The sequence below is a fragment of the Erinaceus europaeus genome, chromosome 4 (genome assembly GCF_950295315.1).
Source record: "Erinaceus europaeus chromosome 4, mEriEur2.1, whole genome shotgun sequence".
Classification (NCBI taxonomy): Eukaryota; Metazoa; Chordata; class Mammalia; order Eulipotyphla; family Erinaceidae; genus Erinaceus; species Erinaceus europaeus.
This window is the reverse complement of record NC_080165.1, coordinates 118,995,608-119,139,786: the sequence shown is the minus strand read 5'-3', so window position 1 is coordinate 119,139,786 and position 144,179 is coordinate 118,995,608. Positions and strand designations below refer to the sequence as shown.

General features: G+C 38.5%; 3 protein-coding genes across 4 annotated transcripts; 2 read left to right on the top strand and 1 right to left on the bottom strand.

Moving 5' to 3' along the window:
- Positions 1-25,595: 25,595 nt before the first annotated feature.
- On the bottom strand, positions 25,596-85,191 carry STX7 (syntaxin 7). Of its 2 annotated transcripts, none has more exons than XM_007535363.3 (10): positions 85,091-85,191; positions 73,773-73,923; positions 46,631-46,700; positions 44,730-44,823; positions 43,948-44,085; positions 40,546-40,598; positions 39,555-39,651; positions 37,893-37,965; positions 35,845-35,927; positions 25,596-26,864 (listed from the first exon to the last, which is right to left on the bottom strand). In XM_007535363.3, exons 2-10 carry the CDS (start codon positions 73,855-73,857, stop codon positions 26,769-26,771), a joined length of 789 nt encoding a protein of 262 aa, XP_007535425.1. In that variant the 5' UTR covers positions 73,858-73,923; positions 85,091-85,191; the 3' UTR covers positions 25,596-26,768. The 2 variants fall into 2 exon arrangements, with proteins under 2 accessions (XP_007535425.1, XP_060046420.1); XM_060190437.1 differs by lacking the exon at positions 25,596-26,864 and adding an exon at positions 34,530-34,770.
- Positions 85,192-115,114: 29,923 nt separating this feature from the next.
- LOC103124646 (trace amine-associated receptor 9) lies at positions 115,115-116,170 on the top strand. The gene has a single exon (XM_007535376.2). It carries the CDS (start codon positions 115,124-115,126, stop codon positions 116,168-116,170), a length of 1,047 nt encoding a protein of 348 aa, XP_007535438.1. The 5' UTR covers positions 115,115-115,123.
- Positions 116,171-139,308: 23,138 nt separating this feature from the next.
- On the top strand, positions 139,309-140,357 carry LOC103124634 (trace amine-associated receptor 4-like). The gene is given in 2 exon segments (XM_007535364.2): positions 139,309-139,884; positions 139,887-140,357. Coding segments are annotated over 2 exon segments (1,047 nt in total).
- The last annotated feature ends 3,822 nt before the right edge of the window (positions 140,358-144,179 follow it).

Sequence of the window (144,179 nt, the reverse complement as noted above, 5' to 3'; positions counted from 1 at the left end):
AACGCGATCTGAAGAACCTGATAAACAGACTCCAAGGACAGAACTTTCTTCATGCCTGGTTACCGTTCCTGCTTCTGACCTGCTTGTCACGTGTTGGCAGTTCCAGCTGGCTATCTACAGAAAAGCAACATTCCAGCGGCTGACCTCCCTCATGCAGCATTGCATCCCCTGCCAATTTCTTCCCCTAGCCATCTACTTCGGACTGAGACTTGTATCGGACTTTCTGACATACCCTATATACATTTTACACAATTTTGAAGCAGCTTATTTCCCTTCACGCTGCTGGTTTTTCATAGACTGATCCTGAGTAATTCATAGACTTTACAGACTGTTGCCTTGAGGACTATACAATGCCAAATAGCCCCTCTGTTTGGTGGGTCATGCCTCCCACCTCCCCCTCATTATGTACCCTTGCCCCTTTCCCCACCCAAGCAGGGAATGTTCCTTTACACACCAATCCCTCCCTTCACACCACACTGGCTTTTACTACTCCCCTACTTGTCCCTTCCTGCTTTGTTATATCATTTAGGCTTATGCCCAAAAGGTTTCTGCCCCATGATAGTCTTTTACAGACTTTGCACATCTTATGCAATTACTAGATAGAAAGATAGAAAAGATGTAGAGATACTGTGAAGAGATGGTTGAGCAGGCTGCGCTTAAACCTATGAGATGAGTCTCTCCAGGTAAGTCTCTCTCTCTAAAGAGGGGTTGAGCACAGGAGGACGCATAAATCTCACAAGGTTCGCAGCCATTTAAGCCTTCCATCCTCCACAGAAAGTCCTACATCTTCCCACCTGAGCATGGCATTCCTCTAAAACATTTAAGCCTGCTCCATTCCATTTTTCTTTACTGTGTCCATTTAGATATAAAGGGATAGGAGGAGATGTTGCTGAGGAGTTTTTCTGATGCAGTCTCCGCCCCCAGGTTTTACTACGCCGCGCGAAACCCTAGCATTGCCCCCTTCAACCAATCCTGGCCCTACACGTCACCTCTGGTTGTCGCCCAATAAAAAGCCCCCTCACCCCCCCCCTCTGGGCTCTCAGCTCTCCCTCTCTGAGGTCTCGCTCCCTGCTCTCCCCCCGTGGCTGGCCATTGCTGGCTGGCTCCACGTGGTCCGAACCAAACCCCCCCCATCCTATAATAAAGATTTGTGTACCCCTTTGCTCTGGACGTCTGCTCTCTTCTCTGCGGTGCAGCCCGACACCAGACCACCTCAACAACAAACGATGACACCAATAACAACAACAATAACTACAACAATAAAAGGAAAGGGCAACAAAAGGGAAAATAAATAATTTTTTTTAAATGATGTCAATTTTTGTATAAAGAAAAATGTTTTAGACCTCATTTGGAGTTTCTTCAGCTGAGTGACCATGCATGTTTTTGTTGTTGTTGTCATCACTACTAGGGATTAAATGCTCTGGGTCTGTTTTTTTTTAGAGACTGGAAGAGAGAGAGAAAAATACATCATAGTACCCAAGTTTCTCCTGGTGCAGTGGTGACTGAGCTCAAACCTGGGTGACATGTATAACAAAGCAGGTATCTATCCAGGTGAGCTACTTGAAAGCCCCAGAATAGTTTTAAATACCTTTGTGTGTAAATTATGATTAATAGATTTTTCTAAGAAATATTTTGTTAATAAGACATCATAAAATATTTTGCTAACATTTTCTTCTATCTTTTGTGTATACTCAGGAAAAACGTGCATTCTCTAATAATTTTGTGATAATGATCCCTTCTGAATTCATTGTTTTTGCTTATATGCAGTGCTAGTTATTTTTTACAACTTGAGTTAAAAATCGCACAATATAGATGAAACATAATAGAATTCTCTTTTTCTTCTCCAAAGTTCTATTAATTCTAGATTTTTGCCTTTTGTTTCAGACTTTTCAGAATAACTGTTCCTGCCACATGGGTTAAAATGGCCTTTTTTTTTTTTTCAGAACCTGGACTGGAGTTGGTGTATTGCACCAATGCAAAAGACTCTGGGATAGGTGGGGGGAAGAATACAGGTCCTGGAAAAGGATGACAGAGGACCTAGTGGGGGTTGTATTGTTATGTGGAAAACTTTGAAATTTTATGCATGTACAAACTTGTGGGTCACTCTGGGTCCCCCGCCTTCCTGGCCAGCAGTGGCAAAGGGTCAGAGCGGCCCCCTGGGAGATCTAGGGTAGCTCCACATGGCGAGGACAAAGTGCATGGAGAGACAAATAAAACAGTCAGCTCTGGGAGGACCCCAGAGGGTCATTTCATTTATTGGGTGAGAAAGCAAGCAGATATAACCATAGTCCAGGAAAAGGGTTGAGGTGACCATTAACCCCAACACAATGCACTGCTACATCTTAACCTACAAACTACTTGATCACAAGTAAAAAGTTACCATACAAGGTTTGATCACAAGCTTCACCAATGCATATTTCTCTGGAGGTAAATTGCAGGCACTTCAAGGCAGGGCAGAAGGGAGGCAGGTGAGCAACAGGATGTTTGCGGCGATTTTCAAGTTAGCCATACACAGTAATTCATGGCTTTTGTTTAAAGAGGGGAGGAATGGCATGTCTGGGGGGTCCAACCATCATAAATCCAGAAGTCAGGGGGGACCTGACATTTTCTCGACCTGGAGTGGGGAAGGATGGGGTCTACTTGCTCAGATTCTCATGGAAACATTGGCCTGGACTTCCTGGACAGTGGGCCCAGTTCCCAACACAAACTATTGTATTTACTGTCAAATGTAAAACATTAATCCCTCAATAAAAGGGGGGAAAAAGAAATGGGATTTTTTTTATATTGTGCACTTGACTAATTGATGTAAGAAAATTAATTAGAGAGGTTTTCCTTTAGAGAGAATTTTCATTCTTTTTAGAGTAAACATAAGATTCCACTGACCCGAGGCTGATTTTATACTTAAAGGACATTCATGGTTTTATATCAGAGTGCTAAACTGCTTTCAATATTCAAAATAGCACAGTCCTTAGATCACAGACTTTCTCGGTTTTAAATTTTCAAGGGTTTAATTCACTTTTGTTTGTAGTAAACCATAGTGATTTTCTTGCTTTCTAATGAGGCATAAGCTGTACTAAATATAGTATGTGTTAAATATTACCCCAAACCCAATTGTATTTTAGCCACAGGATCATGGAGCATGACTAGTTAATCACATTGCCAGAAGCAGAAATCATCTACTTCTTTCTCGTCGATTTTGGTAATTTTCATTTAAATTATGGATTTTATCCATTTTCTAATATATTGATGTAATTGCTTATAGTGTCATTTTATTACTGTTAAACCACTCTGTATTTCTTAAAACACTCTGTGTATTTTCTTATAAATACACTCTGTGTATTGTCTCTATCTTCATTCATAGTATTTTTTTCCTTATCAGTTAGACAAAGTTAGATTCTCTTTTAAAGACACTAGTGCTGGAAGTCAGAAAGGCAGGTCAATCTGTTAGATTGTAGGACATTCCTACCTGGGATTTCAGAAGCTGAAGGCTCAATCTCATGCCCCATTTTATGCCAGAGCTAAGCAGTGTTCATGTCTTATTCTCTCATTATCCTCTCTTATAATAAATAAATCTCAAAACAAAAACTAATTTTCAAATAAATTAAATTTGCTTTTCTCTATCATACCATAGTTTTATACTAAATAGGTCAGCAATTTTTTTTAATGTAAAAGATCAGAAATTTTGAACTGAAAAGTTAAATAACAACTAGTAGACTAAATAATTAAATAGGCAGACTCAAACTTGAAAGAATAACAGAAATCACCCAGTCTAAAATATTGAATTAATATAAATAGAAAAAAGATTGAACAGGGTGTATTGCACCAAAGTAAAATTCTCTGAGGTGGGTGAGGGTAGGGGGGGAGAGTACAGGTCCTGGAAAAGGATGACAGAGGACCTAGTGGGGGTTGTATTATTATGTGGAAAACTGAGAAATGTTATGCACATATGAACTATTGTATTTACTGTTGACTGTAAAATATTAATCCCCCAATAAAGGAAAAAAAAGTTTTAAAAAATGAACAAAAGCTAAAGCTGTGTTCAGACACATAATTACTTCTACCAGTTTCTTCTCACTCCCTCTTAAGAAGCCAGGCAGGTCTTCTGGGTAAGTAAGTAAGTACTCTGTACTTGTCATGGCTTTCCTTAAAGATGGAGACTTGACTGATGTATAGGCTGTGGTGTCATGTGTTAGCACTGTTAAATTTTTAAAAGAGATATTTGATGGTAGCCATTGCAATTTTGGCATTGTTTCTCTCTCTCTCCCTCTCTCTCTCTCTCTCTCTCTCTCTCTCCCCCTCTCTCTCTCCCTCCCTCTCCTTCTCCCTCTCCCCCCCCTCTCATTATTTATTGGATAGAGACAGGCAGAAATTGAAAGGGAAGGGGGTGATAGAGAGGGAGACAGAGAGACACCTGTAGCACTGCTTCATCACTCAGAAAGCTTCCCCCTACAGGTGTGTGTGTGGGGGGGAGCTATTGAACAGATTCTTTAACTTAAAGGACTATGAAACAGTGAACTGACATTTGTGTCTTCAGTGTTCTAGAAGGATAAAAGAACTAAGGCAAAGATGAAAATCATCTGAATAAATAATGCAAAATATGGGAAGACTGATAATTTCCCATACTTGAAAATAGACAAACACACAGAATCAAGAAACTGAGCAGAGCTCTAACAGGGTAAATTTCAAAAATGTGTACCAAGACATATCATAATCAAATGTATGACAACTCAGGACAAAAAAAGCAAGTAAAAAATAAAGGAATGACAGACAAACAGAATGAAAGAGGGGACAGAGAAAAGGGAGGAGGGTGGTAAAGATGGAAAGAAGAAGCAAGGAAGGGAAAGTTTGTTATAATGGAAAATGATTTAAAAAACAGTGAATTTCTCATTAGAATCTATGGAGTCTAAAAGGAAGTGGTACAATTTTTAAATGCTCTTGAAAGAAAAGAATTCTGTCCTAAAATTCCGTACTAAAATCGTAAAGAGAAACAGACAAATGAAACAGCTACAAGAAAAAAAAGGACAACCACTAGTATCCTATGTCTTTGGAAACATCCTTCAGGAATAAAGAGAAAATCAAAGAACTTCAACTGAAAACAAACAAACAAAAAAACTAATAAAATTTACTACCTAGTATAATAATTTAAAATGAAAAGGAACTTCCCTAAATAGAAATAAATGATACACAAAGGAGCTTTAGAACATAAAAAAATAGGAATGAATACAATAAGCAGACATACAGAAATACAATAAATTTTATGTCTCTTGAACTCTTCAAATAATATTAGATAGTTGAAGAAAAATTACAAAAACCAATGTGATTTTAATTGTATTTTGAGATAGACTTTTTACTACAAATATTATATATATAGGAAGGTAAAAAAGGGATAGTGATATATATATATGGGGGGGGGAAGGAGGGTTATAATGTTTTGCAGTGCAGTCATTGACATATGTATACAATTTCATTATGTACCAGGCCCCCAAAGTTTTCTTTCTCTGCTCCCTCCCCCTCCCTCACCAGAGTCCTTTACCTTACTGAAATACACTATGTCCAGTACATGTTTCACTTTGTGCTCTCCTTCCCTGTTCCTTACTAAGTGAGATCATTTGATATTTGTCCTTCTCTTTTTGGCTTATCTCATTCAACGTGATGTCAAGTTTCATCCAAGAGGATTCAATGGAGACATTTTGTGATTTTTAACAGCTGGGTAGTATTCCATCATGTATATATACCATAATTTTTTAAGCCACTCATCTGATGTAGAAACAATATTTTTATTGTTTTATTAGGGTTGATGGGTGGGCATTAATATTTTTACACTTAAGTAAAACTAGTAAAATGATTATTTAAGAGGTGATGTTTTGTATGTAAATTGTAACACCTAGGGAAAACATTAAAAAAGTTTTTAGAGCAATACACTAAAAACAACAATAAATTAAAATGGAATTCCAAAATGTTTTCAACTAATCTTCAGGAAATAAAGAAAAAGTAGTAAGTATACGAACAATCAATGAAAATGAAAACAATATAGAATAGCAATACAGCAAAAAGCTCAGTCTTTGAAATGACTGATAAAATTAGTGAATATCTACCAAGAGTCACGAAGAATGTGAGAGAGATGACACAATATCTGTCATACAGTAGGGATGACCACAAGCACTATGAACATCAAATGTGTAACAGAACACCACATGCACTATTTATATTGAATTTACAATTAACCCTGCAAATTCCAACATCCTGATAAATTCACAGTTAAACACATTAGAGCATAGGACACACCTGCCTAGGGGCCCAGGTTCAATCCTCAGCATTGCTATATGTCAGAATTAAATAATATTCTGGTCTCTCTCATGCTCATACACATAAATAAATATTTAAAAAATAAAAACATCAGATTAAGATCTAAACAATCTCTTAGAAAATCAGAGTGGAAGGAAAGCTTCTCATTTTTTAAAAAATTATTTATTCAATAGAGTGAGCAATGGAGAGAGAGAACCAGAACATCAATTTGAAATATGTGATTCTGGGGTTCAAATCTGTGATCTCATCTTTTCAAGTCTTGTAATCTACCACTATACAACCCCTATACCGCAGTAATTTATTTAAATCCTCTATTCTCCTGACACTTAAATGAGACAAATAGCTATAAAAAAGGAAACTACAGATCCATATTCCTCATACAGTTGCAAAAATCCTTACTAACACATATAGTATGACCAAATAGGCTTTATTTTATAGTTATATGTATGGTTCAATATTAAAAAATAATGTATATCATATAAATAGTTTAGTGAGGAAGATTTATATGTTTATCAAAGCTGATGCAGGGAAAGTATCTGATAAAGTGTAACACTCAGGAAAGAACCAGGGAAGTGGCTCAGTATTAAAGTGCATGCCTTGCATACCTGAGGCCCTGGGTTCAAACTCTAGCACCATATAATAAAAAGCAGTGCTCTGACTTCATGAAAGATAAAATTAAAACTTGGAAAAAATAGCAATAAAGGGGAAACTTCCTCAATTTGATAAACAGCATATACAATAAACCTATAGCTAACATTACACTTGATGATGAAAAATCCATCCCTTCTGAAGTCAGAAACAAGGCAAAAATATGTTCTCTCAACATTTTTATTCAATAACTAGTTTTTTTATTGTTTGTTTACAGCACACAGGAGCTGCAGTGCTCCAGATTAATTTTTCCATAAAGAGAAAAGAGGTGGGAGTCGGGCTGTAGCGCAGCGGGTTAAGCGCAGGTGGCGCAAAGCACAAGGACCGGCCTAAGGATCCCGGTTCCCGGTTCGAACCCCGGCTCCCCACCTGCAGGGGAGTCGCTTCACAGGCGGTGAAGCAGGTCTGCAGGTGTCTATCTTTCTCTCCTCCTCTCTGTCTTCCCCTCCTCTCTCCATTTCTCTCTGTCCTATCCAACAACGACAACAACAATAATAACTACAACAATAAAACAACAAGGGCAACAAAGGGGAATAAATAAAATAAATATAAAAAAATTTAAAAAAAAAAGAGAAAAGAGGTAGACAGATGAATAGAGATAGAGAGAGAAGGAAAGACAACACAGTACCAAGTCTTCCTCCAGTCTGGGAGCACTCCATGAGATATTGTTAAGGAATCAAACTTGAACCATAACCGTGACTAGACAGGTACCTTACCAGATAAGCTATCTCCACAGCCTCCTATACAGCACTGATTCTTAAACATGTGTTTGACCTGTGGAATCTCTCGTGTACAAATTTGTTTTTCTATCTGCAGTTTCACATTTTTGGATTCTACTAACATTAGGACCAATTAATTGGTTGAATACTTGGATGTAGAACCCACAAGTATGGAAGGTTAACTGCAATGTTATACAGAGATTTATTACTGTGCAGAGGTGAACACCACTAACCTCCTTGTTATGCAATGGTCTACCAATTCCAGTCACTACACTAATGGAAGAACAGGAAATAGAAGTCATAGAAATGAAAGAAAACAATTCTTATTTGAGGGTAACATTATAGTCTATGTAAGAAAATATCAATCTGTGAAGTCTCTTAAAACTAAAAATTAAATGAATAGATATAAATTTAATAATAATACCTATGGGATTGACATGATGAACATTGTATGACATTAGAGAAATCAAGGCTTATCTAAAATTTGAAGACATCTTGTGATGACAGATTAGAAGACTTTATAAAATGCCAAATCTACCCATACAGGTTTAACAATATTCTTATCAAAATCTTAAGAAGGTATTTGGTGGATACCATATCTATAAAACTATTATAAAATTTAAATGATAGGAAAAAGTACTACTATAACTAAAACAATTTTGTAAAAGAATAATAAAGCAGAAGCAATCAGCCTGTTTTATTTAAGTGTTGCAGAATTATCAGTCCTTTGTGATATTGGTAAAGGTATAACACATAAGCAATGAAATCCAGTGGAGAACGATGTATAGAACTACATCACTAAGTCTAAGTGATTTTTCAATTAAGTCATTTGTGCCCAGCTATTTCTTAACATTCCTCCTCCTCCTCTTTCTTTTAACTATAGAACTGCTCCATTCTTTTTTTTTGTTTTTCATGCATAACATTCCCCAGATTCCCATTTAACAATACAACCCCCACTATGTCATTAGACTAGATGGAAGCATCAAAACCTTCTCAGACAAGAACTGCTCCATTCTTACTTAAGATGGTAGAAAGGATTGAACCCAAAACCTCAGAATCTCAGGCATGAAAGTTATTTTTACAGGGTTATTATTTCTATTTATTATTGTACAGAGGGAGAAATTGAAAAGGAAGGATGAGTTAAAGAGGGAAAGAGACAGAGACACCTGTAGTCCAGCTTCACCATTTGTGAAGCTTCCCCACCCCAGCAGGTGGAGACCAGGGGCTTGAACCCTGGTCCTTGTCCACTGTAATGTGTGTACTTAACCAAGTGCACCATCACCCAGCCCCAGTCATGAAAGTCTTTTGTATACCCATTATATTGTCTCCCTGACACTAAACTTGACTTTTAACAGAGACAAAACATATACATTAAAAGAATGGTAGACTTTACAAAAGATATGATTTGGAACAACTAGATATCCATTTTTCAAGTTAATAGCACTAAACCTCAGTCTTCTATTTAATGCAAAATTAAAGACTATAAGAGAGAGAAGAGAGAACAAGATGGAAAGAGGATGGATCACAGTATCATTTTACTTAAAAGTAAAATGTTAGAACTGGAGATAACTCACCAGATAGAATGCAATTTCTGTGGTGCAAATAGCTCTAGGGCCAAGTTCCGATATCATATAGGAGCATGGTTGACAGTATCAAGGGACACTCATGAATGGCAGAGTGGGACAGTGGTGTCTTTCATCTCTATATCTGTGCCTTCCTCTCTTTCTCATTTCTCTAAACAATAAAGAATAGAAAAGTGGGTTAAGATGGCCACTCAGCTGAGTAAGTTGTGATATATATAACTATACATATATATATATGTATATTTATATGATGGAATACTACTCAGCTATTAAAAATGGTGAATTCACCTTCATCTCATCTTGGATGGAGCTTGAATGAATCATGTTAAGTGATAAGGATAAGGAAGATTATGGGATTATCTCACTTATAGACAGAAGTTGAGAAACAAGAACAGAAGGGAAAACACAAAGCAGAACTTGGACTGGAGTTAGTGTATTGCACCAAAATAAAAGACTTGGGTTGGGGGAGGGTTCAGTCTTGAAACATGATGGCAGAGAAGGACCTAGCAGTAGTTGAGTGGAAATCTGAGAAATGTTACACATATACAAGCGACTGTATTTTACTGTTGACTGTAAACCATTACTGTTGTGGTGCAGTATACTGCCCGACGACAGGAAGTTGGACACAGCACAGGGTTATGGTCAGCCTACTGACAGTATACTATGATCCGCACAAATGCACAAGGGATTGTGGGTGGATCAAATGGACTTAAGTAGAGGCAACTGGAAGTCTGGCCCATTTTTGCCCCTGCTTCTCCTGCTCACAAGAATTCTGACTGAGGTTGTCCAGAACCTGCCATGCTGCTCCCGACCAGAAGAATTGAACATGTGTAACTCACCTAGCTGGTAAACTCTAAGGCTCATCTACAGGCATAATGAGTAACCTGTACCCCTGCTGATAATTGTTTATCTTATGGGGCTGAACTTGTGGTAACTAATTCAAGGACTTATGAGACTAGCTTAATCTTACCCCTGCCAATAATTGTTTATTTTACTGTACCTAAAATATAATATATCCCATGCTACTGTACTCCCTAATAAAGCTTTGTTTAAATCTGCTACCAGCTGCCACAGACACACCATTTATATTTTAATTACCACACATTAATGCCCAAATAAAGAAATTTTTAAAAGATGGCCACTCAGTGGTATCATGCATATACAAGGCTCTGAGCTCATTACCCAGCATTGCATTTAAAAAATAGTGAAAGCCTTTTAGAAAAAGAAATATGACACAAAATGAAGCCATTGGGATCTAAGTCTATGAAAAAATATTCTTGATACCAGACAAATAAGTCATAAAAAGGAAAAATTAGCATGTTGGACTTCATAAGAAGTATTGCTGTGTAAGAGTTTGCCAACAGTAAGAAAAGACAATCCATGGACAAAATTTTTTCAAATAGCATTAATAACAAAAGTTGTGTCTATAATGTATGTGTGTGTGTGTGTGTGTGAATGAAAGCAATTTCTTCATTAAAAGAAGTACAATTAGAAACATGAGGAAAGACATGAAAAAAACATGTCACTAAAGAAGAAATATAAGTGTCAAGTAAGTGTTGGTAAAAAGCATTCAGCATAAGAAGCTATCAGTGAAGCATAAATTAAAATAATAAGATGTTGCTAAAAAATGCAGCAAAGTCACTAACATAAAAAAATAAGATCATCCAATGCTAAAGAGGAAGTAAATATATTGGGTCTCTCAAACATTTCTAATAGGCACATAAAATGGTAGTTACTCTGGAAATCAGTTGGCAGCTTCTTTAAAATGAAACACTCTACTATGTGACCGAGAAGTTACATTACAAAACACTTTATCCTTTAGGTCAGATCAATGGGCTTTTAAAAAAAAATATTTATTTATTATTGGATAGAGATAGAAATTGAGAAGGGAGGAGGAGACAGAGAGGGAAAGAGACAAGAGAGACACCTGCAGCCCTACCTCACCACTCATGAAAGCATTCCCCCTGCAGGTGGGGACCAGGGGCTTGAACCTGGGCCCTTGAGCACTATAATGTGTGTTCTTACCAGGTGTGCCACCACCTGGCCCCGATCAATGGGATTTATAGTTAGTGGTATTTATATACTTTTCCCATATTTGGGAGCTTCTCTCTGCCCTGATCCAACTTTCTAGTCCTATTCCTAACTCTGACAGCATCTTCCCAGACAATACTTTTAGCCCACCTGAATACTAGCTATTGAGCTCACACAAAAATTACTAAAGTCTTGGGCCTCTTGGAATATACCTAAAATAGACTCCCTAGCTCTTTCCAACATGAAGACCCCAAATCTCATCTGCTATATTCTTATCTTTAGGTTCCTAATTACAAAACGATTTCAACTTTTTATTTTTTTATTCCCTTTTGTTGCCCTTGTTTTTTTATTGTTGTAGTTATTGTTGTTGTTGTTGTTGTTGTGGAATAGGACAGAGAGAAATGGAGAGAGGAGGGGAAGACAGAGAGGGGGAGAGAAAGATAGACACCAGGAGACCTGCTTCACCACCTGTGAAGCGACTCCCCTGCAGGTAGGGAGCCGGGGGCTCGAACTCAGATCCTTATGCCTGTCCTTGTGCTTTGTGCCACCTGCACTTAACCTGCTGCACTAATGCCCAACTCCCCTATTACTACACAATTTTTTTCTGCTTTATATCTTAATACGTTCCAGACACCAAGTTGCAGATGCTACCATGATACCAACCTGACTTCCCTGGGCAGACAACCTCACCAGTGTGTCCTGGAGCCCCACCTCCTCAAAGTCCTGTTCCACTAGGGAAAGATGGGAACAGGCTGGGGGTATAGCTAGACCTGTCTACACCCATCACCAGTGGAAAAGTAATTACAGGAGCCAGGCCTCCCACCTTCTGCACCCCGTAAAGATCTTATAGTCCATACTCACAGAGGGATAAAGAATAGGGACCCTTCTAATGGAGGGGTTGGGATATAGAACTCTGGTGGTGGGAATTATATGGAATTATACCCTTTATCCCACAGTTTTGTCAATCATTATTTAAATCACTAAAAAAAAACCAATTTATCCTAGAGAAATTAAAGTTATCAGGGGCAAGCGGTGGCACACCCAGTTAAACACACACATTACAGTGTGTAAGGACCTGGGTTTAAGCCCCTGGTCTCTACCTGCAGGGGAAGTGGTGAAACTGAGCAGAAGATTTCTCTTTCTCCCTCCCTACCTCTCCCTACCTTCTCAATTTCTGTCTCTATTCAATAATGAATAATTAAAAAGTAAAAATTAAAGAAAGAGAGAAATTAATATTATGCCCATTGAAAGTAAAACAGACACAAGTATTTATAGCAGCTTTATTCATTACATCTCCAAATTTTCCAGATGTTCTTCAATGGGTCAACATTGTATCTAAAATCAAGTAATGCTAAAAAGATCTGCAGAACTTATTACTTAAATATGACACAGAAACTAGTTACTAAGTATCTGAAATATCTCTTCTACCTTTCTTACTCTGTTATAACTTCACTAGATTTTCACTATATGCATTTCCCCCTCTAATATGGGTCATGACACCTATAAAAAGTCTTTGCTGGTACCAATGGGAAAGAAGTCATTGGGCCTATGAAAAACCTGACTCTTGATCTGTGAATACTTTCAGAAAAGTATGTAGAGTTAAAGGAGAAAATGTGAAAATGAATATACAGAACCCCTATTTTGGTGAGGTTATGGGGCTAGGAGTTGTCCAGAAATAAGCAATCATCAAACTACACTATCTAATGTAAAGTAATGTTACTCCCTTATCCCAGCAGAAAGAAAAAAGAGACATCTTTTGCCCCGACCAGCAGGGCGGTGAACAGGGGCTAGGAACCCAATGAGACCTGGAATGAAAGGGACACGAGACACGAAGAATGACAGCAAGACAGGTTTCTGATCAAGCTGCAAAATTTTATTGTGTTCACAGGCATTATAAGGCTTTGGGGAAGGAGAGGGAATGCTGGAGGAGGGGGAGGGGGAGCAATCTTCAAAGTGGAATGTTCCTTGCAACAAATGGCGGAAACCAAACTGTGTGTTGACTCACTTGTGTTGACTCACTTGATTACTGATAAATGGTTTACCTGAGGGCAAATGGCCTGCCCAGGGGGGAATTAACACTTGTCTTGAGGGGTTCCATTGTCCCAAAGCTTATCATCTATCAAGCAGAGAAATGGCTCCTGGCAATCTTTTTTTTTTATATTTATTTATTTATTTTCCCTTTTGTTGCCTTTTTATTGTTGTTGTAGCTATTATTATTAATGTAATCATTGTTAGGACAGAGAGAAAAGGAGAGAGGAGGGGAAGACAGAGAGGGGGAGAGAAAGGGAGACACCTGTAGACCTGCTTCACCACCTGTGAAGCAACTCCTCTGCAGGTGGGGAGCTGGGGGCTCAAAGCTTCTGCTGTTCCTTGCGCTTTGCGCCACGTGCGCTTAACCCACTGCACTGCCGCCCAACTCCCAGAAAGAGACATCTTTACCTAGCAGTCCCTCTGAGGGAGATACAATGAGGAACTGGCCCTGAGATAGAATGGGTACAGATGTATTTCACTGTGAGAATGCACTTTCCAGTTGGTCATTTTGTTGTTTCTGAATAAGGAAGGTGGTTAAGTTGGTGGAATAACTTGTTTGTTTGAGATCAACAAGGTATATTACATTTGTTTAGCCATTGACCCACTGAAGAACATCTGGACAATTTGGAGATGTAGTGAATAAAGCTGCTATAAATACCTGTGTCTATTTTACTTTTTTTTTCTTCTTTATTTTTAAATTTTTTAATATTTATTTATTCCCTTTTGTTGCCCTTGTTTTATTGTTGTTGTTATTGATGTTGTCATTGTTGGATAGAACAGAGAGAAATGGAGAGAGGAGGGGAAGACAGAGAGGGCGAAAGAAAGATAGACACCTGCAGACCTGCTTCATCGCCTGTGAAGCAACTCCCCTGCAGGTGGGGAGCCAGGGGCTCGAACCAGGATCCTTACACTGGTTCTTGCGCTTTGCACCACCTGTGCTTAACCCTCTGCGCTACTGCCTGATCCCCGTCTATTTTACTTTTACACCTGTTGCTCCTGGATAAATGCTTCTGGCATAGTATATATTAATTATATGAAATTAAGAAACACTATTTGTATGTACAGGATGGTACAGAGCTAAACAATAATTGTACAAAGAAGAATTAAACCAATTCTACAAATTCCATTTTGTATCATGAAGCTGTAACAGAAATAAAATCTAAAGGCAGCTGGTTAATTACATCAAAAGAACTAAGGGCCATTTGTTCCAACTTGCTGTAGCAAAAATACTTTGTTTCTTAATTTCATATAATTAATATCTACTATGCCAGAGGCATCTATCCAGGAGCAACAGGTGGTATTGCATTCACATAGATACCCCCTTGCTTAGCAAGCAAAGAAAGGATCAAAGGTTATAAACTATTATTCAAAACAACTTTAGTACAATCAAGAGGTCATTATTGAGTTGAAACATTTTCCTATTAAAACTGATTACCATTCCTGAGATTTTCTCTTTTAAAATTAACAAGCAGAACTTTCCACTTTTGTAACAGATTGGGAAATGTGGATAAGAGCATTACTCAACATTGAAGAACAAATAAGAAAATGAAATAAGTGACACTGACAATGTATACACAGTACTGTTTTGGTAATTTTCTTTCTTCTTTTTTATTAGTGACTTAATAATGACTTATATAATTATAGAGTTATAGCTTCTACATCACACTCATTACTATAATTCTATGAGACTCCCTCTACAATAATCACCATAATTCTTTTTTTTAAAGAATTTATTTATTTATTCATGAGAAAGACAGGAGGAGAGAAAGAACCAGACATCACTCTGGTACATGTGCTGCCGGGGATCGAACTCAGGATCTAATGGTTGAGAATTCAAGAGTTTATTCACTGCACCATCTCCTGGATTACTAATCACTATAATTCTCACAGTCATAGAGATAGTTTTTTTTTTTTGACAAGTTTATGTATTTCAGTTCTCTATATCCCACGTAAGTATAAGTATCCAGTAGTCTTGCAGCTTCTTACTTACTTCACCAGTTGTGTTCAACTCCAATTTGATTTGGTGATTTGAGAGGCCATCTCCTCTGATATCAACTATTGTATTTGAATTCTCAGAAATAGGTGACCAGATGCCATGTGGATCTAATCAGAATTTGGAACTTCGCTCAGATGTATCAGATTAATTCAAGAGTCTAGACCTGAAGTTTAAGTGAGGTCTTGATAGCACTACTGATGATGTCCTTTACAGTAAGGTTGAAGAGATTTTTTTCTGAAGGAATTTTTTTCTAATAGGTGAAATCTCCAAGCTGCAAAGCATGTTGCTAAAGGTATTCATCTTCCTGAAACATTCTATTAAGACTACTCCACCAAAACATCTTTATCTTTGATAGAAGCAATTAAGAGTTTTATAGTATTTATGTATATCTCCTTTAATCAACTGTGGATCAAATGCAGTAGAGTCCAGGTGCATTGACACCCTCTGTGATTATCTCAAAAGGTGAGAGTTTGTGGGTTCCAAAGCAGGTGGAGGTGAGATTTAGGAAGATCAATGGCAGTGTTTTTGACTAAGGTATTTGAAGCATTACTACAGTTTTGACCCATTTAACTTTTAATCATACCATAGGTGTATTCGCCTAAAACAGTTTGAGGATGGAAGGAACAGAAAAAAATACTGTGACCCTGAGCAGATGGCACTAATTTGTCGTATTTCCATGCTAGTAAAATAGGTTCATTGATCATAATGAAGATCCAGAGGAATACTATAAAGAGGTATAATATTTTTTTTCCCCAAAAGGTTCTTTGACCACAGAAGAGATAGTAGATTCTATCAAGGAAAGTCTCATTTCAATGAGAAAGCATACTTGTATCCATAAGATGGATTTAACTGTATGAAATCCAACTGCCAGAACTTGATTCATTAGACAATTTAAAATGTCCAGAAACCATGTAGGCTTTGCTACATTGTATTTTGGACAAAGGAACAAGTAGACATTTTTGTGGTATTATTTATATTTCCTTCCCAATATAATCTATGAATGCTATCAATTTGTCAGTGGACCAGTTGTTTAAACATATATGTTTAACATATATGTATAAACATATATTTAAACAACTGAGAGATTTTACAGTCTCTAGTTACTGGGCTCAAGCTACAGTGTTGTATTTTTGTCATAGGAATGGTTAATTGACATTCCAATTCTGATGTTACTATGATTCTATCCTGACTTCCCTGGGCAGATGACATCACCAATGTGTCCTGGAACCTCACCTCTCCAGAGCCCTACCCGACTAGGGAAAGATAGTAACAAGTTGGGGATATGGATTGACCTACCAATGCCCATGTCCAGCAGACAAGCAATTACAGAAGCCAGACCTCCCACCTTCTGCACCTCATAAAGAATTTTCGTCTTTATCTCCAGAGAGGGAGAAATGTTCAGGGAAGAGGACCAGAGAGCTCTGAACTCCAATTCCACGAGAACCCAGGAAAAAAGAAGAAAATAAAAAAACAAAACTAGGGCAACAAAAGGGAAAATACATAGATAAATACAAAACAAATAAACAAAGACATTCAGAAATAGTAACAAATGTAGGTGTAGGTGTGACTTTAAAAAGAAGAGAAGGCAGGATCATAAAAAGAAAATGGCAAATATAGACAGATAGATAGTTAAATCAATAGTCAACCCATATTGGTAACTTTGAGAGAACTACTGCAGTTTCCAATGGAGGGAATGGGGACACAGAACTCTGGTGGTGGGAAAGGTGTGGAATTATACCCGTTATCTCATAATTTTATAAATCAATATTAAATTGCTAAGAAAAGCATAAACAACCATGAAAGACTTAAAAATGTTGAAATAACAAAATTATAGAAATGGAGAATGTCTTCTGTTTTTTTATGGTACAAGATGGGGAAGGAACAAAGTCAGTATATTTATATCAGGACAACAGGATATTCCGTATCTTTACTGTGTCAATGTCAGTCAATAATCTGGTTATGAAGTTGTACTACAGTTTTGCAAGATGTTACCACTGATGACTACTAGAAGCAGCGGATTGTTTTTCTCAACATGAAAGTTTACTTATGGGGCCAGAAAACATCACAACAGTTTGTATAAGAGAGTATTGTTACTGAGGCTTGGGCTCCCAGGTTCAATTACTGATACTAATGTAATCCGGAACTAAGCAGTGCTCAAGCAAAAAAAAAAAAAAAAAAAGTCAAGCAATAGGACTAGGCAATGGTACACCTGGCTGAGTGCATACATTACCATGTACAAGAATACAGGTTTAAGTTCCTGGTCCCCACATGCAGGGGTCTGGGGGTAAGTTTCACATACAGTGAAGCACTGTTGTGTCTCCTCTATAGTAATTAGAAAATAAAAAAAGGTCTGGGGAGGCTTAGCATGGGTTTAAGACAAATCATAGGTTTATTACATCACAACACAGCGGTATAGAATGGTATTATTTAGGTACAGAAAGATAGGCAATGAGACAGAGATAAGACTAGGCCGGGCCCATGAGTCCACAAATTAGAGTTTAGCTACACATGTACAGATCTGGGGAGAAGCTGCCCTGGTGATCCTTGGGAGGCGAGTAGTCACTGAGAATGCACAGGAAAAGAGACCAACTTCTGCCAGCTTCATGCTTAAATGACTTGGTTTATTTATATAAGTCCATCAGCCATATGTTGATTACATTTGTCAGCCTCAGCCATATGCTAATTCCATCCCCAAATCTAACTCTAGTGCTGTGTCACACTTCTCTCTTCCTATCTTCTCCTCCCATCTCAATTCCTCTGTCCTATAAAATAAAAGTGGGGGTGGAGGTGGCTACCAGAAGCAATGGATTCACACTGTAGGCACTGAGCCCTAGCAATAACCCTGGTGAGCGAAGGAAAAAAAAAAAAAAGTAAAGCAGTCATCTTTAAGTCAAGCTGGAGGAATGCTGAGTACAGCAACTCAAAACTTGCAAAACAACTATGGAAAAAATCTGCTTGTAGGTTAAAAAAAAAAAAAAGATACAAAGACAGCAGGGTCTTAATAATGTCGCAATGCATCCAGACAGAACTAATTTAAATGACATACACTATTATAGACTATATCTTACCATAAAATAGTAATTAAGTAGATTAAAGACATTAAGTAAGACACTGAAGAGTTTGGATGTGGCCAGAGATTAAATATACCTTTAAATGAAGGTAAAGTACTATAGCACCTGGGTTTAAAAAACAATGATAAAAAAAAAAAATCCTCTACTAAATTATAACTTCTCTCTACAACTACTGATAAAGAGCTTTTTACTTGTAAACTTTTTAAGGCCAAATCTGAAGCTCCACAGTATAATGAAAACTTGCATCTTACTCGGGTTAAACTCTAGTTTTTAAAAATTTTCTTTATTCTGCTTTCACTTGAGCACTTCTGATCTGTCCAATACAGTTGATATGAAAATGTATGAAGGCATTAGAAACTAAAATCAGTAGCAGTAAATTTTTGTTAGACTAAATAATTGCATTTTTAAGTTTTCCAGCAATGCTGTTCAGTTTTGGAGTAAGCAATGCTGTCTAACGGTACTTACAGTAAACACTTAAAAATTTGTACTTTGGGTTGGCCAAAGTGGGAATTAATGCCCTTTCAAGTTTATTTAAAGACTCAGTTCCAGTTCTAGCAGACTCCCTCTAAGACAAGTAGGGGTGTTATGCATGTAATGACTGTACAGGAAATCTGGTTTTGCCTTTCACCACTTACATTTTAAGCAGAAATGCCATCACTACACAAAACCTTCAGGAATCTCACTCAGTAATTAAATGACCAACCTCTTAAAAATCTGCCAGAAACAACAGTATTTATAAAAATCTATTTAGTGTGTCAATTATTTAGTTCTATTTCTGCATTTAAAATTAGCATTACTTGGAAAAATAAGATATTATATAACTTCCATGTTGACTAGATGATGGCCAAAACATAGGACCAAAGTTGGGAATATTGACACAGTATTTCAATTTTAAGAAAATGGATTAATATGAATTACTAGGAGGGTATCTTTTGTTCCCCTTTGCTACCCTCCTCAAAAAAAAAGGGGAGCTATGGAAGCATTAAGCAAACAAAAATATTAAGAAATATACCATTTAAAGGAATATTATATATACTAAGAACAAATTAAAAACATAAACTGAGTACATTCTGAGGGAAAAATACAATTCCAAATTTCCCTTAGTTCTATCTCTTTGGGTGCTCTACTAATCATAGGAAGTCATAATTTTACAAAAGTCCTGTAAACCTCAGCCCTATCATTGTACCAGAGCTAATGTATCTAAATGCTGCAATCAAAAGACATTACAAAGACAAAAGAGATGTTATATCCGTATCTTACTCTTTAGAAGCTACTTTCTAGTAACCACATAATTTAGAAAAATCACATAATTAAGGGGGCAGGGAAGAAATTCAACTACAATCTGTTTCTTTTGAGGCCATTTCTTTCCTTCTTTCCCTCCTCTCTCTCTCTCTCTCTCTCTCTCTCTCTTTGAATATGCTTGTCACATTTTGCTAACAATGTTTTGGTAGCTTTATTTAAAAAGATGGAAAGTACTTTCTTGTCGTCTACTGAAGTTTCTGTTAAAGTGCTATTGGTCCTTCCTTAAAGCCTTATTACAATTCACCTGTGAAACTGTCTGGACACCTGCAATTCAGTGTACTGATTTGTCAAATTATTTCTTCTTCGAGCTTCTTGAAGCTTAGTTCATGTTTATTTCTACTGAGGAAATGTTACCTTACAAACTAACTCTCTTGAGTACAATTTCATACACAGGAGGCATGAACTTCACAGAAGCTTCAAAAGCTCTTGCAGGTCCCCTGATTTGATGCTATCAGTGACTGAGATAGCTGGTGCTACCCCCTAGGGATGCACAAGTGGGCTGAGGCTACAGAAGGATCCCCACATTCACAGCATCCATGGTCCAGGCCACAATGATATTGGAGCTGCATTTTTCTTCTGCCATATTTCTGAAGCTTGAGGAAGTAGTATTCCTTATCTTGGAACCATTTATTCTTTTATTTTTTTTTCAATTTTGGATTTTAAAAATTTTATTTATGAAAAAAAAACCTGACAAAACCATAGGATAAGAGGGTTACCGCACAATTCCCACCACCAGAATTCTGTATCCCATCTCCTCCCCTGATAGCTTTCCTATTCTTCATCCCTCTGGGAGTATGGACCCAAGGTCATTGTGGGATGAAGAAGGTTGAAGGTATGTCTTCTGTAATTGCTTCCCCACTAAACATGGGCTTTAACAGGTTGATCCATACTCCCAGCCTGCCTCTCTCTTTCCCTAGTGGGGTGGGGTTCTGGGGAATCGGAGTTCCGGGACACATTGGTTGTGTTGTCTGTCCAGGGAAGTCTGGTTGGCATCATGCTAGCATCTGGAATCTGGTGGCTGAAAAGAGAGTTAGCATATAAAGCATATAACAAATTGCTGACTAATCATGAAACTAAATGCTGGAATAGTGCAGATGAAGAGTTGGAAGTGGTGTCTCTGCTTTGTAGACAGCTATTAGGCATATTTTAGTTATATTACAAAGGGCCTGTGGCTATACTAGTTTTTTTCTTTTTTTTTCCCCCAGCTTGATATTTGATATGCAGATAGATCCAAGTTATTGTCTGGGGAGATGATGTCATGGCAGGAAAAAGGACCAGGAAGCTGGATTAGGGAAGAGAATAGCTCCCAAATATGGGAAAGGTATATAGATATCGTTGACTGTAAACCCCATCGATTTGATGTAATCTGGGGCCCATAATAAGTTTAGGAGCTTATGTCATCTCTGCATCCCTGTAGATCTGAGCTCACATTCTGTGGTCATGAGTAGGAATGTTCCTATTAATTTGTAGTCATATAAATCACTAATTAATATGAGAGGGGAAATATTGATTGACTGTCTCAAACTTTTTTATGCACACACTATAGGCTGAGTCTTTGATATGTTGAACGTATTAAAAACTTAGCCCAGGGAGAACAGAAGCAACCGGTGGAACAGCTATATACAAATAATGTCAAAGGACATGAATTATGGTGATGTTGTGTTTGGTACAGAAAATCCTAACAAAGGGATTTTTCAAAGTTAAACCAATTGCCAGATAATGTGATTATAGCAATAACTAGCTATTGTCTTCTAACCCCTAAGGCAGCAGCAACCTCCCGCTTCCTCTATAGAGCCTATATTTACCCCAGTCCTGGAACCTCTAGGGTGGGCTCACTTCCCTGAATGCTTCTCTCAATTCATACCAAATGATATTTTATCCACTAATCCCAACCTAATCAAAGCAACAAGTACTACCTTAGCATGCTTCACATCAGACTGTGTTCAGAGACGTCAGGTGTGGAATGTCAATTACCTCATTACTCAGGTGAGACCTTTCCTTTCATAGAATTCTCTAATTCCATTCCAGGTTGTTCACTTCCTAACAAAGTCCCAAAACCTAGATATAGACCAGGTCCCAGGAGATAGAGTATATGTTCACATGTATTCATAAATTAGGGCAAAAAATATACCTGAAAGCAAAAGTACACAATAGTCTGCAGGGGTCAGTATTAAGTTCCTAGTGAAATAGTGTCTACTTAGACTTAGATACTCTCTCACCTATTTCCTACTACACTTCCCTCACTCACTCCAAAGCTAACCTTATCAAGGCAAGGACTGCAAAAGCTGAATAAGGGCACAAGACTGTTATACTTTAATGATGACTCTTTAGTCACTATCAGGCCACTCCAACAGCTGGAGCCCTAGTCGGGGAGTCCCGAGATTCCCAGACATGATGGGTCTAGACCTCGAATAAACCCCTCTCTCCATGGTTACTGGTCATCTCTACTAGGAACAACAAAATAGATCCCTTTGTGGGCACCCATAGGACCTTGCCCTCAATTTGGATCAACAACAGTAGAGAATGTTCCATGCTCCGAAGGGGACTGGACAACATACTCTATGCTACACCTGAGGAAGATGGGTCCTGACATTGGGGCGGCTTGGAACATCCCTACTTGTGACCACAGAATGTGAGCTCAGATCTACAGGGATGCAGAGATCACATATGCTCCTAAGCTGAATATGGGCCCCATATCACATCAAATTTATGGGGTTTACAGTCAACAATATTTATACCATTCCCACATTTGGGAGCTACTCCCGTCCCTGATCCAGCTTTCTGGTCCTTTTTTCTGCCATGACATCATCTTCCCAGATAATTACTTAGATCCACCTGCATATCAGATTTCAGGCTCAGGGGGAAGAAAAAAAGGGGAAAAAAAAAGGACCCATTTATTATTATTCACCATCAGACAGATATTTTCCTGGCAGAACCTTGACAGAAATTCCAATAATTTGATCTAACATGAAGTCAGAAATTTTCTGAAAAACCTTATAACCATAAATTATAATACCAGTGATTTCTATTTCCATATTATTTTGAGGAAAATAGATTCCTAAATATGTAGGGGAAATTAGTTTTATTTTCAATAAGATATGAACTGCAGTTGATAGCTGTTCAGTAGAGATGCCATGCACTCTGTCATGTAGTGTTAAATTTTCTAGCTTCCACTGGGGTAAAGTTTGTTAAGTATAATTCTTGCAGAGAGGAAGCTGGTCAAATCTTATGGCCTGGGATCTGTAGGAAGGTTGCTTTTTGGGGCCAGATGGTGATACATCTGGTTAAGTGGACACAGGGGGGAAAGCAGGGTGAAGCAGGGCTGCAGGTGTCTCTATCTCCCCCTCTCTTCTCAATTTCTGTCTCTATATATTCAATAATAAATAAATTTTAAAGGATTCCTTTTTAAAAATTAAAAAAAAATTTAAATATTTATTTATTCCCTTTTTTGCCCTTGTTTTATTGTTGTAGTTATTATTGTTGTTATTGATGTCGTCATTGTTGGATAGGACAGAGAAATGGACAGAATAGGGGAAGACAGAGAGGGGGAGAGAAACATAGATGAGTATGGGATGATCCCACTCATCAACAGAAGCTGACTAAGAAGATCTGAAAGGGAAACTAAAAGCAGGACTTGATCAAATTGTAAGTAGGCACCAAAGTAAAAACCCAGTGGTGAGGGGTAGACATGCAGTTTCCTGGGCCAGTGGGGGGTGGGAGTGGGCAGGAGGGATGGGTCACAGTCCTTTGGTGGTGGGAATGGTGTTTATGTACACTCCTAGCAAAATGTAGACATATAAATCAGTAGTTAATTAATATGAGAGGGGGAAAATCGATTGGATGTCTCAAAGTTTCTCAAAAGACAAACTGAATCTTTTTAATATATAGGCTATGTATTTGATATGCGGACTCTCTCAAAAGCCTAGACCAAGTAGATTAGAAGCATCCAATAGCACAGCTATATACAAGATACTGGGTACTGTACAGCAAACCATAACAAAGGGACTTTTCAAAGTTAACCCAATTAACAAATAATGTGATGATAACATTAATTATCGATTGTCTTTTTGAACCCTAAGACAGCAGGAACCTCACATCTCCATTATAGAGCCCCTACTTGCCCCAGTCCTGGAGCCCTTGGATAGGGCCCACTTTCCCGTATGCATCTCCCAATCCAAACCAAATATTATTGCATCCGCCGATCACAACCTAACCAACGCAACGATTGCCACCTCAACATGCTTCACCTCAGACTGTATCCAGAGACTTCACGTGTGGAATGACAACCCTTCAGCTTCATTACTCGGGTGAGACTTTTCCTTTTATAGTACACTCTAATTTCATCTCAGGTAGTTCACTTTCTAACAAAGTCCCATAACCTAGATATACACCAGTTTCTGTGAGAGAGAGCTTATGTGCACACGTATCCATAAACTACTGCAAAATATATACCTGAAAGCAGAAGTACACTAGAGTTTGCAGTGAGTATCCCCCTAATACTTCCTCTCCACTATTCCAAGCTTGGGATCCATGATTGCTCAACAAATTGTTTGGCTTCATATGTTAACTCTCTTTTCAATCACCAGGTTCCAGATGCCACCAGGATGCTGGCCAGGCTTCCCTGGATTGAAGACCCCACCAATATGTCCTGGAGCTCAGCTTCCCCAGAGGCACACCTTACTAGGGAAAGAGAGAGGCAGAGTGGGAGTATGGACCGACCAGTCAACGCCCATGTTCAGCGGGGAAGCAATTACAGAAGCCAGACCTTCTACCTTCTGCAACCTTCAACGACCCTGGGTCCATGCTCCCAGAGGGCCAGAGAATGGGAAAGCTATCATGGGAGGGAGTGGGTTATGGGGATTGGGTGGTGGGAATTGTGTGGAGTTGTACCCCTCCTACCTTATGTTTTTGTTCATTAATCCTTTCTTAATAAAAAATTTAAAAAACAATTAAAAAAAATTTTAAATATTTATTTATTCCCTTTTTTGCCCTTGTTTTATTGTTGTAGTTATTATTGTTGTTATTGATGTCGTCATTGTTGGATAGGACAGAGAAATGGACAGAATAGGGGAAGACAGAGAGGGGGAGAGAAACATAGACATCTGCAGACCTGCTTCACTACCTGTGAAGCGACTCCCCTACAGGTGGGAAGCCGGGGGCTCGAACAGGGATCCTTACACAGGTCCTTGCACTTTCCGCCACCTGCACTTAATCCACTGCGCTATTGCCCAACTCCCAAGGATTTCTTTTTTAACTGAATCCAAAAATGACTTTCTTTACCCAAAAAACCTACTCATGAAGTTCTTCATTTATCACAAGAAAAATACATATACTTACTAGAAAAACTATTCTCCCTTTGCTAAACCACAGATTAAGATGTGTAAAACAAGAAATTTTTAAAAGTCATTTTTTTCCACTATAAGACTATTAAAAAGACTAGTGTCCAAACCTACTCTACTGTGTACACAATTTAACCATTTTTAATAAAAAATACTGAAGAACCCAGAGACAGTTTTATGAGGATGTAGTAGTCTGAGTCTATGATGCAGAAGCTGTTTCTGGGCATCTAGTATGTTCAGTGAGCTTGCTTCCAGATGTAGGTGTGTATGTTATGCTATCTTATCAATAAATTGAGCACCTCATGTCCATCCATACATCCATCCATCCATCCATCCACCCACCCACCCACCCATCCATCTATCTGTAAATTTTAAGTCTTGCAGACATGCAAAGCAGTTTTTACCTACTGTAGCAAAATCTTTTAAGATTACCATGATAAACCAGTATTGTCTAAAGATATTATTACATGCTTCTATGAGGCTATTTGTACAAGCTGAGATTTCAAAATAGCAGTTGCAAAAGTATCAGTTCTAGAAGCAGACTCTTTAAGGAAATAGAACTATCCAGATATTTTTAAAATCTTTATTTCAGTTGCAAACATACAACATTCTTAGTTACTTAATATTTTGTTTGTTCCCATTTGGAGTATCATTGTTTGTCAAGTAAAACATTGCCTTCACTATCAAATGGCTATATAAGAACATTATAAAATACAAACTATAAACTGAAGTAACCCTTTTTACAGATTCAGGTTAATACATTAGACATTAATTTTAAAAAGGCAAGTCAGTGAATTGGCAAACATCCAATTCTTTTTCTAATGAATGATGGTATAAAACATATGCAAGGTAAACACTACATTTTAAGTGTTAAGTGTTCAAAAATAGCAATTGTGGGAAAGTTACTTCCCAAAGTAATTTTGATCCAAGAATACACATATAACCATTATTCTATAGCACATAAAGGAAGGCAACTGATTTCCCATCATAATAATTGTGCAACAACAGGATTGATCTATCATACTCTTTCTTCAAATGACATTAAACATTTATGGGGACTATACATTTCCAACTAAACAGAACCTATGTAAAAACAATCCTTAGTATTTTTACAGGGCAATCAACAGTAAATGCATAATATATACAACAGGAATATGTGATATACTAGAAAGTTATTCAGTGATTCCATTCAGATTAGACAAGAGTCATAAGAGAAAACCAACAACAAAGGCTAAGCAGGTTACCACTATGAAATAGAAAACATACAAGTATGCAAACAGAACAGATATATTAATTTTCTTTTAAGTTACTGAGTAGTCTTCCTCAGTTCACTCAAGATAAAATTTGAGATGCCTAACTGAAGTAACAAAAATCCAGCTATGCGCATGTTAGACTATGAAAGAAACACTGCTGCACACAGAATGCACATTATTTTTAAGTTGATTAATTCTAAAAATGAAGTCAACAGAAAAAATAAATATGAATGAAAAGGTGTATGCAGTGTGGGCATAATCTAAACAGTTATTAGATCATAAAGCAGGGAAACTACGTCAGCAGTGACATTCTGGAAAACTTGCAGTATTCAAAAATATCCAGTTTAATCCAAATGAGCCCCCCCCCATAAAAATAACAAAGGGAGTCATTCTTTATGTAGTAATTTTAAGATAATAATTAAAAGTGATTACAGGAATCGTCCTACATAATTTAGACAGTGTTGTGCAACAATATGCTTCTTCATAATTTTAGCTTTTCAATGAGCCCCATATGATGAGACTGACAATTACAACTCCGATGACAAGGATAGAAATGATGATGCACAGGGTTTTTCTGGATTTGCGCTGCAGATGCAAAAATACAAACAAGTTTACAGATGTAGTCGAGCATCTCTATAGCAAATGACAATGATTTTGTTTACTGTTAAGGTAAAACCAGTACTAATTTATTGTGTTTCTCCCTCAGATTTTTAATCTCTACTTAATAAATTTTTTTTTATTCGTACTTTAATTAGGACAATCAATTTTTGTTGGTAATTTTTCTGGGGATATGGTTACAAGAAGTTGCAAAGAGATAAAAGTTGCTGCTATCATAACTATGCATGAAAGCTAAAAATTTAAAAAAATAAAAGTTAGGGGGCGGAGTCAAGATGGCAACCAAGATGGAGCTACTGGCCTGAGTCCCGACAACAACTGCTGGAAACGGTAAGATTTTTTGCCTTCAGAAGGACAACAAATTTGGAGTACTAGCTGTGACACCAAGAGGGTGAATACAGCTCAGTTTGGGTTAGAATACAGAGGAAAAAAGAAAGGAAAACTTTTTATTATTCCTGAAGCGCACCCCTGCTCCCCACCCCCCCCACAACCAGACCCTTCTCTTAGCCAGTTGCTCCTAGCAGGTTCTCCTGCTGAGCTTCTTTCTTTACCAAGATTCCTGGCCCAACAGGGGTTCCATTCCTTTCCTATTCCTTTCTGAAATCCTTGGCCCTCTTTCTTTCTAAGTGGCCAACTGGACCTACAAAAGGAAAAGACTGCCCTGAGGTGTTTTTTCTTTTTTTTTTTTTCCAGTTTTGTTTTGTTTTTAATTTTTGGGCTTTTTTGTTTGTTTGTTTGTTTGGTTTTTTTTTTTTTTTGTCTGCTTTACTTTCTTAACAATCAGCTGCCTCTGCTCAGGCTGCTTGAGGCAATGTGGGACAGGTTTTTTACCCTGCTCTATTTTATTATTAATATATATAGGTGTATCCCTCCCCCCCCCCCTCCTTTAGGTTGACCAGAATTAACTCTTAGTGTATTTTCCAGTGCTAAAGGACTGGGCAGCTTACCCACTGTGAGAAGAACTTGTTTCACTACTCCTACCTCCTCTACCCACTCTACCCTTCTCCCTCCTCCTTGCTAATCAAAAAATAAAATAAAATAAAAACTCTTTCACTGCTCTTTTATTACAGTTCCTTATCTTTTCTATCTCTTGTTTTTCTTCTTCTTCTTTTTTTTCTTTTTCTTTTTCTTGTCTTCCTTTCTTCCTTCCTCCTTCTTCGGCTTTCTGAATTCACTGATATTCATTTGTGAATTATTTTGGGGAAGAAATCTGACACAGAGTGGACTCTCTATGTGTTTATCTCTGCTCTACTTCCCTTTCTCCTCTTGCTACCCCTAGAATATATAAGGGATAGTAGATTTGCATAATTATCTATTTTTGCTATCCCTTTTTTCCTTTCTCTTTATTCCTCACTTGGACTTGGTTGTTATTTTTTCACGTACTAGAGACATTGGCTAACGGGTAGTGGTTAAACTGCTTCAATCCTTGCGTCAGTTTCTATTATAATTTCAGAGGTTGGTGACTGCATTTGTCATAAAGGTATTTAGCACAGTGTTGCCTGTACTCAAAACACAACAACTGAGGAACAACCGAACAAAAAAATAAGAAACACATTAATCAATAAAAAATGGGTAGATCAAGAGCAAATAAAACTGCTACTACAATGAATGTAGACAAGAGTCCAGAAGAAATCACAAATCAGCCAGAAGATAAGAAAAGTATGCAAGCAATAATAAACTTATAAATCACAGAAATGAAAACAACTTTGGAGGAAAGGAATGGCAGTATTTGGGAAACAACAGTTGAGACCCCCAAGGAAAACAATGATTACCTTGATGCAATTAGAGAACTGAAAGCTGAAATAGCTGAAATGAAGAAAGAAGCTGAGGGAAGGGAAAACAGACTAGCAGAAGCAGAAAAAAGAATTACTCAGACAGAGGATGAGTCAGAGAAAACTAAGAAAGAGGTGAAAGAGCTCAAAAAGAGATTGAGAGACACTGAAAACAACAACAGAGACATATGGGATGATCTCAAAAGAAGTAACATTGGTATAATTGGCCTGCCAGAGGAAGAAAGAGAGGAAGGGCAAGGAAACATTCTAGAGGAAATTATAGAAGAAAATTTCCCAGACCTGAACAACAGAAAGAACATTAAGATTAAAGAGGCCCAGAGAGTTCCAAGCAGAATCAACCCAGACCTGAAGACACCAAGACACATCATAATCACAATAAGAAGGAAGGATAAAGAAAGGATCCTAAAGGCTGCAAGAGAAAAACAAAAAGTCACATATAGGGGAAAACCCATAAGACTATCAGCAGACTTCTCCACTCAAACTCTAAAAGCCAGAAGAGAATGGCAAGATATCTATGGAGCCCTGAATGAAAAAGGGTTTCAACCAAGGATAGTATATCCTGCTAGACTTTCATTCAAACTAGATGGAGAGATCAAAACCTTCTTAGACAAACAACAGTTAAAGGAGGCAACCATTACCAAACTGGCCCTGAAAGAGGTTCTAAAAGACCTCTTATAAACAAGAAATTCGCTATAATACTTGCCATATATCAGAGCAAATAAAAACTTGTTGAACAATGGCACTACAATACATTAAATCCATAATATCACTAAATGTCAATGGCTTAGACTCACCCATCAAAAGGCACAGAGTGGGAGGATGGATCAGAAAACACAACCCAACCATATGCTGCTTGCAAAAATCCCATCTGACATAACAGGATAAACACAGACTTAAAGTGAAAGGATGGAAAACTATCATACTGGCTAATGGACCACAAAAAAAGGCAGGAACAGCCATTCTCATCTCAGACACAATAGATTTTAAATTAAATAGAGTAATAAAAGATAGGCAAGGACATTACATAATGATTAGAGGATCAATCAGCCAAGAAGACTTAACAATTATTAACATCTATGCACCCAATGAGGGACCATCTAAATACATCAAGCACCTACTGAAAGAACTTCAAAAATACATCAATAGTAATACAATAATAGTGGGAGATTTTAACACCCCACTCTCACACTTAGATCAACAAAGCAGAGAACCAACAAAGAAAAAGGAGAATTAAATGAAGACATGCTCAGACTAGACCTCCTGGACATTTTCAGAGTTCTTCACCCCCCAAAACTTGAATACACGTTCTTCTCAAATCCACACAACACATACTCAAGGATAGACCACATGTTAGGCCACAAAGACAGCATCAATAAATTCAAGAGCATTTAAATCATCCCTAGTATCTTCTCAGACCACAGTAGAGTAAAACTAACATTTAACAACAAACAGAAAGACACAGAATTTGTAAACTAAACAACATACTGCTTAAGAACCACTGGCTCAGAGAGTCACTCAAGCAAGAAATTCAAATGTTCCTGGAAACAAATGAAAATGAAGACACAACCTAGCAAAATATTTGGGACACAACTAAAGCAGTATTGAGAGGGAAACTCATAGCCATACAATCACATATTAAACAACAAGAAAAAGCTCAAATAAACGACCTTATTGCACACCTCAAGGACTTAGAGGAAGAGGAACAAAGGAACCCTAAAGCAACCAGAAGGACGGAAATCACTAAAATTAGAGCAGAAATAAACATCAAAAATAAGAGAACCATACAGAAGATCAATGAAGCCAAATGTTGGTTCTCTGAAAGATTAAACAAAATTGACAAACCACTAGCCAGACTCACTAAACAAAAAAGGAAGAAGATCTAGATTAATAGAATTGTAAATGATAGAGGAGATATCACAACTGACACCACAGAAATCCAGAAAATCATGGAAACTTCTATGAAGAACTATACACCACCAAACTAGAGAATCTGGAAGAAATGGAACAATTCCTAGAAACATATGCACTTGCAAAATTGAACCAAGGAGAACTACAAAACCTAAATGCACCAATCACAGACAAAGAAATTGAAACCGTTATTAAGAATCTCCCCAACAACAAAAGTCCTGGACCAGATGGCTTCACAAACGAATTCTACAAAGCCTTCAGGAAACAGTACCCATACTTTCAAAACTTTTCCATAAGATCGAAGAAACAGGAACACTCCCTTCCACTTTCTATGAAGCCAACATCACCCTGATACCAAAAGCAGAGAGGGACACAACAAAAAAGGAAAACTAAAGACCAATATCTCTGATGAACATAGATGTCAAAATATTAAACAAGATCTTGGCCAACTGGATACAACAGTATATCAAAAAGATTGTTCATCATGACCAAGTGGGATTTATCCCAGGAATGCAAGGCTGGTTCAACATACGTAAGTCAATCAATGTCATTCACCACATCAATAAAAGCAAAGCCAAAACCACATGATTATCTCAATAGATGCAGAGAAAGCCTTTGACAAAGTCCAAACACCCAGTCATGCCTAAAACCCTAAAAAAAAAAAGGAATAGATGTGAAATTCCTCAAGATAGTGGAATCCATATATAGCAAACCTACAGCCAACATCATACTCAATGTACAGAAGCTGAAAGCATTCCCCCTCAGATCGGGGACTAGACAGGGCTGTCCATTATCACCATTACTCTTCAACATAGTATTGGAAGTTCTTGCCATAGCAATCAGGCAAGAGAAAGAAATCAAAGGAATACAGATTGGAATGAAGTCAAGCTCTCACTATTTGCAGATGATATGATAGTATATATAGAAAAACCTAAAGAATCCAGCAGAAAACTACTGGAAATTATTAGGCAATATAGCAAGGTGTCAGGCTACAAAATCAATGTACAAAAATCGTGGCATTTCTTTATGCAAACACTAAATCTGAAGAAGAAGACATCCAGAAATCACTCCCATTCACTGTTGCAGTAAAATCAATAAAATACCTATGAGTAAAGCTGACTAAAGAAGTGAAAGACTTGTATACTGAAAACTATGAGTCACTATTCAAGGAAATTGAAACTGATACCAAGAAATGGAAAGACATCCCATGCTCATGGATTGGAGGAATAAATATCATCAAAATGAATATCCCCCCCCAGAGCAATATACAAATTTAATGCAACACCCATCAAAGTTCCACCAAACTTCTTTAAGAGAATAGAACAAAAACTACAACCACTTATCTGGAACCAGAAAACACCTAGAATTCCAAAATCATCTTGAGGAAAAGAAACAGAAATGGAGGCATCACACTCCCAGACCTCAAACTTTATTATAAAGTCATCATCAAAACAGCCTGGTACTGGAACAAAAATAGGCACACAGACCAGTGGAACAGAATTGAAAGGCTAGAACTAAACCCCCATACCTATGGATATCTAATCTTTGATAAGGGGGCCCAAAGGATTAAATGGAGGAAGGAGGCTCTCTTCAATAAATGGTGCTGGGAAAACTGGGTTGAAACATGCAGAAGAATGAAACTGAACCACTTTATCTCACCATAAACAAAAATCAACTCCAAATGGATCAAAGACCTGGATGTCAGACCAGAAACAATCAAACACTTAGAGGAAAACATTGGTAAGACACTTTCCCACCTAAACCTCAGGGACATCTTTGATGAAACAAACCTAATTGCAAGGAAGAATAAAGCAGAAACAAAAAAATGGGACTATATTAAATTGAAAAGCTTCTGCACAGCCAAAGAAACTATGACACAAAGAGACCCCTCACAAAATGGGAGAAGATCTTCACATGCCATACATCAGACAAGAGACTAATCACCAAAATATACAAAGAGCTCAACAAACTTAGCACCAAAAAAGCAAATGACCCCATCCATAAATGGGCAGAGGATATGAACAGAACATTCACTCCAGAGGAGATCCAAAAGGCTAGCAACAAAGGAAAAACTGCTCTAGGTCACTGATTGTCAGAGAAATGCAAATAAAGACAACAGTGAGATACCACCTCACTCCTGTAAGAATGTTATATATCAAAAAGGACAGCAGCGACAAATGCTGGAGAGGCTGTGGGGACAGAGGAAGCCTTTTGCACTGCTGGTGAGAATGTAAATTGGTACAGCCTCTGTGGATAGCAGTCTGGAGAACTCTCACAAAGCTAGACATGGACCTTCCATATGACCAAGTAATTCCTCTCCTAGGGATCTAGCCCAAGGACTCCATAACACCCAACCAAAAAGAGGTGTGTACTCCTATGTTCATAGCAGCACAATTCACAATAGTTAAAACCTGGAAACAACCCAGGTGCCCAACAACAGATGAGTGGCTGAGAAAGCTGTGGTATATATACACAATGGAATACTATGCAGCTACTAAGAACAATGAACTCAACTTCTCTGACCCATATTGGTTAGAGCTAGAAGGAAATATGTTAAGTGAGCTAAGTCAGAAAGATAAAGATGAGTATGGGATGATCCCACTCATCCACAGAAGTTGAGAAAGAAGATCCGAAAGGGAAACTAAAAGCAGGATCTGACTAAAGTGAAAGTAGGGCACCAAAGTAAAAATGCTGTGGTGAGGGGGGAGGATGGACATGCAGCTTCCTGGGCTGGCGGGGGGTGGGGTGGAGGTAGGGGTGGGTGGGTGGGATGGGACACAATCTTTTGGTGGTAGGAATGGTGTTTATGTACACACCTATTAAATTGTAGTCATATAAATCACTATTTAATTAATAAGGGGGGAAAATTGATTGTATGTCTAACAAAGGGACTTTTCAAAGTTAACCCAATTACCAAATAATGGGATGTTAACAATAACTATCCATTGTCTCCTTGAACCCTAAGACAGCAGGAACCTCACATTTCCACTATAGAGCCTCTACTTCCCCCAGTCCTGGAACCCTAGGGTAGGGCCCACTTTCCCGTATGCTTCTCCCAATTCTTATCAAATAATATTGCATCTGCTGATTGCAACCTAATCAACGCAACAAGTGCCACCCCAGCATGCTTCACTTCAGACTGTGTCCAGAAACTTCAGGTGTGGAATGACTCCCCTTCAGCTTCATCACTCGGGTGAGACCTTTCCTTTCATAGTATTCTCTAACTCCATCCCAGTTGGTTCACTTCCTGACCAAGTCCCAAAACCTAGATATAGACCAGGTTCCAAGAGACAGAGCATATGTCCACATGTATCCATAAACCAGGCCAAATATATACCTGAAAGCAGAAGTACACTAGAGTTTGCAGTGAGTACCCCCCAACACTTTATCTCCACTATTCCATCCTTTGGGTCCATGATTGCTCAACAATTTGTTTGGCTTTGTATGTTAACTCTCTTTTCAGCCACCAGGTTCCAGATGCCATCAGGATGCCGGCCAGGCTTCCCTGGACTGAAGACCCCACCAATGAGTCCTGGAGCTCTGCTTCCCCAGAGACCCACCCTACTAGGGAAAGAGAGAGGCAGACTGGGAGTATGGATCGACCAGTCAACGCCCATGTTCAGCAGGGAAGCAATTACAGAAGCCAGACCTTCCAAGTTCTGCAACCCACAACGACCCTGTGTCCATGCTCCCAGAGGGATAGAGAATGGGAAAGCTATCAGGGGAGGGGATGGGATATGGAGATTGGGTGGTGGGAATTGTGTGGAGTTGTACTCCCCCCATCCTATGATTTTGTTAATGTCTCCTTTCTTAATTTAAAAAAAAAAAAAAGAAAAAAAAAAAAAGAAAAAGAAAATAAGAGTTTATGCAATTTTAAACTTTTATAAAAATATTGTTCAAAATGAGTTCTCTGAAAATAATCAGCAAGTATAAATGCTTGGCAGTTTTTCTTTAAGTACAGCTATTTAGTTTCCAAAAAGTACTCCAACTTAACATTAACTGCATTCAAAATCTGTATTCTAATAAAAAAAAGCAAAAAGCTAAGATATTTTAGTAGTCATTTAACATATAAACACTAAGAGTTTTGTTCCATTCTTCAAGCATGGCCCACTTGTAGACTTCTATATTTCTTTAGTGGCTTGTGTATCTCACAGCAACATGCAGGACTCTTTTTGCTTATAAAGTAAAAAAAAAAAAATTATAAACTTACTTTGTATCAGAAGTATGGAAGATTTATACACAGATGTCTCTGACATCTTACAACCTTTACAACATTCTGCATGTTCTAAGTTTTCTACTGAACACTCCTAATATACTAAATGTAACTTTTCAAAAGTTTCAGAATCAATATGCTAATATTTTCTCCAGATTTCATTTGGTAACTACTATTAGACACATGTGCAGTATGTCATTTATGAAAAATCACAGATGCTATACTACAATAAATGTGATGCTCAGGCCACTCTACCTGCTATAAGGTGGTGAGCTCCTGACTTTGCAGCAATAACAGCATTAATCATCTTTTCCTTTATGAACCTAGTTCACTCAACCTTTACAGAAGCACCAGATTTTACAGGAGCATGAGCGGAATATCAAGGCTCCCCAGCACTTGTACTACATGTATCCCTCAAGGACTTGTGAGATTAACTAAAGGGAAAAAATGCTAGTTCTAGAGGTGAAGGTTGGAAACATATATTCATTTTCTCCCTAGTAGTTGTAGGCTTGTCCTTCCACAGTAATAAAGAAGAAAAGGGGAGTTTGAGAATATACCCACATCCACTAAAAATCCAAAAGTAAAATCAATAAATGTCTAGGTCAAGTTATTGATAACTGAGCAGCTAATGTGTTGGCAATTACAGATTAATATGTGTATGCATGTGTGTGTTCAAGTACTCATGAATAATAACAATTCAAAATACAGCAATATTAATTTTTGCTGAGTTACATATCTGAATTCCATGCATAAAGAAGAGAAACAGACATGAACAAATAAAGGATATCATTAAAAAAAGCTTATAAAGGAGGCTTCTGAGTTGCAATGTCACAACAATCAGAAAAGTCATGAGTTGTCCACTGCCTCCATTAGGACTCTATAGACATTTACCCTTCTATCCTTGTGGGCCACAAACCTAGTTCAATCTGATAATATAAAGTCTAAGCCCAGTTTTATATAAAATGGCATTTTTTATCTTACATTTAATATAATTAAAAGTCTAAATTATAAACCAATTTCTTATAGGAAATATTACCTGATAGTCTGCTGCCCTTGATAGCTGCTGGTTTGCTTGTTGAACGTGCACCTCTGCATTTTCAACATTGGCTTCTATACTGTCTTCAAAAAAAAAAAACCATACATACCCCAAAATGTTAAATGTGTAGTTACCTCACTTGCATTTTCTGATGTGCAACTCAATATCAAACATGCATCACTTTTTATACAGGGCATATGTAGAGCTCTGAAAACCATTATTGACTCTGGCCATTATCAATCAAACCAGTATATGCTAAAAGCTAGTTCTCCTGAAAGTCCCTTAAAGCCTTTGAAGTGGTAACAAATTTCCTTCCCACAGTCTCGTGTTGTAGAGAGATCAGGTGTCACATTCTTTTGCCTCTCTACAAGCTCATGCTATGAAACTCTTCCAACCCTTCTTATCACAGGCATCTATACATCTCCTTGTCTTTTTGGCCCCTAACTCAGTGCTTATCCATTTTAACATCTTAATATTGTCCCTCTAATAACCTGACATCTCAATTCCTGGATACTTTTTTCAAAGGCTGCCTATTACCCTCGCTAGGCCACCTACCCATGATCTTATCCCAAATCATGTCATTACCAGTAAGTGTGGCATCTCTATAATTCCGAGGGTCTCATGCTCTGCTCGCCACTGTCTTCATAATTCACCCCTTAATTCTCTGCTAAAATCCTGCTATTGCTTCTCATTCATGAACAGTGATAACAGTATTTTTAGTGGCTTAATATCCTATATGGCAACATCTCCTGGAATCACCTCCACCTTTTGTTTATTTAACTCACAAAATCTGTCAGCATGCTTCGATCTTTGTGCTATCTTTGTACACTGTTTCTTCTACCTGGAATACTTTCTCTGACTTGTTCCCTTACTTCCATAAAGTCTTCACTAAAATGTCCCCTCTCATGAAGGTCTTATACAAAACAGCAAGCAGCATTCTTGACCACTAGCAGTCCATCCTCCTACTATAGTCTTACTTTACCCATACACTTAATTATAATTTACCTAAGACATTTCTTTCTGTGAAGCTGATTGAGGCAATGTTTTTGATTGGTTATTAATTTTAGTAGAAATACCAAAATTTATGCCTGAACATAGCAGAAGTGATATTTTTCAATGAATAAATAAATCATGTTTTGAATTTTTACCCTGTGGCCTATGGGCTTATCAAGGAGGATAAGAATGGATAAGACATTTTATATTAAATTATAGGTTCAAGTATTTCAACTGGCCCAAATTCATAAATTGTCTTTAGACATACCAACAACATTTTTCAATTATACTTTAAAGAATTATGAAATTTAACACTTTAAGGAAGCCATTCATTTTTCAGAAGAATTTTGAAAAAGAATTTTTAATATCAAATAATATCATTAAATTAATCAACCAAAAATATTCAAATAGGTGATCAGGCAAATGACTATTTTAAAGGCAAGATGGTGTGTGTAGTTATTAAAATGTGCAGGCTTCTCAAAAGTTCTTGGCATGATGAGAATGAAACTGGGTAAGAATGAGACCAGAAGTATGGGAATACGCTAGAATGATGGGTAAGAATGAGACCAGAAGTATGGGAATAAGCTAGAATGATGGGTAAGAATGAGACCAGAAGTATGGGAATAAGCTAGAATGATGGGTAAGAATGAGACCAGAAGTATGGGAATACGCTAGAATGATGGGTAAGAATGAGACCAGAAGTATGGGAATACGCTAGAATGATGTTACATGCTGATTCCAATGTCGCAGCAGCAGAGGGTATGATTGAATTTGGGGCTCCTGAAAAAAATGAAACTTACCAACCAATTCAACCATTAGAAGCCAAAAGCAAGGTGTGTTTCAGAGAATGCTAAGGATGATGCTTTGCCTGTTGTGTGGAGATTGTGCTTTGATCCCAAGTAGGCCAAAAAAAAAAAAAGAAGAAGAAGAAGAAAGAAAACAAACAAACAAAAAACCAGGAAAATGGGCTGGAGGGAAAGGAGCAATTACTCTTATTTCAAAAATTGTAAGTAAACTACATATAGCTCTTATTTTATGAAACTGGTAGGGCTTACCTATCACATCTCCTTGTTCATGAATCATCATCCCCAAATCTTTAAATATTTCATTAATATCCATAATATCAGCCTAAGAGAAAAAAACACATTATCACCAGAAATCAATTTCCCCCTTCACAAAAGAAAAAATAAAGAAACCTAAATTATCACTCATATTGTTAGCATATAGCTAGACTTAATAAGTTTTGTAAACACCAGGAAAATATTTTACTATGACAACCCCTAGCCTGAATAAGAAGTAGTTCTCTAAAACAGATTAGTGATATCAAAAATATCAATTTGACAATACATAGAAACAAGTAAGTCTAAAGTCTCATAACCAATTTTAATATGCAACAGAATAATGGTGGATAAAATAACATAGAATAATTTCATAATTACAATTTGCCTGACAAAAGAGCAATGTTTAAAAAAATTAAGGGGACTGCAAAATAGTTTGCATATGATCCTATGCTTTAGTTTTCTCATTTGGAAAAATGGCTATAAATAATCACAAGCGTTAACTCCATCAGAGTTGTTTCTCCCTTCTCTTCCTTGTCATTCTTCTTCATTTTTTTTTTCTTTATGTTGCACATGGGGAATGAGAATGAATCCAATTGTCATGTTTGAGTGACATAGCTGATCAACCTCTTGGGCCTAATTTCTTGACTATTTATTTACTTATTTATTTATGTGAGAGAGATCAGAGAAGGACAGAAAAACAGAAAATATTCTACCATCCATAGATTTCCATTGACACCATCATGGGGCATAAGGGCTTGAATGCAAAATACTAGTAGAATATATTTTCTAAAGGGTTAGAATGTAAAATAAATATTCATCAACATTCCTGTTTCATCTTGGTGAAAGTTCCATAACTTTCATTATTTGAAGCTGTAATGATATATTTCTTAGTTGACTTAAATTTTAAGCATGGTAAAATATAAGTTTTACTGGGTCATCTAACCCATGACCCTTCACAGAAGTTTTCTAGTATGTGCAAAGGTAAAATAATGAATTTATCGTATCTTGGCTCATGGAAGCCCTCAACAAAATGTAGCAATTATTAGTCTACCTGCTAGGAACAATTAAATTCCATAAGAACTAAAGGTTAAAATAAAAACTCTTCAGTACTCTTTTGATGTCATAAATATACTAAAGAAAAATCTTGTATTTTTAAGGCCTTTATATAGTGTCTTACTTATGGAAGCACAATGTGTAATAGAAGTCAATCAAACACTCTAAATCGACATTTCTCAATACTAAGTACATTTGTTGAGTGCACATATTACCAAGTGCAAGGACCCGAGTTCAAGCCCCTAGTCCCCATCTGTAGAGGGAAAGCTATCAGAGTGGTAAAGCAGTGCTGTACGTGTCTCACCTTTGTTCTCCCTCTCTACCCCCACTTCTCTCCTGATTTCTCTTTGTGTCTCTATCCAATAAATACAATAAAGTATTTTAAAAAGAGTTTTACTTTAAAACTGAATAAATCTTAGGTTTTCATCCTAACACTGGAGAGATTATTTTCTAAAAAGAATTATTTTAATTTACAAAAGAAATATCAACAAATTGAACATTTAAGTTTTTCTTCTTGACTGCTTTCCTGACATTATCTAAACACCCTGAAGACAAACTCTCTCAGAAGAGAATAGCAACTCAATACTACAGTGTAAAGCTTACTTCAAGTTGCCTAATAGAAGACTCCCTTTCATGAATAAGACGGAGGTCATCCTCTGTAATTTCTTCATCTTGCACCTGCACCTGTGGTTGAGTTTGGCTAGTAGAAACAAAAGTATAAGAGGGCGAGGGGAAGAAAGAAACAGAGGTATTAAAACAGTGTGACTTCCTACTCAAAAAAAAAAAAATACTGCTAGAGGCGACGATCCCACCATGTGTCCTGGAGCCTCACCTCCCCAGATCCCTGCCTCACTAGAGAGAGAGAGAGAGAGACAGAGAGACAGAGAGAGACAGAGAGAGAAAGAGACAGGCTGGGAGTATGGATCAACCTGTCAACGCCCATGTTCAGTGGGGAAGCAATTACAGAAGCCAGACCTCCCACCTTCTGCACCCCACAATGACCTTGGGTCCGTGCTCCCAGAGGGTTAAAGAATAAGAAAGCTACTGGGGGAGGGGATGGGATATGGAGTTCCAGTAGTGGGAACTGTGTGGAATTATAACCCTCTTATCCTATGGTCTTGTGTGTTCCCATTTTATAAATAAAAACTTAAAAACAATACTGCTAGAATATACAAATCTTAAAGATATAGTCAAAAATGATCTTTCAAAGGGTAAGAATATAAAATAAGTATTCATTAAATTTTATTCATGTTTCATTTCAATGAAATTTTTATAGTTTTAATTATTTGAAGCTATATTGGTATATTTTTTTTAGTTGACTTAAACTGAGGGAACAGCCTATATCAAACAGTAACTGTCAATACAATTACTTGTGCAACTATAGTTTGTTTCTCTGTTAAAACATCTTATACCTTGAATTCTTATGAAATACTGAGCAGTTAATTTTGAATTTTTCAAATTTATTACGTATTTTCAATTTAGACAAATGTAAGACATTAGGTAACACACTGAGAGCTTGGATTCTCTTGCACAGGCAATACATGTAAATATTTTGGAAAATTATCTTTTGATCTATATTCTTTATATTTCTTACCTTTCCCAGTATACAAGATTCCTCTCTTTTGAGCTATCCTCAGGAAAACCACCCTGAATAATTCAGCAATAGAGTGGATTGAGAAAGCGCAATGAAAATGGCAGATAACATCTATATTTTTACTTGTATTAATTTAAACTGTTGTATATGGACAAAGAAAAAATTTTTCTTCAAATTTTGCTTTAAGTAATAGTAGAATAGCATCCTAAGCTAACAAGGCAGGAATAATACTAAATATTATTTAATTAAAAAGTAACAATCTTGGAATCTCTATGTAAAGAAACAAGAAACAACTTACAATAATTTCTAAGGAAAGTTAAAATCAAAATTCTATTTATCTTTTTTTCTACAGTTTATATATCCATCTTTATATAAAATTTCTGCACTCTATTCACTTCCATCATCTTCATATATTTTGGGAGTCAAGTGTCTTTTCATACTAGTACCAACAAAAACGGCAACATTTAATTTAAGTAACTATGAGACTACTACTTGGAACTTGACCTGTAATCTTTTCTGGTAAAATGTTTCTATATTGGGCCATTGAGACAGTAAAGTAGTTATGCACAAGATTTCCATACCTTATGTTCTGGGGTCTCAGATTCAATGCCTGGTATCAGCATAAGCTATAGCTGAGCAGTGTTCGGGTTTAAAAAACAAAATTCTGAGGGCTGGGCGGGCACAGGGGGTTAAGCGCACATGGCGCGACACGCAAGTACCTGCGTAAAGATCCCAGTTCCAGACCCCAGACTCCTGACCTGCAGAGGGATCGCTTCACAAGAGGTGAAACAGGTCTGCAGGTGTCTATCTTTCTCTCCCGGTCTCTGTCTTCTCCTCCTCTCTTGATTTCTCTCTGTCCTATCCAACAATGACAGCAATAACAATAACAACAAGGGCAACAAAATGGGGAAAAGGCCTCTAGGTGCAGTGGATTCGTGGTGCAGGCACCGAATCCCAGTGATAACCCTGGAGGTGGGGGAAAAAAAAACTTCTATGTTTCTATACATTTACAATATTTTGATCTATGGCATGAACAAAAGAGCCATGGTAATAATAGTTATCATCCATCTTTAAAACTGAGTAAATAGTTATAAGAGCAGATGAGATTTCTTTCTCTTTTACCAGAGCACTGCTCAACTCTATCTTATGGTGTGGAGGACTGAACCTATGACTTTGGGTTCTCAGGCATGAGAATCTCTTTGCACAGCCATTATGCTATCTACCCACACAAGATTTCTTATGCTACCAATATGGGTAGAGCTGAGGAGAGTCATGTTGAGAGAACATGAGACAGAAGTATGGGCCTCACCCAGATGTGAGATTTAAGGAAAAAAGAGTGAAACATTAATAAACTATGCTCATTTCAGCAGATCCAAGGATTGGACTCAAATGGGTAAAGTAGGTAAAGAGGATTGTGGGCCAAGTGCCCTATGGTGAAAGGAGATGGTGATCTGATGAGGAGGAAGGTCAGGGTGTGCTGGCACCTATGAGGGGGAGAAGTGAGACTGTGCCCTTGTGACAGTTATAGTCTTGAAAGACATTTCCTCAATTAAAATACAAATTTGTTTTGGGGAGAGAGAGTAATGGTTATGCAACAGACTCATGCCTGGGGCTCTGAGTAACCAGTTAACATCCAGCACCAACATTAGTAGAGCTGTACAGTACTCTGGTCACTCCCTCTTTCAGTTATTTCTTTTTTACTGAAAAATAATCAATACAATACTTTTTACAAAATTAAAAACATTCACTCTGGGGGAGAAGGGGAAGGAGGAGGGAGGTGGGAGTGGTGGGAATACTGGTACATGATGGTGGGAATGGACATTAAGTTATGAGTGAGAGTGTTCTGCAGACTCTTATCACAGGGAGATGAAAAATTAGACCCTTGTGTCAACAAATGCACTATAAACTATAAAGCTCCTAATAAAATGACTTAAAATGGCCAGGCAGTGGTACAGTGGGTTAAGCACACATGGCGCAAAGCTCAGGGACCGGTGTAAGAATCCCAGTTCGCGCCCCCGGCTCCTCGGCTGTAGGGGAGTTGCTTCACAAGAGGTGAAACAGGTCAGCAGGTGTCTATCTTATTCTCCCCCCTTTGCTGTCTTCCCATCCTCTCTCGATTTCTCTCTGTTCTATTCAACAACAACAACAATAAACAACAAGGGCAACAAAAGGGAAGAAAAATAGCTTCCAGGAGCAGTGGGTTCCTCGTGCAGGCACTGAGCCCCAATAACCCTGGAGGCAAAAAAGAAAAAAAAAACAAACTGAAAATGACTTAAAATATAGATAATAATAATGAAACCTGAATAGAAAAAAACTAAAATTACTTTCACGATAATCAATTTTAAAAAGTTTTTTTAAAGTATTTTATTTCTTTATTTAATTTATAATAGAGACAGACAGAAATTGAGAGAAAAGGGAGAGGAGGAAAGAGACAGCGACAAAGAGAGAGAGACCAATAAACTGCTCCACAGTGTGTGAAGCTTCCTTCCTGCAGGTAATCATAGATCTTTATGATTTAAAATTAAGCCAATGATGAGTGCAGCCTAGAATGTGTTTAGCTATTACCATGAAATATGGGCTCAGACTGACAGGGATGCAAAGTTTACACGGGCTCCTGTGCTAAACACAAACAGACAGAGGCCCTACGTCAGATCAGTGGGGTTTATAGTTAGTGGTATTTATATACTTTCCCCATATTTGGGAGCTTCTCTCTGCCCTGACCCAGGTTTCTAGTCCTATTCCCAACTCTGACACCATCTTCCTAGATAATACTTTTAGCCCACTTGCATGTTAGCTATTGGGCTCAGGCAAAAATCAGTAAAGTCTTGGGCCTCTTGGAATATACCTAAAATAGACTTCCTAGCTCCTTGCAACATGAAGACTCTAAATTTCCTGTGCTATATTCTTACCTTCAGGTTCCTAATTACTAAACAATTTGTTTTGCTTTATATCTTAACGATTTTCAACCACAAAGTTGCAGATGCTATCATGATGCCAACCTGACTTCCCTAGGCAGACAACCTCATCAATGTATCCTGGAACCCCACTTCCTCAGAGCCCTGCTCCACTAACGAAAGATAGGAAAAGGCTGGGGGTATGGCTAGACTTGTCAATGCCCATGTACAGCAGAAAAGCAATTACAGAAGCCAGACCTCCTACCTTCTGCACCCCATAAAGATCTTTGGACCATACTCCCTGAGGGATAAAGAATAGGAACCTTCCAATGGAGGGGATGGGATACAGAACTCTGGTGGTGGGAATTGTATGGAATTGTACCCCTTATCCCACAATCTTGTCAATCAAAATTAAGTCACCTATTAAAAAAATAGGCCAATGGAGCTTTTTAAAAAGACCCATAGAGCCCATCATGTTCGTTGTCACTATGCTTCCCTAAATACTTACAGATACTCTGGAACTTGCTCTGACTCGAGCAACAAAATCTTTCTCTTTCTCAGCAGCTTGCCTCTGGACTTTCTGAAAGTTGGTCAGTGATGTTGTGAATTCAGCCACTAAGCGATCCTTCTGTATTTTCCTTTGACGCTAGAGAAGAGGGTGGAAAAGCTACTAGAATCAAGTTGTGAAGTGCTACAGAATTTACAGACATTTCTCACCATTATCTGGTTCTTAATTTAAATTTTCATGGATTCTCATTAGAGGGCCTTCCTAAGTAGCTCTCAATAACATTTTGGCAATACATAAATAGAACATAAGTATACATTGAGGGGAAAAGGCCCATTAATGCTAGATTTCTGATGTCAAATTTTCATCCTGAAAACTGGGCCATGATTTTAAGACCATATTGCAGTAGTTGTTTTTAAAAAAAAATTACTCTCTTATGAATGTAATAATGTCCACAAAGGAAGTATGAAAGTAAATATACGACCCTAGGAAACTTCGCATCTTGTGAAAATGTGTCTCTTTCATGAAATAAGCTCTGAAAGGGCAGGAAACAATTACTCAAAAAGCATTTTTTGAGTACTTAATTATGGGTCAAGGCAACTCCATGGAAATAATTTTTGCTTTACTGAGCCACAATATACTATTGTGAGCAATTAAATACAGTTTTGAGTTCTGTGAACTAATTTCAAATAGATTTTGCCCATTAGTTTTGTTTCTAGCATAAAAGTTCATATATCCTGCAATCCACATTCATTAAGTCAGCAATGTATCTTAAAACTTGATACCTGTTCACTGGGGGCGGCGGGCAGAGATCCAAACTCTTTAATGTCCTTATCTGTCTCTTTTGCAAGTTGGTTAGTGTACTGCTGCTTCTGTTGCCTAAAGTGAAAAAACATGTTTTATATATTATAAAACTAATATCTCTCTTTAAACGATAACTTTCTCATTTGAATTAATTCTGAAAAAAGTAAAAAAAATAAAATCCTGATGGTTTTTCAAAAAGAAAACTTTTTAATGACTTTATAAAAGAAAAACATTCATGCTCTAATATTTGACAAACTGTGAAAGAATAAACATAGAAAATTCTTCACTCACACAGGATTAACCAAGCTTTGAGCAATAAATACTCCACATCTGCAGTCATTTAGAAGGAAAGGTGATCAGCAGGTACCTCACCAGGTAGAGCGTACATGTTACCACGCACTAGAATCTGAGTCCTCAGCCACCATGTGGAAGTGCCTATAGCAGGAGGGAAGCTTGACAAGTAGTGGAGCAATGCTGTGGTGTCTCTCTCCTCTTTCTCCCTCTCTGTCTCTCACCGTATATCAAAAAAAAAAGAAAAAGAAAAAAAAGGCTACGGGAAGTAGTCGAGTCATGGAGGCACAATTATCTCAGACCCAAGGTTGTTTGAGATGTAGAAGGAGTCTAAATCTTTTATCTGCATTCCACAATTAGATGGTGAGTTCTGTAGAGTATCTGGTATCATAACATACCAAATACTGATCTCTGTGTATATCTCACCTCCCTTACTTCTTTACATATGTATTCTATAGGTGTTTCTATTTCTGCATTTTTATACTTAAGTATTTGCATCTGACTGATAAAGAAGAATTATAATCTACTTATGTCTGCTTACCAAGTACTCTATATTTAATATATCTTTTAGGTCTTTTTTAAAAATACAGTTAAATTCTGAAAAGATACCAACGATGTTCACGTATTTAGAATCCCTATTATTTAGCCTCTTGTGGAATGTTTTTTACTATAAAGAATTATTTCTAATACATTTTACTTTAGTAAATGATGGCTTATTATTTGGATTTGGGGCATTTTTACAACCTTTGCATTTACCCATGCAGTAAAATACAATATAAACAAAATTAGATATAACCATAAACCTTTGCATTTTACTTTATAAAGGATATGAATTACAATTATTTACTCTTTTAATTTCTCCCACTGTAATTTTTTTCTTTATAAAATTTTCTAGGGGGTAGGTGGTGGCACACCTGGTTGAGCACATGTGTTACAATGCACAAAGACCAAGGTTTGAGCCCCCAGTCCCCACCTGCAACGGGAAAGATTTGCAAGTAGTGAAGCAGTGCTACAGGTGTCTCTCTGTCTCCTTCTCTGTCACCCCCTCCCCTCTTGATTTCTGGCTGTCTCTATCCAATAAATAGATAAAGATAATAAAAATAATAAATGAATTTTCTACTATTTTAAAAGTACATAAATTTAATGAGATGCATAATTTCTTTATAATTTTTTGCCTATACAGAGATCAATGATTTCTGAATTTTAAAGATGTAGGTATAAGATTTTGGAGAGATCAATCTTATGCATTTGATCTAAATCAAATAAAAATATGGTCAGTGTAGTGCTGTTAGTAATGGAAAAGACATCAGACAGAAAAGCTTAGAGTACTATTTTCCAAGAGTTTTCACAATCAGCAAAAAATAAAAAAGCAACTAAAGAAGTTTTGCTTTTGTAAAGTAAGATAAATCTCTAAAAGGAGAGGACCTGCCTCCTCTTAACAGGGAAGATTTTAACACAAGTTTGATACAAATAAGGTACCAGAAAGATCTTGTTAATTTTCCTTTTTCCCTCAAGTTAATACAACATACACACTATCAAAGCAGTATCACAGATATTCCTCCACCCTCCTCCTTTTTAATTAAATACTTACAACTGTTGCCTTAATTCAGGAGAATCTTGGGGCGTTCCAAGTTGATTTAAAGTTCTCTGTATCTCTACAGCTGTTAGTGAAAAAATAAATGTGCAATTAATAGAAATGTCAATGCAACAGAAATAAACTTAGAAAAAAATGAAGAAACACAAAAATAAAGAAAACATTTAATTAAGGTAAGGTAACAAGAAAAACATTTACATCTAATTTGTGACAATAATGAATTAATTATCAAGAGGAAACTGTATGGGGATGTTAATATGTGGAACTGCACTTAGGATCAAAACTATTATTTTTATGTCATCAGAACATTTACTACAATAGCACATGAATTTTCACTTAATTCTACTGGCATAAAAAATCAAGAAAAACAACTATTGGCAATTCACTAGAATGTAAAACGAATAGATTTTAATTCCTAAGTAAAGGAAGAAAAACAGAATTAGAAAAATCACTTTCCAATTACCTAATGACTATCTTTGGCAACAATCAAAAAAAAAAAAGGAAACTAAAATTAACAAACGTCTACTAATTTCAAGATCACCATAGATGACATCATTAACTGTAAAGGTTAACTTTCTCACAGATAAACTTGTTGCTTGGAAGAAATTATCTAATTTGACAACACTAATGGACAAGAGCCTCCTGACAACAACATGACAAGAATGGCCAAACATAACCTACTATGTTCCTTGCAAAACTCTGAACCTGAACTGAAGCACGAGAAAGAAATCACAACCATCTAAATTACAAGATAGTTTCTAAAAAAAGCAGTCTGAATTTAAATAAATCACCCAAACATGATTTTTGAATGTATATAGAACTTTTATAATTTATTTTTATTTATTAATAAAATAATAATAATTTATTTTATGTATTAATATATCTTTGCAGTGAAGTTGTCATGGGGACTTGGTGCCTGTACAATGTCTCCATCATTCCCGATGGCCATTATTGCCCATTTCTCTTTCTTCCTGATAGAGACCTGCGACACTGTTTTGCCATTCATGAAGCTTTCCCCCTGCAGGTGGGAGGCCAGAGGCTTGCACCTGCATCCTTGCACATGGTAATGTGCATTCTAATAAGTGTACCACTATACAATCCCATGTATTCAGAATTTAAAATGTATGGTTTTTAAATGAATGTGGAATTTTAAAAATATATATATATTTTTGAAGCTGTAGGAACAACTAAAGTAAAGCGAATTTGGAAAGAGAGAAATTAAAATAGGAGCTGGAAAATGACCGTTGATGAAACTAAATTTTGAAGGGTTTACCATACTTAAAATTAAAATTAGGGGTTTAAATTCATAGTAGATTCACAATCCAGAAGTCAACAATCAATGCTTTTAAAAAACAAAACAAAACAGACTCTCCACCATGAACTATAGTTTTATGCATATGCATACACAAAATGTAAAAGAGTAAGGTCAAAATCTAACTCCAAGTACTTTCCCACTTCCAAGAACTAGGAGAAAATGATCTAACTCATACATTCTTTTTATTTAAAATGAGTGGTTTATTTATGTAGTTCAAATGCTTTTAATAGTCATTATTTATGGGATCAAGAGAATGACTGTATTCCAAAATGCAGGAAATCTTTTGTTCACTGAGGATGATGTAATGAGCATGAATACTGTCTTTAAGTCAGAATGAAAAATATAAAATCAGGAGAGGAATCATACAGCATAAAGTAACTGTTCACCATTCAAATAGTTTTTCTTTTGATAGGGTAGGGATATTTTGTTTGCTGTTTAATGATAATCATTATGTATTTCCAATCATCATGTATTTCCTTCTTACAACAAACAGGATGTCTCGAATTGTCTAGTAGGGAGTTTTAATAAAATTTTTGTTGCTAAAAATAAATTTGTTGCTTGGAACAAATGATCTAAGTTGACAACACTAATGGACAAGAGCCTCCTGACAACAACGTGACAAGAATGGCCAAACATAACCTACTATGTTCCTTGTAAAACTCTGAATCTGAACTGAAGCACGAGAAAGAATCACAACCATCTAAATTACAAGATAGTCTCTAAAAAAAGCATAAAAATAAAATGTATGTTGCTAAGACAAAATGCAAGATGGGTCTCTCTATATATAATGGAGGCAGGCATTATTTAATTCTCTCCTCTCTACAGGGTTCTCATAGCTTTAAAAAATGAGAAGAATAAAAGAATAAAAATAAAATAGAACTTAATAAAAGAAACTAGGAAGATTGGCTTTATGCCATGAGGGAATAAAATGTAACTTTACCCAAACTCATACAGCAAAATTAATTTGTAATAAATTATTAATTTAAATATTAAAATGGTAACAATTAAACTGCCTGAAATAATATTAATTCATCACATTTAATGATCTTAGAGTAATTTTATCTAAGTATGATTTAAAGTCATGCAAGAAAATGACCAAAAATCTAAAATGTTAAGTGAGAAGTATGTACTTATATTACAAATATGTAAATGTATATATATGTATATATGCACAGGAGAAAATATCTCTAGTATATAATGTTTAGAAGACTTAACACCACCAATATAGGTGAAAGTAAGAAAGAAAGAAAGAAGGAAAGAAAGAAAATCTATAAACTGGTAACAGAAAAATAGTCTGGTGAAAAACAGGCAAAAGATTCACCTTTAAATTATCATCTAAAAAATGAGTTACACCAAAGTGAAGGATTCTAAAAAAGTAGGAGGTAGGAGGTGGCAGGTGGCGGGGGGTGGGAGTTGGGTGGTAGAGAAGTCCTAAATTGAGGAATGAGAGCAGTATGCAGATACTTAACACAGGAAGATGAGAAACTGTACTGTGTGCCAACAACTGCAGTTGTTGGAGACTCCCTGATTCCTTGATGCCTATTAGTTGATGTTGGAGAACCTAAATTATAATGTCTGCTACTTATTGACACAAGCTTATTTTGTACTGTACTATGACTGAGAAGCTCTGTATAGAACAGAGGAATGCTGGTCACCTGCAGTTCCTCATGTTGCCCTCTGGCTACAATGCCTGATCTCTGAAGGGCCATCTGGTGGCTGACACAGACAGTTGGGTCAATAGCTGCTCCTCCCACCCCACCCCCCCAAGGCAAAAAGGCCTAATGCTGCACACTGACAAACACCGCTGACCCTCACAGACCATGGAGTGCATGATATGGACATAATAGGTATCTACTGAGTAGCAAGAGGGCTTCAAGCGTGTGCTCTGGTGGTCTAACATTACTGTCATAATTTGTGTACCCCTGCAGAAATGCTTTTGATGTTTTTTATTCTGTGCTCTGATATAATGCTTGCTTTTGTCAATAATTTTGTACATGAGTTCTGGTGGGGTGCTGCATTTAGTACAGTCCAATTGTGGGGTGTAGTGGCCATTTCAGACTCTTCATTCACCACCTAAGCTGTTCTGAGGTCATCATTTTAATCCTAGGACACAATGGAATCCAGGATCCTAGCAGCCATGTCTCTGCCACATACAACATGAACTATTATCACTATTATAAAAAAAATTACATGGAAAGCAAAAGAAACTGGATAAACATAATTTTAAAAAAAGAAGTAAACAAGCACGAGCAATTCAACTTCATAATTAATCACTTGTCATTTATCAGACTGATGAAAACTGGGGGGAAAAAGCAGATAAAATATAATCAGAATCAAAAGCCTTGAAATCAAATATAGGGCCACAGAGGAGCAGTGATATCCATAGTGAATGAAGAACCGAACTGACAACAATGAGAAATGCCCAGTCCAGTAGAAAAATGAACCAGGAATAGTAAAATTAATAAGATCCACTAGATAAATCAATAGTGAAAAGGACTGAGAAGTAGACTAATCTTGAAAAGGATAAATAACTTTAATATAGGAACACTAGCTAAAAATCATTCAGTTATAAAAAAACAAAGTAGAATTGCTTCTGATAGGTTAAATAGGAACCTAAATCCAGCAAGTGGTTATTTCTTTGCAGTTTTTCTTTTTCTGTTGCTTTTATAGATGAATTGAGCAACCTTTCTTTTCATCCTTTACCCTGAGTAAGAACTTCTATGGGAAGGGAAAGATAATCAGATTCCCTGAATTCACAGGGGCTCTGTTCTCTCACACAACAGAAAACAGTGGGACCTCTCCTTGCGAGCTGCTTAAAAAAATACAACCAAAGACCTGACTAGCAGGCAGCAGGGAAATCTTTCCTCTTTCATTTTACTGGACTGTCTAGAGGCTGCAGAAGGCAAACAGCCATGGAGGTTCCAACTACAATGTCTCCCAAAATGGGATCTGTTTACCAGAACAGATTCTCATTACCTCTAACAAATTGAATATACCTATTGATATGGTAAATATATTTGCCTTTAGCCCATACAACAGAAAACATGAGGAGGAAACTGCCTTACCTCAGAGTTATATATACTATCTCTGAACTGTAACTCAGTTTTCAAGGATATTGATTACTTCCTCTTTTAGGGCATTATATTAGTCCAATATACAGGTGACACTTGCTTTAGAATATGGAAAGCAAAAAGTAACATGTATTCTAAGTGTCTTGGAAGAGCTAAGTACGCCAGCAGGCAGAAGATAATTTACATGAAAACACAGGGCTCTGTATCTTCAGTGAAGAATCTTGGTTCATTAATCTGAATGGACTGTTGATATACTCCTGCAAAGTAAATGACAAATTGCTTTTATTTACAGTTTCATACAAACTGGGAACAGTGCTTCAAAAGATTTTCTTTTTTTAGTTTTTTTATTGTCTTAACCCACTTTACTGACTGACCCAACAGGCTGCCAGCTCTGGCTTCGGAACAGTGCTTCATGAGATTTTTTTTTTTTTTATTGTCCCAACTCACTTTACTGACTGACCAGCTCTGGCTTCTGCTGCCCCAAAGAAAAGATTATGCAGCTAATTTAAGTAGGATACAAGCAGCTCCAGAATTTAGTTTTAATGATCCTGTAGTAACACTGAAGTGTCTGCACTTCAGTTATATGGTAACTGAATGCTACATAAAACCAGTGGCAAGTTTTAATAGGAAAAGCTATGGGAGTTCTAAGAACCATGTAGCAAAAATCATGATCTGTGGCAAGCAATGTTATCCCTATGAGGACTAGTTCTGATCTGACAACTACATCCTGGGTAAAGAGTAAACAATGGTATACCAGATAACCAAACAGCCTGAGCTAAGCACTTTAAATCAGGTATTAATCATTGCTATATCACCTACGTTGTATTCTCTTATGCCAATCAGCCTGACTGACTTCTTCCAATTCCCACAATACTTGCTTAACTGGGATAATAAACTAGCAATAATTGTAAAAATAAAGCACACATACTCACCAACATGTGCCTCCCCTTATTAACTTTAAAAATATGACTGGCAAAGCCGTATTACCAACTTTTAAGAACTGCTATCAAAAGTAAATATGTATTATGGTGCTATTTTTTCACCTATTAGGAAGGTAAGTATGCTTCCATCTTGAAAAAGACAGGTTTTTATATTTGCTGAAATACTAGTACTATGAAACTGTTTTTCTTTTTCTTTTTATTGAGGTCAATGCTTTACAGGGCAATCACTGACATATGCATATAATTTTATTATATAATATGCCCCCAGAGTTTTCTTCCTTCCCACTTTCCTCCTCCCTCCCAAGAGTCCTTTGCTTTGGTGCAATACACCATATCCAGTCCATGTTTCACTTTGTGCTCTCCCTCCCCTACTTTATTAAGTCTCGCTCGCTAATAAGTGAGATCATTTGATATTCGTCCTCTTTTTGGCTTATCTCACTCAACATGATGTCCTTGAGTTTCATCCAAGAGGATGCAAAGGAGACAACCTCATCGCTTTTAACAGTTGAGTAGTATTCCATCGTGTACTCTCTCTCCTCATAGTTTCACCAACTTCCTAATCCAAGTACTGACCACAGTTATGATTTTCCATACACCAATGTTTCTGATAAAAAAAATTGCATCACAGAGAAAATAACTAACTGATCTCCTTTGTTGATTGTTTTGTCAGTAGTTTGTTATCTCAAAGCTACTAGACTTCTAGAATGTTTTATGGTCTTTTGGAGGTTCAGTTATGATGTCATCTGGGTGACAGTATCTTGGGAAGTTGAAGTGCTACCTGACAGGATCTTTGCACTCATAACCAATAGCTACTCCATGGTGTTGCTTCAAAGTAAGAAAGAAAGGCTAGACTTTGAGAATTAAGGGGTTAAATGAAGAAAAATATTTCACTATTATACGTAACTGCTCACTTGCAATTTTTCTTCCATCCCTGAAGATGATTGAGAAGACAATATTCAAGAGGAATGTAACCATGTTTTCACTTGAGTAGAAGTTGAAACTACATCTTACCACTAGGAGTAAAGACAGTATCTAACAATTTTTTATTAAGGGAAAGTAAGGAATGTCCATACCAAAATGAGAGGAGGGAGCGCAAATAAATTTTATATTAGCAGGAAGTTGGATATGCTACTTTTAACCATGAAAGGATATAAGCAAAAGAAGCTTTCATACTGTTGGCGTGCAAAAATATTTTAAAGACTGGATCACAAAAAAAGCCTTAGAAAGGACAAATACTATAAAAGAAACAATACATATTTCTAAAATATAACAATATCTACAGGCATATATAACAGATGAGTTAAGAAAGGTAGGTATGTTTATTATTTATTCATTCAATAAACACCCTGTATCTGTTTTGTTCAAGCAATGGGAGTGTTTTGGGACAAATACTGACTTAACTATAGTCTTATTATGTACAGTTATAAATTTGATAATAAAATCATTATTTGGTATATGACAATGGGGCTACAGAAACATAAATTTCAAGTTATCACATTAAGGAGTAATGTATGACAGTTAAAACCTATTTCTATAAGGAAAAAAAAATTGAGAACCATCAGAATCACTGTTTTGTCCAACATCTCAGAGCTATTTAGTAGAAGAAGAGTTGGAGTTATTAGTGTATTTTCATGGTTTTCCGAAGTTATTTTTCAGTGAGCTAAAAGTGAAAGACTTGAAGAATATGTGATGATCTCATTCATAGACAAAAGCTGAAAAATAAGAACAGTCAGAAAACACAAAGGAAAACTTGGAATAGAGTTAGTGTATTGCACCAAAGTGGAAGATTCTGGGATGAGGGGGAGGATTAAGTTCCTGGAACATGATAGCAGAGGAGGACCTAGAGGGGGTTAGATTGTTATGTGGAAAACTGAGAAATATTACACATGTACAAACTGCAGTATTTTACTATTGACTATAAACCATTAATCCCCCCCAAATAAAATTTTTTTTAAAAAAAGTGGAAGAATTTAGGGGCAGGCTAGTGCTGCAACCAGTTGTGCATGTACATTACCATATGGAAGGGCAGGGGTTCAAGCCCCCACTCCCCTCCTGCAGTGGGGACACTTCAGGAGTGGTGAAGCAAGGGGGATAGAAAGTGTTCAGTGATAGATGAATAGTTAAAGAAAGTTATGGGATAATGCAGACGAAATATCAGTCAGTTAATAAGGAAATATGAGATCTCTTTTGCTACTGAGTACAGTATGAAGGGAAACAAAGGGAATTACGTTAAGTGAAATAAGCCAGGAGAAGAAAGATAAGTAACAGAGGATCTCACTTATAGGTAGAACTTCAAAAATAAAGGAAAATACAAGGAGATCCTAATAAGCTATGGTTTCTTAGTAGATCCAAAAATACAAAGTGGGAGGGAAATTAATGAAAGTGGGCTGAGGGTCCAATGCCCTATAGCAGAGAGCATAACACATTGGTAGCAGTGGAGGTATGCTAACATCTATTTTGGGGAGTGTAAAAGTGTACCCTGTAAGGACAAGTCTTGTAAATTAATATTTCTTCACTAAACTAAAAAAAGGAATTGATATCCTTAGGATTTCATATCACTACCCAGCCTGAGATATTATAAATTCATGATATATTAACATTCAATTTTAATTGGCCTGTGTTCAACTATAAAGAAAAAGTCATAAAACAAAAGTTATAAGACAAAAACAGTAAGAAAAACAATCTTCATACATCCATAAATAGCTTCTTGAAGAAAAAGTCACCTAATAAAGGAAGGTAGAATTAAGTCAAGATAATATAGATATAAGAATATAATGAATTATTTTCTCATTATTTGCAATTTTGAACTCTATACACCAAAACTCACTCCTAGAGTGATTAAAAACAAGATTAGTTTTCACAGAGAAAAATTACTTTGCATACATCATAAAATAGTGCATTATTACTTTTTTAAAATCGAAACAGTCCTCTTAGCAGAAAGATCCATTCTGTTTCACATGGGTGTGCTGCCATCTAGTGATTTATTTAAGAAAAATTCTTAATAAGAATTTTTTTTTCTATAAAATTATCAGCAGTGGTCTGTATCAGTGGCTATGTAATGCTACAAGTCATCACAGCTCACTGAAGAATAGGAACACTGATAATTGGCAATGTCCAGCCCTATGAGACACAGACAGTGTCTTCTAAAGATTAGCTCACATAACAGAACACAACACAGAAGTCTGTATCTTCTCATGAACTTCCACTATGAACAGTGTATATATAAGCACCTTGTGCTGGATATGGCAAAAGTTCAATAAGGGAGAGCTAACAATATGAAGTGGTTTATGCTTTTCTCTTAAAGGTGAAAACGAAAAATAAGAATAGTTTTATTAACATCTTAACTAATTAACATAAACCATAACTTAGAAGAATACTGAGAAACTTAATCTCTGATATAGTTATGAAAACTGCAGGAATAATGATAAATATCAATCAACACAAGATAGTTATATTCCAGATTTAGGAGGAAGACTGAGCTACTACTTGACAGTGATAAGTATCTAGTATAAATAAATATAATTAAAGTGAAAAAAACACACCAAATATTAAACAAATGTAATTGTAGGTTCAGCTTTTTCCTCAGTTTATCAAACCCTCTACTATACAAAGAGTGATTTGGAATAGTGCATAAGATGAAACATATGACACTGTTTTGGAAATGGTGCCTACCTCTATGAGAACACAGGTGCTAGTCTTGGTGTGCAAATAATTACAGTTAGAACCATTAGACTGATTAAAGAGTAAAAGTGACAAAGGATAGCATATCATGAGAAAATATATCAATTATTTGCAAGTACCAACACAGCTTCTGAGAAAAAAAAAACTTCAAGTAAATGAGCTATTTAAGAATAAAAACTTGAAAGTGGTCTACGTCAAGAAAAAAGACAGGGAGTCAGGAAGTAGTGCAGTGGGTTGCACATGGCCCCAAGTGCAAGGACAGGTGGAAGGATCTCTGTTCGAGCCCCCCCCCCCTACTCCCTACCTGCAGGGGATTCGTTTCACAGGCAGTGAAGCAGGTCTGTAGGTGTCTATCATTCTCTTCCCCTCTCTGTCTTCCTCTCCTCTCTCCATTTCTCTCTGTCCTATCCAACAACAATGACATCAATAACTACAACAATAAAACCACAAAGGCAACAAAAGGGAATAAATAAATATTTTTAAAACTTAATTAGAAAAAAAGACAATAAAATTGGATTTTATTCCCTAAATATATATCACAGGTGGAGAAAGTCTGTAGTGAATGAGCCACTAAAACTGAATTTTTTCCCAATATACTCTCCCCATCCCAGGCTCATCCTTTTAACATCAATATAGAACATATCTATTTTGTGGGTAAAAGAAACACTGTAAATAGTGGAAAGGAGAAGGGGGGGGAGGTGGAGAAGGAAGAAGTAGAGGCTGAGTCTTGAGTTCAGAGGCACCCTGTAGAACCCTGTGGAACCTGCACCTCCACAGGACAAGCACGGGTTGGCCCAACTCACCTTCCTAGAAACTGCAGGTCAGCAGGCATATCCTGCACCCACAAAACAATCTCAAATGGAAACACTCTTATTTATTTTATTTTTTGCCTCCAGGGTGTCTGCTGGGGCTCAGTGCCTGCACTATGAATCCACTGCTCCTGGAGGCTGTTCTTTTTCTTCCCTTTTGTTGCCGTGCTTTTTTTATTGTTGTTGTCATTGATGTCATTGTTGTTGGACAGGACAGAGAGAAGCCGAGAGAGGAGAAGACAGAGGGGGGAGAGAAAAACACCTGCAGACCTGTTCACCGCTTGTGAAGCGAAACCCCCTGCAGGTGAGGAGCCGGGGGCTTGAAGTGGAATCCTTGCGCTTTGCTGCCATGTGTGCTCAACCCGCTGTACTACCGGCTGACTCCCAACACTCTTAATTTTAAATTTCTCATTGGTTTTCTTCCCAGATATTTCAATAGTAGAAAGCAATAGAGGTTAACAAAGTTGAAACTTAGGATACTTTAAACCCAACATGGGTTCTTAAAGGGTTACATCTGAAAGCATAATTTTTAAACAATTGCTAGTGCGGCTGCAACAATATAAGCACTTTCTTTTTTTTTTATTTTTTATTTAAGAAAGGATTAATTAACAAAACCATAGGGTAGGAGGGGTACAACTCCACACAATTCCCACCGCCCAATCTCCATATCCCACCCCCTCCCCCGATAGCCTTCCCATTCTCTATCCCTCTGGGAGCATGGACCCAGGGTCATTGTGGGTTGCAGAAGGTAGAAGGTCTGGCCTCTGCAATTGCTTCCCCACTGAACATGGGCATCAACTGGTCGGTCCATACTCCCAGTCTGCCTCTCTCTTTCCCTAGTAGGGTGGGTCTCTGGGGAAGCTGAGCTCCAGGACATATTGGTGGGGTCTTCAATCCAGGGAAGTCTGGCCGGCATCCTGATGACACCTGGAACCTGGTGACTGAAAAGAGAATTAACATACAAAGCCAAACAAATTGTTGAGCAATCATGGACCCAAAGCTTGGAAAAGTGGAGAGGAAGTGTTAGGGAGGGTACTCACTGCAAACTCTAGTGTACTTCTGCTTTCTTACTTTGGTGCCATACTCCAAACTCAGTCAATTTCTGCTTTGCGTTTCTACTTCTTCTTTTTTTTTTTTTACATGCATAACATTCCCCAGATTCCCATTTAACAATACAACCCCCACTATTTCATTCATCATTTTTCATGGACCTGTATTCTCCCCACCCACCCACCCACCCCAGAGTCTTTTACTTTGGTGTAATACTCCAATTCCATTTCAGGTTCGACTTGTGTTTTCTTTTCTAATCTTGTTTTTCAACTTCGGCCTGAGAGTGAGATCATCCCGTATTCATCCTTCTGTTTCTGACTTATTTCACTCAACATGATTTTTTCAAGGTCCATCCAAGATCGGCTGAAAACGGTGAAGTCACCATTTTTTACAGCTGAGTAGTATTCCATTGTGTATATATACCACAACTTGCTCAGCCACTCATCTGTTGTTGGACACCTGGGTGCCATTGTCATCAAAACTGCTTGGTACTGGAACATGAACAGACACACTGACCAGTGGAACAGAATTGAGAGCCCAGAAATGAGGCCCCACACCTATGGACATCTAATCTTTGACAAAGGGGCCCAGACTATTATATGGGGGAAGCAGAGTCTCTTCAACAAATGGTGTTGGAAACAATGGGTTGAAACATGCAGAAGAATGAAACTGAATCACTTTATTTCACCAAATACAAAAGTAAATTCCAAGTGGATCAAGGACTTGGATGTTAGACCAGAAACTATCAGATACTTAGAGGAAAATATTGGAAGAACTTTTTTCCGCATAAATTTTAAAGACATTTTCAATGAAACGAATCCAATTACAAGGAAGACTAAGGCAAGTATAAACCTATGGGACTACATCAAATTAAAAAGCTTCTTCACAGCAAAAGAAACCACTACCCAAATCAAGAGACCCCTCACAGAATGGGAGAAGATCTTTACATGCCATACATCAGATAAGAGTTTAATAACCAACATATATAAAGAGCTTGCCAGACTCAACAACAAGACAACAAATAACCCCATCCAAAAATGGGGGGAGGACTTGGACAGAATATTCACCACAGAAGAGATCCAAAAGGCCGAGAAACACATGAAAAAATGCTCCAAGTCTCTGATTGTCAGAGAAATGCAAATCAAGACAACAATGAGTTATCACTTCACTCCTGTGAGAATGTCACACATCAGAAAAGGTAACAGCAGCAAATGCTGGAGAGGGTGTGGGGTCAAAGGAACCCTCCTGCACTGCTGGTGGGAATGTCAATTGGTCCAGCCTCTGTGGAGAACAGTCTGGAGAACTCTCAGAAGGCTAGAAATGGACCTACCCTATGACCCTGCAATTCCCCTCCTGGGGATATATCCTAAGGAACCCAACACATCCATCCAAAAAGATCTGTGTACACATATGTTCTTGGCAGCACAATTTATAAGCACTTTCTTAGAAATTTCAGTTTTAGCAATTTACTCATCAGTCTCACTAGTTTTAACGGTACAAAGATGCACAGCATCCCAACTTACAGGAAGCACACAGAGCCTAGTAGTGAAAATAATGCAGAAAAAGTAGAATGTTTACAGTGTATGCTAAGAATCAAGCAAGATAATCTAGAGTCATCCAGAAGAGAGACTCTTGGAAGCCTGAGGAAGTTAAGTTATGAATTTGAGATCCAAGATTGTTGTCAAATTAAGTCTTTTTTTTAATACTTCAGCCATGAGTGTAATCAATGTGGTAGGCACCAAATTGGGAGGGAAAAAAAATCACATTATTTTAATTTGCATATGCCTGGCTACCAGTGAGGTTGAGTTGCTTTTATTTACTGATTTTTGAGTATTTGCTCTTTTGAGTATTGTCTGTTCTTGTCATTTGGGGAAAACCTTAAAGTTGAAAATAAACTTGAGGTAAATAGGGAAAAATTAAAAAATACACAAGTGAAAATTATATATGAATTCATAAAAGAAATAAGATAGAAAAAATAGGTAGTAGAACTAAAAAAAATAGGTAGTAGAACTAAAAAAAGTAAAATAGAATTAAATAAATGACAAGGAACACAGAAAAATACACATACTCCCAATTAAAAAAAAAAGATACTGAATACCTGAGTAAGCATTTAATATGGAGTCAAAAAATAATAATGTACGTCTTCCATAAAGAGATTTCTAAATAAGTAGGGTATCTGAACAATACTATGCAACTAAAATCACTAGATGCACTTTGGTCATCTTTCCCATCACAGCAAGAAAGTACTATAGAGATTCATAAACAATGATATGGGAGATGGTGCAAAGGATAAAACTCAGGACCTCATGCTTGAGTCCTTTCAAGCATGAGGTCCTGAGTTCAATTGCTAGCAGCACATCTACCAGAGTGATGTCTGATTCTCTCTCTTTTTTCTCTTGATCTTTCTCATTAATAAATAAAATATTTTTTTAAAAAGATAATCACTTCTTCTTCTTCTTCTAGCATTTGCCCTTCTTCCGTAGCCAGTCAACAGCATCAGGTTGAGCCTGATGTAAAGTTTCGAGACCTCCTTTGAATCTGGAGAGGTGGCAGTCGTTGACTATGTGGGTCATAGACTGTCTGTAGCCGCAGGGGCAGTTCGGGTCGTCTCTAGATCCCCAGCGACGGAACATAGCGGCGCACTGGCCATGGACTGTTCGATAGCGATTGAGGAGGGCCCAATCATAACGTGCTAGGTCAAAGCCGGGTTGACGCTTGCAGGGGTCTGTGATGAGGTGTTTGTTCTTTACCTCAGCTGACTGCCAGCTCTGTTTCCAAGAGACTGGAACAGAGAAGTTCAGTGTAGGCGTAGGGGACCAGATTGGGTGACGAGATGTCAAGCGTCGAACAGGGTGGGTGAAGATATCCACGTATATTGGCAGGTCCGGTCGAGCGTAGACGTGGGAAATGAACTTAGATGATGCCGCATCCCGACGAATATCTGGCGGGGCGATGTTGCTAAGAACTGGCAGCCATGGAACCGGGGTGAAACGGATGGTTCTAGAAATTATCCTCACGGAGGAATATAATTTGGAATCGACCAAGTGGACATGGGGGCTACGGAACCATACTGGGGCACAGTATTCTGCAGTGGAATAGCATAATGCCAGAGATGATAATCGTAGTGTGGAAGCACTCGCACCCCATGAGGAGCTGGCCAGTTTTGCAATGATGTTATTCCTCGCACCCACCTTTGCTGCAGTTTTTATGAGATGTTCGTGAAACGACAGGGTGCGATTGAGAGTAATGCCAAGATAGACTGGCTGGGCTTCATGCCGGATTCTCGTATCGCCAAGCTGCACATTAAGCTCACGTGAGGCCGAGGCATGGTGTAGATGGAAAACAGATGATACCGTTTTTGTAGTGCTAGGAATTAGTCGCCATTTTTTACAGTAATCAGATATCAGAGGCATGTCTTTCGTGACTGTTTCCTCGAGGATGTCAAACTTGGATGCCTGAGTTGCACAGCAGATGTCATCGGCGTAGATGAACTTCCTTGAAGAAGTTTCTGGGAGGTCATTGATGTAAATATTAAATAGCATAGGAGCCAGAACAGAGCCCTGGGGGAGGCCACTTGAGACAAGTCTCCATCTGCTAGACTTGTCACCCAGATGCACCCGGAATCTTCTGTTTTGGAGAAGAAACGATATAGTGTTGGCCACCCATGGAGGCAGGCATCTTGAGATCTTGACCAGGAGACCACGGTGCCAGACCGTGTCATAGGCTGCTGTGAGATCAACAAAGACAGCACCCGTCTTTAAATTCTTCTGGAAACCATTTTCAATGTTAAGTTGAGAGGGTCAGGGCTTGTTTGCAGGTAGATCTTCGTGGGCGGAAACCAGCTTGGGCGGGTGATAGGAATTTCTCTGTAAGATGAGAAATACGTGACAGAAGCAGCCTCTCAAGGAGTTTGTAACACACGGAGAGGAGAGAAATTGGTCTATAGCTGGCGGCCAGTGTTGGGTCGGTCTTTGGTTTCAAAACCGCTATAATCTTCGCACGACACCAAACTTTGGGCATAGACTCAGATTCCAAGATGTGGGACAGGAATGAAGGGAGCCACTTCTTTGCCGCAGGGCCCAGGTTAAGAATGAGTTCTGGGGTGATGTTATCATAGCCAGCAGCTGTTCCCGGTTTAACCCTCTTCAAAGTGTCTTCCAGTTCAGACAGTGTAAAGGGAGAGAGTTTTGGAGATGGACAAGGTAAACGGAAGTGGGATGACCACTCATGGGAAATTTCTCTTTTCAAGACTGGGTCGATCTTAGCACGTCCAACTTGAGTTAGGTGACTGGCCACTGAGTTTGGAGATACGGGAGGATGGGAGACGGGAGGGGGTTGGCTACTGGCACCCAGTCTGTGAAGAAGCTTCCAGGCCTTCCTACTTGAGTGGGTGAAGTTCAGACTTTCCGTGAGTTGTTGCCAGCGGGCTTGGCGTGCTGCATCCAGGGAGGCAATGAGATGGTCAGCCACATCTGGGTCGCCCGACTCATCATACTGCTTTAGTAGTTGCTCGCATTCAGCATCAAGACAAGGTGTATAGTTAGCACGTCTCCCACGAGGAATGGCTTGGGAAGCTGCTTTGAAGATGGCTTGGCGGAAGCGCCTGTAGGAATCTTCAGAGGGGATAGAGTTAATTGGAATTGCAGGAATAGATTTGTTGGTAAGATCACTGAACAGATGCCAGTTTGCTTTCCGAAAGTTCCATCTTAGTTTCTCCGAGCACAGAATCAGTGGGAGCTGGAGACCAACGTGGATGATAGCTGGGCGGTGATGACTGTGCGGGAAGATCTTGAGAACTTGTCTCGTAGCGGGAAAGGCTTGGCCGTTGACTGTGCTAATCCAGCACAGGTCGGGTGACGAGTCTTTATTCCATCTAGCACTGTGAAGAGCCTGGCTGTTTGGGATCGTATAATAGGGAGAGGTCATTCGCTGAAGCCCACTTGGCTAAGATAGAGCCGTCAGCATGAGTGGAGGAATATCCCCAGTCTTGGTGATGACTATTAAAGTCTCCAATGTAAACGGCTGGGTGATTCAGGCTAGGCAGGACCTCGTTATCCCATGAGGCACTGGGAGGCTTATATACGTTGACGAGCTGAATAGTTCCAATAGTAATGGAGTCGTAGAAGGTCAAAGAGGCCTTATGGTAAACGTCCGCAAGACACGATTTGGCGTAGATGGCTCTGCCGTGTTTAGGATGGAGATTATAGCATATTAAATTGAATCCACTGATGGTGAATCGAGCAGCTTCATCGACTGCTATATGTGTTTCTTGTAGGCAGATAACATCTGCCTGATGCTGAATCGCCACAAATAAGCAGACCTCAGCTGATTTTTAGTTAAAATGTTCTCAGTTTCCCAGTGGAAATATAACTACATACGGCTTAGGAAGAAATCTTAAGTGATTTTTGAGGGCCTTGTTTTATTTAGACTTTACATAGGATAAAAACCAGACTATCCCAAAGAGGAAGATGGTCTCATTCCAATTATGATGACTTCCTTATATAATGAGCATGATAATGACAGAGGAAAAAAATGGAAAAATAAAGACTTACACTGTATAACCTTCAGCTTTTTCCAAATTAACTATGTGGTATATGCACCGCCCCATCACGACCACCAGAGAGACTTACAAAGTCATCTCCTCTGGACCTGCATTCAGACTTCAAAGAAGCTGGGCAGAAGGACGGGAATGGGTCGACGCATTCTCCCCCCGTTATTGCTACAAACAATTATACTGTCACAATTGATTAATAATGCTTTGGCAGTGCCTGGTGGGAATGGAGAGTCAGAAGCACCCCCTCTCCCTTACACAGGAGCATATTTGAAAGTTACATTATTGAAAGTGGAGAAGGTGGGTCAACATAGACGGACAAAACAAGTCATGTTATGACTTGCCCCTCATAGAAACAATACAGAGATTGAGGCCTCCCAGGTACAAGTTGACATATTGAAACAAAGAAAGATTAATAGTTAAACTGTACCAGACCTAGATGAGCAGTGGTCCACAACTAGGCAAAGATCTGTACGCCCCCATAGAAGATTAATGGTAGAGATAGCCCTCAGCAAAAGTCTAAAACAATTTTGGGTATGACCTCCCCTGGGAACAGAACGATACAAAGTATTGTACCCATTCTTTACAGTTATGGGGGAATAACATGTAGCCTGCCAAAGCCACAAGACTATTGTTACTTCTTTATGAGCTGGTTGCTTAGGCAACCTGAATGTAACCTGAAAAAGGTATAAAAGCTAATGCAGTTTCACTATTAAAACGAGTCCAGATTCACCCTCCAATAGAGTGTGGTGTCTATCTGTTCTCCCTCGCCGACTCCTGACCCACCTGGGAGGTTGCCTTCAAGACCCCTGACCCTCCTGCTGCTCGTCCACTGAGTGGTCCGCGGCAGGTATACAAATTAGTAACTACTTTAAGAGAAAAACATCTTTAAATGAAAATTACTGCTCAGTAATTGATGAAAAATAACAACAGAAAAAAACAGTGAGATGAGATTAAGAATTGTCAAAATCACTACAAAGTCAAAATTGAACAGCCCAGTTTAATTTCTCCTGTCTTGCCTATGTTAGTCTTTATTATTATAAAATGTACAAACAGCTACCACCAGGGGAGAGCTGAGTGGCTGTTAAGTAGTTATTTATGAGCTATTATTTCAATAAGAGAAGTTATAATACAAATATTGAATATGTCAAATATTCAAATAAGACAGTAAGAACATCAATAAGGAAATTCATAATGTTAAATGGAGAGTGGGAATATAGATATAACAAATTGTATCTTGTAATCAGCATCACACATATGTAAGTCTCAGAAGAATGTTTGTGGAGGCAGCATAAATAGTCAAATTCCCCTGCTTTTAAACATGTTAAGAAAAAATGTCTACGAGTGGAGGTCTAGTTAGATAGTATGAAGCACAGCCATATAATGGAAAATTAAGCAACTAACATAGAAGAAATAACAAAAAGAAAAATAAACAAACAAAAATAAACCACTAGGTATAGTATATCCTCACTAAATGCTGTTGGTAGGTTGATAAGTTTTTGGAAACTATGACTTTATGAAAAATATGTAACTAAACCAATTTTATCATAGACTATGATATAAGCAAGCGTAAAGTTCCCAAGACATGTTTAAGTTCTTTTTAAACTTGCTCTCTTAAGAAGCTGATATTTGAGTAGGAATGAAGAAAATAAGAGTAATAACTACAGTAGTTTAATTTACTGATAAAAGGCATTATAAAAACAAAGTAGGTTAATATAAAGGAGACAAAATGATAGATCAGGAAAGATACCTCTCTTTAGGTAAGCTCTGTACAGGGATCTAAACACAAAGGAGTCCACTATGTCACAATCAGGGAAGAGGCCTTAGAGATAGAGCAAATGCAGCTCTTGAGGTAAGAATGAGCTGACCAAGAAGTAAAAAGAGGAACCAATGTGGGAGCGACACTGCAGCTGCTCAGAGGAAGTAAATGAGATAATGACAAGTGGAGGTGATTATCAAGTTTTAAAGAATGCCAAGATGCATGGCAGGGATTTCAATGATTCTACGTGCCTTAGAAAGTAATTAGAAAGTTTTAAGATCAGGCAGTAGCGCAGCGGGTTAAGCGCACCTGGCGCAAAGCACAAGGACTAGTGGAAGGATCCTGGTTCGAGCTTCCAGCTCCTCACCTGCAGAGGAGTCATTTCACAGGCGGTGAAGCACGTCTGCAGGTGTCTGTCTTTCCCCCTCTCTGTCTTCCCCTCCTCTCTCCATTTCTCTCTGTCCTATCCAACAACAACGACATCAATAACTACAACAATAAAACAACAATGGCAACAAAAGGGAATAAATAAATATTAAAAAGAAAAAAATTGCTTAAAAAAAGTAAGTTTTAAGATATGGGATGGCATAATATGATTTACAGCTTTAAAAATCCACCTTAAGCAGCCTGGAAGGTGTCACAGTAGGTAGAGTGCTGGACTCACGAGCATGAGATCAAAAGGATTGCCCTGACACTGTATGTGCCAGAGTGACGCTTTGGTTCTCTTCATAACCCCTCATCTATATCTATATCTATATCTATATCTATATCTATATCTATATCTATATCTATATCTATATATATCTATATATATTAAATCCACCTTAGCTACTATGGGGAAAGTAAACTGTAGATAGAAATGGAAAACAGAAACAGAACAACAGGGGAGCTGTTACCATGCAAAAATAGTTGTGGCGTTTTGAACCTGGATGGTGAAACCAAAGATGGAAAGAATGGAAAGAAATGGGAAAATGTGGCAGGCAGAATCATAATATCTGCACAGAGACAGGTTATGCAGAACCAAGACATACAGCAACTAAGTTTGGGGTTAGAGTCAAGGGCAACAAAGCTCATAGTCAGGACAGACACAGACAGCTCAAACTTAGGAGCTGTAAGTGATGAAATGCTTTTAAACACCCTTAGAGATTTATTCAGATTTAGATAATGATACACAAGGAAAGAAAAAGTGAAAGGGAACAAGGCACTAAATCTAGAGTGTAGTGGGGGGCTGGGCCCAAACTTTTTTTTTTTTTATTAATTTTTATTTTTTTTATTTTTACCAGATCACTGCTCCAATGGGATGCATTGGATCGACCTTCTCGTGGTGCATCCCGTGAGTACCCATTCATTGGGGAAACTGACGATCCTTCCTAACCGACTGAATCCACATGGATCCCAGTCACTTTCAAAGCCCAGCAACAAGCAGCTCCTGACAGCTTTCAACCTGACCTGTTGACTGGCTACGGAAGAAAGGCAAACGCTAGAAGAAGAAGAAACTGCTCCAATGCTCTATTTAGGGTGATGGAGGCAGCTAGGGAACTGAACGTGGGACTTTGGAGCCTCAGGCATGAAAGCCTTTTCTTGAGTTCATTTTAAGCATTTAGGGGAAGTTATGAGAAAGTAGAAATCCCCTTAATCTGTTAAAATTCCCATTAATAAAGTAATCTCTACCCATATCTCTATTTTATGTAAGCATTTTGGGAATGAAGAAAATCACAGTTAAAAACGAGTTTCTGAAATCTTCCCCTTGAAGTGGAGAGGAATCCAAAATATCCTAAATGTGTGTCTTATGGGCAGAGGAAATAAGAGTGAGGGGAGGTGAAGAAGAGAGAAGAAAACAAGTTTCAACGACTATAAACTGCCTTCTCATCTAACAACAGACCCACCCATCTCAGACACCCCCCCCAAAAAAAAAAGAAAACAGAAAAAACAAACACCCCTAACTCCTGGATAAACACACAAATCTAGCACATCCATTAACTTCTTAGGAATATAACTCCTCTGGGTGGGGTTAGATAGCATAATGGTTATGCAAAGAGACTTTCATGCCTAAGGCTCTGAAGTCCCAGGTTTAAGCCCCATCACCCTAAATCAGAGCTGAGAAGTGCTCTGGTAAAGAAAAAAAAAAAAAAAGCTTTTTCTTTTTCTTTTTTTTTTAAGATTGTTCTGTCATCAAAAAAGGGAAGTTGGAGATGTTAGTTTCCCTTGTGTGCAGTCATATGTTAAAGTGCAAAAACAAGTTTCTGTTTACCAGACTCATTAGAACCCTGTTTACTCTTAGAAATGATAAAGGGCTCACACTTCCAATACAAAAGTTTTATTTCATCTCAATTTCCTAAAAACTTTATGAGAATAAGCATTAAATACTGATTCTTAAATAGGGAAATTATGCATACAGAATATAAAGTTAATTACAAAGTGTGTGTGTTTAAAATACATATTCCAAGTTTGTATTTGGCTAACAACTTTAATCTATATAAGTGATGACAAATTTCAGTTATATTCCCTTAACCTTTATTTTATTATTATTTATTTATGTATTTATTTATTACCAGAGCATTGCTCAGCTCTGGCTCATGGTGGTGTGGGGGATTGAACCTGGGACTTTGGAGCCTCAGGCATGAGAGTCTCTTTGCATAACCATTATGCTATCTACCCCCACCCTATTTCATTTTTAAGAGTATTCTTTACAAAAACACTCTAGATGCCTGAATTCTCATTAGTACTGGAATATATGACATATACTACACACAAGGGAAAATTTTATCTTAATAACTATGCTTCATGGTCAGTTGTTATTTACATTTCACTAATTCCCTTCAATATGACTTCATTATTTCTGACATGAATCATACTAGCGATCCATGTGACAATAACTCTCTCATGCTAATATTTAGAAACAGACCTACAATTTAGAAGTAGATCTTATCTTAGACATAAATCTTAGTGGAACTTCAGCTGGTCTTGCTTAATTTGAACACATGCACTACGGGCCCAATAGTAACAACTGGTCTCTCATGAAAAAAAAAAAATAATAGTTTTATATAAGATCACCTCATTCATGGATGGATCTTAGGAAATAAGAGGAAAATACAGAGTGATACATCAATAAACTTCGGTCAACTTCAACAGATACAAGGACTCAAAAGGAGGAGAAAGGAATATGAGCAGGGAGTGGGACTATGTGTCACATGTAGGAAGAAGACAGCATTCTGGTGGCAGGCAGGTGAGGTATACTGACACCTATCTTTTGGTGACACGAAACTGCCCATGACAAAAAAAATCTTCAAATCAACATGTCCTCCGTGATTCCGTTAAAAAATAAAATAAAAATTCATGGAAAAAATAGTCTCGCATGTATTAGGAGAGAATTTAAGATTCTTAAAAATGTTAATTTTAGTGGCCTAGTGGTGCACTATGTGCAAGGACCACAGTTCAAGACCCTGGTCCCCATCTGCAGGGGAAAATTTCACAAGCCATGAAGTGGTGCTGCAGGTCAGTGTCTGTCTCCATCTCTCTCTGTCTCTCTCTCTCTCTGTCCTATCAAATAAAATAAAGTTTAAATAAATAAAAAAATAGAAAAATGTGGCCTACAGCAGTGAAACTGTGCATGTGTGTGAGGACTACTTTGTCCCACAAAAAGAAAAAGACAAACAGATGGGGCACAGGAATCTCAAATACTTTGGAGTTTCTGATACATTAAAAAAACAAAAAAAGTACTTTCTCCTATATGATAAACATATTTTCTAAATCATTTTTTATCTTATACATTTTTTTAAAATTGATTTTCATGGGGCAGGGGGCCGGCACTGCTCAGCTCAGGCAAATATGGTGGTTCCAGGAACTGAACCTGGGGCTTTTGTGGTCTCGGGCACCTAAGTCTGGTGCTCTACAGCTATGTCCTGGACCTTCAATCATTTTAAATGTTCCAAGAAGACATTCCTAACAAAGTTCATTTGTTAGATCTATTTACTATTTATTTTTAAAAGTTATATGTTATTTACTTGTTTTTGGAGGAAAAAATTGTATAGCTGTTGTGGTCTCTACAATATAATTTACACCTCACCCACGAATGGAATTTCCCCTCACTACAGAGCACTGGGTTGCCTCCCACCTAATAACCATTATTCTCTCTCCCTCAGTAACCTCAGATCTGTAGTTTTAAGTCCAGGGCTTATTTGTAGTTCACCTATGTCCCCTTTCTTTGTTTCCTAAATGGCATAGAATGTCTTTCTCCTTCTGGCTTATTTTACTTAAAATGATCCCCTCCATGTCTGTCCAAATTACAGTAAAAGGCAAGGTTTCACATTTTCTTAAAACTGAGTAATATTCCCAGTATACATATCACTACTTCATTACCCACTCAGAACTTGCCCCCTATCCTCCACCCCACCCAAATCTTGGTTACTACTAATACTGCACTAAACACAGGTGTGCACATATATTTTTTTAGCTAGTGTCTTTTTCTTCAAATAAATATGGAAGGGAATTCCTGAATCTATATTTCATTTTGTAGAAATATCCACATTATTTTCCATAGAGGCTGAACCAGTTGACGATTCTACCAACAGTGTATATGGGTTCCTTTTTCTCCATATCCTTGCTAACATTTATTATGTCTGTATTCAAAAATTCATATTGTTTTAATAAGTATTTATGATGAAAGCATTTTACATTTTAAGTATTTGTAACATCTAAGACACTTCATGCTTTATATAAATTATATTATTTGTTAATTTATATACATCACTAGGAAAGGAAATGAACAGCATAAATTAAACTTAACAAAAAAGTTACATTTACTAACACTGTTTTTTTATCATATTTTTCACAAAATTAAATCACTGGAATACAACAGTTTTAAAAATACAACAAAATTCCAGTCTAACCGAATGCTATTTTTAGATTCATTCAAGAATCAAAAATCTATTGGATTGCTACCCTCTTTTTTTGTTCTACCTACACCACACAATTCTAAGTTTTACAAGGTTTCATTGTTTTTAGTCAAAACTAACATGATATTAAACTTTCCCATTTCAGTATTCAGGAAGAATTTACTTCAGCTCAATAAATGTACACATTCTAACTACAAGCATACTGCCTACTTACAATGCTTTCTCTTTAGATGTCTTTTTGCAATACTAGCTAATCTGCATTGACAAAAATTTAAGAGATGCAAATGTAGTGTAAGTAGAAGCACCTAAAAGTGGTGCAAAGAATCATTTTATTCAATCACATTTAATATTATTAGCATTACCAGATGGGGAAAAAAGTGAACTGAAATTTCACACTTCTGCCTTTCACTTCCACCTGTTATCTGCACAGCTTTTATGGATGGTGAGACTTTTGGCAACTTATTTTATCTAAATTATCTAGATACTAATTCTTAGAATTAGAAAAAAAAATACACAGTAATGACCAGTTTCAGTCAGCTCTTGACTCCAAATTCTAAAGAGTACTAAACCTTCTCTACTTCCCTGGTATGTCCATTCTTTCACTTGTCAACACTGCAAGTAGTTGATTTTCTTTTCTTTCCATAAAATTCTAACAACTTTCCATATACTATCTGATGCCTTTACCTCCTATTTCATTTAAAACCAGGTCTGCTCAGACAAATTATTATATATTTTTTCATAACCTAATGTTCAGACTACACTTTGCGTCAGCTCTGTATGGTATATAAAAAGTAAACCAAACACCAGCAATTCATTCTTCTTTAAATGGCATTTCTCACTTGAATCTCCCCTTTGTGGTGGAAAATTTTAACACTTTCTTCGTCTCTCAACTTCCCTGGTAGAATCTGCTAATCACCTACTAAACCCTGACTTTCCTTTCCTGTCTAAAACAAAGTGGTTCTCAATCAGTGAACACACTGCATTCCAACTACAGGACGTTTCCAGTTTTTCAAGCAGCTAGGCTTAGCCATATGAACATAAACACGTGCTCACAAACATCAGCAGGGGTAAGGAGGGTGTTGAAGTGTTTTTACATGTAAGGGATGGATCCTTTATCCAACTACACTAGGAACATGGATACAGGAGCATCCTTCTCAAGGTCACTGGCTAGACAGATGCAATTTCCTAGGTAGCCGTTGGTCTGCTTCTAAATTCTGCTTCTAAGACCCCTTCTGTTGCATTGCTTGATGCTGTGGTCTATTTACATAATCATTGTTTTGTTCGCTGGTTTAATCCCCACTGGTTGGCGCTCTTTTTCCACTCCGCCCCCTCTCCTAGTCACATCCTGTTTTCCACAGTTTAATTCCCACTGGTTCATACACTTTTTCCTTTTCCCCACCCCCTATCCTATGTACATCCTCTTCCGACCTGACACTTCCGCCTCAGGAGATATAAAGGACAGGGTTTTCTAATGAAGAGAGATTAGATTCCGATAGCTTGAACTGCATTCCTCATGAATAAAGATTGAACTGTGTTCCCAGCTCAGTCATAAGTCCCTGGTCGTCCGTCTCTCTCCTGCCCGTGAAGCTAGCCCGGCAGGTAGCATTAGACAAAGAAGGTGCCTCACTAATTCTTAAAATGCATTTTTGTTATTTATGAAAATCTACCATAGTTTTTTTTAAAAAAAATCTCATTAGGTACACTCTGATTTTGTGCTCCTCTTATCTTTCTGCCTTCTACATATATATTTGAACTAACTTGTTTTATGTATGTGGTGCTGAGGAATGAACCAGTAATCCTGGGTACATATGATACTAGTAAACCCCTTCCTTGGCCCCATTTTTAGTCTATATGTTTTAGAGAAGGGGATGAGAGGGTAAAAAAGACATCAAAACACCATCCACCATTCATGAAATTCCCTGTGATGCTGAAAACAATGCTCCCATGTGGTGCCAGGGAGAGAATTCAGAGTCTCATACACGGTGAGGCATATATACATCTTACCTAAGGAGCCCTGCCCTGGAGGTCCTCCTCTAAATTTTTTAATGTTCCAGTGTTTCACTCCTGTGTGACTATGTTAGACCTAAGACTTTGGAATGTTCTCATATCTATAAACATCAGATTTCCCCACTTACATATTGAGAAAAAAAAAAACACTATAAAACTAACTTGGGACACTATAGAATTCTCTCCACTTCTCTTCATTTGTGGTCCTTTCCCTCTCAGTTCATAATCCTAGCCTTTTGCTTTGCTTCTGAATGGATAAACCATGGAGTCATCCTAACTATGTGCAAAGACCTGGGTTCAAGTTCCCCAGACCCCACCTGCAGGGGGGAAGCTTCACAGAGGAGAAACAGTACTATAGGTATCTTTCTTTCTCTTTCCCCTCTCTTTTTCTCTCATTTGCTATCTCTATGAAAAGGAAAATGGCCTCCAGGAGTAGAAGCCACTGAATCTCGGAGACAACCTTGGTGTGTCAATAAAAAATAATATATATATATCCAAAGAAAAAAGAATGTGGCTTATGGATGGCACGGGGGTTAAGTGCTGAACACACAGGAATGGGTTCCTGAGTTCAATTCCCACCATGGCAAGTGCCAGAGTGATACTCCTATTCTCTCTCTTTCCCTGTTGTTTTCATAAATAAATATTTGAATTTTAAAAATTAACTTTATCTATTGGATAGAGACAGCCAGAAATCGAGAGAGTAGGGGGAGATAAGGAAAAAGAGAGACACCTGCAGACCTGCTTAATACTTACAAAGCTTTCTCCCTGAAAGTGGGACTAGGGGCTCAAACCTGGGTCCTTGCACATTGTAACACGTGCGCTCAACCAAGTGTATCACCACCCAGCCCCAATATTTAAAATTTTAAAAAGAAATAAAAGTAAAGCAAAAATTACTCTCAAAGAAAAATAAAGGGGGACCAGGTGGTGGCACATCAGGTTAAATGCACATGTTACCATGCACAAGGACCTGGGTTCAAACCCCTGGTCCCCACCTGCAGGGGGAAAACTTCACAGTGTTGAAGCAGTGTTGCAGGTGTTTCTGTCTTTCTATCTCTCCCCTTCTCTACCCCCCCTTTCAATTTCTGTTATCAATTAAAAAAGGTTTAAAAAACAAAATTATAGAAGATTATTAAAAAAAGAAAAATTATTTTATACAGCCAAGCACAGGAACACTTTCATAGAGCATCTATATATAACATAATACTGCACCCTTGGCCTGCAAAGCATACTGGGATCTTAGTCAAATCATCCAGGCAAAATAATCATATCAGGAAGTTAACGATTAGATGAAGAAAAACAGTCTAGTCATCTGAAAACATTATTTCAACACTGTGTTCACACATTCTACTCCAGAGATGGTAGCCTTCTCAAAGTAGACCAAATAACAAAACTATATTAGCTTACTCTGCTCAAGAGTTCAGACAGTGCCAGAGGGCAAAAACACCCACAGCAGGATGACTAGCATGACACTGGGCTGTGGTTAGCTGTGATTAAGGAACAACCACAACAAAAACTATAAATTCAGTTCAGCTACAGCTTTTCTTTTTTTTTTTTTTCTTTTTTCTGTGATTCTTTAATGTATTCTGAAGAGTAATAATCTCCAATAAAACGTAACAATGGGATAAGGCATATTCTGAGTGGCATGGTGATAGATGCCATCTTGATGGTCTACTAGTATTCTGTCTACAAATGAACTTACATCATATCCTGTCTGATTTCATTTTTTAATAAACAAATGTTCCTTCAGCTTTTCGTAGGACTTATAAGTTCTAAAGATGAGAAAATCTGTGAACAAATTTCATTAATCTTATCTAGGTACAGTTTCAAAGCAAATATAAGTATTTTTAATCTACTTCAAGAATGGAGTTAGACATATTATGTGCATGACATTCCATAGAAACTAATATATGTATGATGTTCACTCTTAAGCATTTGAATCTGTTTAAACTTCATCTTGAAGGAATGCTCCTCTTCTTGATCAACTCTTATCCTTTTATAAACCTCTTCCAAGGTTAGTTAAGAACTGAAAACAAATCAACTCAATTTAGAACTCAACTTACAACACTGTGTGATCTTTTGGATGTTGGAAGAAATCCGCTGGGCCAACTGGGCAGGGTCACCACCAATTCCTGGAGTGTATGACATGGTTGATTTGCTTGTTCACTAGTTTCATCAGATGTTGGTGGGCTATGCAGTTTTCCCAACAGCCACCTAAATAATATTAAAGTCAAAAAATTTTATTAAATTACCGAATTCCATTTTCTAAATTATGGATCTGAGAAGTTACACATGATAAATTAAGTAACAAGTTTGGAATATAGTAAAAAGATATTTAAGCAAGACTCTTATGTTTAAAAAACAAAACTGGACTTCATAGTCAGATTCATATCAAATAATTATGGTTCAAATTATACATTTTTCTTTGAGAATCTTTTTTTTTTATCTCTCAAAGGAAAAGTTAATGCGTCCCTTTTCTGAGTTTAATTATAATTATCTGTATCCCTTCTCTAAGGGAAGTGACAAGCAAATATAATGCAGGGGCCATACACTGTTTACTTTTCTCAACATTTAAAATATTCATGGTGCAGAACAGTTAATTTAACATTTACTAAACAGAATACAAACTTCAGGCTAGTCCATCCCAAGAAATGCCATTATATCTAATTTATGTGATGTCAGAAACAGAATCTCAGGCAACTCGTAGTTTAACATTTTTTTTAGCATGACAATCTCCACGGAGTTCTTCTTCTCTCATGAGGTATCAGGACATCAGGTATGTGAGGTAAACTTTACTGCTGAACCACTACTTTGGTCCCTACTACATCTAATTTAACACATCCTTAGCTCAGAAACACCCTTAGCTCAGAAATACCCTTAGCTCAGAAACGTATGACTAATGAAGTTCTAATTTTAATGGGAGAGATGGTCAGATTTCAGGGAACAGACCTCCTAAATGAGGGGAAGAGGAATGCTATGAAATGCTCATCACACTTTCCTGGCAGAGCAGGTGAATAATTCTCTCTTCAAGAAGGCAGCATCTTAGAGTGGGGAGTAGAGATAGAATACTCAAAAAAGAAGTATATACGATGAAATAAGTTTCTATTTCTATCCATACCACAGCACTCAAGAATTGGAACCAAGAATTTTTTTAAAGAATGTCTTGGCATATGGCACTGTGCACAGGAAAGAATTTCAACCAGGCCTACACCCATCTTTTCACTGAATGTGCAGTGAATAGTGGAAAAAAGGTTGGCAATTTGCAAGCTCAACCCTCTACTTAAAACCTGTTATATGTCCAGCATTAAGCTGTGCACTTTGGAAGTTGCAAAGCAAACAACCACAACAAAGAAGCAATGATAAAATAACTGCTCAAATTCAGTGTGTCATTTGGGAAAAAGGATAAAGTGAATACTGCAAAATAACAAGCACAGAAGCAGGAGACTTCCAGGAGGCGTGGCTTATGGAATAGCTGCGATCAGATGGGCTCTCCCCCAAACAACAGTTGAATACAAGTGACCAAATTGGACACATAGCTGAACAATCTACAGCCTCAGACGCCAATATGCATTTGCTACCATGATACCATCCTGACTTCTCTGGGCAGATGACCTCACCAGTGTGTCCTGGAATCTCATCTCTCCAATGCTCTGGCCTACTGGGGAAGGAAAGAAACAAGCTGGGGGGAATGGATTGACCTGCCAACGCCCATGTCCAGCAGAAAAGCAATTACAGGAGCCAAAACCCTACTTTCTGCATCCCAAAAATAAACTTGATCCATACTCCCAGCAAGGAATGAAGTGATAGGAGGAAGAAGATAAGAGGGCTCTGAACTCCAGCTTCATCAGCATCAGAGAGGGAGAGAGAAAGAGAAGGGGGAAAGGGGGGAGAGAATAAGGAGGAGGAGGGACATATGGAGATAGTAATATTGTCATGATTGGATCAGGAAGAAAAATGGGGCAATTATGTATAAATGTAGACAGATAGTTGTAGAGATGATGCCTAGCCCATGCGGTGGCTTGCAGTGGGGTGACTGAAGATCCAGAACCCTGGTGGTGGGAATGAAGTGGATTTATACCCCTGTTGACATGTAATTTTGTAAATCAATATTAAATCACTAGTAAAATTAAAAACAAATATCCAAACAACAAAAATTAGAGAAAGGGCATGAGTTGGGCACAAATAATAAACACAAATGATAAACACAGCAAGGAAATCTCACTGTTAAATTACCTACAAAGAATTTATGAAGCAGAAACTTAAGATTTGGAAGCCTAGGCATGGCTGGTGTCAATGAAAAACAAAGACAAAGCCTGTGGTGAGCAGACTCAATAGATGTGGTTAAGACAAATGCAGAGTGTCATTTATCAAAGAGGTGCTTCCTGGTCAATTCTTGATCAGATTATTCATGGCAAGGACAAAAGTAGAAGACAAAAGAGAAAGGGAAAGAGGAAGGAGCTAATATTACAAAAAAATTTGTGGAGTGTGGGGAGATAGCATAATGGTTATTCAAAGAGACTCATGCCTGAGGCTCCAAAGTCCCAGGTTCAATCCCCCACTCCACTATAAAAAGAGCTGAGCAGTGCTGAGGTAAAAAAAAAAAGAAAAAAAGAAAAAAAGAAAAAAAAATCTATAAGTGAAAAAAAATTCACATTAATCATTTAATTTTCAAAATCTCCTTTTAAAATAGGTGACAAAAAGCAAATTGTGACTATAAAAATTAAGTATCTGGGGAGTAGGTGCATCAAAAGAAATATAAAGGGGGAATGAGTAGTGGCGTATCTGGTTAAATGTACATGTTACCATGCACAAGGACTTGGGTTCAAGTCCCTGGTCTCCACCTGCTGGGGGAAAGCTTCACAGCACTGAAGCAGTGTTGCAGGTGTTTCTGTCTTTCTCTCTCTCCCCCTCTCTATCCACCCTTTCAATTTCTCTGTGTTATCAAATTAAATAAACAAAGTTAAAAAAAAAAAAAGGGAGTCAGGTGGTAGCGAAGTGGGTTAAGCACACTTGGTGCAAAGGGCAAGGACCCACATGTAAAGATCCTAGTTCCAGCCCCGGGCTCCCCACCTGTAGGGGTGTCATTTCACAAGTGGTGAAGCAGGTCTGCAGGTATCTATCCTTCTCTCTCCCTATCTTCCCCTCATCTCTCCATTTCTCTTTGTCCTATCTAATAACGACAACATTGTTAACAGCAACCATAATAACTACAACAACAATAAAAAAACAACAAGGACAACAAAAGGGAAAATAAATAAGTATTTAAAAAATGAAGTATCTGAAAAGGCAAGCTAACCCACCCATAAGGTAGAGGTGAACTTCAGTCCCCCAGATTCCAGTTCTGATACTACACAAACTTGCTACCACACAAAACTAATGACACACAAGAGGGAGGCCCCAGGATGATACGTTGGATGAAGAAGTCACAGTGAGGGTAGGGAAGATGGCAAACAGTTGTCCCTCGTTTATTGCAGTTCATCAGTTCCAGACACTACTGTGATAAGTAAATGTCCTCAAAGTAGTATTATTTATAAATCAATTATTTTAACAGAGCATAGAAAGCCTGTTTATGACCTTCTAAATGTGGTTTTTAACATTATAAGTGTCCTCTAGACATGAAATAACACTCATTTAGCTTTGTTTTCCTTGTTGAAAGAGACAATAGCTGTTGCATGGATGTTCTTTTCATCTTTACAGATAGGAGCAAAGTGTAGACTTGAAGATTCAAGCTGTAATAGTGGGCAACCTCCATGATTTTCTTGCCATCTTTGATCATATCCTAGAGTGTCACCTTTTCCTGGATGGTAAACATCTTCCTCTGGAGCTTAGTTTCATCATCAGAAGGCTTAGAAGATGCATCACATTTAGGAGCCATTGTGGGGCTTAGATATAGGTTCTCAGAAACTGCAAATACCACTGCTTTCAAGGTCAATCCCTATTATAGCAAGTATCAGTATCCATTCATCTTCACTACCAAATGAATCTTCCACTATACTGATGAAAAATTTTGATTGACTCAACAATATTTTCTTTCTCCTTTCCCACTATCAACAACGTCTCTAGATACTGATGCACAACCAACACAATCTCATTAAACACAGAAAAGTTCCTTTTTAAAATCATTTATGTCCTCTCTGAGTGATTTCTCAATCCACATGGTTTTGGTTATGATCTACTCACAAATTAATCTTGCATCCATGTCTTCAAGTCATAATCTTTACATACATTCCTTAGGATCTACATGTCTTTAAAGTTAGAGGAGCCTGACAATTGACATTTCCACACCCAGAGGAACTGGTGGTAGAAAATACTGACTTCGGCGAGCCACTCAACATTTAGGCATGCCAACAGAATCAAAATGGGAAATAGTGTGTGTGTGTGTGTGTGTGTGTGTGTGTGTGTGTGTGTGTGTGTGTGTGTGTGTGTGTGTGTGTGTGTAGGGGTGTAACATAATGGTTATGCTTCGGCGAGCCACTCAACATTTAGGCATGCCAACAGAATCAAAATGGGAAATAGTGTGTGTGTGTGTGTGTGTGTGTGTGTAGGGGTGTAACATAATGGTTATGCAAACAGACTGTCATATGTAGGCTCCAAGGTCCTAGATTCACTCCCTCACACCATAAGCCAGAGTTCTTAAAAATAAGGGTGGGGGAGGTATAATGAGAAACGGTTTTTCCACATTGCTCCTAAGAATAGTACCATCTACTCTTACATCTACATAGGTATAGCATTAACAGATAATGACAACCACATCTGCATCAGTCACATTACTATCACTCAATCCAATGAAGGGAGTAGAATTATGAAGTCCTGTCAATTTAAGCTTTATTGTGTAAACTCAAAACTCTCAGAGGTATAGCCCATGTTATAGCATTTTCCTTATAGACTCCCTTCTTCACTTCAGAGAATCAGTCAACTGGCCATCCACACTACCAGTTTTTCATACCCTTCACATAAAATACTAAATTTGAGAATGATTCTGTTGGTGAGGTAATTTGGGCTTAATTAATCCAAAGAGCTATTGCAGTTCTATTGGTTGGAATGTCTTTATAGAAACTGCACAGTGGTGAATACCTCAGCTCAGAGTTGAGTGAAGAAAAGAAATTTGTATATGATGATGAAAGGTACAAAAAATTCATCAAAACAATCCTTAACATTAATCCAGCTCTTATTATTTCCTAAATATCGCTTTGAGATCTTTTACTAGTACATTTTCTTAGTTGATTCTTACATTAAAACTATAAGGAATGTACAACTGCTACACTAAATTTTTTATGTGAACAGACAAAATAAGTAATTTGTCCAATATAAGCATGAGAGTTAACATCTGAAATTAAATGCACTATTGCTTTTCTGTAGAACAAAATTAAAGAGAGGTGAGTACAATTAGAAAAGCTAACTTATTTCATACATACACTCTATGAAGTTTTGCTAAGCTCCTTCATTCTTGTTATTTCTATATTTACTTCTATAAATACTTATTTATCTTTACCAGAGCACTGCTTAACTATGGTTTCTCTGGCTTATGATAATGTCAGGGCATGAACCAGGGACCACAGTCCCAGGCATGAAAGTCTACTATGTAAACTTCTGTGCTTGCAGGCTGGCTCTAAACCCACTCTTGAGAATGGCAGGGATGGCGTCACAGCAGCATCTGCAACTTGGTGGCTGAAAAGCAAGCAGTAAGATACAAAGCAGGACAAACTGTTTAATAAACAGGAGGCCAAAGGTAGAAATAGAGCCGATGAAATTAGGGGTCTTGGTGTAGGGAGAAGCTAGGAAGTCTATTTTAGGTATGTTCCGAGGGGCCCATGACTTTACTTATTTTTTTCTAAGCCCAAAAGCTAAAATGCAGGTGGGATAAAAGTAGTCTGAGAAGATGGTGTCAGAATTGAGAATAGGCCTAGAAAGCTGGATTAGGGCAGAGAAAAGCTCCCGAATATAGGAAAGTATATAAATACCATAAACTATAAACCCTGTCGATCTGACCCAGGGTCCATATCTATTCATATTTAGCACAGGAACCTGTGTAACCTCTGAGTCCCTGTCAGTGTGAGCTGCAGTCGATGGTCACAGCTAGGAATATTCTAGATGCACTCATTTCAGGGCCAGTCTCTTTGAGTGGCAGAGTAGGTTGACCCAGCCTCCCTTTGGAGAGTGAGGCAGTCCCTACCACTGCTGCTCTTCAGTAGGGGCAAGGTGCTGAAGAGGCCCACAGGAGGGCTTATCATGATGTTCCTGATGGAAGTAACCAGTGATGGTGGAGTGAGGGATCTATTAGAGCTCTAGGCCTATTGCCTTTCAGCCACCAAGTTGCAGACACTACTATGAAGCCATCCTGACTTACCTTGGCAGATTTCCACCAGCGTGTCCTAGAACCTCACATCTCCAGAGCCCTACCCCACTAGGTAAAGACAGAAATAGGCTGCATGCAGATATGGACCAACTTGCCAATGTCTGTGTCCAGCAAAGAAGTTAAGTACTGAAGCTAGACCTTCCACCTTCTTTACCCCATAAAGAATTTTCATCTATAATCCCATAGGGATAAAGAATAGGGAAGCTTCCAGGGGAAGGGACACAGAACTCTGGTAGTGGGAACTGTATGGAATTGTTATCTTACAATCTTGTTAATTATTATTAAATCAATAATAAATTTTTTTTAAAAAAAGAAATAAATTACAGAGAGAGCTGGAAGGTAGGGTAAGGGCTGGGGATGAGGTCCTGGTGTATGACAACAGAAAAGTACTTAAGGGAGTCGGGCTGTAGCGTAGTGGGTTAAGCGCACGTGACGTAAAGGGCAAGGACCAGTGCAAAGATCCTGGTTCAAGCCCCCGGCTCTGCACCTGCAGGGGAGACACTTCACAGGCGGTAAAGAAGGTCTGCAGGTGTCTATCTTTCTCTCTCCCTCTGTCTTCCCCTCCTCTTTCCATATCTCTCTGTCCTATCCAACAACAACGACATCAATAACAACAACAATAACTATAATAATAATAATGGCAACAAAAGGGAAAATAAATAAATAAGTAAAGTACTTAAATTGGAGGTGAGTGTTTTACAGACTCCCATCACGGTGAGATGAGAAATTGTACTCATGTGTCAACAACTGTACTGTAAACCATTAACCACCCTCCTCAGTAAAAATAAGACAGAAAGATTAAGAAACAGCTTTGGGATAAGTATATGAGGAGATGAAATGTAACACAGCCAAACAGCTTACACCTAGCTGTGCTAATAGTGAGACCTTAAATACAACAGCAGCTGCCTTTTCTAATGGTAAGACATGCGAGAGAATAAAGAGGCCAAATGGTTCCCTTTAGTACAATCTGTAACACATATACATAAGCATATACAGATTCATGTAGATAACAAACTGTCAGAGCACTTAACAGTCTATGACCTGGACGCCACCCTGTAACTCACCCAGGAGAGTGCACCTATTAAGAAATATAAGGACCCAGTAATGAGCCCAGGCAAGCTGAGGCATGGGTGCCCCCTGCAGAGGAGAGAGGCTCCAAGGTTAGTGGAGCAGTGCAATGGTGGCTTACATTCTCTCTGTCTCTGTTTTTTGTCTCTCAGTCTCTACCTAAGAAAGAAAAAAAAGCAATGGCTGCTGGGAACAGTGAAGTGGTGTAGGCACTGAGCACCAGTGATAAAACTGGTCAAAATTAAATTAAACATATTATGACATTTGCTTTCTACACTGGACCACTTAGTCCAGAACTAAATTCCAATAAAGCACTTCTGATGACTACTTTCTGAAAGTCCATTGAGAATTCCCGTTCATATTGCTTCGAACAGCTCATCATGCATATGTGCATAATCTGACAAAGTAGCCACCCACTACATAGGCTATTTCAATGAAGCTGACATGAAATGAAATTTTCAGTTCCTCAATCACCAAGCCACACGTTAAGTGTTAATTATCACATATGTGTAGCAAGCAGCTTAGACAACACACGTACAAAATATTTCCATCACTGAAAGAAAATCGTACCAAACAGTGAAATACACATCTTCATGTCTTTTTATGAAGATACATAAATACTTCAAAAGGAAAAAGGGGAAGGGAGGATCAAAGAGTAATATTAATAGGAATCTTCTCAAGCCTATTTCTAGATGGCACAAAAGAAAGAGAAAATTTAGGATCATAGACATAGCCTGTTGGATTAAGTATGTACTTTGCCATGTGCAAGCCCACATTCTAGCCCTAACACCACACAGATGAGATACTACGGCACCTGAGGAAGGTCTGGTATTGCAGTGTCTAAGTGAAAAAGTGCCACAGAGTGAAATTGTCCAGGACTTACTTGCAGATGTATTACGTAACTTACTTTCAACCACCATTACTTGGTACAGTGTGCAATACTGTTAATAAAATTAGGGTTGACTTTGTTATTGGAAACAGCAGAGCAAAATATTCTGGGGGGCAGAAGACGGGGAAACTAGATTTTAATAAATTAACAAGGTGCCATGCTAACATCTGCAGACACTCTGGCATAGTTCTGAAAAAAGGAAAAAGTACAATTGTAAAATGGAATCCTGAACTCATACACTATCCCTAATTGCTAATGGATCTTTTCTTTTTTTTTTTTTTCCTGCCATAAGGACGCTGGGACTCAGTGCCCACACCTCGAATCCATGGCTATTGGACGCACTTGTTGCATAATTCTTAAGATTCTCATCAATCGCAGGAGTCGGGTGGTAGCATAGTGGGTTAAGCACAGGTGGCACAAAGTGCAAGGACCGGCATAAGGATCCCGGTTCGAGCCCCCGGCTCCCCACCTACAGGGGAGTCATTTCACAGGCGGTGGAGCAGGTCTGCAGGTGTCTGTCTTTCTCTTCCCCTCTGTCTTCCCCTCCTCTCTCCATTTCTCTCTGTCCTATCCAACAACAATGACATCAACAATAAAAACTACAACAATAAAAAAACAAGAGCAACAAAAAGGAAATAAAATAAATATTTTAAAAAAAGAATGAAATAAGAGAGAAAAAGAAAGCATGACTTGAAAATACTTGGGAGTTGGGCGGTAACGCAGTGGATTAAGTGCAGGTGGCGGAAAGTGCAAGGATCTGAGTAAAGGATCCTGGTTTGAGCCCCAGGCTCCCCACCTGCAGGGGAGTTGCTTCACAGGTGGTGAAACAGGTCTGCAGGTGTCTGTCTTTCTCTCCCCCTCTCAGTCTTCCCCTCCTCTCTCCATTTCTCTCTGACCTATCCAACAACAACGACATCAACAACAGCAATAAAACAACAAGAACAACAAAAGGGAATAAATAAATAAATTTAAAAAAAGATTCTCATCAATCATAAATTTTATGGTCAAAGAAGTAGAAGCAGTCAGTTTCATGTTTTTTAATTATGAGCGCCAACACAAAGTAACAAACTTCTCTCTATCACATATGCCAGAATTGAAGGCAGGAGCTATCTATTTTGTGGACTGCTCAATTTTATAAAAGGTGCTTGATAAATATTTGTAAAATGAATAAAAAATTGTATCTACTTCCTAGGGAATACACACTCAGCCTTAGGTAAAATGTAGTGTCATATGTACACACAAATATGACACTAAATTCCAATGCTTTCTTTCAGATATTGTGTTCCAGGCTTACTAATCTGTTAGGCCACTGCTGAATGTCATTTCCGATCCTCAGAAACTCTTCCCATGATCTTCATGTGACTGGCTCCTTTTCCCTAGCAAGTTCTCATCACATGCATCACTAGAGAAACCTTTGTGACCACTGAGCTCTGAACTGAGAAGTCCGCCATTCTGTTAATAACTTACTATATTACAGTGTAGCATTTTAAACGATCTTGTGAGGTCACTACTTATTATCTATCCCTACCTTGAATAAAACATGAGGCAACTCTGCCATGTTGTGAAATCTACAGTTTCAAGTGCATAGCTTCTGTTCCATGCATGTGAGGAGCATTCTCTATATAAACTATATTAACGGTTGTCTTTAGTTTAGCCTCTCCATCCGGTAAACTATTCCACTATTTGGTTTTAGGTCACTAAACTTAATCTTTTCATAAAAGGTGCTTAATATTTGTAAAATGAATTTAAAAAATGTAAAAATGTATCTACTTCCTAGGAATACACACTCAGTCTGAGGTAAAATTCTCTCTCTCTCTCTCTATATATATATATATATATACACATATATATTTCTACGACAGAAAATTCCAATGCCTTCCAGTGCCACCCTTTCACACACTAATCTTTCACATCAGAGCTACAGCAAACTTTACTTGGACTTACTTGCAGATGTTTTACATAACTTACTTTCAACAACCAATACTTGGTAAAGTGTGTGATACGATTAATAAAATTAGAGTTAACTTTGTTATTGGAAACAGCAGAGCAAAATATTTTGGGGGGAGAGGAGGGAGCTTTAATGAATTAACAAGGTGCTATTCTAACATCTACAAGCTTTGAATCAGAGCATACTTTTAAGCTAATCACAAGTCTCTGACAAACTTCTCAAAGTAGCTTTGTCCTCACCAAAGTTTAATGTGTTCAATCTCGGCCTAGTGAAGAAACTCAGGACACCCCCAAAAGACATGTCCATCCTCAATATTACTAAACAGCCCTGCACTGAAGTTCATTAATTGTTCCATTCCTTGCAGAATCTGTGTAAGTTTACAGGTGTATATACATACATACATACATATGTCATTTAATTTATTATTTTTTTTTTTTTTACTTTTTAAAAATCTGAATTTAAAGACAACAACCGAAATAAAACAAAGAAGGGAGAGGCATCTTGGAATATCTTTTAAAGGTCTTTATGTAAACCGATTAATAACATGTACTGAGAAGGTCAAAGAAAGAGTGTCTAAGTCACAAGTCAAACAAACAAAACCAAAAATGAGCTACAATGCGCCTCTGAATAAATATATGTCTCCTTTACAGTAGCCACACAGAACATGTCGAACTCTACTAAATCCGGGAAGGGAACTTTCAAGTGTGGTTTCTATAATAAACACGTAAGTTGAAAAGAGGAAGAACCCACTCCTGAACTGCCCTGGGCAGCCAGGAGATTCCTGAGCTCGGCCCCTGCAGCGCCCGCCCCGCCCCGCGCGCTCCGCGCCGGAGCCCCCGGGCAGCCCAGCCGAGCTGCGGGGAGGCGAGGCGGCGAGCGGGGCGCTCAGAGCAGGCCGGGCCAGCCGGGCCAGCCGAGCCACAGGGCGGACCCGTGCGGGGCCCGGGGTGCGGGGAACCGCTGACGCTCCAGGAAGCGAACGCCCTCCGCCTCCGTGCCCACTACACACCGCAGGGCGGCGGACACCTGACAACGCGCACAAACAAGCAGTGGCAACCGCCACAGAGCCATCGCGCCTCGGGGTGGCCAGCCAGCGAAACCTTTCCCAGGCTCGTCTTACCCAGCCTCCTTGGCTCGCTCCTCAACCAACTCCTCCTCCTCCTCCTCCTCTGGCCGCAGAGAACCACCAGCCCTACACAACCCTTAGAGACAATTCTCAGCAGATGGGCGGTGGCGTTGGGACGCCCAGTGCGCATGCCTGCTGCACAGTCCAGGGGAGGGGGTGGGGCTTTCTCTCCTCCCATTGGTCCTTGGAACTGAGTGACAATGATCCTCTCCCGCCCTCCATGGTTATTTTCTAAGGAATTACCAGCAAAATGACAGCAGTAGCTCTCTGAAGCTAAAACAGGAGGTGAACAATTTAGCTTGCACGTAAAAATTAAGAGATGGGAGTTGGACAAGCTATTTTCTTTCTTGAATAAGAACCTCCCTGGACGCATATCTTCAAAGCCGCCCGCCCAGTCAACTCATGCTTATCTTTGTAGTTTCCTTGAATTGCTGTAGAATGTATTCATAGCTCCAGTGAAAAATATCAAAGCAAATACACAATCTTATCAGGACAATGAGGGGGAAAAGAGTCACACTACTTAGTGTGCTCACTTAGTAGGCTGGCTTTTACAGTACATACAAGTCATTCTAATCATCTTTGAAGTGACAGCTTAAAAAGAGCAGAAAATGTTCCAGTGCCAACTATTCGAACAATGTAATGTTAGACTTTTTGTAAATTGCTGTTTCAGGTGAAGGAATACCTTATAAAATTAAGAGATTGACTTTACCTTTGTTTATGTTAGAGCAACGTTATTTTCTGGAAGGATCGTCAGGACATCAAAATTCATCTGCACTTAGATTTTTAAAAAAGAATCTAGAGATATGATTTCCATGAACTTGCCAAGCAAATAATCATAATAAAATAAAACAGAAAAAGGCAAACTGTAAGACCTATGAGAGCTATGGTGCTTATCTTTGTGAGGTGGGAGGGTGGGCATACAGAAGTTTGGTGGTGGGTGTGGTATGGAACTATACATTGTAATCTTACAATCTTGTAACAAACTATTAATAACATATGAAAAAAATCAATAAGTAAAAATTTAAAAATAGAACATTTTGAATTTGTATCACAAAGTAAGTCCTACAGTGCTTTGTATTACATGCAAATATACAGTGAGTGAGGTTACTCAAGATAAGAGACATTAAGAGTCTCTCAGACTTTGATTTTCTATTTCCTTAGTGTGTTAAGAAAATTTACTAGGAAAAGAATTAAGGGTAAGTTTAATTAGGAAATAATACTGTAGGAGGAGTCTATTTTTCTAATTCTAACAGTCACTATAAAAGCAATAACTTACTTTACTTCTGTGAAGGTGGAGTACAAGGGTGAATTTGAAGTACTGGTCAAAAAAGGAACATCATGACAAAGTGGGTTTAAATTGTTATGTGGAAAACAGGGAGAACATATAAATTTCACAAAATCATAGGTAAGTGAAATTTCTTAGGACTCTGTGGAGCAGGCAGATTGGAGAAATGTGGCACTAGTAAGGCAAGGGGAGTTTATATACTACTACTACTACCACTCCTATGTTATATTAAACGAACAATAGAATAATAGAGTAAGAGATTTAAGCAAGGATTTGCTTATAGTTCCTTGTGGATTTTTTGTTTTTTGAGAGAGAGAGAGAGAGATCGGGACCACGACTACAACACTGAAGCTTCCTTTAATGTGGTGGGGGCCAAGCTCAATTCTGGATTGCTTACATGGCAAAGCAACATACTATCCAAGTGAGCTATTTCATTGACCCTGTTTATAATGCCTTGATATGAAAAAAAAACACTGGAGAAGGAGGGGCATTTAAAGGGAAATAACACTACAACTAGGGGTGAAGAAAGTGAAAGTAGGAAGAAGAGGAAAAAAACAAAAAGGAGAAAGAGGGAGGAGGAAGATGGAGAGGGGAGGGTGGTAGGAGGAGAAATAGCAGTGATGTGGTAACCTGCTACAGTAGTAGTAGCCTCTGGCTAAGAATCTCCGCAATGTGAAGGATATTGAAGGTTTGCACTTTGGAGAAGGAAGATGAGGGCTGCTTTCAAAAACATCTAAGGAAACATGGGAACCAATTAGATATGGGAAATGAAGTGATGATTCCTACTCCTAGGAAACTTAAAACTGGACTGAGAATACTTAACCTTTTAAGTTATAAGATTGCTAGCAAATAAAGCAGTTGCACTGTTGCACTTTGAGGATGAAAGTGGTAAAATCAAATAGTAAACCCACAATTAGTTTAGCTTTGAAAGTATTTAAGATTCTAGAGGCCCATTGAAATAGCTCACTTGGATAGTGTGCTGCTTTGTCATGTGTGTGACTCAGGTTTGAGTCTGGCCCTTATTATATTGAAGAGGACTTTGGTGGTATGGTCTCTTTCACTTTCTCTCTGACTCTACCAAGACAAAACAAACAACAGCAACAACAACAACAACAGCAAAAAGGCCTGAGATGTCAACGCAACAGTACTCTGGTGAGACCATTGCTAGTCATAGGACTCCTTAATTCCATTTTACGTAGTGAACTTCCTAACAAAGCCCCAACACCTAGATATGAGCCAGGGCCCAAGAGACAGAGCACATGTACACATGTATCCATAAGTTAGGGGAAAATATATACCTTAAAGCAAAAGTACACAATAGTTTTCAGTGGCTCAATCAGTACAGCAAGCAAATAGAAAGACCTAAAAAAGACACCATAAAGTCCTTAATCACATAGTTTCAACTTAGACTTACATATTCTCCTCACCTACTTCCTATTTCACTTCCCTCAATTACTCTTAAGACTGACCTTGTCAGACAAAGTAAGGACTACAAAAGCTGGATAAGGGCAAGAGACCAGAATACTTGAATGATGGCTCTTTTGCTTACTACCAGGGCTCCTCATTTCCCCGGTGATATAGTCAAGGAATCCTGAGATTCCCACACAGACATGATGGGCCTAGACCTCTAACAGATTCCTCTCTCTACTGCCACTGGTCATCTCCATGAGAAACAACTTAATGGACCCCTTTGTGGGCCCCTATCGGACCTTGCCTTCAATGTGGATCAACAATGATAGAGACTGCCCCATTCTCAGAAGGGAGGCTGGACCAAAATCCTCCACCACTTAAGGAAGATGGATCTGACAATGGGTGCAGCCTAGACTGTTCCTAGCTATGACCACAGAACGCGAGCTCAGACCTACAGGGATGCAGAAATTACACAGGTTCTTGCACTGATTATAAGCCCCAGATAAAATTGGTGGGGTTCATACTCAATGATATTTATATACTTTTCCCAGATTTGGGAGCTATTCTGCCCTGATAAAGCTTTCTAGTCCTATTTCCAACCCTGACACCATCTCCCCAGATAGTACCTTTGGCCCACCTGCATGGTGGTTGTCAGGCTCAGGCAAAAATTAGTAAAGTCATGAACCCTTTGGAATATACCTAAAATAGACCTACTTGCTTTTTTCCAAAATGGAGACCCCAAAATATTACTTGCTATATTCTTCCCTTTAGGCTCCTGATTATTTGAAAAAAAATGTTCTGCTTTATATCTTAGTGATTTTTCAGCTACCAAGTTGCAAATACTACCATAATGCCAACCTGACTTCCCTGGGCAGATGACCTCACCAATATACCCTGGAACCCCATCTCTCCAGAGCCCTGCTATCTAGGGCTATCTATCAAAGCAGGCTAGGAGTATGAACAGACCTGCCAACGCCCATGTTCAGTGGGGAAGCAATTACAGAAGCCAAACCTTCCACCCCATAATGACCCTGGGTCCATGCTCCCAGAGAATAAAGAATAGGAAAGCTATCAAGGGAGGGGGATGGGATACAGAGTTCTGGTGATGGAAAATGTATGGAATTTTACCCCCACACCTTATACTATGGTTTTGCTGATATTTTCTATTTTTTATTTTATAAATAAATTTTAAAAAATCAAAAACATTCTTCTTCTTTTTTTATTTTTTTATTTTTGTTGTATTTATTTATTTAGTCCCTTTTGTTGCCCTTATTGTTTCGTTGTTGTAGTTATTATTTTTGTTGTTACTATGTCGTTGTTGTTGGATAGGACAGAGAGAAATGGAGAGAGGAGGGGAAGACAGAGAGGGGGAGAGAAAGACAGACACCTGCAGACCTGCTTCACCGCCTGTGAAGTGACTCCCCTGCAGGTGGGGAGCCGGGGTTCGAACCGGGATCCTTATGCCAGTCCTTGCGCTTTGCGCCACAATGTTTTCCTTTTGCAAAAAAAAGGATGGTGATTTGGTAAGGATATGATTATGACTCAGTTTGAAGAATCTAGGACTGCTTCTAGACTTAAATTTTTTAAACTAGAATTATTTGCATATCAAAGAGGTCTATAAAATATCCTTTAGGGTTAAGTGCACATGGCACAAAGCGCAAGGACTGGTGTAAGGATCTGGGTTCGAGCCCCCAGCTCTCCACCTGCAGGGAGGGGGGTCACTTCACAAGCAGTGAAGCAGGTGTCTATCTTTCTTTCCCCCCTCTGTCTTCCTGTCCTCTCTCGATTTTTCTCTGTCCTATCCAACAACAATGACAATAATAATAACAACAACAATAAACAAGGGCAACAAAAGGGAAAAATAGTTTCCAAGAGCAGTGGATTCATAGTGTAGGCACTAAGCCCCAGCAATAACCCTGGATGAAAGAAATTATAAAATATACATATATCCTTAAAAAAAGATTTCATTTACTTACTAATGAGAAGACAGGAGGAGAGAAAGAACCACTCATCACCCTGTTACAGGTGCTGGTGGGGATTGAACTAGGGACCTCATGCTTGAGAGTCCAGTGCTTTATCCACTATGTCATCTCCCAGACCATGCCTATAAAATATCTTTGTGAAGCTTCCTGAGGCCTGTTTACAATACCTTTAATAAGGTAGTTACATTTTGTATTAATAAATGTTTTACTTAATTTTTTCTATAAGACAATGAGTCAGAGAGACCAGATCAGTCCTCTGGCATGTACCAGGTGTCAGTGTTGGTAATAAATAAAAGCTGGGACATGAGGCATGCAAATCCTATGCCCTAATGTGGAGCTATCTTCCACTGCTCTACACCAAGTTATATTCCTACAAACAGTGTATAAGTGCTCTTTTTCTTTTAAACGCTTATCAGCATTTGTTGTTTCTGGCCTTTCGATATATGTTAATTTTCACAGTGTGAAATGATAGTGCTTGTCACTTTGAAATTAACTTTAAGAGGCCAACATGAAACTGAATATATTCGACGGGTTCATAAAATCACCCTCATGTACCACCCTCACGCCATTAGAGGCTGGTAGCCCTGGTCTAACTCCCTGGACATAGGGAGGTGACATGGGGTAGGCGTGGGGGTGGGGCTGGCCTGTTAGTCACAAAGGGAAAGCCCTCTTATTTTATTTTATTTTTCAATTAGCTATTCCCTTGAAACATTTCACATCCTTAAATAGATTGAAATTTCTTAGAGAGATTATTACATTTTATGCCTCTTTACATACTCTTCCCCTAGTGCCCTAGTGTACATGTTTATCCATTGGATTTTTTATTTATTATTTATTTATTTTATTGTCACTAGAGCAATCGCTGGGCTTTGTCGCAAATCCATTGCTCCTGGCAGCCTTTTTTTTTTTCCCATAGAAATTGAGAGGAAGAGGGTAGAAAGAAAGAAGAAAGTTACAGGACTGCTTCATGTCTTCTGAAGCTCATCCCTGAAAGTTGGAGACAGGGGCATTAACTGGGGTCTTTATACATGATAGCAAGCGTGTTCCACTATATGCACCACTGTCAGGCTCCTATACAATGGATTTTGAAGACTTTATTTTCCTTTTCTTTTGATTAATGATTTATTCGTGATTTAACAGTGGTTTGCAAGATCATATAATAAGGGGCCGGTGGTGATGCACCTGGTTGAGCGCACATGTTACAATGCACAAGGTCCAGAGATTCAAGGCCCTGGTCCCTACCTGCAAGGGGAAAGCTTCATTACGTGCTAACGCACGGCTTCAGGTGTCTCTCTGTCTCTTTCTCTCCATCTCTCTGTCTCTCTCTCTTTTAAAGATTTTATTTATGTATTAGTAAGAAAGATAGGAGAAGAACAGGGAAACTCAAAGCAGGATTTGACTGAGTTTGGAATAGGGCACCAAAGTAAAAATCTCTGGGTGGAGGGTGAGGGTGGATGTTCCGCTTCACTTGGGGGGTGGGGTGGGGATGGGATGGGACACAGTCTTTTGGTGGTGGGAATGGTGTTTATGTACACTCCTATTAACTTGTAGGCATATAAATTACTATTTAATTAATATGAGAGAAGAAAAGAAAAATAGGAGAAGAGAGAGAAAGAACCAGACATCATTCTGGTACATGTGTTGCTGGGGATTGAAGTCAGGATGTCATACTTGAGAATTGGATGTTTTATCAACTGCACCACCTCCCGGACTCTCTCTCTCTCTCTCTCTCTCTCTCTTTCTCTCTCCCTCCCTCCCCTCTCTCTAAATGGCTGTCTCTGTCTCTATCCAATAAATAAATAAAGATAATAAAAATTAAAAAAATAAAAAACAAGATTATATTCTAACAGTGAAAACACTGCACCCACCACAAAATCTTTTTGTCCCCACCCCTTGAATGACAGCTACCATAGTTCTCATAAAGTGTTTTTATTAGGACGGGGGTAGATAGCGTAATGGTTATGCAAACAGACTCTGATGTCTGAGTCTCCAAAGTCCCAGGTTCAATCCACCATACCACCATAAACCAGAATTGAGCAGTGCTCTGGTAAAATAAATAAATTAATTAATTAAAAACATAAATTTTTTTTAAAAATAGCTTTTATATTTATTCATTTACCAGGGCACTCCTTAGCTCTGGTTTATGGTGGTGCTGGAGATTGAATCTGGGACTTTTGGTGCCTCAGGCATAACGGGTTTCTTGCATAACCATTATGCTATCTCACCATCCCTGTCCTCCCAAAGTCTTAGAGCAACAGGTTGACTACTTCCTATTCTTTGCAGGTCTGTGTTCCAACTTTCTTTATTCAACACATGAGCAAACTATCTGATAGTGGTCTTTCACCTCCTTATTTACTTTACCAAGCATAATCACCTACAGTTCCATTCATTTTGTCTTGAAGGACACAATATCATCTTCTTAAATTACAGAGCAGTATTACATTAAGTATATATCCCACAGCTTCTTTATTTCATTGTCCATCAGAGGGCATTTATGTTCCCATCTCTTTTACCTCCTTAGTTATTTTACTAAGCAGAATGACCTCAAATTCCATTCATTTTGTCACAAAGGATGCAATGTCTCTTTTTAAATTGTAGAATAATATTCCATTGACTATGTGTCTCATTACTTCTTTATCCACTCATCTGTCAATAGACATTTAGGTTGCTCCCATTCCTTGGCTATTTGTGAATAATGCAGCCATGAATATAGAGGTGCAAATGTCACTTCCAGTTAATGTTTCCATGTCCTTTGGGTAAATATCTAAGAGTGCTATATTTGGTCATAAGGTATTTTCATTTCTGTATAAGTGCCGTGCGCTAACCAACTGTGCCTCTCCCAGGAGCTCCCAACTGGAGCTCCAGGTATTTTCATTTCTATATGTTTAAGAGCTCTCCATATTGTTTCTGTAAATGTTGTACCAATTTGCCGTCTCACTTATAGTACAGCAGAGTTTCTTTTTCTCCATATTGCTGCCAAAACTTATCATGTCCTGTTTCGCTGATGTCACTTTTTATTACTTTAATATTCACATATTTATTAAGGTTGTCTTTGTCCCAGCATATGCTCAATGTACCATGTGAATTTACCATGTGCACCTGAGATGCAAGTGTATTCACATCTTTTGTAAAAATGTATTAATGATTTAATATTGACTTACAAAATTACATGTCAACAGGGATTTAATTCCACACCGTTCCCACCACCAGAATTCTAAATCCCCAATCCCTCCACTGCAGGCCATGGCAGTTCTCCTAAGGTTGCAGACAAAGGTTAACTATCATCTCTACAACAGTCTACATTTGTATGTGATTGCCCCCTTTTCCTTCCAGGTTCAGTCCTCTTTTCTCCTCTAAGCAACCCTTGACCCTATTACTACACCAAATTTTCCTTCCATTTTCTTCTCCTCTCTCTGGGTCCTTAAGGAGCTGGAGTTCAGAGTCCTCTTATCCTTTTCCTCCTATTCTTTCTCCCCCACTGGGACCATGGACCAAAATTCTTTATGGGGTAAAGAAGGTCCAAGTTCTGGCTTCTATAATTGCTTCTTCACTGGACAGGGGCATTGGCAGGTTGATCCATACCCCCAGCCTGTTTCTATCTTTCCCTAGTGGGGTAGAGCTCTGGAGAGGCGAGGTTCCAGGACATACTGGTGAGGTGGTCTGCCCAGAGAACTAAGGATGAGTCTCTACTGGTCTGAGCCCGCACTTCATGGTCTATCTGGGAATACTGCAGGTTCATTTCAAGACTAGTCTTCCTCTAGTGGCAAGGCAGGATACCCCAGACTCCCTTTGGAGACTGGGGCAGGCCCTACAATTGTTATGGAATTCTTTTGGAATAGAATGCTCTGTATATATCTTTTAAGTCTATCCCATCTATAGAAGCAGCCCTGATGCAAGAGACTGTCATACTTTAACAATGACTTTTTAGTCACTATCAGGCTACCCCATCAGCTAGAGCCCTAGTTGGGGAGTCCTGAGATTCCCAAACAGACATGATGGGACTACACCTTGAATAAATCCCTCTTTTCATTGTTACCGGTCATCCTTATCAGGAACAACAAAACAGACCCCTTTGTGGGCCCCCATAGAACCTTGCTCTCAATTTGGATCAACAATGGTAGAGAATGTTCCATCCTCCCAAGGGAGGCTGGACAACATATTTTATGCTACACTTGAGGAAGATGGGTCAATATTAGGTCATGAGTTCCTACTCATGACCACAGAATGTGAGCTCAGATCTACAGGGATGTAGAGGTCACATAGGCTCCTAAGCTGAATATAGGCCCCAAATCACATCAAATCGATAGGGTTTACAGTCAACAATATCTATACACCTTTCCCATATTTGGGAACTACTCTCTTCCCTGATGCAGCCTTCTGGTCCTTTTTCCAGTGATGACATCATCTTCCCAGACAATAACTTGGATCCACCTGCATATCAGATATCAGGCTCAGGGAAAAACAAACCCCAAAAACTAGGATAGTTATGGGCCTTTTGGAATATAACTAAAATATGCCTACTAGCTATCTACAAAACAGAGACCCCCCCACACACACACGCACACAACTCTTCATCTGTACTAGTCCATCCTTTAGGTTCATTCTTCTTCTTCTTCTTCTTCTAGCATTTGCCCTTCTTCTGTAGCCCGTCAACAGCGTCAGGTTGAGCCTGATGTAAAGTTTCGAGACCTCCTTTGAATCTGGAGAGGTGGCAGTCGTTGACTATGTGGGTCATAGCCTGTCTGTAGCCGCAGGGGCAGTTCGGGTCGTCTCTGGATCCCCAGCGATGGAACATAGTGGCGCACCGGCCATGGCCTGTTCGATAGTGATTGAGGAGGGCCCAATCATAACGTGCTAGGACAAAGCCGGGTTGACGCTTGCAGGGGTCTGTGATGAGGTGTTTGTTCTTTACCTCAGCTGACTGTCAACTCTGTTTCCAAGAGTCTGGAACAGAAAAGTTCAGTGTAGGCGTAGGAGACCAGATTGGATGACGAGACGTCAAGCGTTGAACAGGGTGGGCAAAGATATCCGTGTATATTGGCAGGTCCGGTCGAGCGTAGACATGGGAAATGAACTTAGATGATGCTGCATCCCGACGAATATCTGGCGGGGCGATGTTGCTAAGAACTGGCAGCCATGGAACCGGGGTGAAACGGATGGTTCCAGAAATGATCCTCATGGAGGAATATAATTTGGAATCGACCAAGTGGACATGGGGGCTACGGAACCATACTGGGGCACAGTATTCTGCAGTGGATGATGATCGTAGTGTGGAAGCACTCGCGTCCCATGAGGAGCTGGCCAGTCTTGCAATGATGTTATTCCTCGCGCCCACCTTTGCTGCAGTTTTTATGAGATGTTCGTGAAATGACAGAGTGCGATCGAGAGTAACGCCAAGATAGACTGGCTGGGCTTCATGCCGGATTCTCGTATCGTCAAGCTGCACATTAAGCTCACGCGAGGCCGAGGCATGGTGTAGATGGAAAACAGATGATACCGTTTTTGCAGTGCTAGGAATTAGTCACCATTTTTTACAGTAATCAGATATCAGAGACATGTCTTTCATGAGTGTTTCCTCGAGGATGTCAAACTTGGATGCCTGAGTTGCACAGCAGATGTCATCGGCGTAGATGAACTTCCTTGAAGAAGTTTCTGGGAGGTCATTGATGTAAATATTAAATAGCATAGGAGCCAGAACAGAGCCCTGGGGGAGGCCACTTGAGACAAGTCTCCATCTGCTAGACTTGTCACCCAGATGCACCCGGAATCTTCTGTTTTGGAGAAGAAACGATATAGTGTTGGCCACCCATGGAGGCAGGCATCTTGAGATCTTGACTAGGAGACCATGGTGCCAGACCGTGTCATAGGCTGCTGTGAGATCAACAAAGACAGCACCCATCTTTAAATTCTTCTGGAAACCATTTTCAATGTAAGTTGAGAGGGCCAGGGCTTGTTCGCAGGTAGATCTTCCTGGGCGGAAACCAGCTTGGGCGGGTGATAGGAATTTCTCTGTAAGAGGAAAAATACGTGACAGAAGCAGCCTCTCAAGGAGTTTGTAACACACGGAGAGGAGAGAAATTGGTCTATAGTTGGCGGCCAGTGTTGGGTCTTTCTTTGGTTTCAAAACTGCTATTATCTTCCCACGACGCCAAATTTTGGGCATAGATTCGGATTCCAAGATGTGGGACAGGAATGTAGTGAGCCGCTTCTTTGCCACAGGGCCCAAGTTAAGAATGAGTTCTGGGGTGATGTTATCATAGCCAGCAGCCATTCCCGGTTTAACCCTCTTCAAAGCGTCTTCTAGTTCAGACAGTGTAAAGGGAGAGAGTTTTGGAGATGGACAAGGTAAACGGAAGTGGGATGACCACTCATGGGAAATTTCTCTTTTCCAGACTGGGTCGATCTTAGCACATCCAACTTGAGTTAGGTGACTGGCCACTGAGTTTGGAGATACGGGAGGATGGGAGACGGGAGAGGGTTGGCTACCAGCACCCAGACTATGAAGAAGCTTCCACGCCTTCCTACTTGAGTGGGTGAAGTTCAGACTTTCCGTGAGTTGTTGCCAGCGGGCTTGGCGTGCTGCATCCAGGGAGGCAATGAGATGGTCAGCCACATCTGGGTCGCCCGACTCATCATACTGCTTTAGTAGTTGCTCGCATTCAGCATCAAGACAAGGTGTATAGTTAGCACATCTCCCACGAGGAATAGCTTGGGAAGCTGCTTTGAAGATGGCTTGGCAGAAGCGCCTGTAGGAATCTTCAGAGGGGATAGAGTTAATTGTAATTGCAGGAATAGATTTGTTGGTAAGATCACTGAACAGACGCCAGTTTGCTTTCTGAAAGTTCCATCTTAGTTTCTCCGAGCACAGAATCAGTGGGAGCTGGAGACCAATGTGGATGATAGCTGGGCGGTGATGACTGTGCTGGAAGATCTTGAGAACTTGTCTGATAGCGGGAAAGGCTTTATTTAGGTTCTTGATTAGTAAACAATTTGTTTGGCTTTATATGTTAACTCTCTTTTCAGCCACCAGGTTCCAGATGCTAGCATGATGCCAACCCAACCTCCCTAGACTGACAACCCTACCAATGTGTCCTGGAGCTCAGATTCCCCAGAAACCCACCCCACTAGGGAAAGAGAGAGGCAGGCTGGGAGTATGGATTGACCTGTCAGTGCCCATGTTCAGTGGGGAAGCAATTAAAGAAGCCAGACCTTCCACCTTATGCATCCCACATGACCTTGGGTCTATACTCCCAGAGGGTTAAAGGATAGGAAAGCTATCAGGGGAGGAGAGGGGACATGGAGATCTGGTGGTGCGAATTGTGTATACCCCTCTGATCCTATGGCTTTGTCAATGTTTCCTTTTTATAAATAAATAATAAAAAAGAAGCAGTCCTGGTATTTTATTTCTTTTTTACTTTTATACCAGAGCACTGCTCAATTCTGGATTATAGTGGTGTGGGGGAGTGAACCTGGGACTTTAGAACCTCAGGCATGAGAGTCCCTTTGCATAACCATTGTGCTATGTCTCCCTGCCCCATAGCCCTGGTATTTTAAAATCATTTTTAAAAAAACCTGCTTTTTTCTATTTTGTTTATTTTGTGATGGAAATCTTAGCTGAGACTTAAAATCTGAACTAGGATTTAATCTTACTGCAAAATTCCTTGCATATCTTGTGTTTTTGTGCATACAGTATAGAACCATGGACTTCAAGCTTTTTCCACCACACTGAGAAACAAAATTACCCCCAAGCAGCAGTCTTATAACAACAACAACAACAAAAAGAAATCTTTTATGGCAAACAAAGAGACAAGACTTACCTTGGCTCCTATATGGAAGACTTTACATGAGTGAGATAACATGTGCTTATTTACATGTGCTCATTGAAGGTGGGATTATAACAGCAATGACAATGCTTCAAGTAATCACAGATTCTATTCTCTCAGAATTTTGATTTCTGGAAAGTTTTTTCATAGATTAAAAGGTTCAAAACTCTCTGGGAGGGGATGAGGATAGACGTTCAACTTCACTGTGGTGGGGGAAGAGAGGAGGGACACAGACCTTTGGTGGTGGGAATGGTGTTGATACACTCCTATTAACTCATAGTTTCACAAATCACTATTTAATCAATATGAGAGGGGAAAATGGATTGAATTTCTCAAACTTTTTGATGCATAGACCATAGTTCTGAATATATGTTCCTTTAATCTAAGCACTTAAAACTTCAAATTGGGGCAGGTGCGTTAAAAAAAAAAAATTCAAATTGGTAATCAGATTGAATTTTAACAGTGGACTCAAATTGTTAATACATTTCTAATAATGACTTGTGCTTTGAAACATTAAATCACCTATAAGCTTAGATCAGGGAGAACAGAAGAAACTATTGGCATCACTTCATAAGCTACAACTATATGTAAATAACACTAAAGGACATAAATTACGGTGAGGTTTTGCGTGCTACAGCAAATCCTAACAAATGGATTCTCAAAGTTAACCCGATTGTCAGATAATTTGGTTATAGCAATAACTATCTATTGTATTCTTTTTCGTTTATTATTATTATTTTTTGTTTTATTATATTGACAAGACCATAGGATAAGATGGGCACAACTCCACACAATTCCCAACATCAGAACTCTGTATCCAACCCCCTCCTTTGATATCATTCCCACTTTATCCCTCTGGGAGTATGGATCCATGGTCATTATGGGGTGCAGAAGGTGGGAGGCCTGGCTTCTGTAATTGCTTCCCAGATGAACATGGGCATTGGCAGGTCAATCCATATTCCCAACCTGTTTCTCCCTTCCTAGTTCACTTCCCTCAATCACTCCAAGGCTAATCTTGTCAGACAAAGTAAGGACTACAAAAACTGAATAAGGGCAGAGACTGGCATACTTTAATGATGACTCTTTAGTCACTACTAGGCCACCCCAACACCTGGTGCTCTGGTCACGGAGTCCTGGGATCCCCACACAGACATAATGAGTCTAGACCTCTAACAGATCCTTCTCTCCATCGTCACTGGTCATCTCCATAAAGAATAACTTAATGGACCCCTTTTTGGGCCCCTATAGGACCTTGCTCTCAATGTGGATCAGCAATGGTAGAAAATGTTTCATTCTCCAAAGGGAGGTTGGGCCACATACTCTACCACTTGAATTAGTACAACCTGGAATATTTCTAGCCATGACCACAAAATGTGAGGTCAGACCTATAGGGATACATAGGCTCCTGTGCTGAATATAGGCCCCAGCTCAAATCAGTGGGATTTATAATTAATAATATTTATACTTTCCCCATATTTGGGAGCTACTCTTCCCTGGTCCAGCTTTCCAGTCCTTTTTCCAACTATGACAATATCTCCCCAGATAATTACCTTGGGTCCAACTGCATGCTAGCTGTCAGACTCAGGCAAAAACTAGTAAAGCCATGGGCTCATTCGAATATACCTAAAATAGACCTACTAGCTTTTTCCAAAATGCAGACCCCTCAAATCTTAATCTGCAATATTCTTGCCTTTAGGTTCATGAGTAGTCAGCAATTTGTATGGCTTTATATTTTAACTGTTTTTCATCCACCAGGTTCCAAATGCTAACATACTAGCTTTTTCCAAAATGCATACCCCCAAATCTTAATCTGCAATATTCTTGCCTTTAGGTTAATGAGTAGTCAGCAATTTGTATGGCTTTATATGTTAACTGTTTTTCATCCACCAGGTTCCAAATGCTAACATGATGCCAACCTGACTTCCCAGGCAGATGACCCCACCAATATGTCCTAGAACCCCATCTCCCCAGAGCCCTGCTCCACTAGGGAAAGACAGAGACAGTCTGGGAGTATGAATTGACCCGTCAGTGCGCGTGTTTAGCGGGGAAGCAATTACAGAAGCCAGACCTCTGTACCCCATAATAATCCTAGGTCTCTGGGAAGAGGGATAATGAATAGGAAAACCTTCAAGGACAGGGGTTGGCATGTTGGGAAACAAATGTGCAGATGTGGTTGAGCTTGGCAGGGCCCACAAACCACCCTATTTCCATGCTACTATGTCCAGTCCCATTATCTACATAACAATCTTCTGCTTTGTCTTACATATGACTAAAGATCTCCTTCCTAAGTCTCCACAGGGTATTATTCCAGCCAACTGAATCCCTGGCAATGGTTGCTAGGGAATCCCCTACCATTTCCAGCCCCTCCCACTTATGGTATTACAAAAGCCACTTCCATTTCTGGTCTCTCTCTCCTCTCCTGACTTAGAGGCCATTGTGGCTGGCTCCACGTGGCTTAACCCACTGCACTCATGCTGACTCTTGGGCTCCCACATGAATAAAGATTTGTATTGTTATCACCGCCACGAGCTTGGTTCCTGGGTCATCTCTCCTACCCACGTCGCAAGCCCGGCAAAGGCATAGGGAGTTCTGGCTGTGGGAATTGTGTGGAATCATACCCCTCTTATCCTGTGGTCTTGTCAACATCTCCATTTTATAAAAAAATAAAATAAAATAAAGAAAAAAAAGTTTTAAAACTGGGGCCACGTAGTGGCACACCTAGTTAACTACATACGTTACAATGCACAAGAACCCAGGTTTAAGTTCCTGGTCCCCACCTGCAGGGGAAAGCTTCAGGAGTGGTGAAAAAGGGTTACAGGTGTCTCTCTCTCTCTCTCTCTCTCTCTTTCTCTCTCTCTCTCTCCCTCTCTATCATCACTCCTCTCTCACTTTTTCTCTGTCTCTACCCAATAATAATAATAAAGAGGTTATAAAGAGGTTCAAAAATTTTTATTAGCCATCCAGTCAAAGTGACAAAGATTTCCAAAGTAATATAAAAACACTACAGTTGTAGGGGCTGAGTGGTGGCACATCTGTTTGAGCACACAGGTTACAATGCTCAAGGACCCAGGTTCGAGCCCCTGGTTTCCAACTGCAGGGAGGAAAGTTTTGTAAGTGGTAAAGCAGTGCTACAGGTATCTCTCTCCCTCTCTGTTTTTTTTATTTTTTATTTATTTCATCAGAGCACTGCTCTACTGTGGTTTATGGTAGTGTGAGGGATTGCACCTAAGACTTTGGAGCCTCAGACATGAGTCTCTTTGCATAATCATGATGCTATCTACCCCTGCCTATCTCTCTTTCTCTCTCTATCTCCCCCTACCCTCTCAATTTCTAGCTGTCTCTATTCAATAAGTAAAGATAATTAAAAAGGCTTTTTTTTAAAAAAAAAACACTATAATGGTATAGTGCTTTTTAATAGGTAGTTCTTAAAGAAGATGTTGTAGCCTATTACTCAAACAGGCCTTATTCTTTTTTATTTTCTTTTTTCAATGCACTGGGTCCTTGCACATGCATAGATTTATTGCTCCATGGCATTTTTGACTTAGACAGTGAGAAAGAAAAAAGAAAGACAAGAGACGGAGTGAGCAAGAAAGAGATGGCTCTGCTCTTTAAGTGCTTTAATTTTCCTGTATGATTATTTTCGGTTCTTTTACTCTGAGGATGTGGTCATTCTTAGAGTTGAAGGGCCTCCTGTATCATTATCATGGTCTTCTGTAGGCAGCACAAGGTTGGTATTGTTTAATTCATTGTGTCACCCCGTTTTTTTTTATTGATGAGTTCATTTTATTGATACTCCATAAAATTAGAAACATGAAAGAATTTGTGATTTTTCTTGGGTTTTCCAAGACTGAGACAGCTGTTTGTCAAAGTTTTACATCTGTCAAAGAGAACTGAGAGTTTGGACACTTTTGGCAAGTGAACTTTTAAGTTATTCTCACTTGCAAACCAAGGAGATCTTGCTCAGGTCATTCTAGTGTGATACTTTCACTTTTCACACTAATGCTGAAGTTTTTTTTTTTTTTTTTTTACCACTTTTGACAGAAATCATATTTCCTCACTCCAGCCTCTTAGACTTTCCAATCAATTCAGACAACCAGAGCGTTATGCAGGCACAGATCAGAAAACCTACTCATTGTATTATCAACATGTTAGAAAAACAAGTAAATGTGAAAAGCAGCTCTTGCTTACAAGTATACAAACAGAAGCCCAAAAGGTTTAGAGATGCATATAGAGTCATATACATTAGAAAAAGGATCAGAGTCTCTTTAGCTGGAATGCTTTCTTTTAAAATTTTTTTTTATTTAAAAAAAAAGAGACATTAACAAAACCATAGGATAAGAGGGGTACAACTCCACACAATTCCCACCACCAGATCTCTATATCCCATCCCCTCCTCTGATAGCTTTCCTATTCTTTATCCCTCTGGGAGTATGGACCTGAGGTCACTGTGGGATGCAGAATGTGGAACATCTGGCTTCTGTAATTGCCTCCCCGCTGAACATGGGCATTGACTGGTCAATTTGTACTCCCAGCCTGCCTCTCTCTTTCCCTAGTAGGGTGGGGCTCTGGGAAAGCGGAGCTCCAGAACACACTGGTGGGGTCGCCTGTCCAGCTATATTCAAATAATCTCAAAGGACATAAATTATGGTGGTGTTGGGTATTATACAGCAAATCCTAACAAAGGGATTTTTCAAAGTTAACCCAATTACCAAATAATGTGATTATAACAATAACTATTGTCTTCTTGAACTCTAAAACAGCAGGAACCTCACATTTCCACTATAGAGCCTATATCTCCCCAGTCTTGGAACCTTAGGGTGGGGCACACTTTCCTGCATGCTTCTCTCAATTCATATCAAATAATATTGCATCTGCCGATCCCAACCTAAGCAACGAGTACCACCTCAGCAAGCTTCACTTCAGACCGTGTCCAGAGACTTCAGATGTGAAATGACAACCCTTTGGCTTCATTACTCAGGTGAGACCTTTCCTTTCATAGTATTCTCTAATTCCATTTCAGGCAGTTCACTTCCTAACAAAGTCCCAAAACCTAGATATAGATTAGTTCCTGTGAGATAGAGCATATGTTCACATGTATCCATAAACTAGGGCAAAATATATACCTGAAAGCAAAAGTACACAATAGTCTGCAGTGAGTACCCCCAACCCTTCATCTGCTGGAATACTTTCTAACCTAACTTCCCCCTGAGCCCCCTCTTCCCCTCCTTCTCTTCTGTAGAGTGCTCCTCCTCTCTCTTTGCAGAGGATTACTCTCAGAGCACTGTAATTGTTTGCTTGGTCTCTCCCAAATTAGACTATAAACTAGTCTAGTCTAGTCTGATGGACTGTGATTTTAACCTGCATTCTTAGCTTTTAGTATGGGTGCTCTCAGCACTTCTGAATATAATAAATGGACCAGATTTTCCTGACTTTTAGGTCTCTTTCATTAGAACTGTGATACTAAAAAGCTTAGAGGGGAAGAGAGGATGGAATCAGAAAAAGAAGGGGCAACTATGTATAAGTGTGGACTATGTATAAGTTGTAGAGAAGATGTTTGGCTCATGTCTACAACCTTAAAGGAATTGTGGTGGATTGTACTGGGGAGACTGAAGATTCAGAACTTTGGTGGTGGGAATGGTGTGGATTCAAACCCCGTGGACATGTAATTCTGTAATATAAAAATAAATTAATTATTTTTTAAAAAATCACCCTGAGTGATGCCAGAATCATTTGGAGGTGTTTTGTTAGCACACTGAGGATTTCCTGTCAAGTGTAGAGATCAGAATTGTTTATTAAAAGGCCTTCAAATCTAATACAAGAACAGCATATAATACTGATGAAAACAAATATTCAGATACACGTGTTTGAGTTGTGTCTGTGGAGAAACCTGGAAGAGAAAGAGCTGATATCTATTTAAAGGTATGCTTTCAAAGTATCTAGGGTTTAATTTTGCTAGCTATGTGAGGGAGGCTTATATTTACTTTTTAAATTTATTTTTATTAATTATTTAGTAATGGTTTGCAACATCATAAGATTAGAGAAATATAATTCCACCCTTCACCCACCATCACAGTTCTGTACTTCCTACTCCCCTGCATCCCTGTCTATCACCCTCCATAAGGAGGAACACATTTCCACAAAGTCTTAGAGGGTTTATCTTTTTTTCTTTATATATTTTAAAAATATTTACTTATTCCCTTTTGTTGTCCTTGTTTTTTTATTGTTGTAGTTATTATTGTTGTTGTTGCTGTTGTTGTCGTTGTTGGATAGGACAGAGAGAAATGGAGCAAGGAGGGGAAGACAAAGGGGAGAGAAAGAGAAACAACTGCAGAACTGCTTCACTGCTTGTGAAGCGACTCACCTGCAGGTGGGCAGCCAGGGGCTCAAACTGGGATCCTTACACGGGTCCTTGCGCTTTGCACCACTTGAGCTTAAGCTACAGCCCAGCTCTCTTTCTTTCTTTCTTTTTTGATTTCTTTCTTTCCTTTTCTTTACAGTTAAGCACACACCTTATAGTGCTCAAGGATCCAGGTTCAAGCCCCTGGTTCCCACCTGCAGGGGGAAGCTTCACAAGTGATGAAGCAGAGCTGCAGGTGTCTTTCTGTCTCTGTCTCTTTTCCTCTCTGTCTCCCCCTTCCCTCTCAATTTGTCTCTCTCTATCCAATAATTTAAAAAAAGTTAAAAAATTATTTGGGAATTAGTGGTTTCCAGTAAATAGCATTGTTGATCCATGTGTAAAATTTCTCAATTTTCTGCAAAACACTGTCACTTGCAGCCTAGGTCCTCCTCCTCCGCCATCAAGTACCAGGACCTGAAAGCACCCTCCACCCACCATCCCAAAGTCCTTACTTGGGTGCAATACATAAAACCAGTCTAAGTTCTACTTTCTGTTCCCTCTTTTTGTTCTTTTTCATTCTTTTTTTTTTTTTTTTTTTGCCTCCAAAGTTTTCTCAGGGGCTCGGTGTTTGCACTACGAACCCACTGCTCCTGGCAACCATTTTTTTTCGTTGTTGTTGTTGGTGGTGGTGGGTGGTGGTATTGTTGAAATAGGACAGTGAGGAATTGAGAGGAGGGGGAAATAGAGAGGGGGAGAGAAAGATAGACACTTGAAGACTTGCTTCATCATTTGTGAAGTGACACACACACACACACACACACACACACACACACACACACACACACACACACACACACACACACACACACACACCCGCAGGTGGGGAGGTGGGGGGCTCCAACTCGGATCCTTGACCAAGCTGTCTACTATGTGGTGTGCTACAGCCCCCCACCCCTTTCTTCCTAAGCTTTTGTGTTCTCTTTTGCTCAGTTCTGTATTGCTCAGAATGACCACTAAGTGGCAGTGGAGTACAAGAAAAGTCTGTGGGCTCTGTACATAGGTTCTGTTTTTGTGTTTACATTCTCACTATCATCCAACCTACTTCAGAATTTATTTTGAGCAAAGGCATGTCACTATTCCCTTCTCTCTGACTTCTTCAACTCACAGCTCAATCTCAGGTACTAGATAATGGCCATCTCTGACACAGAATAAGGTTTTTACTGTTTTCACTGGCTTCTATTAGCTGCTCTTTTATTTTTAAAAAAATTTTTATTTCCTTTTGTTGCCCTTATTTTATTGTTGTTATTACTGTTGTTATTGATGTTGTTGTCGTTGGATAAGACAGAGAGACATGGAGAGAGGAGGGGAAGACAGAGGGGGGAAAGATAGACCCCTGCAGACCTGCTTCACCACCTGTGCAGCGACTCCCCTATAGGTGGGGTGCGGGGGGCTCAACCAGGATCCTTATGCTGGTCCTTGCACTTTGCGCAACATGCGTTTAACCTGCTGCACTACCACGCGACTCCCCTGCTCTTCAATTTCTATCAGTTCCTCTCCTACTAGCACCTCTTTTCACTTTAATGTGCTTTATCAGCCTATTGCTTTAATTCTAATTCTTCTTCGTGACCTATAGTTTGATTTGGATGCTTTTTCTCATTTTTTTTCAGTATCTTTATTTATTGGATAGAAACAGCCAGAAATCTAGAGGGAAGGGGGTGATTGAGAGGGAGAGAGACAGACACCTGCAGCACTGCTTCACCACTAACAAAGCTTTCCCCCTGCAGGTGGGGACTGGGGGTTTGAACCCCGGTCCTTGCGCACTGCAACTTGTGCACTCAACCAGTTGTGCCACCACCTGGCCCCGATGTGGATACTTTAGAAATTCTTTTGCTTTTCAGACTTATTCTCACCATAGCCTTGTTACTCATACTGTGGGAAATTCCTGTTCTTTACATTGCCAGGTTCTTTTGTGAAGTTGAAGAAAAGCCCCGAATATTGAGAACAACTGTTGACCCGAAACCAATTGTTCTTTGTTCTGTGGGGATATTTCCACCTGTGCCCATTCTGTGGTAACTATAAAAAGGTGGGACAAGAAATGATCGAGGTTGCAGTTTCTCCCTTTGCTTGGAAGGGTGTTGGCTTTCTTTAGGTGAAAGAAATGAGGAAGCAGTGAAAACAAGCTTGGCTGGGTCCCACAGAAGTCAAAAGGGAATAAAAGGGGGTGGTGGTAAATTCATACATTAAAACAGTAGTTAGAAACAAAAAAACAAAAACAGTAGTTTAAGACTTCCAGGGTGGAGCTATAGCAACCCAGTCATGGAAAGTTGGCTTTCTCTCAGAAAACAAATCTTACAACACAATAATGCAGCAAATTTCAACAGAGAATAGCTGGGATTTTGGTGAAGAAAGGAACATCACTATCTGAAAGCTGGTGACTGCGGTGGCACAGCGGAAACAAGAGGGGAGAGAGAAGGACTCAGGTAATAATAAGACAACACATTGCCTGTGAGCCCCATATTTACAATCACTGCAAACACACATGGCAAATTTAAAGGGTCTGTGTGACTTAGAAGGACTTCTGGACTGCTTTTTAGAGCTGTAGGAGTCACACACTTCAAGCAAACTCCAGAAAATAGTTCAGTGGAACCAGGGAAGAGAACACAGTACCCTTGTGGCATCAGGGAACCCTAACAAACTCCAAGGTGTACCAGCTGCTGTAGAGATCCTGATGATGAAGTCTGACTGTCCTGTGAGCAAGAAAAGTGACTTTGGCCTCACAGCATTTTCAAGAATCAGTCTGAGAAGACAAAGAGGTCTGAGATTCCACCCCCCCTCCCCAAACTAGGTCTCTGTTGATGGGACATCAGGTGCCATAATATTACATCATTCTGGGGGCCAGGCGGTAGCGCAGTGAGTTAAGCACACGTGGCGCAAAGTGCAAGGACCTGGGTAAAGATCTTGGTTCAAGCCCCCAGCTCCCTACCTGCTGGAGAGTCAGTCACTTCACAGGCAGTGAAGCAGGTCTGCAAGTGTCTATCTTTCTCTCCCCCTCTCTTTCTCCCCCTTCTCTCTCCATTTCTCTCTGTCCTATCCAATAACGAACGACATCAACAATAACAATAATAACCACAACAAGGCTATAACAAGGGCAACAAAATGGGAAAATGGCCTCCAGGAGCAGTGGATTCATGGTGCAGGCATTGAGCCCCAGCAATAACCCTGGAAGCAAAAAAAAAAATTTATATATATATATAACATCACTTTAAAGCTCCTCCCCTTCCTCCATAAGTCACGTACAAAGCAGAACACAGCACCAGCTGCAGGCAAAAAGAATAACAAAACACATGGGTACAACTAGGAAAACACTGATTCTGCAAAAGCAAGAGGAAGCACAGAAACTTGATATATATCCAGCTATTAGAGAAAGGGTTTAAGGAAATCTGAAGAAATATGAGGCTCTCAATCCATTTCATATGAGAAATGGATTAAGAAATAAATCCATGATATTAAAGATTTGCTTGATAAGAAAATGGAAAACTTGAAAACCAGAGTTACAAGGTATGAATGACACTTTGAATTTTAGCCTCAAATAACAAACAAGTCAAGTAAGCAGACTTACCCATGTAAAAGAGTATCAGAAATAGAAGACAAACTGGCCATAGTTTTTTACTTCAAAATAGACAGAGAAAAATGATTTAGAAATAATGAAACAACTCTTTAAGAGACTGAAGACTCCGTTGGAAAACAAATATCAGAATTATAGAGGTCTCAGAAGGAGAGGAGACGAGATCGTGAGTGTTCAGAGTGGTATGGCCAAAGTGGGTGTTGTATTGTTATATGGGAAATTGGGGAATGTTATGCATGTACAAACTATTGTACTTACTGTTGAATGTAAAACATTAATTCCCCAATTAAAAAAAAATAAATAAAAATAATAAGAATCTGAAAAGAAAAAAAATAAGGAGAGAGAGAGGGGACCAGAAATAATATTCAAAGAAATAATAGAATATATATATATATATATATATATATATATTCAGGAAGGAGAGAGAACTGCCATATTTTTAAACCCAAATAAACCTCCACAAAACACACCATTGTGAAACTACCACAAGTCAGGGACAAAGAAAACTAATCTAGTAGGGAAATTAAGAAAGTGACTTAGGAAGACAGTGTAGTCAGACATGCATGAGATTTTTCTTTTTCTTTTTTCTTATTGAGGGGGCTAATGCTTTAGAGTGCAGTCACTGACATATGCATGCAATATCATTATATAATAGGCCCTCAGAGTTTTCTTCCTATCCTCGGAGTCCTTTGCCTTGGTGCAATACATCATGTTCAGTGCATGTTTCACTTTGTGCTCACCATCTTCAAAGTCCTTTTCTTTGGTGCAATGTACCATGTCCAAAGAAAGACCCAACACTGGCCGCCAGCTATAGACCAATTTCTCTCCTCTCCGTGTGTTACAAACTCTTTGAGAGGCTGCTTCTGTCACGTATTTCTCCTCTTACAGAGAAATTCCTATCACCCGCCCAAGCTGGTTTCCGCCCAGGAAGATCTACCTGCGAACAAGCCCTGGCCCTCTCAACTTACATTGAAAATGGATTACAGAAGAATTTAAAGACGGGTGCTGTCTTTGTTGATCTCACAGCAGCCTATGACACGGTCTGGCACCGTGGTCTCCTAGTCAAGATCTCAAGATGCCTGCCTCCATGGGTGGCCAACACTATATCGTTTCTTCTCCAAAACAGAAGATTCTGGGTGCATCTGGGTGACAAGTCTAGCAGATGGAGACTTGTCTCAAGTGGCTTCCCCCATGGCTCTGTTCTGGCTCCTACGCTATTTAATATTTACATCAATGACCTCCCAGAAACTTCTTCAAGGAAGTTCATCTACGCCGATGACATCTGCTGTGCAACTCAGGCATCCAAGTTTGACATCCTTGAGGAAACACTCATGAAAGACATGTCTCTGATATCTGATTACTGTAAAAAATGGTGACTAATCCCTAGCACCGCAAAAACGGTATAATCTGTTTTCCATCTACACCATGCCTCGGCCTCGCGTGAGCTTAATGTGCAGCTTGGCGATACGAGAATCCTGCATGAAGCCCAGCCAGTTTATCTTGGCGTTACTCTCGATCGCACTCTGTCATTTCACGAACATCTCATAAAAACTGCAGCAAAGGTGGGCGCGAGGAATAACATCATTGCAAGACTGGCCAGCTCCTCATGGGGCGCTAGCGCTTCCACACTACGATCATCATCTCTGGCATTATGCTATTCCACTGCAGAATACTGTGCCCCAGTATGGTTCCGTAGCCCCCATGTCCACTTGGTCGATTCCAAATTATATTCCTCCATGAGGATCATTTCTGGAACCATCCGTTCCACCCCGGTTCCATGGCTGCCAGTTCTTAGCAACATCGCCCCGCCAGATATTCGTCGGGATGCAGCATCATCTAAGTTCATTTCCCACGTCTACGCTCAACCGGACCTGCCAATATACGTGGATATCTTCACCCACCCTGTCCAACGCTTGACGTCTCGTCACCCAATCTGGTCCCCTACGCCTACACTGAACTTCTCTGTTCCAGTCTCTTGGAAACAGAGTTGGCAGTCAGCTGAGGTAAAGAACAAACACCTCATCACAGACCCCTGCAAGCGTCAACCCGGCTTTGACCTAGCACGTTATGATTGGGCCCTCCTCAATGGCTATCGAGCAGGCCATGGCCGGTGCACCGCTATGTTCCATCGCTGGGGAGCCAGAGACGACCCGAACTGCCCCTGCGGCTCCAGACAGACTATGTAACCCACATAGTCAACGACTGCCACCTCTCCAGATTCCAAGGAGGTCTCAAAACTTTACATCAGGCTCAACCTGATGCTGTTGACTGGCTACGGAAGAAGGGCAAACGCTAGAAGAAGAAGCTACAGTCTGATATTTGTTTGATATGTGTTTTAGTTCTTTATATTGCATGTATGAGTGACACTATATATTAATTGTCTTTCAGAGGAATGCAGGCCATTTGGCAATAGATATAAACAATAGCAATAAAAGTACTTTTGTACCAAATTAAAGAACCTCAAGATACTATATATAAGAATGAAGGGGGAATTTAAAGTTGTGAGAAAGACTGAAAAATACTAGAGAAAAAAATGACATCATTTAATAAGACAGAGGACTGTAGATGTGTTACACATAAAAGCATTATAGGTAATTTTTATATAAACATGTGGTATATAAACACATCTTAAAAAGTCTTTCTTTTTTTAAAAAATATTTTATTTTATTTATTTATTCCCTTTTGTTGCCCTTGTTGTTTTATTGTTGTAGTTATTATTGTTGTTGTCGTCGATGTTGGATAGGACAGAGAGAAACGGAGAGAGGAGGGGAAGACAGAGAGGGGGAGAGAAAGATAGACACCTGCAGACCTGCTTCACCGCCTGTGAAGCGACTCCCCTGCAGGTGGGGAGCCGGGGTTCGAACCGGGATCCTTATGCCGAAAAAGTCTTTCTTAAACCATTTTTAACTCACTATTCTTTTCTTGACCACCTTCAGTTAATTCCTTCTCCCCTTTCATACTTTAAAGTTGTTTTATATTTTTATAGCTTATGTTTCTGAGTCTGTTTTACTGTGAATCACCTTGTTGAGAGTTAAATGTTCCTTGCTTCTTTGTGACACTCCTCTCAGTATCTCTTGCAAGGCAAGTCTGGTACCGGCAAACTTCTTTAGTTTTTGTATGCCCAGTACTGCTTTGATCATTCCATGTTTGAATGATAGTATTGCAGGGTAGAGTACGCATAGCTGACAGTTATTGTCTTTTAAAACTTTGAACATACCATTCCACTGTCTTCTGGTCTCATGGTTCATGCAGAAACATCTGATGCTAGGAATGGACCTACTATACGGCCCAGCAATTCCTCTCCTGGGGATTTACCCAAGGGAGACATAAACTATCAGAAGAGATCTGTGTATACTTACGTTCATAGCAGCACAGTTTGTAATTGCAAGAACATGGAAGCACCCAAATGTTCAACATCAAATAAGTGGTTAAAAAAATGTGGTATATAAACATGATGGAATACTACTCAACTGCTAAAAATGATAATGTTGTCTTATTTGTATCCTCTTGGATAAAACTTGAGGACCTTACATTGAGTGGGATAAGCCAAAAAGAGAAAGAAGAATACCAAATGATCTCGCTTATTAGCAGGACTTATTAAAATTGGAACAGGAAGGGAGAGCACAAAGTGAAACATGAACTGGACATGGTTCTTCTTCTTCTAGCGTTTGCCCTTCTTCCGTAGCCAGTCAACAGCATCAGGTTGAGCCTGATGTAAAGTTTCGAGACCTCCTTGGAATCTGGAGAGGTGGCAGTCGTTGACTATGTGGGTTACATAGTCTGTCTGGAGCCGCAGGGGCAGTTCGGGTCATCTCTGGCTCCCCAGCGATGGAACATAGCGGCCCTCTGGCCTTGGCCTGTTCCATAGCGATTGAGGAGGGCCCAATCATAACGTGCTAGGTCAAAGCCGGGTTGACGCTTGCAGGGGTCTGTGATGAGGTGTTTATTCTTTACCTCAGCTGACTGCCAACTCTGTTTCCAAGAGACTGGAACAGAGAAGTTCAGTGTAGGTGTAGGGGACCAGATTGGGTGACGAGACGTCAAGCGTTGGACAGGGTGGGCGAAGATATCCACGTATATTGGCAGGTCCGGTCGAGCGTAGACGTGGGAAATGAACTTAGATGATGCTGCATCCCGACGAATATCTGGCGGGGCGATGTTGCTAAGAACTGGCAGCCATGGAACCGGGGTGGAACGGATGGTTCCAGAAATGATCCTCATGGAGGAATATAATTTGGAATCGACCAAGTGGACATGGGGGCTACGGAACCATACTGGGGCACAGTATTCTGCAGTGGAATAGCATAATGCCAGAGACTGTAGCTAAGAACTTGTGAAAACCATGGTGGTTATCCTGGAAGGAAGGGGGTATTCTGGGGATGGGTGGGGGGCACCAGAGAACTGTGATGAGAGTGAAGTGTGAAACTATGACCCTTGTAATCTTATAAGCCATTATTAAATCACTAATAAATAAATTAAAAACTCAATAGTTTAAAATCATATTGTTCTTGGAGTCTATGCTTTTTCAGCTATATAATGTGGTCTTTTTTAGTGTATTTTTGTTAATTTAAATTTATTTCTCAATATTAAAAGTATTTTTAATGATTTATTAACATGGGAGAAGGAGGAAAGGAGGAAGGGAGAGAGGGAGAAGGAGCCAGAGTGAAGGAACCAGATTATCACTGTGGCACATATGATGTCTGGGACTAAATTCAGGATAGTGTGAGGAAAGGCCCACTGTCTGGGAAATCCAGGCCATTATCTCCATGAGAGTCTGAGAGGGTTGACCTGGAGCCCCCTCCTAGCATCAGATGTTTCTGCAGGAACCAGGAGACCAGAAGATAGTGGAATGATATGTTCAAAGTTTTAAAAGACAATAACTATATAACAGGAGGGGCGGCAGGCAGGTCCTCACTCAACCACATGACCTTAAGATGGATGGAATTTTCCAGGCCAGGGACTCTCTCCCACATGCTTCCTGATTCCCATTGAACAAAGGTTGTAAGTTACAGCCAACTAAAACCCACTGCAAACATCCTGGCTTTGCTTAACTGCCCTTCTTCCCCCCTGCCCTGAGGCGCTCATGATTTACCTTTAGACCATGGTAACTTCCCAGTGATGGTCAAATCAAAGACTTAGTCCTGTATTGTGTATGGGTTGAAAATTGGTAAATTACCTCTTCTTTTCCCTAACTGCTTGGGTATATCTACCTGCTTGTACCCCCAAATAAATGAGATGTCTCCCTGAAGCTCTCCCAGAGCCTGTGCTTTCTCTCAGATCACTTGCCTTCCTTAGCAGTGTCCCCAGGAACCCCCCCTTGGCCGTCTCCCCCTCCTCCGTGGTCGCTGGCTAATGCACAGAGGAGAACCAGCCCCCACAGGAATATATATATATAATTTCTTTATTGGGGGATTAATGCTTTACATTCGACAGTAAATACAATAGTTTGTACACAACATCTCTCAGAGTCTTCCACATAACAATACAACTCCCACTAGGTCTTCTGTCACCCTTTTTGGACCTATACTCTCCCCCCACCCCCACCCCACCCCCAGTCTTTTTATTTGGTGCAATACACCAACTCCAGTTCAGGTTCTACTTGTGTTTTCTTTTCTGATCTTGTTTTTCAACTTGTGCCTGAGAGTGAGATCATCCTATCAGGATTGCATATTTTTACTTCCAGCAATCTAGCCACTGTATCGTCTCCCTGGTCACCTATACTGAAAGTTTTATCTTCTATCACATCATTTCTGAATATAATTAAAAGAATTCCTAGATACTGAATGGACATTCTGGATTAGCATATGTGCCTCATTAGCTTAGCGGATAAGTGAGATAGTTGCCTAGCAAGGTCGATAATCTAGACTGACATATAAGACCAGGGGAGGGAGAGATTTGAGTACAAATCTTGACTTGGGGGGGTGATAGTTATGTATACTTGTGAAGGTTAATAAAATGAAAGAAAATAGAGAAGGTGAGTGTTCAATACAAGAAAGACCACATATGATGTAAAAACACAGACGTCTTCAACTATTATTTTTTCATATCATTTTTGAGAAAGTTCATTTACCATTTGCTTGAGGTATTACTGATTTATAGGATTTGTTGTTATGGGGTACGTTATCACATACTCACTAAATGTGCATGAGCTTACCTAAATAGGGAGCTTTTCTGAATATAAATATGAATATATTTTATGACTATAAAATTTCCCTAAATCTGAGTTTCTTGATTGTGAGCTCTGCATTCTGAATTAACCAGATATTCAATTTTTAATAATATATGCTTACTAAATAAAATGGTTTTGAAAGCAAAACAAAATAATCAGTAGTGTTTTTTAATGCAGTGAATCAAGTTTTACCAGACAAAATCAACTATATACTTTGTTTTTTCTGGTGAACTTGAACTCTTAAAACTAATTCAGAGTGCTATGGTAGGTTCAGTTAGCTTTACTTCTAGAGTATGGAATTAATTTATGTTGTAACATGGCAGCTAATCACATGTAATTATTTTAACTTAAATAAAATTTATTATTTTTAGTTACACTGTCACATTTTACATGCTTAATAACTATAGTTCATGGCTATCAAATTGGACATCAGAGATTAAAAAATATATGTTTCATCACAAGAAGTTTTATTAAATAGCTCAGAATTCATTTCTTGTAGAGATATGGCTAATTTAGAAATACTTCTCCAGCTAATCCAGGTGTCTCCTATCCTCTGTAGAAGGTTTGAAACTGCATATGTATATATACACACATGCATATATGTGTGTATATGTATATATACACACATAATAGGGAGGTTGTCATCTTGGTGATATATTATTTATCTTATCTATTCATTTTAGACACATCAAAAACTGATTATTAGCCAACAATATATTTGTACACTGTTTACATAATTAGCAATTTGATAAAAAATAGCTCTCCAGATGATCAAGCTAAGTTATTAATTAATATAAATGAAAACAGTAACACTCAAATTGCAAGAAATAGCAAATAAGTTTAGCAAACTATCATGAGTAGATAACTTTCTCAGTCCTCACACTTTATACTATAGGGATTTTCAGTCTATAATTTGAAGATGTGATCTATTTTTTTCTTCTTGAAAAAATGAGGTGTAGTTGTCATTACAACTGAAGTAGCCTCTCAGGGGATATAGCAGTAAATAAAACCCCATCTTTGACACGATGATTATTATTATTTTTTAACTCAGGTGGTTACAAGTTGAGATTTCAAAAGGTAAAGTAACACACTCAAAAGGACTTTTGAGTGATTAATTTCAACATATGTCATTTATTTACTACTAAATTTGACTATAATGTTAATGTTTTTTTGCAACAAATTTCCCTCCTCAATGTATAAAAATGTTGGGATAATTTCTTGAGAAGAGCAAGAGGTTATGGTTAGTCTTCTTCAAAACATGGTAGAAAATATACTGAGTTTTTACTTTAACCAGAATTTTTTCTCTTTCAGAAAGCTTTGAAATTGCTATCCCTCTTGTTTTAAATTGATGAAACAGGGAGTCTGAGAAATTAAAAATAATTTGGAGAAGACGGAAATGTCAAACAATTTCTCCCAAGCTGAAGTTGTGGAGCTCTGCTATGAGAACGTGAATGGATCCTGCATCAAAACGTCCTATTCTCCTGCTCCTCGAGCAATTCTGTATACAGTGCTTGGATTTGGGGCCGTGCTGGCAGTGTTTGGAAATTTACTAGTCATTATTGCTATCCTTCACTTTAAACAGTTGCACACACCTACAAACTTTCTGATCGCCTCTCTGGCCTGTGCTGACTTTTTGGTGGGAGTGACTGTGATGCCCTTCAGCACAGTGCGGTCTGTGGAGAGCTGCTGGTACTTTGGGGAAATTTACTGTAAATTTCACACATGCTTTGATACTTCCTTCTGTTTTGCTTCTTTATTTCACTTGTGTTGTATCTCTATTGACAGATATATTGCTGTGACTGATCCTTTGACCTATCCAACTAAGTTTACTGTCTCCATTTCTGGAATATGCATTATTCTCTCTTGGTTCTTTTCTGTCACATACAGTTTTTCAATCTTTTACACTGGGGCAAATGAAGAAGGAATTGAGGAATTAGTAGTTGCTCTCACCTGTGTAGGAGGCTGTCAGGCTCCCTTGAATCAAAATTGGGTCCTTCTTTGTTTTCTTCTATTCTTTTTACCCACAGTCGCCATGGTATTCCTATATGGCAAGATATTCTTGGTGGCTAAACAACAGGCTAGGAAGATAGAAAGTACAGCCAGCCAAGCACAGTCTGCTACAGAGACTTATAAAGAGAGAGTAGCAAAAAGAGAGAGAAAAGCTGCTAAAACCTTGGGTATTGCTATGACAGCATTTCTTGTCTCTTGGCTACCTTACATTATTGATGCAATTATTGATGCTTATATGAATTTTATAACCCCTGCTTATGTTTATGAAATTTTAGTCTGGTGTGTTTATTATAATTCTGCTATGAATCCCTTAATATATGCTTTCTTTTACCCGTGGTTTCGGAGGGCAATAAAACTTATTGTAAGTGGCAAAGTCTTTAGGAATGATTCATCAACTATTAATTTGTTTTCTGAGGAAGCAGATATAGACTGACAAGATTATTGCAGTATTTTAAAAACTAACAGGATTGATGTTAAATACCAAATTAACAGTTGGAACTAGGCAAGTATAATCATTTGCTAAGTAGGAGGTTGAGATATGTAAAAGTTAATTGTTCAAAAGCATTTATTTGCTGACTTCATATGTCCTGCCAGGTTTTAGAATTAATATTACATAAACAAGGCTAATACCTATTCATTATTTGTCTATTTTTTAAAATTTTTATAGTAATTTCTAATGCTTTTTGAATTTTCTATTTCTTTAAGCTGTATGAGTTTTAAAATATTTTTGTCTCTACCAAATATACTGTTATATGTTGTTTACAATATGGTTTTGAATTCTATAAATTGTTATTTCACTTTAATTTCTTTTTCTATGCTAAAGGTATTTTAGTCTGATTAATATTGTTTGTTTTATTTTGTAGTTTAGGCTTTGTTACTTATGCTTAGGTATTATAGTAAAACATTTACTAGCAAGACCCAAGCCAAGGAATATTGTTCCCATTTTTTAAGTAAGTTTTTGATGTTGAATATTTAATTCAACATTTTAATTTATTTTGAGTTAACTTTTGTTTTTTTTAATTTAAGATATAGAGTCAGTTCAATTCTTTTATATGCTTTTATTCATTTATCCTAGAACTATTTATTGAAGAGACTGTCTTTCCTCAACTAAGTATTTTGACTTCCTTGTCTAAAATATCATAGTTGAATATGTATGCTTGGTCTAGTTCTGGAGTCTTGATTCTGTTCTACATGTTTCTTCATATGCCAGCACCATATTGTTTTTATGACTTTAATTTTATAGTTCAGCTGTCTCTGTGTGTGTGTGTGTGTGTGTGTGTGTGTGTGTGTGTGTATGTGTGTGAGGCATTTTTCTCTGTTATTTCTTGGAATTTCTTTGATTATTCTGGGTCTTGTGATTTCACATAAACTTAAGAAGAGTTTTAAAAATTTATGTATTTTAATTATCTACTTTTTTCTAAGTCATTTAACTAGGTTAATAATGGTTGATAGCACAGTTGATACATGGGTCTGCTTTCCTCATCTTCTTGTGACAAGTCTGCAAAACACTTTAGCCCCAAACTTAGGTCCTTTTCTACAAGAAGATACTGTGAAAATCTAAATAGATAGTATCACTCATTCTAGATGACTTAGTTATATGCACTTTTAGTAATAGTAACTTTTCCAGAATATGGACATAGGATAGCCACCTACTTGTTTCTATTATCTTCCATCACAGAGATCTTTCAGATCCTGAGTTATATTTATTTCTAAGTGTTTTATTTTTAATAATATTACAAGTGAGATCAATTTTATTTTTGCAGAAAAATTTTCAACCTATAAAAATACTCCTGATCTTTGTATTTTAATTCTATATCCTGTAACTTTATTGAATTTATTGATTAGACTAACAGTGCTTTCATGGAGTGAATTTCAATTCATTTAAATTAAATATATATGTTAAGTGTTTTAAAATGAAGTAAATTTTTTATAACATTAATAAGTTTTTCTCAACTCTTTAATTGTAGGTTCCCATCTTAGTTTCAGTTACTGATTTTTCAGAGACTATTCTGTAACAATATAGGATTAAGCCATTTCAAAATTTGCATTAATACCTTTCTAAGAGACTTGAGAACACTAAGGTGAAAGGAATATGAAAGTCTTTTTTTTTTTTTTTTTTTTTTTTACCAGAGCACTTTACAGCTCTGGCTTATGGTGTTCGAGGGATTTAATTTAAGACTTCAGAGCCTCAGGCATGAGAATCTCTTTGCTTAACCACTATGCTATCTACCCCTGCCTGAATAATGAAATCTTTGTAGCAGAGAGCTTGTTTGTGATTCAAACCTTAATAGCAAACAACAGGTCTATTGTCCACCTTCCCAGGATCACAATGAAAGCTTTCTATTCTCAAGAAGAGTTCACATCTTTTGCCCTTTTGATGGTGATTTGTAAAAAGTCTTCCTAGAAATCCACAATTTTCTCCCTTAATTGGAAATTCAGGACTCAGTAAGATATCATTTTTTCACTGACATTTATAAGTAATAAAGAAAAACACTGATGGCTGGATACATACACCTACGCATACATAAATGACACAGACACAGATACATACATTCATGTGGAGTGTACTATTCAAGTTGATATGGTACAATGTTTTCAGTATTTTTAAGTTCTTATTTTTAAAAAAAAAAACTTAAAAAATATTTGTTCCCTTTTGTTGCCCTTTTTGTTTTGTTGTTGTTGTTGTTATTGGTGTTAATTGTATGTCTCAAAGTTTTTTAAAACACAAACTGAATCTTTTTAATATATAGGCTGTGTAATTGATATGCAGACTCTCTCAAAAGCCTAGACCAAGTAGATCAGAAGCAACCAATAGCACAGCTATATACAAGATACTGGGTACTGTACAGCAAACCCTAACAAAAGGACTTTTCAAAGTTAACCCAATTACCAATTAATGTGATGATAACATTAACTATCGATTGTCTTTTGGAACCCTAAGACAGCAGGAACCTCACATCTCCACTATAGAGCCTCTACTTCCCCCAGTCCTGGAACCCTTGGATAGGGCCCACTTTCCCGTATGCCTCTCCCAATCCATATCAAATAATATTGCATCTGCCGATCACAACCTAACCAACGCAACAATTGCCACCTCAACATGCTTCACTTCAGACTATGTCCAGAGACTTCACGTGTGGAATGACAACCCTTCAGCTTCATTACGCGGGTAAGACATTTCCTTTCATAGTATACTCTAATTCCATCTCAGGTGGTTCACTTTCTAACAAAGTCCCAAAACCTAGATATATACCAGTTTCTGTGAGAGAGAGCATATGTTCACACGTATCCATAAACTACTGCATAATATATACCTGAAAGCAGAAGTACACTAGAGTTTGCAGTGAGTACCCCCCTAACACTTCCTCTCCACTATTCCAAGCTTTGGGTGATTGCTCAACAATTTGTTTGGCTTCCTATGTTAACTCTCTTTTCAGTCACCAGGTTCCAGATGTCATCAGGATGCCGGCCAGGATTCCCTGGACTGAAGACCCCACCAATGTGTCCTGGACCAGTCAATGCCCATGTTATAAAAACCACAGCAAAGATGGGCACGAGGAATAACATCATTGCAAGACTGGCCAGCTCCTCATGGGGCGCGAGCGCTTCCACACTATGGTCATCATCTCTGGCATTATGCTATTCCACTGCAGAATACTGTGCCCCAGTATGGTTCCGTAGCCCCCATGTCCACTTGGTCGATTCCAAATTATACTCCTCCATGAGGATCATTTCTGGAACCATCCGTTCCACCCCGGTTCCATGGCTGCCAGTTCTTAGCAACATCGCCCCGCCAGATATTCGTTGGGATGCGGCATCATCTAAGTTAATTTCCCACATCTACGCTCGACCGGACCTGCCAATATACGTGGATATCTTTGCCCACCCTGTCCAACGCTTGACGTCTCGTCACCCAATCTGGTCCCCTATGCCTACACTGAACTTCTCTGTTCCAGTCTCTTGGAAACAGAGTTGGCAGTCAGCTGAGGTAAAGAACAAACACCTCATCACAGACCCCTGCAAGCGTCAACCGGCTTTGACCTAGCACGTTATGATTGGGCCCTCCTCAATCGCTATCGAACAGGCCATGGCCGGTGCGCTGCTATGTTCCATCGCTGGGGAGCCAGAGACGACCCGAACTGCCCCTGCGGCTCCAGACAGACTATGACCCACATAGTCAACGACTGCCACCTCTCCAGATTCAAAGGAGGTCTCGAAACTTTACATCAGGCTCAACCTGACGCTGTTGACTGGCTATGGAAGAAGGGAAAACGCTAGAAGAAGAAGAAGCGAGGAAGCAATTACGGAAGCCAGACCTTCTACCTTCTGCCACCCACAATGACCCTGGGTCCATGTTCCCAGAGGGATAGAGAATGGGAAAGCTATCAGGGGAGGGGGTGGGATATGGAGATTGGGTGGTGGGAATTGTGTGGAGTTGTACCCCTCCTACCCTATGGCTTTGTTTATTAATCCTTTCTTAAATAAAAAAAATTAAAAAAAAACTTTTAAAATATTTGTTCCCTTTTGTTGCCCCTCTTGTTTTGTTGTTGTTGGTGTCATCGTTGTTGAATAGGACAGAGAGAAATGGAGAGAGGAGGGGAAGACAGGGGGAGAGAAAGATAGATACCTGCAGACCTGCTTCACCACCTTCGAAGTGACCCCCCTGCAGGTGGGGAGCCAGGGGCTCGAACCTCGATCCATAAGTCTGTCCTTGAGCTTTGCGCCCATGCGCTTAACCCACTGAGTTAAACCCACTGAGTTAAACCCGCTGTGTTACCGCTCGACTCCCCCATTTTTAAGTTCTTATTCACATCAGTTGGTGGTGAATCGCTTCAAATTTTCTCTTTTAATTTTTCTACTTTCCTCAGAGCCCTTCATTAAGAAGGCCTTTGGGGAGTTGGGTGGTAGCACAGCGGATTAAGCCCACGTGGCGCAAAGGGCAAGGACCCGCAGAAGGATCCTGGTTCAAGCCCCTGGCTCCTCACCTACAGGGGAGTTGCTTCACAGGCGGTGAAGCAGGACTGCAGGTGTCTCTCTTTCTCTCCCCGTCTGTCTTCCCCTCTTCTCTCCATTTCTCTCTGTCCTATCCAACAACGACAACAACAAAAACAATAACTACAACAATAAAAAAAGGGAAATAAATATTTTTTTAAACAGAACACCTTTGGGCAAAAGCATACTTTGTTATTTTTCCCCAAACTAACTGGATCAATATTTCAGCATTGGGGCTGGGTAGAGTGTAAATGTTATATAGCTTCATTCTTCTTTTCTACATCTCATCTAGTATTCAGATAAACTATTAACTCTTTGGTCAGCTACATTAGGGTATATTTACAGTAAGATATACTGAAAATAGAAACAGGCTATACTCTGCTATACTGTCTGCAAAGTAAGATGTGACTTTAGACCCTGTTATTGAACTTGGTCTCAATGCTAGGGAGCTTTGGTTCCTGAATTATTTATTTTAGCTAATTAGAAACTATAGACTATTGTAAAAAAGCAATAAAACTCACTTATGCTCTAAGCTACAGACTACATGAAGTACTACGTCTCTCCTGAATCTGTGCTATCAACAAAAATGCACGTCTGATTTATTAATAAGATGCATTATTCAAAAGTAAAACTAATTTTATAACTGATATTGTCCACATGTATTTTCTTAATCAGTTAATATTAAAGGATCAGCTATCAGACTGGCAAAATATACCTTCTCTGACCCATCTTGGATGGATCTAGAAGGGATTATGTTAAGTGAGCTAAGTCAGATAAAGACGAGTATGAGATGATCCCACTCATAAACAGAAGTTGAGAAAGAATAACAGAAAGAGAAACTTAAAGCAGGATCTGACTAAATTTGTAGTAGGGCACCAAAGTAAAAACCGTGGGTTGAGAGTGAAGGTGGATGTTCAACTACATGGGGCAGGGAGGGGGGTATGGGTCACAGTCTTTTGGTGGTGGGAATGGTGTTTATATATACTCCTATTAATTTGTAGTCATATAAATCACTATTTAAGTAATATGAGAGGGGAAAAACCAATTGAATGTCTCAAACTTTTTAAAGCACAGACTGAGTATTTTTAATACATTGGCTGAGTCTTTGATACCTTGACGCTCTTAAAAGCTTAGTCCAGGGAGAACAGTAGTAACCAGTGGCACAGCTATATACAAATAATGTCAACGGACATAAAATATGGCGATGTTATGTATAATACAGCAAATCCTAACAAAGATTGTTCAAATTTAACCTAATTGCCAAATAATGTGATTATAGCAATAACTATCTATTGTCTTCTTAAACTCTAAGACAGCAGGAACCTCCCATTTCCTCGAGTCTGTATTTCCCCCAGCCCTGGAACCTCTGGGGTGGAGCTCACTTCCCTGCATGCTTCTCTCAAGTCATACCAAATGATATTGCATCCACCGATTCCAACCTAATCAATGCAACGAATACCATCTCAGCATGCTTCACTTTAGACTGTGCCGAGAGACGTCAGACATGGAATGCCAACCCTTTACCCTCATTACTCGGGTGAGACCTTTCCTTTCACAGCATTCTCTAATTCCATTCCAGGAGGTTCACTTCCTAACAAAGTCCCAAAACCTAGATGTAGACCAGGTCCCATAAGATAGAGCATATGTTCACATGTATCCATAAATTAGGGCAAAATATATACCTGAAAGCAAAAATAGTAGTAAGTATCAAGTTCATAATGAAATAGTGTCTACTTAGACTTAGATAACCTCTTCACCTACTTCTTATTACAGTTCTCTCACTCACTCCAAAGCTAACCTTAGCAAAGCAAGCTGCAAAAGCTGAGTAAGGGCAAGAGACTGGCATACTTTAACGATGACTCTTTAGTCACTATCAGGCCATTCCATCAGCTGGGGCCCTAATCAGGGAGTCCTGAGATTCCCAAATAGAATTGATGGGCCTAGAACTCAAATAAATCCCTCTCTCCATTGTTACCAGTCATTTCTATCAGGAACAACAAAATAGACCCCTTTGTGGGCCCCTATAGGACCTTGCCCTCAATTTGGATCAACAATGGTAGAGAATGTTCCATCCTCCAAAGGGAGGATAGACAACATACTCTATGCTACACCTGAGGGAGATGGGTCGATATTGGGGCAGCATGTAATGTTCCACTCATGACCACAGAATGTGAGCTCAGATCTAGAGGGATGCAGAGGTTACACAGGCTCCTAAGCTAATTATGGACCCCAGAACACATCAAATCAATGGGGTTTACAGTCCACAAGACTTATACCCCTTTCCTATATTAGGGAGCTACTCTCTTCCCTGATTCAGCTTTCTGGTCCTTTTTCCAGCCATGACATCTCCCCAGAAAATAACTTGGGTCCACAGGCATGTCTGATTTCAGGCTCAGGGGCAAAAAGAAAAACAAACAAACAAAAAAAATGACTAGTATAGCCACGGGCCCTTAGGAATTTAACTAAAATATGCCTACTAGCTATCTACAAAATGGAAGACTCCCCAACTCTTCATCTGCACTATTCCAGTCCTTAGGTCCATGATTGGTCAACAATTTCTTTGGCTTTGTATGTTAACTCTCTTGTTAACCACTAGGTTCCGGATGCTAGCAGGATGCCAGCCAGACTTCCCTGGACAGACAACCCCATCAATGTGTCCTGGAGCTCTGCTTTCCCAGAGTCTTCTCTACTAGGGAAAGAGAGAGACAGGCTGGGAGTATGGATTGACCTTCCAATGCCCATGTTCAGCGGGGAAGCAATTACAGAAGCCAGACCTTCAACCTTCTGCATCCCACAATGACCTTTGTTCATACTTCCAGAGGGTTAAAGAATAGGAAAACTATCAGGGGAGGGGGTGGGATACAGAGTTCTGGTGGTGGGAATTGTGTGAAGTTGTACCCCTCTTATCCTATGGTTTTGTCAATGTTTCCTTCTGATAAATAAAAAATTAAAAAGAAAATAGTTCACTTTGGAGAATTCCCCACCAGGCTGGGAGAAAATTTGGTGCCAAGTATTCTTTCCCTCTCTCCCTCTGTCTCTCTCTACCTGAAAAGTCAGCGAGGAGCACTGAAGCCCTACAATTATTATATTAACATTATGTGAAGCCAGGCATATTTTAGAAACATTAAGGGGTGTTCTGTTATAGAAGTTCAAGAGCAAGTGCTGTTGTTTTCCTCAGTGATCCCTGGGATTAGGGCAACTTTGTCAATTAACGTTAAGGCTTGCAGACATAGTTTATCACTAATGAATTACAGTAATAGTATAAACTAACATTAATATTTATTGATGATCACCTGAATTTCATAAATAGCTTGTGCTGTTACACACTGAAGATGCCTTGGCTCCTAGGCCACACGCAATAATGCCTGACTTCACTAAGATGCATTTACTTTTCTTCGGCTATGGCACTCCTCATTTATGTGTTTACTCTTCATTTAGAAATAATAAAACCTCCTTAAATATTGGTATTAAAGGATGATTCTTCATCATTGCATTGGTATTTATAAAAATCATACATCAGTACTGGAAATGAAATACAAGAGGAAATACATTAGTCATGATAATTTGAAAACTAAAATTAATTTGAAGTGATCATTAATATCAGCATATATGCCATTTGAAACAGTAAATTTGCTTTGATGACTATGTTATCAAACTGAAGCTTAGTTTACTTCAGTGCATCAGCAGTAACTTTTACATATTTTGAGACTGAAGATACATTTCTTATTTTACATGTCAAGTAACTTTATTGTTACTAACAATTTTAAATTGCTATGAACTTTTATTTATTGGTAACTGTTTACATTGTCTCAAAATATATCATAGTGCCTTGCACTTAATATATGTTTGAAGGTATTTTAAAAAACAATGATAAAATATTCTTTATTTTCACTGTCAAATAATTATGTAACTATGTTTTATATTAAGATATTACATTAAAATTTACATTAAAAGATTAAGTAAATGGAAGACAACTATTGGGTGGTTTTATTCATGCAGAAATTAGAGAAATGAAACAAATAAGCTTGCAAAAAAAGTAAACAAAATATCTCACTCTTTAATTCATACATAGAATATAGGGAATTGTAACATATGAACTTGACAATAGATAAAAAATATCGTTGACCCATATCTATGACCTTGGAAGAACTATGGCTGTTACTGTGGGAGGAGGGTGGAAACAGACAACTCTGGTGGTGGGGGTAATGTAGAATTGTACCCGTATCATCTTATAATCTTGTAAGTCACTATTGTAGAGAGGGTAGGGGCGCAGAACTTTGGTGGCAGGTGTGGTGTGGAACAGTACCCTGTAATCTTACAATCTTGTAAACCACCAATAATCACAAATAAAAAGTGCCTTTTCAATATACGTATATCCTTTATTTCTTCATTTGGTTTGCTAATATAGAAAAAACCATAATATTGAGAAAAAATTAGTTTTAGACTATTGATAATTTGCCTATAATAATAATTTGTCTATATTAATAATTTGTCTAATAATTTCTAGCCCAAGCACTAGAAATCATTTCATATTTAATGGGGAAAGAAAGCTAAAACAGGGGCCAGGTGGTGGAGCACCTATTTGAATGTGCATGTTACAGTGCATAAGAACCCAGGTTCAAGACCCCAGTCCTTCCTGCAGGGGAAAATCTTTGCAAGTGGTGAAGCAGGGCTGCAGGTGTCTCTGTCTCTCTCCCTCTCTATCTCCCCTCTCCCCCTTGAGTTTTGGCTGTCTCATCCAATAAATAAAAGACAGTAATTTAAAAAAAAACTGAAAAAAAAGAGAAAAAGTAAAAAGCTAAAACATTTAAATGCCTATCATACTGAGTCTTCTTACTCCAAAACTGAAATATTTGACTTGATATCTGAGAGATTATGTGACTTGAAAGTGTCAGGTTGTTTTTGAAAGCAAGCATCTTCTGTTTGGATAGGCCATATACAACATCAGGGCCCAGGGTAGAACTGAAGCCACTGTGTCTGTTTTAATATATCTTTTACCATTTATCTTTTAGTTGGAACAAAATACATAGTTTTTGCATTTCTTAGTTTCTTAATTATAGAATGAAAATTATGACAGTACATTATTACTATGTTTTTGTGTAGAATGGCCAATTTGTAAAACTACACTTTTTGGAGATCAAAAAAATCAATAAACAAATTTCTCTCACAATAAAATATTATTTATTTTGTATTTTATACATACTCTCTGCAGAAATTTTTAAAGGATGTTTTACTTGAGACACAGAGTGTACCATTATAAAAAGGATTCTTTGAAGTCACGTAATCAAGTCTTTTAAACAGAGAAGTATTTGGCTATTATACATAGGATTAGGAAAACTCATTCTTTTATATTTAGAAATTAGAAATTGAGAGGAGTTTCAGGGTTCTATAGAGAGAGTTACTTAGCTGATTCAAATAAAAGTAAATCCTTTATAGAAAAGTAACAACCTTGAACTTCTGTAAGAATAAGAAACACACATATATTAAGATGATATATATATATATATGTATATATATATGTATATACATTAAAGGCTATTCTTGTAAACTGGTTAAAACACATTCTAATTATATAGGTTTACAAAATAACATTTTTGTTTCTTCATTGATAAATTTATCAAATAAATTATTAGAAAAGATGGAACTGGCTAGTCACTTACCTAGTAGCACTGTGTTACCATGCACAGGGACCTGGATTCCATTCCTGGACAAATACAAGGGGGCATCTGCAGGGCCGACACTTCACAAGTGGTAGAATGATACTTTGGTGTCTATATCCTCTCTCTGTCTCCTTCTGCCTCTCTATTTCTCTGTTTCTGTGTTAAAAACTAAGGAAATACAGAAAGAATAACCTTGCCTTATTTCTGGTCCCTTAAACTAAATCTTATAGGATTTTGATTTTTTTCTTGCCTGACAGTTAAACTTTTTCATTGAAAACTCAATCTTTGGATAAATTTACTCACTGAAGTTGCTTTAGCACTGCAGAATAAAGCAAACAAGAAATCCAGTCAAAAACACAATAACTGCATGTATAGCTTGAGTTATGTCTACTGTAATCTATTTCATGTTTCTCTGCTTATTTACATTAGTTTACTAGAAATTCAGTCAGTGCTCATGGTTTCGTTTACTTCATTATCCACTACCATTAATGCTCAATACAATGCAACTTGGATCTATTGCCAAAATTTATCAGAGGAGATGGAATCATGCTTATATGTGATCAAGTTGCTAATGACAGCAAAGAATTTTCAGGGTTTTTTTTTAACATTTAAAAAATTTTATTTATAAAATAGAAATATTGACAAAACCATAGGATAAGAGGGGTACATTTTCACATAATTCCCACTACCAGAATTCCATATCCCATGCCCTCCCTTGAAAGCTTTCCTATTCTTTATCCCTTTGGGAGTATGGACCCAGGATCACTGTGAGGTGCAGAAGATGTGAAGTCTGGCTTCTGTAATTACTCCCCAGCTGAACATGGGCATTGGCAGGTTGACCCATACAGCCTGTCTCTTACTTTATTACTCAAGGAAGTTGGATCCTGAAATTAGTGCAGCTTGGAACGTTCCTAGCTGTAATCACAGAATGTGAGCCCAGACCTACAGGGATGCTCCTGTGCTGAATATGGGCTCCAGATCAAATCAATGGGGTTTACAGTTAACAATATTTATATGATTTTCCCATATTTGGGAACTATTCTCTTCCTTGATCCAGTTTTCTAGTCTTTTTTCCAACTATGACATCATCTTCCCAGACAATACCTTGGGTCCACCTACATATTAGCTGTCAGACTCAGATAAAAACTAGTAGTCACTGGCCCTTTGGAATATACCTAAAATAGACCTACTAGCTTTTTCCAAAACGGAGACCCCAAATCTTCATCTGCAATTCTCAGTTTTTATTAAGTTACCCCATGAAAATGTAACATTATTGATATGCCTTCCTTCATAATTATTTCTCTGTGGGACTTTCCTCCATTTCTTTCCCAATTTTTCTATATACTCTTTCTTTTGACAACATTAATTTGGAGTTGATATCCCTCCAGGTTTCTTCAATTTTCACTGTACACACTGTAGTTTAGTCAACAAATGTTTACTGAGTTTTTGATATCGCCTATATGTGGTGGTAGGTATATATTTGGCACTAACATCTACTCTTAAGGCCTCAAAAACAACTGCATGAAAGTAATATCAGATGACTACCTCTGGTTCAATTTCTTTTCTGAACTTAAATGTACAGGCTATGTTACTATGAAGTAATTCCAGTTCGGGGACTGGGAGATGACTCACCCATACTGCACACATTACATCACGTGCAGAGATCCAGGTTGAAGTCCCCAGTCACCACATGGGAGTGTCACACAAAAGAGAAGCTTCAGGAGCAGTGAAAGAGTGCTATAGTATCTCTGCCCTCTTTGTTTCTTTGTCCCACTCTGTCTTATCTGAACAACAGTAAAAAAATTTTTTTTTAAGTTCATCAGGAATGTTGGATTCATGCAGTCAAGATGTCCCAGCAAAACCCTGGCAGCAAGGAAAATATTTCAGTTTAAGTTCTTACATCAGTTCAAACCTAATCTATTATTCTTCCTTTCCATAGTTCTCTTTTTTCTTTCTCTTTTGTCTTCTGTTAGGCTATCACCAGAGCTTCACTGCTATGTAGTGGTGAAGAGAGGGAAAGATGCCACAGCACTGAAGTTTTCTCCAGCGTGGTGAAAGTTAGGATTGAACCTGGGTTGTGCGCATGACAAAGCAAGAGTACTAACCAGAAGAGCTGTTTTGCGAGCCCAAGTTCTCTTTCTCTTATCATTCTTGTTGGTGAGTTAAATACCAGGGAATTGTCCTTGATTCCTGTCTCCAAGATCAATATTGTTCACTGTATGTTCCTTAATTTCTAGATTCATCATGGTTTGTGTTTATGAGGAAAAAATATGCCATTTCCAAACAATTTGCTCAAGTTATCAACAGCAAGACTTGAAACAGAGAGGAAAGTTGAAAAAAAAAAAAGAAAGAATAAAACTTATCTAAGTAAATGAACAAGATTTGCTCTATATCTTATTGCTTTTTAGGCACCAAGTTGCAGATGTTTTCTTTTTAAAAAATATTTTGTTAGTGATTTAGTAATGACTGACAAGATTGTGGTATAAGAGGGGTGCAATTCCCACCACCAGAGTTCCATGTCCCCTCCTCTCTATTTGAAATTTCCCTAATCTTTATCCACTGGAGGTATGGACCAAAGATCTTTATGGTGCAGAAGGTGGGAGGTCTGGCTTCTGTAACTGCTTCTCTGCTGGATATGGGTGTTGACAGGTAGATCTATACCCTTAACCTATTCCTATCTTTTCTTAGTTGGGTAGGGCTCTGGGGAGGTGGGGTTCCAGGACACATTGGCAAAGTCACCTGCCCAGGGAAGTCAGGTTAGTGTCAAGGTAGCATCTACAACTTGGTGGCTGGAAAGCGTTAAGATATAAAGCTGAACAATTTGTTTAATAGTCAGGATCCTAAAGGTAAAAGCATAGCAGCTAAAGTTTGGGGTCTTCAGGTTGTTAAGAAGCTATTTTAGGTATATCCCAAGGAGCCCTTAACTTTACTAATTTTTGACTGAGCCCAACAGCTGGTGGGCTAGGAATATTATCTGGGAAGATGGAGTCAGAGTTGAGGATAGGATTAGAAAACTGGGTAAGGGCAGAGAGAAGCTCCCAAATATGGGGAAAATATGTAAATACCATTAACTATAAATCCCATTGATCTGACTTAGGGCTCGTGTCTATTTATATTTGGCACAGGAGCCTGTGTAAATTCTGAGTTTCTGTTTGTCTGAGCTTCCGTACCATGGTCTTATCTAGGAACATTCTAGGCTGTACTCATTTCAGGACCAGTCTTCCTCAAGTGGCAGAGTATGTTGACCAAGCTTCACTTCAGAGAGTGGGGCAATTTTTACCACTTACTCTACATTGAGAGCAATGTCCTATAGAGGCCCACAAAAGAGTTTATGATGTTGTTCCTGATGGAGATGACTAGTGATGGTGGAGAGAGGGATCTGTTTAAGGTCGAGGTCCATCACATCTATATGTAATCTAAGGATTCCCTGACTAGGGCCCTGCATGATGGGGAGGTATGTTAGGGGCCCAAAAGGCCATCATTAAAGTGTGCCGATCTCTTGCCTTTATGCAGCTTTTGTAGTCCATTATTTATCTGACACATTTGGACTTAAAGTGATGGAGAGAAGTGTAATAGAGAAGATTACAGATGTTTTCTTGTTCTGATAGACGCTTATTAGATAGCACCACTTCCATAATAAAGCCTCATATTTTAATTAAGTGACTTGCTAAATGTGTAACTATGTTAGCATGGTTTTTTAAAAATCTAGTTTCAAGATGTCTCAAATATATTTTGTCAGAAATAAGACTGAGTTCTAATTCAGGAACTACAAATACAGACTGGGAGGTAGCCCACTGGTAGAGTGCACACCTCACATGAAACTGCAAATTATCTCTTGAAGTACATTAATAACAAAGTCACTACAAAAGTTCATGTTGAGTACTGGAGGCAAGACTTAATATTGATATTTTGACTTGGAGCATATCTTCCAATATCACTGTCAATAGCATTCCACTAAATTCTAGACATCTGTGTTTTGAAGAACTGAACAACAGATACATTCAATGTCTTTGGCCTGTCAATCAGTCATTTGTTAGTTGTGAATTCTGTAGCCAACTTAGAGTCACCTCTTACTGGAGAATGTACATAAAAGAATGCACTGGGATAATGTACAAAAGAAATGTAAATTGTAATTCCAATAGGAGTCTCCAATTTACATAGGAAGTAAGTATGGACCAATATAAGAGTAGAAGGAGTGTGAATGGTCTTAGTTCTTATTTAATTTCACTATGAGCAATCAGAAAATGAAAATTACCCTGCAACTCCATGGAATAAATGTGACATAAGGTTATATATTTTTTCCTCTAGGGTTATCACTAGGGCTCCAGGCTGGTGGCCATTCCCTGCCCCCCCCCCATTTTTATTAGATAGAACAGAAAGAAATTGAGAGAGGAGGGGGAGATAGTGAGGGATAAAGAACAATAGATACCTGCAGAACTTTTTTTGCCACTTGTGAAGCATCCCTCCTACAGCTGGGGAGCTGGGGGCTTGAACCTGGATCTTTGTGTGGGTACTTGTCCTTAGTACTGTGTGTGCTTAACCTGGTGTGCTAGGGTTTGCCCCCCCCAACAAAGCTATTCTTTACCTTCAACTGGCAAGCTACCTCTTATCATTAGACTTGAGAAAAATTATTAACCATCATTATGTAAATTATTCAACTATTTCCTGACACCCTGAGACTTAAAGAACTATCTACAGGAGTAGTGGATTTTAAATCATTAAACTCAATTTTCCTTATGATTTTTCACTTTGAGGTTTACATTTGGAATAATTTCCTGTTTCCTCTATTTTTAGCTTCTCTTCCTCCTCTCCTTCTGCTCCCCCACCCCTCCTTTCAGGTAGAGAGGAAGTCAGAGAGATCACCAAAGGTTGCTTTGTTGTGATGGGGATCAGGCTAGACCCTGGGTCACACATATGACATAGGAGTACAAGTGACTTATTGCAGATCCCTTTTCTCCGTTCTTATTCTGCATTAGTCTGTGACTGAAAGTCATCCCCTGGTACTTCTTCTGACCCCTTTTTTTTTTCTTCTGAAAGTTACCACAGAGTCTAACAATACTTGATTTAAGTTTGATGATTAAATTTTAGTGAAAAACTTTCTGGGTGGGGGTGGATAGTGGAGCACTTTATGATAGACAGCATGTGTTAACATGTGTCAAGACCTGGACTCATGTCCCTGCTCCTCACCTGCAAAGAGGAAGTTTTATAAGCCATAGAGGAGTGTTGCAGCTATCCCTTCTTCCCTCTGTAACAATCTGTTATTTTTTAAAACTTTATTTTTAATGATATATATTTTTAAATCTTTTCGTATTGGATAGAAACAGCCAGAAATTGAGATGAAAGGGAGAGATAAAGAGAGAGGGAGAGGGAGAGATAAAGAGAGACATCTGCAGTCCTGCTTCACCACTCATCCCCCCTGCAGGTCGGGACTAAGGGCTTGAACCCCGGTCCTTGAACTTTGTAACATGTGCGCTCAACCAGGTGCACCACTCCCCAGCCTCTTTGTACCAATTGGTACTTCACGCATTATCAAAATGAAAGAAAAAATGTGGCTGCAGAGAATTGTGGAGCTGTGAAGGCATTAAACCTCTGATGGCACAGAGAAAACATTTTTCTAGGTATCTTTCTGTGAAACATTAATAGAGAAACAAAGTCTTAAAAATTTTATATGTTGAGAATAATAGGAGGATGTGACAGTAATGTTCATATCCCTTGACATCTGTCATTAAACTAGGAGGGAAATGAGGAAGAGAAGAGGAGAGGAGAGGAGAGGTGAGAAGAGAAGGGGAGGGGAGGGGAGGGGAGGGGAGGGGAGGGGAGGGGAGGGGAGGGAAGGGAAGGGAAGGGAGGAGAGGAGAGGAGAGGAGAGGAGAGGAGAGGAGAGGAAAAGAGAAGAGAAGAGAAGAGAAGAGAAGAGAAGAGAAGAGAAGAGAAGAGAAGAGAAGAGAAGAGAAGAGAAGAGAAGAGAAGAGAAGAGAAGAGAAGAGGAATTCAAGAAGATTGTTCTTGAATTCAAGTTCAACCTTTGGTCAAACTTTACAAGAAATTTTAATTTTAGTTTTTTCCTCTCTTCAAAATTCTTCTTGACAACTATATGGGCATTCTGTGATCTAGATTCTACTATGGATAATTATCTACATTCAACTTGTGTTTCTAGAAACAAACAAACAAAAATTACTAGGCACTTTATCCCTTCATAATCACTGCAGTTTTCATTCTGTGTACCTATCAGTAGAAAGTAAAATGTGTATAATAAATGTATAAAGTATGTGTACTAATTCAACTTAACTGCTGAACTTGAACTGTTTTATATTATATCTAGAAAGAAACATTAGGGTATGAAAAATACTACCATGTTCCTGCTTCCTTACAGTCCTTCCTTATCACATCTATGCATCACTGCTATGCAAGCATGCCTTGACTGGCCCCAATTCACTTGTAACAAACACCACATGTCTAGTAGTCTTTCTACTACTTTGGATATCCTGCTTTTAAAATATCATTTGGTTTCATCCTCAGAAGTTTTTTCTTTACTCTACAAACATCATGGTGTATGGTCCAGGAGGTAGTGCAGTGAATAAAACATTGGACTCTCAAGTGTGAGGTCCTGAGTTCAATCCCTAGAAGCACATGTACTAAAGTGATGTCTTGTTCTTTCTCTCTCTTCTCCTATCTCCTTCATGAATAAGTAAATAAAGTCATAAAAAAAACCTCATTGTGTGTGTGTGTCAGAAAAATATTCATGACACTTGATGATAGTAAGGCAAACTTTATTCAAGGGTGAAGACGAGTAATATTCCCTAGCAGTGGAAAAAGATGAGACTTCTGTTGTCATCGTTGTGCCTACAGACTCCCAGGGATAACAGTAGTGGTAAAAAAAATAATAATTTTAATCATATGATATAGGAATGAAAGGTTTAACACACATGTGTATGTACATGAGAAATGAGAGAGAGAGAGACAGAGAGACACAGAGAGAGAGAAAGGAAGCAAATAACCAGGTATTTGTCACACTGTAGATGTAGATGCCGTGCTTTTTCCCTGGCTGCTGAAAAAACTTAAATTATTATTTCCAAAAGTAAAAACACTAGTTCTATGCAATAAAATAAATATCTATCCACTAGAAGATAAGTTTATCTCTTAAGTGTTGTTCTTTGCTCTTCCAGACATCTTTTCAAAAGCTAGCTGCTTCCTTTTTTTAAAAGTATACTTGTTATTCCTTTTTTTTTTTTGTGAAAGTGATGAGAATAAGAGAGACAGTGTGAAAGAGAGATCAGGGTACCTCCAATCTCTGGCATTTGTGGTGCCAGGGAATAAAATTGGAGCCTCAGGCATGAGAATTCTTAACTTTACTTCTGAGGTATGTCCCTGATTATCAATTATTTTCTTAATTACATTTTTAGAGATGTATAGGCATACCCATAAATATTCATGTAAGTACATATCCTCAGAATATATAGTAGCATGAATTTTTAGTAGGCACTTTAAATATGGATAATTTGATCCACTTTTAAAAATAATTACTTTAACTTAGCTTTATAAATATGAAATCAAGTATAGAAACAATTTCATGGTCTTGATTAATGACAAAATCATAAATATCATCTACTTTATTATATACATATAGTTTTTTCATTGCCACCAGGGTTGTTGCTGGGGCTCCGTGACAATACTACAAATCTCAGTGGATATTTTTTCCTGTTTACTTTATTTCATAGGACAGATAGAAGGTGAGAGGAGAGGGGGAGAGATAGAGAGAGGGATAGAGAAAAACAGATAGCTGTAGACCTGTGTCATGTGTCATTACTCCTGAAGCAGGTGGGGTCGCTGTCCTGCATAGTCATGTGTGCACTCAGCCAAATGAACTATTACCTCCCACCCCAGCTACTTTCTAAGCTTAGTGTTTAGAACTGTGGAGCACTAATTATAAAAATTTCCCCAGGAATTGTAAAAATACCTATAAGTATTCAGTTTTCACTTCATTACTTGAAACATGGTTTTTATTGTTATTCGTTTGGGCTCAGCAGTTTATTCAGAAAATTACAGACTTAACTGCCCAGTGGATGAATAGCATTAATATCCATGGCAGTAAAAAGTAAAAAGTCACAAACCATTCATATTTCTCTAGATACTAAAGAACTTGCTCTCTGAAAAACATCCAGCCTTGGTATAAGCAAAGTGAAAATTTGTTGTGTTTAAACTAAATTTTCTCCCTTTTCCCCTCTTTCTCAACTTCTTCTTTCCCATCCTTTCTTTCAATCTTTATTCTTTTTCACCTTTGACCTTGTGAGAGGCTGGCTAGTCCAAGTTCTTCCTCTGAAGACACAAGGACAGTAGCACAAAACTGACCTAACATCTCTGAGCCAATTCTCCAACGACTTGCTATAATCTCTGTTGGCAGTGAACTGAAGGTCCTTAATGGACACACCTGTCAAAAAACAGGACACAGATAATTCTGCCTCAGGAGGCATAGTTTGAAGCAAAGGATGATGACAGCACAGCCGCTCAAGACTTCCTATAAATTCTTGAGCCTACATGCTCTTTCTGGGTGGAAATCAGCAGGGAGGGCAATTTTGGATCACAATACTGTATAACAGGTAAGAAATCTAACATGTTAAGTCACCTTTGTGTGATTTTTTTTAAAGCTCCTAATCACCTAATTAGCCAAACTGGTAAACCAAAAGAGAGTATGTTAAGAGAGGGGAAAACACAGATATATCTTTTTTTGCCTGTTGAAAGTAACCAAACTTAAGACACCTATTTATAAAGTATACCTGGGTTATTTAAATGCACAGGTAAAGTATCTTCCCTAAGGGACTATTAAAGTAAGCTAAGTATCAATGTAAGATAAGCTAAATTTTTACAGGAATAATATCAGAGATGGAGTGTCTGAGTATGCAACTTGTGGACAAAGAGAAAATGATACTTTCTATGTCGGTATTATTATGCTTCCTCTCCTAATTATTTCTACTTTACTTAAAACACATTATTAGACATATTAAATGGTTTTCTATTTGTGAAAATTCATATCAGTAAACGTTAGGAATTTAGTACCTGAAAAAAATTACAAAATTCATTTTAATTTTTAAAATCTTAATCATCTCTTTTTTAAATTCTGCAGAATAATTTTTATTTAATCTCTTATGCAGTCCTGAAGATGGAACAGTGTCTTATGCATTCTCTTTTCCACTGAGTCATTTATTTTCTTTTTACAGTGAAATGTATATATTTATATATACAGGGTTGGAGGGATAAGAAAGACAAAAAGATAGCACAAAACACCATTCCACCACCATAGAGCTCACACTCAGTGCTAGGGATCAAATCCAGAACTTCACACATGCAAGGTAGACATTCTACCATTAGACCGCCTTCCTGACCCTGTAACAGCTTTTTTTTTTTTTTTTTTACCAGAGCACTGTTCAGCTCTGGTTTATGGTGGTGCAGGGGACTGAACCTGGGACTTTGGAGCCTCAGGCATGAGAGTCTCTGCGTAACCATTATGCTATTTACCCCCTGCCCCCGTAACACCTTTTAAAATCAATGTATACATTTTATATTTTTCTCTTCATATAACACTTAAGTGCCTAAATATTTCCCTAGGAAATGTAAACATGGACCAGAAACACAAGATAATAACACTATTAAATTCACATCATGCTATAAAAGAAAGGAAGTTAACTTTACAGACCTAGGATATAAAATTATATCCATTCTTTTAAGGATTAGTTTTTCAAAAATAAAGCTTAAAATCTCAGTTATACCACTAGTTATTAAAAAGTATACTATTTATATGAGGTATGCTATCTGTGAATCAATGGCAGGTGCTTATGTGATTAGGCAGCAATTGCTATCTTCAAAAAATATTTTTTAATATTAAAGTCAGTTTTAAAATTGCAGAGGTATGAAAGATAAAATTCAGGAAAGACAAATTCATGAATGGTGTTAATGCAATGTTTAAAAGATCATTATCTTTAGTATCTCAGAGTTCAGGAACCAAGTAATCATGTAATTTCTTCTGTGCTCCAAAGCTAATAGTCAGCAGTTTATAAAAGATCTAAATACTTTTTTGTCTTTTTTTTTAAAAAAAAATTTATTTACTTATTCTTGGGTAGAGACTGAAAGAAATTGAGAGGGGAGCAGGATAGAGACAGACACCTGCAGCCCTATTTCACCACTTGTGAAGCCTTCCCCATGTAGGTGGGGACTAGGGGCTTGAACCTTTATCCTTGTTCACTAATGTGTGCGATCAAGCAGGTGTGCCACCACCTTGTCCCTTTTTTGTCTTTCTTACATTTTATATTCCTATATTTTGTTTTTCAAAGTAAATATTATATTTTGCTAGTGCAGTTAACTAAGAAAAGTTTTAATTTGGAAAAAAACAGAACACAACATACGCTAAAAATTTTTTAGTAAAATGTAAAAATTGCTGAATTATGATGTCAATACTGTAGACTCTGAAGTGTTTTTTTTTTTTTACCAAAGCCTCAGGCATGAGAATCATTCTGCAAAAACATTACGCTACCTCCCTTTTCCTCAAATACTATCAATGCTATTTTAAAAGGTATTTGCAATCTTACAAATATGTTTTTCCAAGTAAATCTGGGGATATTATGCATGTGAGTTCATTTTTTTTTGGTAGCCTACTTTGTTTTAGTCTTTTTTCAAGGTAAAGTCCACTCCTCTAACTTGGAGTTAAGATCTCATAAATACTTGTCATTGGTTATCAGAATTACATATTCAATAGTGGGACTGAAAAAACAAATCAAATTTGTACCATATTCATCTTGACACAGTCTCATTGTTTTCACATTTCAGCATATTTTGTATCAATAGTATACATAATAATAACATGTATGTATCAAATTTCTTGCCTTTGTAAGACTTGAAATCTGCCGACAAGATTACTAAAGCCTGAATATGAATTCGTGGATGCAACTGATAAATAGCAAAAGCTAAAGCATGAGATTTGCTGACCCTCTTTTGAGGCACTTTCCTCTTTTTGAGATTATCAGGTAGCCTTTAGCATTTTTATTTATCAGTTTGTGCCAGTTTTTTTTCTTTCTGTCCCCTCCAGCAGGGGGAAAACTTCGTGAGTGGCAAAACATATCTGTAGGTCTCTCTCTCTCTCCCTCTCCCTCTCCCTCTCCCTCTCCCTCTTCCTCTCCTTTCCTCCCTCAGTTTCTCTTTGTCTCATCAAATTAAATAAAGTTTAAAAAAAGAAAGAAAGAAAGTGAACGGGCAAGGGACTTGTAGGAATGATGCTTTGACATCTCTGCAATGAAGTGCTTTAAGTTTTATTTCCAAGACCTGAAGAATTACAAGAAATAGTCTGTGTCTGAGAGTAGTTAGATCATGGTCTGGCCACGCAGAGCTCTGCTCCAGGTACCAGCCACCATGGATTTGGGATCACGTTTCACACAGTGAAATGCCAAGCAGGGAAAGTAGAAAGCAGAATTGTGTTCAAATTCATCTTGTTCCGTGTGATGAGCTGTTTTAACACCCAGACAGTACGTGGCATATGGTCACTATGTACTAAACAGTCAGTAGCAATAAATTCCTATTAGTTAAAAGCATGTTCTAATTTTTTATAGCAGTTTTGTTCATTTTGGAGACATAAATGTTTCCTTAACTGAATTATATGTAATAAGTGCTAAGGTAAGGTCAAAAGTATTTAAATAAAAAAAGTAAAAAAAATAATTAGAAGCATAACTTAGATTAGAATTATTATTGAAGATAGACACTAAAATAATAGTTTTATAGGACCTAAAAATTATCCAGGGGATGTGCTCTAGCAAACTGGTCATGGTAAGTGATACAGAGAGGTTCTTGATCCTCCCAATGATTTGGAGTCCTGTATGTGGGTTATGTATTAGTGCAATCAGAACATGACTTTAGGGCTGGAGAGATTGTGCACAGGGCTTGTCTCATGCACAGAGCTTCTGGGATTGATCTATTGCACCACAAACAAATGAACAGAGCTGAGTGGTGCTTTGATTGAAGGAAAAAAAAAGATAATTCTTTACTTAGGCATAGTTATGCAATTTTGACAGTGTTACTTAAATGTTGGGTGACAATATATTTACTTATTAAGGGATGATCCGTAAACTTGTAGCATTGCATCTCTGGGAGCAGGTGAGAAATGCAGGTGCCCAGCATCTAACCCCAAATCATAAAAAAAAATAAAGCCCAAGGTATAGTAGCCTGGCAGTGGCACATTCAGTTGAGCAAACACATTGTTGTGTGCAAGAATCCAGTTCAGATCCCCATCCCCACTGGTGGGAGGATGGGGGGAGGGAGCTTCACGAGTGGTGAAGCAGTGTTGCAGCTGACTCTTTATCTATCATCTATCTATCTGTTTGTCTGTCTGTCTGTCTGTCTGTCTGTCTGTATTGCCTATCTATCTATCTATCTATCTATCTATCTATCTATCTATCTATCTATCTATCTATCATCTGTCTGTCTGTCTTGCCTATCTATCATCTATCTGTCTGTCTGTCTGTCCGTCTATCTGTCTATCTGTCTGTCTGTCTGTCTTGCCTATCTATCTATCTATCTATCTATCTATCTATCTATCTATCTATCTATCTATCTATCTGTCATCTCCATTACCTTCTCCTCTCTTAGTTTCTCTCCGTCTTAGCAAATAAAAGAAAGGAAAAATGGACCCCAAGAAGCATGAACTTGTTTTGCAAGCACTGAGCCCCAGTGAAAAACCCGATGGGAAAAAAAAAGTAGATTAAAGTTGAGGAGGTAGTGTCTCTGGCCTAATAGGGCCTCAAGGTAGGACTGGAAATTCAGGTTGGCTGAACCACTGTGAAAGTTGTCTTTCAATAAATTTTTATTGTTTTTCCTTTCATTCACAGGGAGGAGAGGAACATAGTACTTTTGACAAAGACTAAGAATACAGATAAAGAAAATGAATTCACCTGACCAATGGAGCCCATTAGAAGTACAATTTTGCTTTCCCGTGGCTAATAATTCATGTCCTAAAAAAGTTCGATCTGTACTGAGTATCTGTGTCATGCAAACAGTCATGATTGGTGCCATAGTGATGACCATGCTGGGCAATATGGTTGTGATCGTTTCTATCTCCCACTTCAAGCAACTACACTCCCCAACCAACTTCCTCATCCTCTCCATGGCCACCACAGACTTCTTGCTGAGCTGTGTAGTCATGCCCTTCAGTATGGTCAGGTCCATTGAGTCCTGCTGGTACTTCGGAGACCTCTTTTGCAAAGTTCACAGCTGCTGTGACATCATGCTCTGCACCACCTCCATTTTCCACTTATGCTTCATCTCAGTGGACCGCTACTATGCTGTTTGTGACCCTTTGCATTATGTCACCAAAATTACCATTCCTGTCATAGAAGTCTTTTTGTTCATTAGTTGGTCTATTCCAATCTTCTTTGCCTTTGGCCTGGTGTTCTCAGAATTAAACTTAATTGGTGCTGAAGATTTTGTTGCAGATAATAACTGTGCAGGTTTGTGTGTGTTGTGCTGATATTTAACAAGCTCTGGGGGGTGCTGGCCCCCTTTATATCTTTCTTTCTCCCTGGGACTGTAATGGTGGGGATTTACATACACATTTTCACAGTAGCCAGGAAGCATGCTAAGCAAATTGGGATGGGCCCTACAACGAAACAGGTTGGGTCAGAAAGCAAAACAAAGTCTTCATCGAAAAAAGAAAGTAAGGCCACCAAGACATTAAGCATAGTCATGGGAGTGTTTGTGTTTTGCTGGATGCCCTTTTTTGTCTTGACAATCATAGACCCTTTCATTAATTTCACAACTCCTGAAGATTTGTACAATGCCTTTTCTTGGCTGGGTTACTTCAATTCCACTCTCAACCCTATTATCTATGGCATGTTTTATCCTTGGTTTCGTAAGGCTTTGAGAATGATTTTCACAGGCATCATCTTCCATCCTGACTCTTCTACACTAAGTCTGTTTCCTGCACATGCCTAGGCCATGCTCTCCATTCTCTAAGATCCCTTCCTTGAATGAGTCTCCTCATTGGATCATGGTCTGACTTAGAAACATGTTCTTCAGGTTGCAATAATACATTCCTAAAAGCAGCTATGGATCTGGTCTCCTGGTTATACCAAATCTATTAAAGTGGCGACTTGCAGGAATTAAGATGAAAATATTAATAGAAAGAAATACTTTCTTCAGGACTTTTGATTTATGAATTTTCAAAATCAGAGTTTAAGACTTCTGTTATTTGCTTAAATAAAAAAGAATACCTTCTTCTCTGTAAATATTAGAAGAGGAGACACGCTAAATTTTCATAGACACAGAAATGTCATTAGTCATGACTACCATTAGTAACTGAGTTTACCTAAATCTTTCTTGGCATAATTATTGTATCTTAGGGGAGGTGGGAGAACAGTTAAAGACACTAGAAGCCTGAGTTTTGAAGGACATAGAAGGTGAGAAGGAGAGCTGGGAAGACAGCATAATGTTTATGCTAAAAGACTTTTGTACCTGCATCTCTTAGGTTTCAGGTTCAACCCCAAGTACCACAATTAACCAGAGCTGAGCAGTGTGCTCTGTTACCTCCCTACCTCCTTCTCTCTCTCTGTGTGTGTGTGTGTCTTTTCCCCTGTATCTCTCTCATTAAAATAAACAAATAAAATATTAGAGAAACAGGCAAGAAGGAAACAGAATATTGTAGTTTCTTTCAATTTTTTTGGTTCTTGATTAACTCTCTTTTCAGAGAGAATTTATAATTTTTGAGAAAACTTGATTAATGTGAATAATGTATTAAAACAATCATAATAAATTTTACTTCTTCATAAATGTTTATCTATCTTTTTTTATTCCTTTTGCCTCCAGTTGCTGGGGCTTGGTACCAGCACTACAAATCTACTGCTCCTTACATCCATTTTTTCCATTTTCCCTCCCTCCCTTCCTTCCTCTCTCTCTCTCTCTCTCTCTTTCTCTCTCTCTCCCATTTTATTCAATAGGACAGAGACAAATTGAGAAGTAAGAGGAGAGAGAGAAGGAGAGAGAAAGCTAGACACCTGCAGACCTGCTTTACTACATGTGATGTGCCCCCCCGCAGGTGGGGAGCAGGAACTTGAACCCAGATCTTTGAGTGAGTCTTTGCACTTAGTACTATGTGTGCCATAGACCGGCCATCCATCTATTTATGTATTTCTGTGCATAACTTCTATATATAGAAAGCTATATATATGTCCATTTCTTTATATATATATATATATATTAATAATTTGCCAAGATTGATTTTTATCTACACACTAAGTTTCCCCCATCCACGAGATATAGAATAATTGGAGTTTCTTTCAGTGTTGTTGTGGTCCTATATGACACCAAGACTTGAACCTGGGGTCTTATTCATATTAAATGAGTTACCTTATTATACCATGACCCCATGACTTGACTATCAGATCATTGAGCCCTTTTTAATATGAAAGCAAGACTTAAGAAGCAAAACCTATTGCTTTAGAAAGTCCTTTTTAGCTAATAGATAAATGAAAATCTATGTTTAATGATATTCTCTGTGAGGTATGTGTATAATGTCTATGAAAAAGTAGAATTTGACATCCCTTCAATAATAAATCTTTGTTCACTCTCTTAAGTTTAGTGAGAATTAACTGAATTTAAGGTGAGTGTTTTTTAATTTTTTTTCAATTATGAACTTTTAAGGGCTTTGGCAATAACCTTGGATGCTGTCTTAGAATGATAGTTTTAAGTAAATAAATGTAAAAAAATAGAATTATAAAGGGTATATATATGTATATATGTATATATACATATATATTTATATATATAAATTATATAGAGTATAGTAAAATGAAAATATAAACATCAAGATATTTCTAAGTAGCTATTTTATAATCTAATCATCTTTAGTTATTTATGAAAATATTAAGAAGATATGATGTAGAGACAGTAACTATTGTCATTTCAAAGTACTGATAAGCATACATGAAATACAATTTTATCTACAAATTTATTGTGATATGAAAATACTGATTTCCACCAGTGACTAAATTTAAAGGTATTTCAAATATTACTGTGAATTTTACTTCTACTCTAATAAATGAAAACAGTAATTTCAAATTCAGATTAATTAATACAAGTGTTTATTTTCCTCCTGTAAGTTCATAGATACTCTGATTAAAGACTCTGCTTTGAATTTGGACATAACATACACTATGATCAAGTGCAGCAAAGGGTAGTGGCAATCAGAGCTCACCAGTAAGTGTCAGAATCTGCAAGCTGATACAGAACTTACCATATTCCGGAGCATTCTCCAGGATCAATAAATACAGTTATCTTGGTGTTTTTGTACTCGTTTAAAAATTTTGAAACATGCTATTGCATAAAGCATTTCAGCATGGTTTCAAATTCCAGAATAGAAACTTGTTTTCTTTGTTTCTGACTACTTTTCCTTCTAAACAGCTCTCATCTTAACTGTACTCTTTTCTTTTCCTCTCTCTTTCTTTTTTTAAGTTTCTTAAAAAAATTTTTTTTATTATCTTGACTTATTTATTAGATAAAGACAACCAGAAATTGAGAGGGAATGGAGAAATAACGGGGGGGTGAGAGACAGAGAGACACCTGCTGCACTGCTTCACCACTTGTGAAGCTTTCCCCTTGCAGGTGGTGACTGGGGGCTTGAACCAGGGTCCTTGTGCACTGTAACATGTGCGCTCAACCAGGTGCACCACCATGCAGGCCCTCCTTTTCTTTCTTTCTTCCTTTCTTCCTTTCTTTCTTTCTTTCTTCCTTCCTTCCTTTCTTTCTTTCTTTCTCTTTCTTTTTCTTTTTCTTTTTTCTTCCTTTCTTTCTTTCTTTCTTTCTTTCTTTCTTATTTCTTTCTTTCTTTCTCTCTCTCTCTCTCTTTTTCTCTCTCTTTCTTTCTCCTCCTCCTTCTTTTTCTTCTTCTTTTCCCAGAGTACTTATCAGCTATGGCTTATGGTGGTGCGGTAGATTGAACCTGGGACTTTGGAGCTTCGGTCATGAGAGCCTCTTGGCATAACCATTATGCTATCTATCTGTGCCTTACAAGTGACTTTTCTTTTATTTTTAATATTTTATTTTTCTCCTGTATTAGAGGGTTAATGTTTTATATTTTACAGTGAATACAATTGTCTGTACATGCATAATATTTCTCATTTTTCCACATAACAATACAACCCTCACTAGGTCCTCTGTCATCCTTTTCCAGGACCTGTACTCTACCCCCCACGCACCCCAGAGTCTTTTACTTTGGTGCAATACACCTACTCCAGTTAACTGTACTCTTTTCTTAGAACTTAATCAAACCAGGTTCTACCTTAACTTATCTAGCAACATTGTGTGTGTGTGTGTGTGTGTGTGTGTGTGTGTGTGTGTGTGTTTATGAGTCCAAGCACAAAAATGCTGGTCTCTACCTTGGGTGGCGTAGGGCAGGGATTGATGTGTGGTGGGGCTGTGTTTCAAGTATCTCTCCTCTCTGTCTCTTCTTTGAATCACTCTCTGTCTCTCAGCCTCTATACAATATGCCCCAGGGAATGATGGAGTCATTCTGCTGCCTTTGAGCTCCAGTGATAGTCCTGGTGAGGAAAAAAAAAAAAAAAGCAGTAATACAAGTGGCCCACAAAGTGTGTGGGTAGATCAGACTTCCTCTGTTGTGTAAAGCTTTTAGAATTTGTACAGCTTCTCTCTGGAACCTAATGACTGTCAATCTGGGAGTGCAAAGGATATCCGGAAATTCTTATTTCTAGTCTTTGTCACCTATCACATGATGACACTGAGATTTTATTTATTTATTTATTT

Bases quoted from the DNA above. Each gene is read 5' to 3' on its own strand.
- STX7 (XM_007535363.3), bottom strand. From the start codon at position 73,857: ATGTCATACACTCCAGGAATTGGTGGTGACCCTGCCCAGTTGGCCCAG. The intron at 46,701-73,772 runs GTAAGTTGAGTT...TTTCACTAACAG, and splicing joins CCAAAAGATCACACAGTGTT to CTGTAGAGATACAGAGAACT. The intron at 39,652-40,545 runs GTAAGAAATATA...TGTTTCTACTAG, and splicing joins AATCTTGTATACTGGGAAAG to CCAAACTCAACCACAGGTGC.
- LOC103124646 (XM_007535376.2), top strand. From the start codon at position 115,124: ATGTCAAACAATTTCTCCCAAGCTGAAGTTGTGGAGCTCTGCTATGAG.